Source organism: Pezoporus wallicus, unplaced genomic scaffold (assembly GCF_028554395.1).
Source record: "Pezoporus wallicus isolate ANWC-B61680 ecotype Strahan unplaced genomic scaffold, APGP_CSIRO_Pwel_v1 contig_2871, whole genome shotgun sequence".
Classification (NCBI taxonomy): domain Eukaryota; kingdom Metazoa; phylum Chordata; class Aves; order Psittaciformes; family Psittacidae; genus Pezoporus; species Pezoporus wallicus.
The window spans coordinates 4378601-4522779 of record NW_026640775.1 but is presented as its reverse complement, the minus strand read 5'-3'; the positions used below and the strand labels follow the sequence as shown (position 1 = coordinate 4522779).

Below are 144179 nucleotides of genomic sequence, written 5' to 3'. Positions count from 1 at the left end.
TTTTGGTTGCCTTTAAGGAAAGGCTGGTTGAAGGCCAGACATATGGTAGGGAGTTGGCAGAGAGCACAGCAGATAGAAATGGCTCCAAGGTCTCAAAGGCAGTGTGTAGTTGATATATTATACATAAGTATGGAGAAACAGCTCATTCTGCCTGAAGCTGGCTAGCTACCACCAGTGTAGTCAAGCCACAGAGGTGAAGTGAAGAGGTAGAGTGAAGAGGTATAAAGGCAGGTTTTCCTGCCACAAAGAGGATGAACAAAGAAGCCCACTGATTTTGATGTCACTTCTGTAGGACTAGTTGAAACAAGTAGCATGTATTTGTGAACTGGGAGAAGACTAGGTTAATGGCAGGATTGTTGACTCCATTCCTGGATTGACCTTTGGTGGAGGGGGGACCAAGTTCAGGTTGTAATTGTCATAAATTATGAAGGACAGGCTCAAGAAATGCTTCTAGTTGAAGCCTGTCAAAGTCAGTTTTATGTGTTGCCTTTGGAGCTTAATGATGTACCTATCTTCCTCTCAGTGTGAACATGAGCCTTAATGGCCAACTTGCTTTATCTGCTAGAGAGAGTGGCTATTTGATTAAAGCATTCTGATGGTTCTGAGTAAAACTTCTGATACAGGGTGGAGTTGAAGGTTTTAGAGTTGGCAAGGTGCAAATATATCAGGAAAAAAAAAGGCACTGTCAGTTGTGTGGGAAACGTTTGAGAATATCTCTAAGACTGCCTGTCAGTAAAAGCATGGACTAAACTTGGTTTTATTTAAGGTGCACCAAAGACCTGCACTATGAGGACAGATGGGGCATTTCAGCTAAATACTATAACAAGAGCAGTGCTTGGGAACAGTGTTTTACCAGTGTGTATGTGACCAGAGGGTAATTCATGGTCACTGCCAAAATCCCAGTGCTTTTTAAAGGAATGATTTCAGAGAGAGAACAAAATACTGCCTTATCCAACTGTCTTAGCTCACAATCTATGTGCATAAGAGATAAAAATAAGAGACATTAGAAATAATGTAAAGTATCTAGCATATGACACACACAAAAAAAGATTGTAACGATTATGGGAAATAAAAATGAAATATAACATTATCTGATTATGAAATTACACAGTGGAAGGAGGGTGACATTAGTAACCTACTGTGTTCAATGAGCTGTTAATAATGGACAGTTATAGTATTCTGGAAAAATTTAAGAAGCATGACTTGTTTGAGAGGAGCAATGAAGACTGGCTAAATGTCACAGAGCCCTAATCTGGGGTGTTTGTGAAAAAGCCACAGCTGGACTGTGTAGAGGTCCAGCACCTTGTGGACAAATAGAGATGATCAGGTTGTTATGGCTAGGGTCTTGGCTTCAGGCATCAACAGGACCAGAAAGTCACTCTTGACTCTATCCCACAAAAGACTGGGCAAAGGAGGTTTGAAGTTACAGTTCTCTCTCATCTCTTGCTGCTGAATATGCTTGAAAAATTATGTTGTGTCCCAGTAAGACAGTATGTGGTTGCATCCACAGCAACTCTTCCTACTTCAGTACCAACTGGTCTCTGCTCTCTGTATCCATTTGTCTTTGACCCCTTCTTGTCTAAGGAAAAGACACTGGTGCTGCATATAAAGTGACTGTATGTTCCAAATAAGAAACCATAGCCTTTTCTAATAATGTACATTAGGAAGATTAAATATCCATTAAAAGGCAAGCACATTAATTTAAAAATAATGTGTACTAAAGTGACATTTACTAGTTCTTATTACAATGGGGTTATCTTTGAGTGTGGAACTTTTTCTCCCAGAAATGTAGAACTCTGGCTGATTTTTCTGAGAAACAGATATTCAACAGCTACTCCCAAATGCTGAAGTCTTCTGGAAGTCTGGTTTGTATGGTGAAGGGAGAGTGGAGGACATGATCTCTGCTAACAAGTGAGGAATAATAATTTCCATTCACATTGAAGAAGTCCTTCCTATAAGTCCAGTTGTACAGTAGGGTTTGAACAGGCTCACCCTTGAGGACTTTTTCTGATTTATTCTAATACTAGAAACATTAAAATGAAGACCTGGTTCTTCAAACAGACAGGACACAGTTTGCAAGGCCAACTACAATTTCACATGTCCAAGGTAGGTAAATGCCAAATAAATACCTGGATAAATAAATACCTCCACGAGAAGGGGCTTGCAGAGAGCTCGGAGGACCTAATTCTGGTATCAGTCTCAGATAAGGAAGATATGGGCAACCAAGGTATGATTCTTTTAAGGATCACAGAATTTACAGAGTGCTTTACAGAGTGCTCATAGAAAATCACCAATGCATATTGTGATATTAGGGGTTATATTCATGTAAGAATTAAGAAAGTAACTCAAAATGAGGCTCAAACAGTAGTCTAAAATGGTGAACTGAGCCAGACCAAAGTCTTAAGACTGTGAAAGTAAAATTAGAATGGAGAATCAAGCTGAATGATCAGTATTTAAAATCACAGACTCTAGAAGAAAACCTGTGATAAAAATTAAAATCAGGAAATATTCTATACTTCAACACCATAGAAGTACACAGCCTGATAAGTTAAGCTACACTTGAGCTTTTTGTAGGAAATTATTGTTTATAATTATGTTTTCTCACCTCCATTAAGATTCTGTGTTTGATAGAATTATTGCTGGTACTTATTTGGAATCTAAGGTCTGGAGGTTCTTCTTTTCTAAAGAGATTTTTCTGGGATGATATTCTGGGCTATTGGTATCTTAATTTCAGTTTTGAATGTTCTGCCTGTCACTGTGATGTTTTCCACATACAAAATAAAAAAATCAGTGAAAGCATACTTAGATAATAAGGAACTAGTGAACAAACATGGGAAAGGATGCCTTTATGTAAGCAAAACTATTTAAAAAACCCTTACAATAGTTAAAATTAAAATAATAACACATCTGTAATTGCACAGCTTTTCATGTTAAAAACTTAAAATGTTTTAGACATTGGACAGATATGGAGGAAAATACAGTCTTGATTTCACACTGAAGTATCTGTGTGTGGTTTTTTTCCCACATGAGGAACTACATTTCAATGTGTAAGATCCCAGTTCTGCAAATGCTTCAGTATGCAACTTGGACAATTTTATTTAGGAGCGATATCAATCTAAATAAGTTGCATATTTGGGGTCAAATTTACAAAAGTTAAAGCTACTCACATACATAATAAGTTCAGTGTAACTGCTCAGATATGGAAAGATATATATGAGTCTAAGAAATTGCAGAAGAAAGTTATTAGATCTGGATCTTATTTTAGATTCTGTCCAGATCTAAATGCATGGTTTGGATTTCTAGGCCTTAATCTTGTAAATACTCAAAGCATGTTTAATTTCACCATGTCTGAAAAAGTTTTAAGGTATGTTAATATTAGCAGGATAAGGCTCTCTGAGCAAGAGTGAAAACCCAACTTTCTCATTGGATTCCCATTGGTATCAGCAGAGTCAGGATGTGCTCTGGTATCCATGATATATGAGCTTCCATAAACCATAAGGAATGCATATATGTTTTTATGTTTTCTTTGGGGATTCCCAGACCACTTTCCTATAAACTTGTGTTTTGTTTCAGACCTTTCTTTTTGGCGTATTTCTACTCAAAACCCAAAAACTTTATGGGAAGTAATAGCTCTCTTATCTGTTGTCTGAATGACCATAATGGGTCAGTAATCAGAGAAAGAATATTTCATGTTTCTTCTTGTGTAAAGGGGATACATCTGTGAATAACATTTTATTTGGCTTATCCTTAACAGGCACCCAGACTGCTAATACCCACAGGTGATTGCAATGCTAGTTCTGAATAGACAATGAATGGTGGCTGCCTAAAAGAATTCTGGAAAGACAGAACTTCCAAGAGTTTTTAAAGGGATTGTCATGATAAAATTAGAGATTTTTTTTCCTGTAACGTCAGTAGTGAAGGAGTTTTAATTTTATTACATCTTGAAATGTAGAACCATGGAATAAGTCAGGGATCTGACTTATCTCTGAGAGCAGACCAAATTACTTAAGGGTATATCCACTCTGGTCTTGAAAACCTCTGACCTTCCAAGGTCACCTGGTCTATTGCTTGACTGTCCTCTGTGAGGAAGTTGGAACTGCTAAGCAGGGTTTATGTGCTTTATTGGGGCATGCAGGGAGCAAAAGAAAATGGCTTTCCCAAACAAAAGTTTCTAGAACCAGGGTGAGAAACTCCCTGGGAGAGCACAGTGGAAAGAGAGGTGAGCCTCAAACTGTTTCTATGCATCCTGTTTTCTGAGGGTGATGGGAGCTTGGCTGTGGAGCAGCTATAGGATGCCATGGATGTCATTATTACCTTCTGTGGTTTATCTGCTCCCTTAAAAATAGTGTTTTGTGATACCAAGTGTGTGAAGAGTCAATTTCAAAATAGTACAGTTGAAATATCAAATATTTAACAGAAAGGTTAGTGGCTACTTAGTATTAAAACTGGAAAAACACTTTTTATGCAGCAAAGGTAATGGCAGCCTGAGTGGCAAAAAATCACACCAACATAGAAAGCCATCTGGTCATCATTTAGGTATTAAAACAGCAAGGAAAAAAAGGTTTACTGCCATTCTGATAACCAGAAGGTGTTTAGGAGATCTATGGCATGGAACATGAATAGCCTTTAAAATGTGTAATTGAGGGAAAAGTACTAAGGGCATAATATGACAGCTATACAGATCCCAGTTTTCTGCCCAAACATGCATTCAGTTCAAACAGTCCTTTCAGTGAGTTGTGGAAGAAAGTGAAAGAGCAGAATTAGAATGTTCTATATGAAGTCAGAAGCCAGCTGACTAAGGTGAAAGTATATCCCCCATATGCATGTCTGGAAGGGGGCAAAGTTTTCCAGTTCTCTCTTAGCCTGAGAAAAGAGCTGAGAAGGCCAAACCTAGATTTTCTATTTAATTATTTCATTTCTTAACTTTTTTTTTTTTTTCCTCCAGCCTATGGTTTTGGCTGAATTAGAACCTTCTCCTTGGGCAGATAAGTTCAAGTGCTGTCACTTCAGGATTCCACTGACACATAGGATGTACCAAAATATATTTGACTAGAAACAGTGATTGATGATGTGCTTATTTGGGACAGAAATTACTATGTGTTATAAAAATCTATGTAACTTATGCCAAGCACATAAAAGAAGGCTTAAATTGAGTGAGAACTAATATCCAATTGGGATGAGTAAGACTGGTTATTTAGGAAACCTGCTATGACTTGTGCGTCGTGACAAAGGAATTTGACTGAATGTAAGAAAGTAATAGGACAAGTGGAAAAACTTCAAAAGAAAAAGGCCACCCAGAGATTCACCCTCATTACTATTTCTATTCCCTGATTTATCATAAAAACTCCACTGAGCATATTGTCAGGGGACAATAGTGAATGCTGCTGTGATTACAAGGAATAAAAAACTTGGGGAACTGCTACAGGGGAGCAGAAACTAATTTTTCTCAATTTAAGGAAGAGTCCAACTTGATACAAGTTTATGTGGATTAGAGACTGTCTTCTTTCAGAAAGACAGTCTGAGGGCATACCCTTTCAACACACAGATTTAACAGCAATAGAACTATACCCAGATTGGAAAATAAAACTGCTGGTTATTGGGTTGACGTATGAGTGGTTTGGGGAACATGTTTGTAAATCACTTGAGGTAAAAACAGACCATATACCACAGTTTCTATCTTTATCACAGAAACTACTCTGCAGATAGCCTTTTTAGCCTTGTAAAGTGTCCATGAAACTGGGAGAGAAAAATAAAACACCACCACAAAACACAAACAAAAAACCTTCAGTTTGAAATCCTGGCTTGAAAAGGACATAATTAAAATATCCATGATTAGGAGAGGAAACATGAAGTGGTCTATGAGGGCTCTCTTCAGGGAGATCCTTGCCTAAGCATAGATTTTTGCAAAGGTGTTGGAAGTGTAATGGAACATGCTGAGATCGGGAGGGTGTCACTAGGTAGTGTCAAAATGTCCCTGCACTGACTGTTGGAGAAGTGCTAATGGAATTTTAAATAATCTTTTCTGCTCCTTAGGTCTCATAATGTGTAGTTTTGTTTACTCCAAGGACCTGAGTACATTATCAAGGTTTAAGCATTAGCATGTTTCTAAGAAACAGAATGCTGGAAAACAAACAGGAAGTCGAAACAACAGGAAGATCTTATTTGCTTTTGTCTGATTTTGATTCATAATTTTTATGGACCACATTTCTTCTTCTTAATGAAAAAGGTCTTGTTTAAATTTAAATTGCTGTATGTTGCATTTTATAAAGCAACCATTTATGGATTTGTAGTATAAACTCCTGTTCCCCCACATGCAGGATTCCAGATGAATTAATAACCAATTGTGTTCAGCAGTCCATAAATTTCTACTCTTTTCAGCTAACCTCTTCTGAATATTTGCATGGGTTAGCAGAAATAGTTTGGTTATGAGAATATATTCTGGAGAGTTTAACAAATTTATTCACATGGAGCACTATTGCAAAACATATCATGCATCTCGCAGTAAAAAGATGATGTTAGAGACTTTGGGGCAGAAGAACAAAAATTTTAGTGCCAGAATGTAATGGGTTTCTTGAACCAAAGGTGGTTAACTATGGTTAGCCAAAAGTACTATACATCAAGAATGATGAATAGGGCAGAAAACTTAATCCAAGAATGTACAATAGTTACCATTAGTGTGTCTGAGAATATTTCAAACAAAGCAATGGGACTTCTGCTAAGGGAATAAGTTGATGATCTTAACAATGCCCTTTCTTGTAAGTACTCATGCTGGTGAATGCTCACAAAAGAGAACCTCAGGAGTCACTGGCTTTCTGTTTCTTAAGAACAAATGTAAAGGAGCCAATAGCTATTAGAAATGGAAACCCACAGGAACACTGTGAACCTGCAGCTGTGCTTCCACTTTCAAAGTTAGTCAGGCAGACTTATGAGCTTCAGAGTGCACAGTGACATTGTGACGGTAAACCATGGAGGATCAGAGATCCAAAAGGCACCAGCACGTTCTGCTTATGGGTGTGGGGAATTCTGAGAGTTTACCCTGTCTCCTTATATGTATGGATTTGTGCTTTAATAATGTCTTGAATTCATCTGTGGTAATTGTTGCTTTTGGTTGAAACATTTGTTTTTCTTATCTAATTTTCCAAGATTAAAAAATACATGGAGGGCAAGGGGATATAATTTAGCTACTAAATCCAGTGGTTGGGTCTTTTATGACCCAACCCATATCTTATGGCTAATGCCAGGAAATACCAGCACTCCTTTGTGTCATAATGTGTAATATGCTGGAAGAATATTGTCTTTCATTAAATGAAACAATCTTTCAGCAGCTCCTCAAGTCATGTAAGTAAAAATTTTTTGTTCTGCAGTAAAGTCTGAGATGCACACTGCAGTTCAGAACTATCACCAAGCTTCTAAGCCATAATAGTACGGATCTTTTAATGGCTAATCTATTGTTGGTACAGTATTACTGGTGCCTGCTGGCATGGGACTATCATCAGTGTATTGTAACCATAAGTATTAGTGTGAAAGTAGTTTCTATGGCACATCACACCCCTTTTCAATGAAGCAATGTACCTATTTGGTCAGAAAACCCAACTAGTTTTAACTCTTCAGTGGTGGTCTGCCTGTGCCATTTCTCAGATTCAAAATAACTTTTCCAAATACTTTTCCAGATATGTTAGAACATGGTTATGCTCATAACACATATTCCTGCGTTATTGATCAGTATTTTGACTGTTATGAGACGGCTGCAGTCTTTTCCAACAAGCTTTGTTTTTTAAAGCATATCTAACCTTCAATATTAAATAAAGTGTGAGCCTGACATTCTAGTAAAAAGCAGTAGTAATTATATCCTTAGAAAACAGGAAAGTTCAGAATGTCTTTTCTCCTTCTGCGTAAAAATGACAGAAGCAGTTTCTCCCTCGCAGACACGAGAAAGAAAAGTAATTTCAGGTCCTGATGAATTCATAAAGGTTTAAGTGTAATAATTTAATTTTATCATGGATGTAGCAGTATCCATAACAATTATAATGCTGAAAATAGTGTCTTTAGCAGGGAAAATAAACTTTCTGAGGGAAGGTTAATTTAATTTTCAGACAAATGGGAAAACAATATACTCTAAATTGTTTCATGCTACAACACCACAGATTTCAGCCTTCAATCACCAATGGAGGTTTTTTTCCTATTTAAGGAATAAAGGTAAACCAAAGCACTACTTATTTGTTTGGTAATTCTGAGGTTTTTAGAAAAATACTGAAAAATCTGCATGCTCTCTAAGAGATGGAAAACATGTTATTTTGGGAGTTGATAAAATAAATCAGTGTTTTGTAACTTTGCTATATCATGGCAGACAAAATCTATCTGCCTGAATCTTCTGTCTCTGTCTGATTGCACATACTTAGGGGAAAAATATAAAAAGGTAGCATGCAGACAGATACATCCATTGATAGAATTCCTTGAGATAGAAGCTTACAAGTTCAGATACTGCATTTCTGTGTTTATTGTTGATTTATTTGCCTCTTATAAAAATATATCAAAACATTTCATGAGCTCACATATGAAATTATTTTATGCTAATCCTTCAGAATGGAGTTCCATAGTTAAATTACAACTTATTAATTAAAGTACATATTTTCATTTATTTCAGTTAGTTACTCAACCCTCTATTTTGATGACCCTTGTGACTTTACAGAAGGTCTTGCATGTTAGACCTGCATGTTAGTCACTAGAACCACTTACATTGTGGCTTCATGATGTTTTCTGGTTTGGTTTTGACTACAGATGCATAGGGAAGCACATCAGAGAAAGTTATAATGCAGAATCACTGTATTCTCCCAGTGTCCAGAGTTTACCTAGAAGCAAAATAGCTCTTTTGTCAGTTAAGAATGTCTACAACAAAGAGTAATCCCGATTTCCTCATCCAATTTCCTGTGTGGGTCTGCATTTTCGGGGCAAAGTGGTTGAGTATAGAAAGGAAGCATAGATCAGGAACTCCTTAATTTAGAGGGAAGAAGCAGTGTGGAACTCTGGCATAAGAAATAAAATTCTGGATTAGAATCGTAGAAACAGTTACTTTATTTTTTTTTTTTTTAATAGTTACTTGGGGCTGGAGGGGGGAGGTTCAGTGGTTGAACCCAAAATAAATAAGTACTTGTGGTCAGCCCAAAATCAAATTTTTGTGTGTATTGAAAAAAATAGCCATTGCCAGTAGGAACGTTCAAACCCATATGGAGAAAACACAGTTTCTAGGGTCTGCTTTCAACAGCAGAGGTTCTCAACAAATATTCACCTTTTGCACCATATGCTTTCATGACCCATTGTAACCCCGCATCCTGTTGCTGCAAATAGGAATAAAGGCTTTCCTATACATGTTTTCATTTTTCCTGTTTCTGAAAGAAATGAGACGTTGTTTAACAGCAAATCTAATTTGGATGTGATTATTACTGTTGAGAGAATAAGTGCTGGCTGGCTGGGTAGGGAGCCAAAAAAGGTTTCTAGCCACAAGCAAAGAATACAGCAAGATGGGACTCAGCGACTCCATGTCCTTGCCAAAAGGGTAACACCAAGTTTGAGGGAAGGTCTCTCACAGGCATAAAGACAAGGCCTTTGCATACTGGGTGCTGGAGGATGCCACTGATCAAGAACAGTCCCACAAGACCTGTAAGCAAATGGGAAGAGATCATAAGCATCTGGTATTTGTAATGAAAAAATACATGGGAAAGGCACAGGACTGTTGCAATTTGCACAAACTTTGGTACATCTGCAACAGAAATGGGGGGTTATACTTTTTTTTTTTTTTCTGAGGGGAAAGGCTCAGATGCTTTGCTTCATTCACTAGTACCATCTTGCCTGTGGTTGGGAAGTGACGGGGAAGAAGGGCTGAGCTACTGTGTTTCCCTCCCCTCCCACCCACCCCCCGCTGGCATTACAGCTGTATCCAAGTCTGGGCACAAACATCCTTGTATAAAAGTAAATAATCATTTAATAACTGTGTGTTGGAGATGGTGGCAAGGTGGTAGGGAAAGAGTGAGGAAATCAGGATATAGGTTTGCTTCCCTTCCCTGCCCCATCCTGATAGAGGACCACATCTCAAAGAACAGCTAACAAACTGTAAGGTCTTAGGCCCTGATAAGTAAGGTATTCAACTCCACTCTGAAATTTCTCAGGTTGCACACAGTCCCTCAGATTTGCATGTTCTGAAATTTTTAATGACACTGGAGAACTAGTGCAAGACAAAGTGAATGTAATGGTAGACTGCCAAAAAATAGTGTCCAGTGTATGCAGTCAATAGGTCGCATAACCTGCAAGGTTCCAAAAGTTCAGATACAGTGGGCTTGCTCTGAGTCAGGTAGAATATCTTCTGTATTGATTACACCTCCACTGCGTGCTTGTATGAATACAGTTGCAAGGAAACCCGTGCTAAGCCAGCAGCTGTTGCTTTACATGACAAGTAGTAGCATGACCGAGAACTATCCCCCAGTTTAGTCGAAATGTAGGGTGTTCAGCAACTGTCGTGGTTTAAACCCAGTCAGGTAACTCGTTCACTCACTCTTTCTCAGCTGGGGAGCAACTAAATTTTTTTAGTGTTCTGTTAAAAAAAAAAAAAGAAAAAAAAGAAAAAAATTAAAATACATCCAGTTTTCATTTCTGGCTGATTTTTCTAAAGGAAAGTATTGTCAAACAAACTATTCAAATAATTTCAATGGCAAGTTCTTCACAATCTTTATGAGTTAATGCATGTGCATAGGCAATCACAGTTTTTGTTGTAAGCAATGCTTTCTGTTTTTGTAACACAGTCATGCAGTGTTACAGAAGATATTGACTCAGTGTCAATATCTTCTGTAAAAATGCTTTTTTCCAGATTCAGTTTTCAGTGTCAGGAAAGACCACCAGATTATCCAGTTTTCCTGTAGATAACAGGCCATAGTATGTCACTAGTTTTCCTGTTTGAGCTTGGTAATCGCCAAATTAACATGAGACTTCTGGGATTGCTAGCTAACCTCAGTTATTCATAATATTTCCAAGGTGGGCAGGTGCTATTGACCACCGCTTGAAATTTGCCCAATAGGCTGGAAAGCTGTAGACATGCTATATATTACCCTCAAATCTTACAATGCATTCACATTGGTGACTGAACTTCAGTACAGATGTGCCTGGGCTTCTTTAAAAATACCTAGCTTTAATACCAGGATTTGTGGCTGCAAAACAAACTCAAAGAACTGAATGTTGATAGTAAGGTCACAGTGATTGAAACATCTGAGGCAAACCCCAAAAGAAGGACAGTAAATTACCACTGGAGCTTCTTGAGTGAGCATAGGTGTCAGGCTGTGGATGTGCAAGGCTTTCACTGAAGTCTCATTACAAGTCTCATTGGCAAGTTTTCCAGCTGCCAGTTGTTAAACCACAACTGCATGGCACCATTGCCATGGTTCTGCCCCAGTGAAACCCACTGACACTGATGGAAGTACTCTCTTCCACTTCCCTTGGCTATGAACAACTTTGGTGTTCACCATTACTGTTGTTCTTATTTGAGAATGGATAATGAAAAGTCTGTGAGAAGAGTCAAGGGGAACAGAGACAAAAGACAGTAGAATGGGGCTATGGTTATGAAACAAACAGAACAGATTTTTGCAGTATCCTGAATTTTAAAGAATGGGTGCAGGATAAGTATGTCAAGAGAAGGCAACAAGTAACTGCAAGACTAGGAAGAAGTCCAAGAATTATTCTAGATTTTAAACAATATATGATCAAGATTAAAAGCTAACGGAAGAAAAAAATTCAAAGGAGTTAGAGAATCAAACAGAAGAGCTTTTGTAGTGGTGCGGAACAAGGAAAAATATGTTTGAGAGGAGAATTTAAAGTAGAGAAACATAACATAGGGGAAAAAGTAGTGATTTGAAAAATGTGTGTCAAATTTGATTCAGAAATAATAGCTTTGAGTAGGTGTGAAGGGAAAAGATCACAGAGGAAGTGGCATGGGATACAGAAAACACATGAGGATGAAAAGAGTCAGGAGCTCAAAGAACTATAACAAAGAACTGCAAGGAGGGATATTCTGGGGTAAAAGGCCAGCTGATGTAGGCATGCAAAGAAGCCATTCCCCTCCCCCCCCCCGTTATTTTTTTTCTTCTGCTGTTTGTTTATATGCCACTGAGAACAGTGGGATCTTTCTATCTCTGTCAGTGCTGTTAAGCCTCCAGCTTTCCTGGTTTGATAGCCTTACCTATCACTGGACGATTTGGTACGCAGAAACTAGAAGAATATGAGTGTAGATACTGTCAACCATGCGTGCTTAGCTCACAGCACAGGACTCAAGGCTAGACCGACTCTAGCAAATTGAGCAATGCCAGGGAATGTTCCTGAGAGCTGAAGACCACTTTTCTCTATTAAATTGTAAGCATGGGTGCTGGCAACACTCTGACCCAGGTCAGATAGCATTCTCCTAGACAATTCCCAAGTATGGCTTGGGAGTTAGTGTACGCCAAGGGCAGCTCCCAGTAGGCAGTTTGGATGCACTTGCCCCAGCGTGGCGGGTAGAAGAAGCGAAAGGGATTGAGGTAGCCTGCTCTTTGCCAGATATGCTGTGGGCCAGGGAACATTCCTTAGCACATTTAGTTTACTAGCATGGGTGCAGCCAAAAAGTGCATTGTTTCCTCTCTTTAAAAGAGAGGATGCAGTTACTCCTAGCTTAGAACAAGGTCAGCTTCCTTTGGATAGGAAAAGGTAAAGAGTTAGAAAGCTGCTGGAAGAACAGCCCTGAGTTGCTAAAGGGGAAGAGGCAAGATACATACAGAATAGCAGAAGCACCTCCAGGCAGTGGTATACTGTGGAATTAGAAGTGCTTGTATAAGTGCTGGGGAGTGCAGTGAGAAGGGTGGAACTAAACTGAAGATAGACTTGTAAATGCATGCTCTGAAATCATTGCCTGCCATGCTGAAAAGTATTAATGTTGCATTTGTGTAGTTATGGGGTCTTGTCCATGCCTACCCTTATGCACACTAAGGCAGAATATTATTCATGGGAGTGGATACTGTTAGTTATTTAGCATTTTCTGTAATAGATATGCACATGAATGTTCATGCACCAAATTGTGGAGCTGTAGGCAGGACACTCAGTCTAGAAGCAACAGGAATCTATTGTGAAATGTGCAAATGTTGAACCTGCAAATTGACAGATGCTGTCATAGAGACAGCTGGAGGTTAGCTACAACTAGACTTGGAAGTAAGTATACAGCTTTCAGGTCTCTCTTCACCTCCTGTTAGCATTAGTTAATGTCCACAACACAGTGAAGATGAAAGGTGCTTTCTAAACTTATAATTAATGTATTAAAAATGATTTTGTTTTACTGGCTTATGTCACCTGCGCCTTTGCATCTAGATCCAACCAGTCAGCTGAAATAAAATATTGAGTATAACCGACTTTTAATATGAATACTGTGTCAGTGAATACAGCCTTCTGTTGTGCCAGAAGTGTTCCTCTTCTGTGTTAGCAAGCATAGTCTTCAGGAGGATCCTGCACTTTTGCAGGACATTGGAGAGTTTTAATAATGGAGCACAGCGCTGTGATCTTGTCAGATGAAATCATCTGGACTTGTATTCTCCATCTGTTTCCATTCAGGTCAAATGCACATGCTTCTCATTTATTACTGTCTGTCATCTACATGACAGGAACACTGAGAGCCCCCACCTGAGATCAGCTCCTGCCTATACTAGATACTGTACAGAGACTCAGACTAAGACACAGCCCTTAACTCAGAATTATAGTAAAGTAAAATGACTTCAGGTGGAAGATCAAAAGCTACAATGAAAGTAGATTGCGATGAAATCCTGGCTACATGTCAGTGAGAGTTTTGTCATTCATTTGCATGTGACCTGGATTTCTTCCCTGGCTGCCTTGGCCAAAACCGTAAGGGAAGTCTGCATCAGAGACAGGAATTGAACTCTGAGTCCCTATCCAGTGACATCACCCTTCCTGCCATGGGGTAGGATGATTTAGATGTGCTCTATGCACAGTGCTCTCAATGAAATTAATGGAAGTTGTGCACATCAAGGGCCTACAGGCTTGGGCCATTCGTCCCTTGTACATCCTTTACATTCACCTCTTGGTAGAATCTCTGAGCTCTGACTATGAGAGATGAGTAAACTCAGCAGGTTCACAAAGAAGGCACATGGGAACCTTTTGCAGTCTGAGTGTGAGCTTAGGGTTGGAAGGAATCCAAAACCTCAAAAGGAAATTCAGCTGAAATGATCAACTTTTGCCTGGTTTGGGGTCAAAACCTAGTGAAAACAGCACTTCGGATGGTTTCTATATTAAAAAAAATAAAAAAATAAATGAAACCACCCAGGTTTATAGGAAACCACCTCAATTTTTCTCACTGTGCAGCCAGGTTAGGAGAAAAGGTATGGAAAACTGAGTAATACTGCTCAAGTTCCAGGTTGATGGCAAAGGTTCAAAATATTTTAAACCTGCTCCACTCTAGGTTCATTTAACTTCTAAAGCTTGGCATAAACCCAGCAGCTGCCTAAAATGGTATCCTACCAAGATACTTACCAGACATTTGTAGTCTCCTTTTTTCTTTTTGGCATTTACCGTTAAAACACCTTCCTCAGGGAGTCATGTTGATCCTGTCAGAAAACTCATGACTTCCAGAGTTTCTTGGAATTTTATTCTCAGGAATTTTAATTCCAGAAAGGTCCACTCCTGTAAAGGAGATGAAATACTAAGGTCTAAATTAAATATAGTCTGAGAGTTCTCCTTAATGACGGGCCACCAACCTGTGCCTGTGAAAAGACAAGGCTGCAAATACAGAGCAAAGCAGTTATTTCAGTAGAGCTAGTGCTCGTGAAGTCTTGTTCTTGCAACAGTTGACAGCTGTCAGCTTTACCTTTGGTATTCTATGAGGCCCTTATTTTCTTCACAGAATGTGAGATAATAGTCCTTCCTGTGGACTAAAAATGCATTTGCTGAAATTTCAGTGTTAGATAAACATCTGAAGACAATGATATATTGGCCATTTAAGCACAAAAGAACAAACTTGCCTCTTAAGAGAAAAGGGTCCTGGTTCAAATGTCAATGAAAATCTGAGCACTACTTCATAGAACACAATTATTCTGCTGAAGTCCAAACGAGGTAGTCACTAACTTGTAGTTAAGTCACATGAAAAAAGGCTCTGTGATTTCAGCAGGCTGTCTTCTTGGGAAACTCTTAATTGTGACACTTTAATGAAGCAGTCAGAAAAGTAAGAATTTGAATTCCCTGAATGGGATTAAAAGCTCTTTTCTATAAGAAAAGTTGCATGCACAGACATGTTTGAAGAACTCTATGTAGAGGTTCTAGTGCTTCCGGTTCTCGTGCTGCCTGTTATCCATAATGACTTAAGAAAAGTTACTCATTATGGCATTTGAGCATCTTATCATAAATGTGAATCGGGGTAGTATCTTAGTCCAGGAATAAAGCAGAAAAGCACATAACAGGGAGATGAAAAGTAACTTCTGCATAAGGTAGTGTATTTGTTACTTTTTTGTGTGTATTTTTAGTAGTCTTCCAGTTGCCTTTAGTCTTCTCTGAACCAAACCCAAGGTTTTCCTAACAAAATCAACATTGTGTTTTCAGTTTTACTGAACTCAAAGCCTGCTAATTCAGCAGTAGCAGTCACCATTCTTCCTGCTAGTCTCTTTTTTAATGATGAGAAACAAAGTTAAGATGGAGGAAAAATAAATAAGACTGTAAAGTGCAAGTGAACTAGGTAACTTTCATGCTTAAGCCATGAAAGAAGACGGCCCAGCTTAGGTTGTTTCACTTACATTTGCACTGTGTTTGCTGTCAGATAATATAGTAGGTGGTAGGAGACAGGTGACCTAGGGTATTACTTGCAATTAGATCCTACAAATATTACAAAGAAGGAATTTTGTCCAACCTACAAGCTTGATAAGTGTTTTGATAAGGAAACTTCTGATTTCATTTCAGTGCTACCATCTGGTGGGCAAAATGCAGACAGCAAAAATCACATTGTTCTAACACTGGAACATTCTGATGCAGTGAGTTTTTGTTTTATTTTGTGAAGGAAACATAAGATATTATTAAAACAACTTGAACATCTGGTTTGGGGATAAAGTCATTTTGCAGTGTTGCTGCCAAGCCTCAGGGCCAAGCACAAAGAGAACAACCTTCTCTTCCAGCCTCTCCATAATGCATAACACCAAACTGTAAAATTTCATGTCCAACACAAATGTAGAACAAAATATACTGGAGCTATAGCTGTACACATTCAGAGGATTTCACCTGATAGCTTGAAAGCCAAGTAAATGTATGAGATTAAAGCTGCAGAATTTTAAAAACCAACAGCAAGGAAGGGGAATCATGTTTATTTTAGCATGGGTAAATTAAAGACAAAGTTACATCAGGCATTCTGAGGAAAAGAAGTAGAAAGGAAAATCACTAGAAAATCTTTGTAATTAGTTATTGAAAGTCTCTGTTAAGATGCCATAATGAAGAGCAGCGTTGTTTTCTTTGGTACGCTTAGAACTTACAATGTGAAGGTGGAAACAAGGGTCAGATCTGATCTTCTCCAACTACTGCCTGAACTTTTGGGATCTAGAAGAAAAGGGGCTAATTGTTCCAATTTTGTGTTACTTACTTTCAAATGAATCTGGCTCCAAACCTCAAACATTTATACAAGCTTCTTGTCTGTTAAAATGTACATAACTGTCATAACCACATGACTTTAATTTTTACAAAACCTTGGGAGAGATTTTCACTGAAAACACATCTTCAGGGTTGAAGTTCTAGTGTCATTAACCTTAGCGTAGCTGAGATTTTACCCCTGGCATTCTTCATCTTTCTTACGCTGTCATTTTCTCAGATGTAAATAAGAACTAGTCACTGATGTTTCAAATGCTTCCAGTCCCTACTTGAATGCTCTCTTTGGCCATCTGCCTGCACCGAGTAACAAACTGTCTTTTAAAATGTGAGTGAAGTTCTAGTGTACCATGTGGGATCACTGTGACCTTTACCCTAGTATAAATTTATGAAAATGAAACCCAGTTTAACAAAACTTAATAATCTGGTTTTTTTTGGAGCAGGTGTGAATACACCACTGCAGGTCTCCAAGACTGATACATTAAATCCTTTGATTTAACTCAGCAGATTTTATATAATAATCTTCTGGGCTTAAGTGTTGATATTGGTATTTTGAGTCTTGGGTAATGCAAATCTACTGCTCCAGAAGGTCAGCCAGTAGGTGACTTAATGTCTCTAAGAACTTCCAATAATGAGTACAACAGTAAATTCATGATAATTTCAACCTTGCTAATAAGGTTCACAGAGATCTGGTCAAACAGTCCAAAGCTCCAGCTTCATCAGGAAATTTGTACTGTGGTTGAATGAGAATAACTAACCAGTTTCTGAGATTTGTCTCATGTATTGCTCTTCTGAGTTTCTGCCAGCCTGTCAACTAGAACAAATATCCACTCTTGCAGTACAGATTAAGGTGGCTTTTATTTTTCCTATTACAGTCTTGGCCCTTGACTTACAAGTGATAGTGATCAGCTGCAAGAAAGAGAAGTTACTGTATTATATGTAAAGAAATGGAAACCATTTCTGAACTCTTGATAAATTATGTTCCTGAGGTTTCTGAGGTTTCAAGCCCTCTACACATTTTAGGTTGAAGAGGTGAACAAGTATTAGAAATTCTCAGATTTTAATGCCAGAAGAGCAGGAAGAACAACTGCTGTTCATTTAATCTGATTTTCCACAACAAATATACTTTTATTTACTTTTATTAATGCAAGTGTACTATCATTATTTGCAGAAAGATCTTTTTGCACTACTCCAGAAATTCAGCAATTTCGCCTATTAAAACCTTCTATACATAGGAAATGACACATTCTGGCTCAGGGATGCTGCTTCTCCTATATGCAGTTTTCTATATTTTTTGTATTTGGCTCACTATGGGAAGCATGGCTGCCTCTCTCCCTGGACTGGCACCTCAGAGGATTCTGGGGGCTAGGAGCTGCTGTATTGTGCCAGAGGCTGTATCCATACTCTCTGGTACTGGCTTTCATTTTCAGCTGAACTCAAAGTTTACCATATGCCCTAATTCCCATATGGATGAAGTCTTTGTGTGAGAAGCAAATGATTTTGGCTCCCCCTTATACTGAATTATACTGAATTCATATCTTTTCCCCTTCATTTCAAGCTCTTTCTGTATAACATCTGCCATAAATTACTCCCTAGGAATTCCTTTAACCTATTTCTTCTTATTGATTGCTACAGTATCTTTTAGAAGAAGATCCAGTTCTAATTGGAAGACTTGATCTGATAAATTTTTCTTCCCCTCCTCAACATTCAGTGACCCTACTACATAAATGTGTATGCATTTATTTATCCCTTAGCTTTGTGATAGGATAGTACATGGCCAGGGGAAAGGCATAAATAACATACCCAAGAGAAAAGGATCAAAAGAAAACTGTAAGAATTCCTTACTCGGGTTTTAGTGTCTTTTGAAAAAAAAAAAAAAAAAGTTTTTATATTTTTTCACCATTTCTGGCTTGCTCTTCAAGGTATTTTAAAGTAACCATTTTGAGCTGAGTATTCCTTATAGAGCAGGATGGGAAATGACATCTCAGTATCAGGATAAGGTGCTGGTAGTACTTTTAGAACAATATTCCTTTTAGGTGATTCACTCACTCTGATAGGCTTTCATTTTCATCATACCATTTTTTCTGACAACCCACACAGACAGGTACACGAAAGTTGTCTTGGGCTCTGGTCTTCTATAGGCAGAATGAATTTCACCATTGGAATGGCTTGCTCCTTTATGAAGTTCTTCTGACCTTCAGGAGTTTTTTCATTGCAGAACCCGCTAAAACCAGTCTTACTGCTAGTGTCCGTGTCCTTAAATGTACTCACAGATATTCCAAATATAAGCAAAGACAGTTGCTCGCTTCCTTCACAGGGTGCCCAAGCTGATTTTAAAATAGAGAGTAGCAAAGATGGAGCCCTGCAAAGACTGTATATTTTCTGATATGTCTAGCAATACTAGATTCGAGAGAGGCAATTTCCTGTATTTAATGTTTTAGCATGCTGAGTGGTGAAGTAATGACTATTTTCAATAACAGCACTTTTTTTTTTTTTCCAGTGGAAGCTCATTCCCTTTTCATACAGCAGCTGCTTCCTACAGGACGACTTTAAGGCTGCACACATTACAAAGAGGTATTGAAAGTGACAATGGCTGGATGTGCTTCAAGTATGCGTGAAAAGAACCCTACCAGCCCTGAAAGTACCTGGGATTTGGGCATGGAATCAGAAGGTGCAGAATGGTACACCTATTGGAAGCTGCAGGAGTCCATCTGCTTTGGGCTTTTGTTGTTAATCTGTGCATTTGCAATAATTTCACATATATTCTGCCAATTCCCCAGGCTTGTCTGGTTGTAGGGTTCCTTCCGCCAGATTTTTCGGCCTGTCTTCTGGAGCCCTTCTCTGGGGGATCACTCCCACCTTCTTTATGTCAGAATGGATAATAAGGCACTTACCTCAGTAAGCCAGCAGAGTTTATACAACACTTCCCAGTGGGCTTCACTTTGGATAACGAGGCAGGTTGTCTCTGGCAAGGACTGGTGGCTTGTGATACAGTCCTTTTAAAAGCTATGGCAAAATAAGGTTTACAGTGATACTGGCTATAGGGAATTTGATTTCTCTGGTGCTGTTAATAGAGGGTTTTCTTTCTCCTTCAGCTTTTTGTCTCTTAGAAATGCTAGCCATTCATTTTATGAACTTATGAATACTCTTACGATCCTTTTGTGGCCAGCAATGATTTCTGGCACTAGAACATTTGATTATAGACAGCAGAAAAGAAAGTGAAAATGTAACCTCCCTATAGAAATTGTAGAGATTTCAGGGGAGAAAATGTATTGAATAACTGGCTGGCTTCCCAAGCTTTTACTGTTGGTGCAGTATATAATAAGTGACATTCTATCACCATTTACCACTGTATGCTGGTTGTTTTTTTTTTTAACAGTACCACAGCATAATGGACCCAGTAGATTAAATACCTTTGTATTTTATTTTGCTATTCTGTAACATCAAGCTATAGACACAAGCATTCCACCAGACCTATGGAACACCTTCTAATGTCTTTCTTGAGTTTGCCATTACACTACAACTCTATAGATGAGGGGGGAAAAAGGATATTTTTTAAAAAACTGTGTCTGCTAATCCCAGTCTTAGGGCAGAACTGGTTGTGGTTGTTGACATTTTCAAATGTGGGGTTCCCCAGAGACTGAGAGTTGCTCCCTGCCCTGCTATGTTTGATAGGAAGAGGGAAACATGAGAGTCACAACATGTAAAGGACTAAAAAAACCCAAATCAGATCATGTCCAAGAAGAAAAAAATATTTTCATGGGCCTTTCATAATCAGTTTCACTGGCATTTAAGTCAACCATTGCTATTTGCATGTTGTATTTACATGTGCTTTTTTAAAGATTATTAATGACACACAAGCCTCAAGGCACTGTATTTGCAATCACACATACCCTTCGCTGTGCCTCTCAATGTTGAAAGCAGTTAAAGGCTGAATCTGGGACAGTGTCATTGCCTTTCTTTAAATGTCAACATGATAGTTTGATTATTCATTTTTCAATTTTTATTCAGAACAGTGGACATGTCATTTGTTTCTTTGCAAGTTCCTAATCTGGAATAAGAAGGAATTATGTAGTGTTACATATGATCTTGTATTTTTGGCAGAGTTATTCCTCAGTTGCAGCACCTTTCTTTGCTCCATAGGTAGTGTGTGGCTCTAAATGAAACCTTCAAACCAGAGTCCTGACAGAAGATGAACTTCTGATCTTTACTTCATGCCTCAGACCAATATCTTTTATCTGGCTTAATTAAAAATAAATGTAGTAAAAACTGCTTCTGGGTTCACTGGGCTTAGGGTCAGGAGGATGAATATATAATATTTCCAGTGTAAATCTTTATATATACCTTTGTATGTAGATACAGTGTCTTTGTTTGTAACATAGGATCACTCAACAAGTCACAAACATCTGTAACACAGACAGTAGACAAAACCACAAGCAAGCAACTAAACTAAAAAAAAGGAACCATAGACAATATATTTCTATAAAGGCAAGATAAAGTTCAAAGAGAAAGCTAGACAGACATTCAGTTATAAGAGAGATTTATGACTATACTGGAGAAATATTTAAATATGAGAGTTCCCATGCTTATGAGCAAGCTAGCAAGTTCCCATGTAGATAAATAAAATTCATTTCAATATTCCTACATGAGTCTCTGTTTGTATGAGTTTATGCCGGAATTCAGGCTAATGATAAGAATTCGCTACTGCAAATAACAGAAAATTAATCCAGATGTTGGTGTTGGGTCTTAGAGGAGTAGAAAGCAGTTGTATTGAAAGCAGCAAAGCTGCTTTTGATGGCTTCTTATCTTTGGTATTACATTTTGTAATGTGTGGTAAGGATGAAAGCAGCGCACAGAACAGATGAATGATACTTCAGTGGTTGGTATGGAGCAGTTAGTGGGAAATAAATTTTATACTGGATGCTGGATAATTATAAGCAACCAGCCTGTCTTCAGTCCTTATGTAGAATTCAATCTTGTTAATAAAATGTGATTCTCCTTATGTATTTTTTGATGTTACAGGGAAAAACATAATGATATTGCTGTTAAGACTTGCATTTTTACCATATCTGAAAAATTAAGTTGTTTTGCTTTGTGAATCTGAATGCCTTGTTGCAGAGTAGGATGGAGTGCGATCCCTTTGATACCACTATGGATTGAAGGATAGCATAGGGCAAAAAACTCCTCGCTCCTAGTACACAGGACAGTCACTACTCACAGAGTGTAATTTCTTGGGAATCATGGAAACTGGGGGTACCATTCAGTCTAATATAGATTTGTGCTGCTGGATCAGATTTGCATGGGAGAAATAGCAATAGCTACTAGAGAAGACCATGGAGGGAGGAGAGTAAGGAATGCAGGGAGAGGAGCACCAAAGCTCCACTCATTCTTCCAAAAGCTTGAAACCTTCTGATTTCCAGCCTAAATTAAGTACTAGGCATCTCTCAACCACTGACACTGTTATTGTCTTTAGATTTTCAAATTTCTTCCCTTCTTTTATGCCTTCTGTTACGTCTGCTGAACTTACAATCATTGGGACATCTAGCAGTCTTTGTTTTGCTAGGCTGAGCAACCTGTTGGTTTAGGTCCTCTTCTATGAGGCAGGCTCTGATCAGTTGTGTGGCCATTCTCTGTACCTGCTCCATTTTCAATATATTTTGTTGCACATGGGTGGTCAGAATTGTATTGTATTCATAATGCAGGCTTGCCAAAATTTTCTGCAATGACATTAATACTTCTCTTTCTTTAGTAAGACATACTAGAGTTATAGCTGTCATCTTCTTTGTGGCTGCATCTCATTAATGACCAATCATGAACCCTCTCCCTCTTCTCCTGCCCTGTTAGAGTTGTCCTAATAAAATCTGTAGCTGTGCACTGTAACTAATAGGATGGATTTTGTTGCAAGGCTATGCTTGGATATTGCCTTAAATGTTTCAAATGAGAAGATCCTTCTGTTTGCATTTTTCAGGCAAAATTCACTACTCACTCTGACCTCAGTAGCCAAAAGATTATTTTAATAGGTGTGGTATTTATGAGTAAAGAGGCAAACAAGTGAGATTGGTTTTGTGGTTGTTTTTTTTCTCTTTTTTCATCCTTTCCTGTGAAAATCGAGGGAATGTGTAGAGTCTGCCCATGCTAGATGGTTCCACTTCCACTTGGAGAGCAGAAAGGATTCACCATCTGAGTAGTAGGACCAAATTATTTAGGTGATCTACACCTTCCTCACAACCGCTTGACTCACTGATCAGCAAAATACAGAATGCTCTGGTGACAGGTCCTTACCATGGTGCCACTTGGCTGCTGTGTACATGGCCACAGCTTGTGCCTGTTCAGCCTTGCCTGCCTTCCCTCACACCTACCTGCAGGAGCTGCCTGGGCCAGGCATCAGTGCTGTTCTTAAGGAGTACACAAAACCTCACAGGCATGGGGGAACAGAAAAGCAGAACTGCAGTAGGGGTCTCCTCATTCTCTCTTTAGCACACACCTTAATGTCTTTTGTTATCCCAAATCACCATCTGCTCCCTAATGTGCCCCAGTGCCCTCTCAAATTAACTGCTCCAGAATGCCTACACAACTGCAGAGGTCATAGAATGGTTTGTATTGGAAGGGACTTTTAAAGGTTGTCTAATCCAATGCCCCTGACATGGAGCATGCCTTGATTCATCTCATCTCTGGAAAACACATTTAAATTAGTCTGTGTTGTCGGTATGCTGCAGTCAATGATCTTCACCATAAGCTGGACTTCGAAACATTTGAGTGATTGTTGTACACTTTTATCAATAGCTCCATTAAACCAGCACCACCAGTATCTGGCTACTGGTTGATATAATGCCCTGAGACCATTTCCCTGTATTTACAGGGAAGAAGAATGCATGTTATTTGCAGGGATTTTGGAGACACTGCTCTGTCATGAGGAAAGCAGAGTCAGTGGAGAGACAGGCTGAATCTTTTGTTAGTCTCTAAAGACACCTTCCTCTCTTCTTTAACGTCAGAACAACTGCAGGCATTTCCAGAGTGCTTGTGTGTATTTATTTACTTTCGTGTATTCTTCTCTAGTGACAGTATAGGAAGGCAAGAGGAAACATTAGGTCAGAATTTCTAACAGCCCATATGCCAGCCCTGAGGATAGCAAAGGACTGTCAACAACAGCACCTACTCCCCCCTGTCTTTGCCTAAATGGTCAGAGGCTTTTAAGAAGCCTGGGTAATTCTCTGTCCCTATTTCCACTGTTAGGGTTTTAAAATCCAGACAGAATAAGGCCTAGTTAAATGTCCTCAGAATGGATTAGGTGGAATCCATTAGGATTCACTAGAACTCCGTTAGGAATAGGGTTTATTTCTTCAGAGCCTATTGATGTATTAATGCTGCTACTATTACTACTATAATAATCAAAAATCATAAATATCACAGTTTATACAGTATCTGAAGGATATCTAAGGCTGATATACAGTATAATGTGTATTTTGGAAAACACTTCATTCAATATTTAATTTAATGCATGTCCGCTTTTCTTGGGCATTTGTTGTTGACAGTGGTCATCTTGTCACTGTAGCCCAAGTTGTTCTTCGAGGCATGATTCTCTGCCTTCCTCTCATGATTAATTTGTTTTGCTTTCCAGCTTTTTTTCCCTGTGGGTAGAAAATTCAGCCACCAGCAACAACTGCTCTTTTGCGTTTAAGTCACAGGACTCTCTTTTGTGGTAAGACCAATGTGTTTATGCAAAAGTAGCTCTACTGCTATGCTCACACTCCCATGATCCTAGAGCATTTGATCAAGTCCTTCAGTGGTTTCTCTGTCACCGAAAGGTCCCTGTATTACACTGCTCGTAGCTCCCACAGGGACTGTTTTTTTCTAGCTGAAGAGCAATAAAAGTGTAATATCTTTCCAGTTATGATGCCATTATCTCTCCACCCTACCCAAGGCAGGGAGGTGAGCAGAGTGCTACAGCGTTCCCAAACTGCTGTCCTCTATGCTAGTATATCTTCTCAAAGGCTGTGAAGCCAGGTGTGGGGCATGTTTATGTCACTGGCCTGCTGAACGCTCGCCCTGCCGGAGCTGGCAGGCTGGCCTGAACCATAAGTGTATTCTGAGAGGCAGGCAATTCGGAAACTCAGGAGCCACTTCTCTGTGTGCTGGCCACAATTCCTGCTTCCCCTGCCAATGTGCTTATGGTTTGGCATTTGTAGACACACCGCAGCTGTCCAGTTGATAAACTGACACATTCTGGGTGGCCCTCATCTCTTGAGATTTTACAACTGCTGTTTGCTCCACCAGGCATGAATCGAAGTCTTCCAAATTCTCCCACAGAGACTTTCCTGGTGCTCTGGTGTCAAGTTGAGAACAAGAACCCAGAGCAGACATTTTATTCCTAATAACACTCGTTTTCCTACACTGCTGCTCTCATTCAGCCAACTGGTGCCTGTGATATTTACAGCACCCTCCAAACCAGTAGCACTCTAGCCCTGAAGATAGAAGGAGTATGTATGCTCTACAGTCAAATTTAGGATTACAAATCAAATATATTTCTGTGCATATACTTTTATATGATCCTTGGGCCTCTTCCTGGTGTTTCCTGCATGCTCATTGTCCAGTTTGAAGAAACAGCTATTACCCACTTAAGTACAGTAAAACAACACTGAAAAATACGATGTCTCTAACAGAGATCTTGAGAAATATAGCTGCTGGGCTGTCTGCATTCAAGATACATGATATACTAGATCATAGTGACTTATATGTGTCTCGGATCTCTTGTACAATTCTTGCTTTACACATTACTCCTGGTATATGCAGTTATTTAATCTAGCAGAAAAGGAGAAAAAGAATTAACACCCATAGGAGGTGATGTTCCAAGCACAAGGAATTTAAATAATTCAGGTTTTAGTAGCCACCATCAAAATCTTGTCAGTATTATTCTTTTCTAGCTTCCACATCACAGCATTCAGGTAACAGTGAAAACAGATTCACAGATAATTTTGATTTTGTGCCAAATTGATACCATAGTAGAGCAACTGTTGGATTGCGGACAGAAGGAGAGGTATTCATTTCCGTTTGCTTCTGCAGTAGATTCATTGAAATGTGTTAGCTCAGCTGTGTGCATATATGCTGATGTAATCAAGCCAGGTGCATGCACAGGATTTTCTAACAGGAGGTGGAGATGAGTGTGGATCACGTAAAGAGGAGATGCAGAGCTGTGCAGGATGTTTAAAGGTCACAAGGATGCTTAACATTTTGTACCAGACATGTGAGGAGGGAAAATAGCACAGGGGCACAGAGTCGTTAATGCGCTGAATGACAAAAGGGGTACGAGTTAGACATTTAAAGGTCTGGAGTTCCAGACCATCTATGGTGCAGGAGAGAGGGGAGGGGACTATGCCCCTCTCTGAGTTTAGATCAGAAAGACAGGGAACCTGGGGTACTTATAGGAAAGACAGGGAATGGAGTAAGGATTACTTAGGGAGCATTTTACTAAGCCACTTGAACCGAACCAGACCTTATAGTAGGCAAATGTTTGCTTCTAGCAAAACAGGCTCAGAAGCAGCTCTCATAAAATGTATAAGGTTTTTTTTCAGTCATCCAAATACTGCATTTTAGTACAGCCTGTTGTTTTTCAAGGGAATGTGGTTTTTCTTTGCTTTCTCAGGAGCAGAGATAGATCTGGGACAAGGGTGTACAGGAGGACATGCGGACAAACAAGGCTGAGCTTTTAGAAAAATCTCTCCAGCTTGACTCCAGCCACCAGAGACTTGTATACCATTAAACTTCCTAGATAACGTCTCAGATTGTATAAGTGAAAAAGACATTACATAAACTGCCAGCATTTTTCTCTTTTTCACTTTGAGAACCACCCTTGTGGGACAGTTGTAAGGAATTTAGGAGGATTGGCTCTAATAAATTTCTGTGGATAGTACTCTAAAAATACAGACAGAAGAGGACGCAATGCTCTTTTGGGGGGGAGTTAGGAAATCTTTCAATTTTTATTGCATTCTATTGCACTTTCAGTGTAGAGGAGGTGCAATCAGGTATTTTCAATTGCAGTGGGTATGTGCTTTCATGTCTCACCAAAACCTAGTTGAATTATATGCTTAATTGCCAACTTTCCTGTTACTTGATAACTACAGGCTACTTCAGTTTTTGATTCTTAGCAACAGTCACCACTTTGACAGGGACTGTTTGTTATTCTTATCCCCAAAAGAAATGCCATATTGCTGCAGCTTCAGGAAGCCTGCTTGTGCAACTACAAATTCACTGATAGAGTAACTGAACAAGGAAGTCATGTGCCTCTGTGCTGGCCATTACAAATGAACATCACCTTTGACAGCCCCAAGCAATAACTCGCTATGCTCACCCTTTCTTCCAGAACACAACTGCAGTCTCTTAATACTGATACTCCAAGAATGCCTTCATTTTGAACCCCAATGGCCATGGTCTGGGGTAGAAGTCCTTTTTGTATAGTTTCAGTAAAAGTTTCATGACCCATGAATACCTGCATGAAATACAAATCCTGTTAACTTAACCTCCAGGTTATATGGAGGTCTGAGATCAGTTTCTCCCAAAGAAGTGGAGTTTGACATACCAAGTAATGGGCATGAAAGGCTCCACTCTCATTTGTTTCAACCTAGAGGCTGTCACACTACTGCCTGCCACTGACCTCCTTGAAGGATGCAGGGTATTGCATGGCCTTCCATAGAGCTCTGCCACTATGTCACACAGGAAAGCCCTGGCTCTTACCTGTCCCACGTCATCTCTCTCTCTTGTTCCCCCATGGAGTTACTCAAAATCAACTGAATTATGCAGCAAAGCTGACCAAGATCTTTATTGGTAAATCCAGTACTACAAGCTTTTGCATAATAATTCCAGGACCAGGTTTTCTCTCCATCTTCCAAGAAATTTGATAGCTAAAGATTATGACACCTCTGCCAAGTGACTTTTTCACATCAGTGACCATTCTCTATGATGGCTTCATCACTGAAGTACAGTAACTTAGGAAGCAGTTTCTTCTATCTGTTTTTCCCTAAATCACTTTGGTATTGCTAATGTTTCTTCCAAGGTCAAATCTATACCAGCATTCATTTTCATGAGAATCACTACTAACCTCTTAAACAAATGACCTCATAAATGACAAACCTTGTCAACAGCCTTTGGAGGAGAACGGTACCAAAGGCACATACACACATACTGTGCAGCTGGGGAAAAAAAGGTTCTTCTCAGCACTCTTCTTCATGTATATTTTTGTAGCCAAAAACTAGAGTGGGAAAGGAAGAGATAACATCTGAGTTGGGATGACCAAAGTACATAGAGAGAACAATTTAGTCCCTTAAAACAATGCAAAAAGTTAGATTCCAGTAGTAATTCAAGTGAAGGCAGGGGGTTGGGTCACATCCAAACATCTATGCAGTCCCAGCGACCAAAGCTATCACATGAGATATACCTCACTTCTTTATTTGCCTGTTTATTATGAATGACTACAAGGGCACTTGATGTGATAAAAAGTGGACAGTGTCTTGAGTTCAGCTGGAGAGAGGATATTATCTTTCTGGAGCTTCTCCCTGAAGTAATGATGATACCCGTTTTGGGGTTAATTTTCTGTTGAATAAGCACGTCAGGTTTTAAGGCACTGGTCCAGACTGTAAACAAGTCAGTCTCTTTGGAGCCTGCTTTGGCAGATCTGCTGAGGTTACTATTTGTATTAAAATATTTGCTAACCTATTCTTCATAAAGCCAGGTACGTTTCCATGAAAAGAAGAGGCAATGTTGACATCTGTCCCCTTGCCAGCAGCAGCAATCATGTTACCTTGTTATCTCAGCTAGCCCTCCCCCATGCAGATGTGCTAAATAAGGGACTGCTGCAATTCTGGCCCAGGGTTAATTACATTTCTGCTCCACACACAACTCTGACTATCCGTGCAAAAGGTAGGAACAGCTTGGTCCCACCATTCCAGTGGTACCAATATGAGAAGAAACCTTGCTGCTGAGAGAAATCAGTGAAAGAAAGCTCTGGGATGCAAATTTTAGATGAGGTAGAGATTTTCACATGTGGCTGACAAGCAATTTAAACCACTAAGGAGAGTTCAAGAGGGAGTTAAGTGGTCCATGTAGATATACAGACAGTAGAATAATTTGGATGCATTTAGGATGCAGGATAGACAAAGAATTCATCTCATCCCCAAGCTGTTTGGATCAGTGACTACATTTTGGTTCTCAGCTTGTACAAACTTTTCTATAGCTAGAATGGCCCCAACTATAATAGAACATTATAATAGCTCTGTTCATATTACGAGGTTGGGGAGTGGAAAGCAAACAATCTAAACAATGTAGGACCACCACAATTACTTCAATTGTTTATATAGGTTACCCATAAAATTGTGGCCACTTTTCAGACATGGAAAAAGGCATAGACTTGGATTTAGATCTTATAACCCAAGGCTCTAAATTAGTGCATGCTCCCTTGCACTTTGAAAACTCCCATTGACTTCAGTAGTAGACCTAGGTTAAAATGCAGGAAGTTCAGGGTTATTATTTATGCTCCAATATTAAACAAAGTGTTTACAAGAAGAAAAAGGACTAGTTTCTGGGGACAGAAGGTTGCTGTCAATTTTGTATACATGTGCAATCTGAAGGCATAGGAAGTTTTTTCTGGTTGGGTTTTCAATGCTTCCATTTGCTATTGGGTAGAGCGCTTAACGCGGATTTTGCTTTCCTGATCTCTGTTTCCTTGCATTTGATACGCAGTTCAAACTCTGATAAAGAAATATTAGAAATAATTGATGTTGTACACACCAATAATTCATGCACTGTATTGTCTGTTTTTTTAAATAATGGGAGAATTGTACCTACAAAGCAGAGGATTTTTTCTTTGAAATAGGTAAGATTTTTTCAAAGGAGCTGGGGCTGGCCTCATCCTACTCCCAACAAAGTGAAACATTAAAACTTCCATTCACTTCAAGAGGAGCAAAAATAGATATATGATGAGCACATTTGGGAGCATTCCCTGTCAACCATGCTGCTGGCAAGATCCTATCATTATTTATCAACTAAGGGAATTAGATATGCATCCACTTTACTCAGTGTAGCTGGATCAATTTATATCTGACCCTCTGTTCTGGGACTTCATAGTGAAATATTGATATAGCTACGATGAGCCAAGTACACAGACCAAATCCATTTTGCGAGAAGAGATGGTATGCTTATCACTCTAGCTTATACTGTTGGAAAATCAGGCAACCTTCAGGGCACGTAAAGCCATATTTCCATTCCATACCTGAAGATTGGCCTGTATTTCTGAAGGCGTGGTTTGATTGTTTTGGTGTTCTTTTAATGGTATTAGTTGGACTGATGGAATATGCTATCTTTCTCTGCAAAATTAGGTATGGAGACTCTTCAAAACATGCCTGTTGCAGCTCTTTCTCAGGTATCTGTCTAGCAGAAGGCTGCCTCTGTGTTGGTTTGGTTAGGTTTTTTTTCACTCTCTATTGACTCCTGTTAATTTCTGCCCTTTTTCTTCTCTTCTGCCCACTTCTGCCCACTCCCGTCCATTATGGTTCCCTTCTTGTAATCATTATGCTGAACTCCTATTTAACTTTTCCCTTATTTGGTTGTGTTCATGGGCTTGCTCCACAGAAGACAAAACCTTCCACAGTATCTTTATTATTGTGTTTTGACATTTTTGATTCTCATGTAATTGTAGGCTGAGTTACTTTGATATGGACTTGAACCAACATCTGAGTATTTTATTGGTTTGCATACTGTCATTGTTAAAAATTACTTTTTTTTTTTCAAGTGTCAAACTTCCCCTTATTTTTTCCCATCTATTTTTCATTAGCTGTTTTTGACAGTAGGTCTGGTTAGGTGCTTTGCCATCTCTGCTGCTTCTGTCATCTCCTAATGTCAACTGACTTTTACAGAGGCTGTTTTTCTTATCTTTGAGCTTTCAGAGCAAGGTTTGTATGTGGGGTGGATTTTTTTCTCTCTGTCTTCTTTGCTGTCTCTGCTTCTTGTCTTTTTGGTTTGCCTTTGGCTTTTGTCTTTCTGTTTTTTTGGCTCAGCTGTTCAGTAGCTGAGGCAAAGTTATTGTTAGCTCTGGCTGAGAGAAAATACAAGATGGAGAGATGCTTCTTCCTTCCACAGATTAGTTTGATGCAAGATCTTCCATTATGAGCCTGATTTTGAATCCCATCGTGGCTTTTTCAAGCTGAAATTAATCCACCTGAAATTGCAGAGCCAAACTTGTATGTCAGACTACATTTCATTTCAAGAAAACTTGACTGATATTAGACAAAACATTGAGGAGGTAGGAAGATATTTTAAAATAAGTGGGGTGATCTCACTTTTTTGGAAAATTTCCTAATGTTTATTTTAAAGAAATGTCATGACTCAAAACTATCTTGACTGAAAAACTCCAAATTAGGGTTACTTTGTTGTCCCTGGCAAGGATAGGTGCTTTGGACTCAGTTTGGAAGGTATTAAGGGGGTTATAATTTAAATATTAAGAACAACAATGTCTACATACATTAGAAACACATCGGTTTTCTGAATACCAGATTCTGGCTTGTGCATTGTTTATAAACCACATACCAACAGCCTTTGTGCTCTTTAAGCTGTATGCAGTACTATACACTTTTGGAAGTTCATAGCCAAAGGCTACCAGATGCCTGAACAGTTGTTATTACATCTATCAAGAAGGAAGTAAGAAGCACTCCGTTTGAAGCATCTTCTCATCTCCACAGGAGTTTCTACAGAGTCTGTCAACCTCATGGGCATTCCCTGGATTGTGCTTGCTGAGAAGACCCCTCAGTGCCCCTTTGAGCACATCCCAGAAGTGAGGTCTCAATGCACCCTGCTCTTAGCCTACTGCTTCATTGCGAGTAGCTCCCTGCGCTAACTATGGCTTTTAGTGAAGTACTTAGATGTTTCTCTTAAGCCCCAGGATGCTGCAATGTGAAAGTTCCCTAATCTAGAATTATGTCCAAGAAAAAAGCAGCAGTTAAAGGGGCAGGTGGAGATGTGGAAATGCCTGTGGATAAAAGAGTAATCTTGAAATAAACTCATTACCTGAACTCCTCTGTTACTGGCAAATAAACATATGGGAAGTAAGGAATTAGGGTAAATTGCCCCTAAACCTCTTAATACAGAAAACTCCTTTGTTATGCCTGAATCTTATACAGTCAAAGCAACTTGGTGTGCCATGTAAGCTCTTCACAGCCTCTAAATATTCTGTCCATAATTGCTGGATTCCCAGATTGGGGTGTTCTGCTTTTAATCAAAACTGATGTAGGTCAGGCAAATAGTTTAGCAACTGAGTTTACTACAGCACATACTAGGACTTCTTAAGAGTGAGCTTTGATTCCACTGAAACGTCAAGGTGGCAGACTTGGCCTCCAGCTGCAGATGAGTGCCAGCAGGAGAGTCTGGTCATGGGAGCAGGAAATTCATCAGAGGCTGCAAAACTCTCCCAAGATGGGCAAAGTCCTCCTTATTAAGCTCCCTGCTGGCACAGTGAGACAGCTACCAGTGTGCAAGCAAGGCAGCTTAGGTTAGGTAAGTTTGCATTACAAAATCATTCTGTCTGCCATGTAGAGAAATGCTGAAACATTTTGACATTCCTCTAATAGCAGTACCTTTATTCATAGTGAGTCTGGGATACTGTACCACCTAGTAAAACCATAGTCCAGACATTCAGAGTTTAAGTACTCACAGTAATTAAATCGAACTAGTAAAATCAAATCCACTTCCAAAAAGGAGTCCAACACACCTCCAGGTTAGCACTTTGAATGTTTCTCTTTTGAACATCCCAGTTGTCAGGAGGAAGTGGTGAAACTGGATATGAAATGCTGTTTCTGAAATCCTCTGCAGATCCATGAGGTGATGAGGAAGATAAGTCTCATGTATTTTGCCATTTTGGACCCAAGACATCTCTTCCACTCTGAAGGAATATGAAATAAATATATTTGATTAATAAAACAGACAATAGCTACCTCTTTGGTGGAGACATAGTGTATTCTAGTGGTACAGATTTGGGATAAGTTGTCCAGCCAAAAGGTAAAGGAAGCTAATAAATATAAGTGCATCTTCTGAGAAGTACTAATTATCTTTTACATTTGGAAGGGTGAATTTTCTTAAAGGTAAGGATTTTCTAGAACACAGAATATATTCTTCCTCCAAAATCAGTCTCAATTGTATTTGCTGTCTCTTTCAAGCAACAGCAGAAACACTTTAGGGATAAAGGATCATTTTATAGAGAATACTTTGGTAAGATGAGGGGTCTCTAGCCAAATACGACAATAGTCAACATAGTTCCTTGTTAAGAAATTTTACTGAAAGTTCAAAGGATTGGATTCAATTCCTCTTGGATTTCCTGTGATAATCTCAGTTGAATCATCTGCTCTTACGTGTTACAGCTCAACAATGTCTGACTTTGTTAACGAAAAATGACATTTATTAGACACAACTTTCCTTTACAAACCTTCTTCATCTGGCTGGGACAAGAAATGCTACTTCAAGGGCTGTCTTGCAGCTAATGTGAATTTTCTATAAAGAACCAAAAAAGTAATATCAGATGGGAAAGAATGAACTGCATTAGCCCTTTACCTTAAAAAACAAAACCCATGGTGATTTTGGGTTTGGCTTCTCCCTCTCCATATGTTAGAGTCCATTTAATGTATGATGCAATTTCAAGTTTAGTTAGCAAAGCTTATGCTCATCCTGCTTTGCATTGCTGAAGGACCTGCTTTGAAACATTCATACATTATCTAAATTCATTACTGGTATGCTCAGGAGTAGCTGCACAGAATGACCATTTTCAGCACCAGTGTGCCAATCTGAAAGTCAATGAGGAGGTTCATGACAAGTTATTTGGTAAACATTAAGGGTCAGAGTCCTTGAATATAGACTTGTATTTCAGGGGATGTGGTTTGTGGGTATTGAAGGACAGAACATTATTCAAATGGACTGATAAATGGGCAGAAGAGTCATGCTTTGCATTTGCTCTTTGTATCTTTTCTGGCATCCTCCATCAGCTATTTTTAAGGGCATCTAGACTTTGGGAAGGACGCTTATCTGTTTGTTGTGTTAGAATCTAAATAGGCAAGTACTAAATATTTAGCTAATGGAGATCCTCCTACTCCCACTGACATTAAATTTACTCAGCTAATCATCTATTCTGGTCTATGTGAAGTCACTGGAAGTTTTGGTGTTGACTTTGGAGGACCAGATTTCACTCACTCTTTTAAATATTTGAACAACTATAGGAATTGTGACCTTGGTGAGTGCTTTGAACACACCTGATAAAGGAAACAAGTTTGTGATGTGTTGTACCATGTGGTGAGAATGCATACATTGTTGTTTTGTTTGGTTTAGTCTGTTTTTATAGAGTACTTCAGGAGAAATCCATGAATTTGAGTAGTTTGGTAGCTAAGCAAGTGTAGTGATATCTTTTGGATCAGAGCTTCTTGTTTCCTCTATTTCTAATACAGAAGTTCTTTTGTAAAGATTTATCTATATGACAGAGGCAGGGCTGCTAATTCTCTCTATTAGCATATGTGGATTTTGCTTGAGCAAGGTTAAGTGACTGATAGTGATCTATGTCATGACTCAAACACAAGTATGGAGGAAAGTTTGTGCTGGCTTCCCTGAAAGAATGCTGTTGCTGGTTTTTATAGACTTCGTCCAAAACCCAATAAGAGAACTCTTCAGTGCTGTTAGAGAGGCAGAAACATTTCCAAGAAAAAGGAAAATTTGAAAATCTGCATTTTCATCAGTGACCAGTATTGGTTATTCCTCAGCTTGAAAGTTTGCAAGTAGAGAATTCACAGGAAAATTTGGGAGTGAATCCAAAAGAAAAGGGGCCCCAGTTTCAGGTTGTTCGTACTTTCTGCATTTCAGACTCTTCTTTTGAAGTCCAGTCAGGCAACTGAATTACTAGTCGTTTTAAAACTCTCAGGCTCATTCTTTTCTTTTTTCCTCATCTTTTTCTCTTTTCCTCTTCTCTTTTCTATTAAGGTCAAATCCTGCTTCTCCTGATGCCAATAATAAAACTCACATTGATTTCAACATGAGCAGGAAATATGCAGTTTGCTGTTTACCACAACCACCACAATGAATCTCTGGGAAGAATTCATTTATATTCATTCCAACGATGCCATGAAAAATGGGCTTTTGCTATTTTATCACATCCAAACTGTTGCTCTAACTCTAACATCCTAGCTATTGCTAACAAGTCAGTGATGATTTGTAAACCAACAATTTATGGTAACCACATTCCATCCCCATTATGATGTGTGGTTTGGAAATGGAAAAGTAATCAAGACCTCCTGTTAAGAGGCTTTATTTCAGTTGAATGTTTCTGTAAATAAAAGCATTTTGAAAGGATCACTGCTATATGTTTCTAACTCCAAATTGTTCATTTGATCTAGGCCCCATCTACACTCCAAATTCCTGCAGGGTCTGTCTGTCAGGAGTGTGAGATCCCCAATGGTGGCATGAGCATACTGGCAAAACCGTTTCCATCTTTAGAAATATTTTCACTCAACTGGATAGTTTCACTAGACTGTAACAGCAGTTCCATTTCTTGGAGACAGCTATGTCCATTCCTTTGAATACTTCATAATACTTTATCAGCACACTATAAGGGTACTCTGACATAAATAAAGGCCTCCTACCACAGTTACAGTAACGATGAAGAATTATACTCAGACCCATGGTATGTAGTAACGCCCTTGGGAACTAAGAGACTGCGTAGTTTGTGCAAGACTTTGTCTTGGTTGTAAGGGTTGTGGGCAGTCACTATGACACTAAGGAGGACTTTCCAGCACTTTGATGGGAGACCACCTAGAATGACTGGTAAATAGATTCAAACAAGCAAATTTTGTTCCAGTGCTAGGTTCCAGTACCAACTAGTGTATGAGCCTTCTCTTGATCTCTTGAACACTACTACACTCTGTCCTTTCAACCCTGTATAAGGAGCCTAGCAGCCTGGATTTGAGGTCAGAGACACTTTATTTGGTAACCTGCTAAAGGAGATACCAAATTAGGCAATCTAGAGTGTGTTCTAGTTAAGCAGCACTAACTGTGATGTGATATGAAGACAGAGACCACACTTATTAGGAGATAAAACGCTCTTCCTACCCCTTCCTCTGCAGCAAAAATCACTAGTTGATTAGTTGATGTATCCTAGGATTGATCACAATTCATGGGGGTAGTAGGATGTCAGCTCAAAGGGATTATATGAATGCTCTGATTTTCTGTTGAACAAAAGACTGATTACTAAAAATCACTCTCAAACTGACTTTTGTGACCTAAGAGTATGAAAAGGTTTTGAAGCATGTATGAAGTCCATGATAAAAAGTGTTCATGAGCTTAACTCCAGTTTGATGTTGTCTTTCCCACTCCTAACTCTCTGCTGCAAGAGCAGTGCTTTCTCATGAGTTGGTAACGCAACCATTCACATTCTCCTGTGAACTAGACCTCTGAAACGTGTTGTAAAAAAGCAGCATGTGTAAGGGAGAGAATAATAAAGTTGAAGTAGTTTCCTGATCTGTTAGTCATGCTGCCAGGTGTGGCAGGCAGCAATGAGAGGTGGAAAGTGGGAAGAGGTGGTAGCTGGGATTGTCTGAAACCAGTAGTAGTGTTGCCAAAGGCAAAACTATAATCTGAACTAGCTTTAAAAGAGAGCCTAAATATCTCACTAAAGAGATGATCAACATATAGTCCTACAAACTGCTAGATATGGGTTGTGGTGGGCCTTGAAAGGACAAGTTCTACCACGCCACAGTGCAGCCAGAGAGCCACTCAAGTGTGATGTTAGGGACCATTGCAGCCCAGGAATTTTCATCCCCCTTGAACAGAATTTGATAATATCTGGCCTCACCAGTTAGGGAAAAAAGTCAAAAATCTCAAGGCTGGGTTACATGATTTTATCCCTACCACTTACTGTTTCCAAATAGCCCTTTTGGGCATGGAAATAGATTACCGTATCTCTCCTTTATTTTCACAAATATTTGCTATCCCAGTGTATATGTCTTCATCCTAACAAATCACACTGTTCTTTAATTAGAAAGTTAACAAAAGGAAGAAGTTTGTCATCGTTTGTCCAATAGTAGGAGTCTTCCAGGTAACTGGACAGAAGTTAAACCTGCTTAATGCTAATGCTGCGCTACCACCTTGTGGACAGAAGGTAAATAGCACTGAGCTGCTCGACACGCAGGTACGGTGTCCATATGAAATAAATACAGCACCCGGTGGGAAGGTTACTGTGGGCAGTCCAACTGAAAAGGACAGTGTAGTCTGAATCCTTCAGCCTGAGCCAGTTCAGGATCTGGGCAGCCAACGGAAGCCAGATTGTGAATATCTGCTGGATTTCTAAAGTGTGAGAGCAGGTGATGGGTATTCCTCAAAGGGATAGGACGGCCTGATTCTCCTCTAGGACAGAGACAGAAACAAGTAGGAATAAAATCATGTTCCTATCATATTAGTTTACTAATGCTTTTATATAGGCAACTCCTCTGATCTGCCTGCTCTCAACTGCAGTCCTCAGAGCTGCTAGCTCCTTTCTTGACTTTGTTCTGCCTGCTAGCTCAACTGACAAGTCCTTTGGCAGTGTAATACCCTGGAGTTCCTACTCCTCTATGGTCTTCTTTCCACATGTTGGGATTAGAGCACCTCTGCATTTTAGTGCTGTGCTTCAGGGAAAATAGAAACAGAGCACTACCCAAAATTTCAGTTACTGAACATGCTATTAATATTATTGGTAGCCTGCTCATCAGGATGGGATGAAGAGCTTCCCCTATGGCATAGGTCTGTTATGGCATTAACAGATTCCAGAAGAAGGTGTATTCTAGACCTCATCTTCCTTTTCCCTAAAACTGAAGGCAACCCCATGGACCAAGAGAAGGTTTACTGACTGATGTGCTTCCTCACACATGAAATACACTAAGATTTAAAAAATAAGTGTTACTCAGGCATTTCAATTACATGCCAAAGATGATGGTTCTGATTTGGGTCTTATATGGTTGAAGGCAAAAACTTTCAGGAGACTGAGCCTCTTGTTGGTCAACAGGTTAGAGATCCAGATTTATAATGATGCCAAATTCTCTCTGTGGTCTGATGTGAAATAAAATCAAACTGAGGCTTTCCACATCCAGAGAACATATCCAAAACTCCCCAGTTTATCTGATATTATAGAAAATTCCTCAATTGCATTTCTATTAGGGTAGATATTCTTTTGGTAAATTAGGCTTCCACGGGAACAAGAACAAGATTTTGGGTCTCTAACATGGCTATAAATTGCCTTAATGGTAGGTAGCAGGATTCCTGCTGCTTTTCTCCATCTCACCTCCCCCATCCTCTACATTTTCATAAAACAGTTTGAGCATTTTTCCAGAATTTCCTCTTCCGAGCTCAAGAATGGTCAATCCTGTCACACAGGAAGGCAAGGAAAGACACCCGTGCAGGAGGCCTGCAAGTGTGAAACAAGTAGCTCCAGACAAACCTAAAACAGAAAAAGAAACATGCAAGAGGTGGCATTAGTTTCAGATCTCCCATAAGGAATATAGATATATCGTGCAGGGATACAATTAGGAAAACCAAAGAATCTGGTAAGCGATGTAAAGGGCAACAGGAAGGGCTTCTACAGACATATCTGCAGAAAAATCTGGAAGAAATGTAGGTGTGCTGCTGAGTCAGGTCATGGAAAAGGCTGAGGAACTCCTTGACTTTTTGGCTGGAGAAATGGGGCAATGGGAATCTCAGGAAACTCAGTGAAGTACAAAATCCTGCACTTGAGGATGATTAGCCCCATGAACCAGTGCAGGCTGGGGAGATCCACCAGCTGAAAACAAACTTGTGAGAAAAAGTCTGCTAGCCTGGGGCTACCAGTGGTCGATAAATTGACTTTAAGCCAGGAATCTACCTTTAAGGCAAAGATGGTCAACAGCATCCTAGGCTGCATTAGGGAGACCATTGAAGGTGGATGGAGGAAGGTGATCCTTCCTTTCTGCTCATCACCGGTGAAACCACATCTGGAGTGCTGCAGCCAGGGCAGAGCTCCCTGTACAAGGACATGGACATACAGGAGCATGTCTAAGGAAGGACCATGAACATGATTTAGGGATTAGAGCATGTGAAATACAAGGAGATGCTGAGAGAGCTGGGACTGTTCAGCCTGGAAAAGAGAAGGCTCAGAGAGATCTTATCAGTATGTATAAATACCAGATGAGGGGAGTGAGGAAGGTACAGACTCTTCTCAGCAGTAACCTGTGAAATGACAAGAGGCAATGGGCATAATTTCAAATACAGGAAATTCCATTTAAACATAAAAACCTTTTTTTTTTACTGTAAAAGTGATCAAACACTAGAACAGGCTGCCCAGAGAGGTTGTGGAGACCCTGTCCTTGAAGATATTAAAATCCTGATGGGACACAGTACTGATCAACCTGCTCTAGTGACCCTGCTTTCAGTAAGATCTTGGACTAGACAGACTCCAGAGGTCCCTTCCAACCTCTGTGATTCTGTTAAATAACATGTTCGTTATTCCAGACACAGTTCTGATAGGAGCAATGTTCCTGTGCACAATTTTTTGTTCCCTTTTTGGCAAAGGGAGGAAAAACATTTCTATCTTTTGATTCTGCTTGCACGATAACATTTAGCTCACAACTACTGTGGGACATGAATGAGTCCTCATGCTCTTTTCAGTGCTTTTCTCTGCCCTACTTCTCCTGTTACCCAAAGAAACTTACTTAAGCATCACAGCCCTCTTCTGGCCCCAGCTTCTGTCTTACAAGGAGATGGGAAAGACCAAAGTATATATATTATTTTTTGGTCTGTCAGAAAAACAGAATAAGCTTAGGGCATGAAGGGTAGTAAATGTATTGCAGGTGTTCTTCCTGTGCAGCCATATGGAATAGTGGTCCTTTAATTCAGGATCTGATTGCTCACACCTTGTTCTGCCTCAAGTGCAGCAAAATTACTACACGGGACTACCATGAATCTAGGACTCTCATTTATGCTTCCCTGCTGTCCTTTTGATCCTCTCTTCCAGTGACCAATACTGTGAAATAGCAAAGGTGCCATGGAGAAATAGGTTGTGTACCAAAGACTTTAATCTTAAAGATATGTTAATTTCATCTACTGAGATCTTGCTAGTGACAAATTTCCATGTCATACCAAAAATAACAGTTTCTTTACTGAGGGTGGAAGTCTGGTAATGTGACAAATGCTGAATCTGTTTCTCTGGAGAGAAATTTCTAGCAGAAGACTCTGTGATGGTGTTGTAGGAGGAATTCAGAGCAAAACAGTTCTTGCTGGGTTTTGTTGGTGCCCTCAGCTACCGAAGCACATTCTTTCTCACTTACAGGAGTTTGGTTACTTGTGTAAAAAATTATTTCTTTTTGCTCCATGTTTCCCAGTTGTGTCTTCAACATAAAAAGGACATGGAGCTTGTTGGAGCAAGTTGGAGCAAGTTGGAGCTGTTGGAGCAAGTCCAGAGGGCCACAAGGATGACAAAGGGGCTGGAGCACCTCCAGTATGAAGACAGGCTGAGAAAGTTGGGGCTGTTCAGCCTGGAGAAGAGAAGGCTGTGTGGAGACCTCACAGCAGCCTTCCAGTATCTGAAGGGTCCTACAAGGATGCTAGGGAGGGACTCATCATTAGAGACTGTAGTGATAGGATAAAAGGGGTAGCGGGTTCAAACTTAGAGGAAGTTTAGATTTGGATATAAGGAGGAAGTTCTTTACTGTAAGGGTGGTGAGGCACTGGAATGGGTTGCCCAGAGGAGTGGTTAATGCTCCATCCCTGGTGGCGTTCAAGGCCAGGTTGGACAGAGCCTTGGGAGACATGGTTTACTGTGAGGTGTCCCTGCCCACGGCAGGGAGTTGGAACTAGATGACCTAAAGGTCCTTTCCAACCCTAGCTATTCTATGATTCTACAATTCTATGATATTATCTATCTTACTCTGTCTTGTATGCAAATATAAACAGGATTCCATAATGTCAAAACTGATATATTAGAAAGTGCAAAATTCAAACTTCCTTTCATGAATTCTCAGGCGACACAGCAGGCCATGTAGCATAGCCTAAGACAGCTCTTTTGTAACTGGTGTTGTAATAACTTTTTAATAGCACCTTAAGATACAAACTAAGCCATCAGTGGGAATCATACTGGGCCAAACAATCTTCTGTAATAACTTTAGTTTCTTCAGCTGTTAGTCAGAACCTAAAGACTTTACAAAACTGCTGGAATATAAAGAACAATTTTCATAAATTAATTAGAAAAATCTTTGTACAGCCCATCTTTGCCATTCAAGGTGTTATAAATTATGTGTTCTCTAGTTTTCTGCATAATGACATCATTGCTTCCTTGATTCATTTTTCAGTCTGGTTCCTGGACAAATAGAGATGTCAAAGCAATAGGAAAGTCAGTTTTCTCCACTCGAATTTGTTTTTTGTCTAACTCCATTTAACCAAGTAAGATATCAATGCAGAAACTAATCAAGTACTGAGAAAATATGCTTGCATGGTTTGCCACAACCCAAACAGGCAATATCATCATAAAGCCATTACCACATTAGTGAGAGAGTGGAATCATTACCAAACTATATGCACTTACAGAGTTATTGGATGATACATCTGTAATAGAAAATTCCTTCTGGTAAGCTTTGACTTGTTTGCTGCATGGGGATAAAGATCGTAATAGGAAAAAAGTTAGAAGCAACACAGCAATTAGCAAGTTTCATTTATGAAACCCCTTCCCCCTCAAGCTCCCTGCAGCTAACATAATGTTTTGTAAAGGGGGGCTAAAATTCAGATTCAGTTATAAAACCTGCCTTTGTAGGACACTAGAGACACAAGAATCTAGTGAAATCATTTTGTTTACTCAGATTTAAACCAAGAAATATGAACTAATGCAAAAGGACCAAATTGAAATGTCTGAAGTACAAGACTTAAGCACTGTACAAAATTCATACCATCATCCAACACACATACCATTTCTAACCCATCAGTTTTGGGATTGATTCAAGGAAATACTTAAAAATGTAAAGAAGATCATCCATGTAATATTGTGAGATGTTCTTGAAAGACGGCTTTTGTTAATAAACAAACTAATAGGTATTTTCCTTCTACAAGTCCATTTTAATTGTCTATTTATGTCAGAATATTTACAGTGTGCCAGTTTACCACTTCATGGAATATTTCTATAATACTGATAGTTGGGTTTTCTTTTCTCTGTCAGTAAATGTAAGAGGAAAGTACTAAAGGCTGCACAGTAACATGACTATGAACGAATCCGTCATTTTTACTTCCATGTTTTAGCTCTCAGCCTGGTCCACAGAAATTTTGCTGTTGATTCATAGTCTTTAAGTGGGATCGGTCAAACTGACATTGCTAAAGGCAACAGCATATCCTGTTTTCTTGCATGCCATGCTCAAACTCCACAACTTAAGTGACAGCTGAAATATGCCACATAATTTTAAATGGTGTCCAAAATCGTTACAAACCAGCCAGTTCAGATACTGAACTTCGAAACTGGAGGATTTTTCTAGTTACTCTACCCGACAGGTGTTATGTGCTATGATGTTTTATATTTAGTAGTTTATGTTAAAGTCTATCTTTTGTGAAAAACGTAGCTTGAAGGCTAACACTGCTGGTTGTGGATGGGAGTAAAGATTTGGCTTGGGTACATTAAATGGCAGCTGTCACCTCTTTTACCCAAATGTAACTATTTCACTAGGTCTTAACCACCTTTGGCAACGGCCAGGTTTAAGTTTAAGAGGGTCCGTTTGTTGCTTAAGTTCCATCAAAATCCTGGGAAAACAATATTGAACTTTCTCATGTTCAGTCTGCTGATTTTTGCCATTTGCAAACACAGGCCAAAGGGATCAATAAATAAAGAGAAAAAGAAAACTCTTGACAAAATAGATAAGCAGGGTAAAAGACAGAACCTACCATACAGTCACAGCACTAATGATTTCACAGTCATCTGCCGTAGGGGTAGTGCTTGGCCAGCAGCTTGCTTTCCCCTCCTAAGGTATCCTTCACTCAAAATTTAGGATTCTTATGTTTTGCAGGGCAGCAAGACCTCATCAGCTTCAGCTTTCCCACACACTATTAAAAAATCCTTTCACAAAGACCTCTTTTCTACTTTCTAACCTTTGTATCCTGTGCTGAAAGTAAATGTCCTTAGATAAGGCTAAAGCTCCTCAGGCACAGTTAAGAAAGCTTAGCTGGCCTTGGTTCATCTACAGTTCTACAGGTAGGAAATTTCCTCCTTTGTGCTAAAAAGCTCCCTTTCAAGCAGAAATGTTTCTCAAGTACAATGAAACAGCATATGCAAAACAAATATGCTTTAGGCCTATCTACTGGTCCTTTCCATTCCTCATCCCTTTGCTCTGCCGGTTTTCAGCCAGACTCTTTCTAGTCTGACTTTCTTTCCCCTAAGGAATTCTTGTGGTGGGAGAGAGTGCCAGAGATTTTCTTTCACTTTGGGCCTCAGCCACCAGCATTACCCAAAGTTAATGTATATTTAATATGATACAGCCAGTAACCCTTTCTGCCAACTTCTGATCATAAGCCAGCTGAAGAATGCTGAGAAGTTATGTCCTCTAACTAAACCTCAAAGCCCACGTATAAACTCCTGATTAGTGGTGGGTGAGATTACTAGGGACGTATGTATATACCCCTCTGTTTCTTTGCCAGCTGGAATTCCTCCATGCTGTAGGATATCTGCAGAAGCAGGCTCCAGAGAACCTTCTGTTTTTGCAGTACGTGCCTAAGGCAAAGATACCAGAGGGTTTTTCCTGGTAGCTTCATTCCTTGCCTCAAGCAGTCATGTTACACTTCTGTGCGTGATTAATTTGTTGGGCATGATTTACTGGGTAAATTATGGCATTTCAGTGATGGGTGTAAGGGGATCTTCGTGCGTATAGTTGTGCATAAAACAATTTAATGGTTTAGGTTTCTTCAGGAATACGCTATCATTTCCATGGAAGTTTGCTTTTCTGTTTTGTTTTCTTCTTTCTCCATGGATCAGCAGAGACAAGGAATACTGACTGTAATGAAGTTTCCTCTCTTGGGAAGTCTTTTGTTTGTTTGTTTGTTTCTTGTTCCACCTCTTTGGTGTGTCTTTACTTAATTAAGGTTTATGTTCACCAGGTAGTATAAAGGTCAAAATGTTAAGGGATCCAGGGGGAAATATTTGAGAAGGTCTTTCTGAGGGTGACAGCTCTGCCTTGTAATACAATACTATTTCTCATGGGAGTGGGTGGGAGGCCTGCCTAAATTTCCTCTTCCTGTCCTGCCAAATTCCCCAAATTGCATAACTGTGTATTCTCCTTACACAGTGGTACCCTTGGCATCCCTAGTAAATCTGCAGGGAAGCAGTGAAGCAGCTGGAGGCTTGAAGGTGGACCAAAATTGGTAGAGGATAGACTTGGTTAGCCAAAAAACAAAACAAACCCAAACCCACAAACTGAATTACTAACTCTCCCATGTATAACAGAACAACACAATACAGATTTAATAACATACACTATTTTGTTCTAAATGCACTCCATCTAGGAAAAATAAGTTTATCGGATAAGCAAAGGACCCATGGGGAGTTCATCAGTTCAGTTTCAAGTCACAAGATGTGTTTTATTTGGCTTTGGAGGCTTCTTGTGCAAGATTAATGTGAAACTGCTGAAATGCAAACTGACAAAAAGACATATTTTTACTGGTTGGTGCTTTTTCCTCTGTGCCATTATTTTCATGAGGAGGCCCCATAACTGCCTTCCCCATCACCCCTGCTTTAGACTGACAGGAGTATGAGGTACTTCTTGGGTTCTGTGAGGAAATGAAAGAATGACTATTAGAAAAGCAGCATGACCAGTGTACCTCATAAGGATGTAACACTGAAGGCTTTCACTTTATCACTACACTGAATCAGAAGAGAAGAATTTGGACCTTCTTAGAGGGGAGTGTCAAACATGGCTATCCTAGGGTAGGTCTTGCCTGAGTAAGGAGGGTAAGGTTTGCCTCCTTTGGAAAAACTTGTATGTTTCTTTAAAGTTCAGGTAGCCAAATTCATTACTTTTGAAGCTTTGCTAAGCTTCACTAGATCCTACCTTAGCCGCGTACACTGCCTGACTGTCATTAAGACAATAAAAATGCAAGTACACCCGCAGAGGTTTTGACAATCCTGGTTTAACTGTCTGTGTACAGCACTTTAAATAGGCTCAGTACGGTCTCTGAGATTGTTCAAGAGAGATCGGGTACTACTCAGCGTGTGTAAGGGTGGGAGAATCTGGCTCCAAATGGTTTCTTTTTCTCTCCTTGCTACAGGAACTGGAAAAGACAAGGGTGTGTGGGCGGGCCTGGAGTCCCTCCAAGGAAAGTGTGAGGCCTTGGGCAAAACAAATCCATCAGGTCTCTCATTTCTTCCAAATATAGGTCTGTTCTGAGCAATAGCCAAGCTCAAGTCTAAACTCCACATCCAACTGTTTCAGAGGGAATACATGAAAAAGACCCTATGGCCTACAGAGTCCGTCTACAGAAAATATTTTGATAGCTCTTCCGCTCTGGCATTATCTTTCACTTAAAAAGAAAGAAAAAGAAAACACACAAAACTGGAGCACATGGTTCAATTTTCACTGTAAAACAACTGATTGATGAAAATGATACTTCTGAAAACAATCTGTTGCGAACTATCAAGCATTTTTGCCTACGCACCAATTGGCAGGAATAAGACAGATAAATTATTACAATATGTAACAAAACAAATTGCTCTGAAGAGAAATGGTATTTCTCTGCGTGTGTATTAGCAGGATGAGTAGAATTAAATCCATGAAAGTATGCTGAGAGATCATTCTCCATCACAGCAGAAAAATACTGGAAGCAAAGGAACTCACTTCAGCTCTGTCACTGTCTCTACCAAAACAGAGTTTATGATATGCAAGTGTTCTCTTGGAGTAGAGCAGAAGAATCCTGGACTTAAAAACAAAGAATAAACTTGGGATGTATCTGTTGTTGAGTGGAAGAGGTTTCAGAGCCATTTTTGCCAAGATACTTCCAAATATTTCAGGCATCACCACGTATTAATAAAATGGAGCAATTGCAGCAGCTTCCTAAACCTTGAATACTCTATTACTGCCCACGGGATAATTTTCTGATGTGCTTATAGACATGAAGATTTAAAAGACAAAATCCCATTAACTTTCAATAATACTTTCTTTAGAGCCTGGCATATGGACCAATTACAGAGATAAGCGCTCTATGCAGTAACAGCATCTGAATTGTTCTGTTGTGACTTTCTGTGTGCATGCTCCTATCCCACAGCAACCAGTTAAGGCAAAGATGATGACTCATTTTCCATCAAGAGCCAAAGCACATCACAGTTACCTCAAACTTCATACCCTGTACACTGGCAGTTAGTGGATAGCCGTGGATGAGCCTACTGTCCAATCTACTTTTGAAAAAAATAAGTAGAGCTTCTAAATTACACAAGGTACCTTGACACTTGTGGATCATGATCACCCACCCTGAGCCATGAGATCCATGTTGCCCTTGTAACCTGCACCAACTCTGCACTGTTGTTAACAGGAGAAGGAATCCTAGGCATAAGCATTGTTGTCTTTTCCTGAACTAGTCTCTACTTGTGGGTAAGAGAGGAAAAAAGGGGACACAAAGAGCATGGGAGTCTGAAAAATGTAATTATGAGCTCTATTCTGGGAAACGTATCCTGTAGAGTATAGATAAATTTCAGACACATCTCAGAGAGGGACTGGAGAGGGAGCAAGATGAGTTGGAGTATGTATCTGATATTGTTTCCACAGCAAAGCTGTATGGCTGCTAGTGGTTGATCTTAAGTTTTGCACCAGGTGTTCCATATATTTGGCCTTTTGGCTGTTACTACAATCATCATGACATCAACAAGAAACACAAAGCATAGCTTGCTTTTGAAGTTCTTCAGGGGTATCTGAAGATGAAATACTAATGGGACTTTATTTTTTAAAGGCTTCTTCAAAAATCATTCCTTACACTTAGATTTCCTTTCCAGGATCCAAAATTCCTTTTTAAATTAAGCATCCTTGTATGTGACAGAACCAGAGTATCATGAGCCTATTATTTTCTGCCTTTTTTTTTTTTTAGCCAAGGGACAAACATTCTGAGAAGTCAAATATGACAGGAAATTATTTTGACATATTTGAAGGCTACTGAATGAAATGAGTGTCTAAAAAATAAGTAGTGAGCAGAAGTAAAGGGTTCCTTTTACAAGCTTTTGCATTTGCACATTGTAAGGGAACCATTCATAGTTTGTGAGCACAATAGCTGATAGTAATTGCTAACAGAAATGAGCTAACTGCAAGGACTGCTAACAGTAGACAGCTAGCCAACCTAAAAAGACTGTGATCATGTCATTTAAGCAGCAAGTAAAGGACTGTGTAGCAGAAGAGTTACTGTGCTATTCTGTGACAGATAACTTGAAAAGGTGGCAGGTGAATTAAAAAAACACCTGTAAGAGTCCAATAATAACAGATAAATACACTCCAAACAGCTGTAGCTCATATCACCTACCAAAAATTGGAGTAATTTGGTCTTGCTTGTCATTGAAATATACTCAATAGGAACTTATTACTGTGGCTAAATCAGCAGCCTAATTTACAGTGAAAAGATTAGCTTAACGGAGCCGTTTTGCGGCTTAAAAACTTTCATATGCAACTACAACTTCATCACTAAATCTTCAAGTGCTGGAACCATCTACAAGTATCTCAGTGCCAGGTGAGTTGTACTGCTGTAGTTTTAAGAGATGTTTTCAAGGGCCAAGCAGAGGTTTTTCAATTCCCCTTTCATCTGACAGAGTGCCTTCTTGACTTTCTGAGGTGTGTTCATAACCTCTACACTGCTGGTGAATGGGTTGTAGTGCAGAGAAAAGGGCTTCTTGATCTTCATTGTGTAGTTTCTGTGGAGGGAAGAAGACAGAGCTGCTAATTCAGAATTCGTTTCCCAAAGCGTAAAACCTGCAGGACCTGGTTTCTTAGTATGTAGGCATGGACTTGTTGGAGAGCAGAGGCTGCTGTGACACCTCCTCACTGTTACTCGTTAACGTTGTCTGGTGCAGCACACTCTCCCCACGGCTGAGCTACTTGCAGCCCAAAAGATCTGCAGTGCCTGCTTTTCAGTGTGGCTGGCTCAGACCCGCCTGCGCTCTTACAGCTCTATGCTAGCACAATTCAGAGTTATTACAACCACAAGCTGAGGAATGCAGGAACACAGCATGTCTGCTGCCTTCACTTCCAAGAAATAACCTGGAGTAGCTCTCCGTAAAATTCTAAAAACCTGTTGATAGTAGGTATCTTGGACTATTTTTCTGTCTCTATTAAAAAAAAAAAAAAATCATGATTTCTTGCCATCTTTGACAATGTTTCCATTAAGTACATGCTGGTAGGAGCCCCCTATTCTGATGTTGCTTTATGGTTTTAATTCTGACAAGGTTTTTGTGCCTTTGGTTATTTTGAGCTGCTTTGGCTGCACAGCTATCTTGAAAAACATGTATGAAAAAGCTTCAAGTCTGAGAATGGCGTATTCCCTATCCTTGCAAGTTCTTTTCAGGTTTGCCTGAGTCAAATACTCTTTAAAGTCTTCTTATTTCTGCCAGTGAGTTCTCAGCCACGTTTTTACACACATTAACAACTGACTGTGAACCTTCACATTTAGAATGAGGGGCCTAAATTGCTATTGTTATAACCCCAGCAGACAGTGCTTCTAGGGAAGAGGCAGGGGGAGTAGGGAAGTCTGGCCCACATTCTCTTCCTCTAATAAATTCTTCATTTCAGCTCCTGCATGCTTTCTCCCCAGTAGTTCCACAACCAGCCTCCTGCCTCCAGCCAGAATTGGTTATGTTGTTCTAACTGTTGGAGATGAAGGCCAGGATTTGAACCCTGCTTACTTTAAAAAGAATAAATCTTTACTGCATAACACAGTCAAAGAAATGCATTTAGAAACACCTCTAGCTAATTTGAAATAATGTTATTCAAGTTGCAGTCAGCTACTTTGTAGAAATTAGATTGCCTGTGAATGCTGATTCTGCGTTCTTGTGCAGATATAATCAGAGGAAAAAGGCAATCTTGTTTTTAAGACCCCTGCTGATCCATGTTAATTCCTAAGTCTGCTATAAAATTTATGCATGGCCTTGGGTAAATCAGTTTTTCATGACCTCTTATTTGTATGAACTAGCACATTGGCACCCCAACTGTTGGGTTGCTCTCCATTCTTACTGTTCAGTTTCAGATTTTACTTCAGAAGTTGCTAAAATGAGGTACTGCTAAGATGAAGCATGGGACAGGGAGTAACAATATATAGTTATGGTTTTCTGTGAAGCTTTTCTGAGATAAACAACCTCATGTTTACCTTTGCTGTGAAAAAGCCACTGTGCTAATGAAGGGCACAGTGAGATAGCCTGCCATGGTTAATGCAGTTGAGGTGGATGTATTTGAGATTAGGATTCAAGCCAGTGTGCCCCCCTCAATGAAGACACCTACAAACACTTTACTTACTGAAGCTTGGCCTTGGCATCTTCCAGACTTTCTGCTATGAAATAGACAGGTTGAAAGGCTTGATCCTGATAGGGGTGAACTGCAGTCACTTCTGGATCAAAAGGCTTGTACTCTGGCTTGTTGGATAAAGCATACTTCGCAATGGGAACAACATAGGTTAGAGCAGGTGAGTGAATGTAGCAAGAATTAGTGCCCACATAGCCATGAAATGCTCTTTGCGAAATAGTTGAAGGTAATATCAGGTCCTGTTCTGTTACAGGTGAAAGCTGCTTTTCATAATTAGTAGCTAATAAACCAAATAGTACATAATTTTTAAAAGAAAAAAAAGAAAGAGAAAACCAAGACATGTATTTCCTGCATTAAAGTGATGTATGATTTGGTACCAAGGCCACATTCTCAGACAGGGAGGGGAAAGTCTATGCCAGCCCTGAAAACTGAATATCTAGAAAAAAAAATAACTTCGTGCTACTTTCTTTTCCAGCTAGTATCATAGAAGATTCACAGACCTGTGCAGCACTATTTCAAAGTCCCCAGCCACAAATTTCACATTTCCTGCTGCAAGGAAGAACAGACAGAATGCTCCTTGTATTTTTTGCACAGCTCCATGCCAGTTAAGCCACCTAAAATCTTCCCTGAAATCCAATATATAAATATGCACTATACTCTCTGGATGCATGCTTGTGTTTTGGGCCCACAGAGGTTCTTCTATTTTTTCTTCTCAGGTCCTTCTACATTGTCCCCTTAGGCAGACAGGAGGATTATGGAAGTCTCTCATGTCCACACTGCAGTCCATAGGCACAACTATTATTTGTTTACACATACTGGAGATACCTTCAAACCAACCAGCACCAGAGCAGGGAACAGCATGGTTGCTCAGGTATTGGCATTGGCTATCTAGTACATGCACAAAGTCCTGGGAAAACAGCACAATTCAGGCTTAAAGTGAGCTCCTGCATGGTTTTTCTGCCCCTGAATCCTGAGTGAGATATTTTAAAGCCAGATTAGCTCCAGTGAGAACAGAGCTGCATTGGTAGATGTGCTAAAACCTGGTTTGGTCTCCAGTTGTCCAAGCTGGGAGTGCCATGGCCACTTTGATGAAGTGTCCTTTGTACAAGGATACTTTGTACAAAAAGGGAAAACGCAACTCATTCCAGTCAATACTGAGACATTTCTTTCCACCTTCAGCCTGGGCAGTGGGCCCCATCCACCTAGGGACAGCCTTTTAATACCCACCTATTCTTTGAGATCTGCCTGTTTGTGTTTCTGTCTTCTTCCCCAGCCTTCAGAAGCCACCCTTCATTGTTTGATGATCCAAATACCAGTTCCCATGGTACCTGTATATAACTAGTAGATGTGCATGACACTTCACAAGACTTTCAGCTCAATCTGCTAACTGGAAAAATGCAGACAGTACCTTAAGCACAGTTTTGGATATTACACTGAACTGAACTTGAACTCTCCATCACTGGAGGCCTGCCTTAGCTGGTAGGCCAATTTGCTGCAGAAGTGGTGCAGAAATTAATACAGGGCTTAAAAAATAAAAATAATTATATATAAACTGCTAAAAGATCGTGTTTTTCCTGTTCTCCATTTGCAGTGTGTAATTGAAGAATAAATCTTGGAGAGCACTCTTACAATCTAAGATGGATGGTATACACAAACATGAGGCTGCTCTTATAATCTTAGAAGCTCTGGGGACTAATGGGAAAAGATTTCAGAAACTCAGAACCTGACAGGGGTCCCACTATGCTGTCAGTGTTGAAGCAGAACTGAAATCCCATTGATTTCAGTGGAAGTTCAGCTTAAAACCGGATGGCCTTAAAGGCCTCTACAAGTTAAGTACTTCTTGTGCTGCAAGAAAAGCATATGTAGCACTGAGTGCTGCCAGAAGTGTGGTATGAGCCATAAGATTTTACAGTATGTAGGACACAGACCAGCTGAGTGTTAACAGGAGAAGCATTTTGGATAATGTAGAACAGCTGACAGAATATAGTGAAATAAACAGTGCAATACTGAGAGCTGTTGGAGAGGAATTCTTACAGTTCAGAGGAGGCAAGGTTGGCCAGCAGTCAGACCCATTACAACTACTCAGTTTAGACTTGGTATGGCTATCCTGTCCCTTCTAATACCTAGCTGCTGTCACTAAATTATTTGTTAAATAATACATATTCAAGTGCAAATCACATGCAGAGGATTTCTAGCTCTACTTCTTATCCTCTGCCCTTCTCCCATGTTATGACCCCAGTTTGAGCAGAACCAGCCCACAGAAAAAAACTACCTGAAGCTGAGTTCAAACTGGTCAGAGTGGGTGCTGTGGAGAAGAGGAAAGCATTTTGAAGATTTCATAGTCAGGATGTGGTTCCCTGGGTTACAGTCACACACCCACAGACAGTCGGTCCAGTCTGCAGTTCAGAGATGTTCCCAGGTTCCTTGCTGATGATGAGTTCTCAGACAACATTAGCTGGACATGCTGCTGCTCACCCTCTCCAGCTGGTTAGATGTTGTCTTCTTGTAGCCAGCCACCTAGCCTTATTAACTCCTGCCTTTATTGCCTCCTCAGTGTTCATCATCCTGCTGTTCCTGGCTCTGGAACCTTCAGGAATGAGGAAACTTCTTTGCGCAGGTTGCTACAGCATGTCTCCTTCTATCACATGAGCTGCAGTTAGTCTGCCTGTGCCAGATATGCTGATCAGCTAAATCATATGGAACCAAGTTTGGGGCCTCCATGCAGAAGCCCTCATCTGGACCCATACTGAGAAAACAGATGGATAATTACAAGGATGGACAATGGCTTTCTCCCATGCAGTAGCAAAACTTATCTAGAGCTTTCTCAAGAGCCAGGCTAAGACTGCAAAATGAGCTTTGTAAGAAACTGAAAGCTATCATGAGCCTCACTATCTTCTAAATTTCATCTTCTCTAACAAAGCTGCCTAGACACTGCTGTACCTCTAAAAATATCCCTTCTATAAAATAAGCATTGCACTACACATATTTCCTCTCTTCAGCTGAGAAAGAAACAGTTGGTATACATTTTCAAGTTGCTATCAGGTGCTTAGGCATGGGACCTCAGCACTTTACTCATACTGCCACTCTCCATACTGAAGTTAGAATCAGATGCTTATGCAGTCTAGAATGATTCAATGTAAACATTTTTTTTATTTTGGTTTTTTTCCAAATAAAAACCTGTGAGATAAGTCACCTGTAAAAGGAAACTTCAGCACTTAAGGCAGTGGATATAATTAATCTGTGTACAAGAAGTTTGAGATGTTCAAGGTGAAGTGCACAGAATCCACTAAGCTGCTGTCTCAAAAACTATGTGGTGATGTACTTGCAGAGGTCGCATAGGGATTGTACACGGCATACAGCCACATTGTTGGTGAATTGCTTGCCCATCTTCAGACTGTCTTAGGTGTTACATGCAAGATGGACACACTTTTGGAAGCGGGGTAATCTTTCTTCGTCACCTATTAAATATAAATGTTATCACATCTGCATGTAATTTCAGTAATGTGATGAATGAAGACTTAGGTGGACCCAGCTGTATCAAAAGTTTATCCAGCAGCATTACCCAACAACTACTGATGATAAAAGAATCCACCACTTACCAACTCAAGGACACTTCCACTGTCAACCTTAGTGGCAGGGAATTAGAGGTGCAGTTATACTTTTGTGTTATATAGCACAGTTTTGTGAACAAGCAGCTCTTGCCTACCACTTTAATCAAAAGCAGGAGAGCTAGTCAGTGTCTGGTGAACAAAAGGGTAGAGAGGAGAGTAAATTTGATATACTCAATTTCAGCCACCAAATTGAACTTTTCTGATGCGACTTTTACCTTCATCTGTGTCAGAATTAAACAGAAAAAAGGAGGTAACATCACGCAGACAGATTCTGTGGTGCATATTACTAAGAAAGCTACGTAAGTATTGGAGTCATTATTTTAGTAGCATGTTTAACATGTAAATGAATTTAAAATTATAAGGTATTCAGGCAGGCAGAGTAGAATAAATGTTGCCTTGAACTGTGCTTTGTTATTGGACCTTTTTAGTTTTATCAGGTGGACAAAAGCAAGCTCTGCAAATCATATGCCAGAATTTATGCACAAAGTCTCCAAATTGCAAGTGTTGGGAGAAAACCAATGCTAAACTCAGCAGGAAGGCTGACATGTGGGAGGGTTCCCCTTTCTATATATTAACTCTCAACTGCCCCTCTGTAGGGACTCCTATTATAAATGTCTTGAGATATGTTAACATGCAGTTTCTTCCTTCTGTCCATTGACTGGAAAGCTAGCTGACCTGTATACCATTAGGAGAGTTTTGTAATATGTTTATTGTCATAACAATCCAACCATCTCCAGTTATGGGAGTCCAAGCTGTGCTAATCCTGCAATGGTTTCATATGAATGTATCATGTAGCTAGCTGTTAGGCTGCTGTGTCTATGTGTTAAGATATATCACCCATGAAAACAAATGGTTTCTGGTCTATAAAAATGCTTGAAAAGAATGTTTTTTTATTTTCCTTTGGCTCTTACTAATTCAAAAAAAATCATCTATTATCTGCACAACCCAAAGCAATTGAGACCTAGTGATACCAGTTTAGGGCTTTTAGCTTCAGGGCTCTGTGAAACTGAGGACAAATTACTGCCTCCCCTGTAAGCTGTTTTTCTGAAGGAGGGGAAACCTTTTTGTAAAGGTGTACAGCCCCTCCTTCTACAGTTAATCTGTCCAGGCAGGACACTGTCAAATCTGTGTACGCAGATTTTAATCTCCATAAATTTAGTTTTGAAATGTATTTATGAATGTGAAATACTAAAGCATTTTCTTTTTTGTCAGTGTCTGTGATATTTACAATTTCTTTGCACTTTATTCTGTCGATGACTTTCTGATTCATATATGCATAAATGGCAATGGCATGGATGAAGTATCGGAGCTCATTATAGGCATAATATTGCCCTCTAGTGTGTAACTCAGAAAGGTACATGAGTTTGATGTTAAAAGTCAACTGTATTAACTGGCCAGGAACACTATGAAGAAAATCTAACGTTTTACAGGCTGTTTGCTTTCACTGCATTTCATCTCTTTAGGTTAAAGACAGGTACAATCCTACAGTAGTTCTTCCCCTACTCAGTAGCTTCTGGGAAGGAAGAATTAATTTCTTTGAAAAATACGTATTTTACATCATATTGGTTTGTGTGAAGAACCAATATTTTGCTTTTACCAGAGATTTCAGCAAACAACATTATGGAAATCTTTCAATCCCATGCATTTGATACATACCATAAGTTCCCCATAGGACGAAAGCAGTCCTGCCCCGTAAGCTTTGATCGATCCGTTTTGCTTGCAGAGACCAAACTCCACAGTGAACCAATAAACCTGGTAATAAGAACAACTTGTGAAAAACAGTCTCAACAGGTAGTTCATTTTTCCTTTCATTTTCTTTCATCCTTATATTTTAATGTCTTTTTATCTTTAAATTTTACACTTGTATATTTTAAGAAAATTATTTTTTCTCTCAACGCATGTAACAAACACATATTTTTTTTCAGAACTTGCCATCCTTCCTATTATCACTCCCCCCCCAAAAAAAATGAAAAAAAAAACCCAACAAAACAAACCAGTAGTGATAATTATATGTGTACATAACAACATAAAGTCCTACTCCTTTCTTTGGAAGATGTTACAAATTACCCTGCAACCTCTTAGACCTGAGTTTCATCACAGTCAGTGGAAGCTGACAGATTTCAACCCATAGTTCCCAGAAGGACAGGCAGACCCCTATTGCAGGTTCAAGACCTTAGGAAAGGTACTTGAAAGGGCAGCTTCCTTTCTCCTTTGTCTGTGTGATAGCATTCAGAAAAATTGAAGAATGACTTCTCCTTTAGCAGCAATGTGCCCCTTAAGTTTATACCAGTTATACCTTTATAATGTTGAAAATAAAGATACGTGCCACTGGGATTCTCTTGCAATAAAGTATGCTTAGGACCATACTTCCTTTACCTGCTGGACTGTAGTGGGATAAAAGCAGCTCTTGGCTCTGCCAACCTGTTAGCCCTTCCCTTATTATAGCACCTAAGGAAATGGGCAGTAAAGGACCAATTCTGGTCAAAGCCTGACCCCTGAGCAGCTGGATAAATGTTGTGCAAAAGAAAAACATGGAAAACATAAGGCATTTCAAGAATATGGCTCTGTGTCACAACTCTTCAAGGCTCCTTTAGGGACACATAGGTCTTTGCTGCCTTGTACACAGGGCTTGACTTTGGCTTCAGTTTAGACGTAAGTATTGCATTCTCAACACCCTTCTCAAAGAACTACAGGCAGGTTGTAAAATAATTTGAAACTCTATGCCATTCTGTTTATTCTGCTGTTTACTTTCTTCTATTTCTTTCTCCCACTCTCTTTCGTATCTTTTAATTTTGATGACTTTGTTTCAGCCTGCAAATTTACTTCTAGAGAAACAGCATGCCGGGATCTTTCTTTCTGCAGAAACCTAAGATGCTTTCTCTACAGTACAGCTAATAATTCTTCATTCTAATTGTGTTAATAATCTTAATTCTTATTATTTCAGAGTGAAAAGTCTTTCAAGTATCTCCTCATTTAGCAGAAGGTCTTTTTGTCTGGAGAATGAGACACGAAAGGAGGAGGAAAAATTCTTTTAAACGTTATCTTAGATGTCCTGAATTTGGCTTTTAATTAGTGAGGTTCTTTCAACTCTCACTGTTTTAACAGGATACAAGATGCAGTACTACTGGCATTCTGGAGACAACATAAACACTGGCAATTTTCCATCTCTTGTGCACCACGAGTGGAGCTGGGGGATGTGAGGAATTTCAGGAATGACAGTCTCCTCCCATCTACCCCCTTTCCTGAATGAGCCTCACCCAGCTGCAGGAAGGTAAGGCTTCTTTCCTCCCTTGAAAAAATCATCAAGACTTGGAAATAGCTGCCATTATTGGAAAAACAAATTATGTGGCCTCCAGCCCACTTTCAGAACAAATCACGATAGCAGCAAGGGACTGCATGACTTGTTTTGGCAGATGTATACAGCCTAGTGACTCAGAACTGAATGGCAGTACCTGCTCTCAACTTGCTTTTAAGTGCTCACCTATTTTGTGAGATTAATGACTATAGAGTGAAACAAATTCTGACAGTTCTCCGCACCTTATGTAGGAGAAAATGCAGAAATCAGATAGGGTATCCAGTCTACTAGGTGAATCTGGAAAGTGAGTTGGTTGATATTGTAGTAACTCAGCTTCGGCAGTATATTCTTACAGAAGCAAAAAGTATAAGCATTCCCTCAGGTGGAATCACATGCCTCTGGGGTCTGCCACAGGGGCTCCAGCCCCTGCTCCAGTACCTCCCTACTGTGCATGAGGAGAGACAATAATCCTGATTCTCCTATTTTCGTAGCTAATCTGAGATACTGCAGAAGAGCCTTCCCTGCACAGTAAGGGATAAGCAGTGAATAGTTTGAGTTTTGCCTCTGATATTAAACTGCCATCTGTACTTACTGTGGCCAGTTTCTCAATCTCCGCTTCAGATGATCCAAGAGAAGCCAGTCCAATATCCTAAAGCAAGTAAGCAAGCAGGCAGTGTTACACTAGTGTGATTATTCAGCCCAAGGGAGAGAAAGAGGGGAAGGGGGAGGACCACATCATTTCTAGCATGAATAGCATGAACTATTCATTGTTTTTGTCACCCAAAATGACCTTCCATGGCTTCCAGGATGCCTACCTCTCCCTGGCCCCCAGCTACATACCACTGGGAGCAACATTAGATGAGTGTTTAATCCTCAGTGTTCTCTGTGTAAAGTTAACTATCTCTTGTCTTAATGCTGGACTATTCGTGGTAGAGATTTATGGGAAGGCATAAGAAGGAAGGACAGCAAGGTGGGTTTTATCATGGCCATTGCCTTTCTGTGTTTCACTCTCTTTCTGACAGCCCTTATGACTGGGTCAGATCCATTCAGGGAGGATTCAGTTTACTCCAGTCTGTGCTCCCTGTTGTTATTCTCACAATAAGAATCTGTAGATGTCTCATCTTAAACTATCCCGGGAGCCATATCATGCAGAAAACAATCAAAATTAGGGCATTTTCACCATTCATCATCTCATATTGAATGGAACAAAAAAGAATATTCATGGGGTGAATTTCAGCTGTGAAAATACTTCATGGGGAAAAAAAAAAAAAGTGAAATGTGAAATTCATTTAATGTGATCCCATGCTGTATAATCTGTGTTATAGATGAAAAAAGAGGAAAGCTGAAAGTTCTGAAATTGCTATAATCTCTTATTTCTAATGTATCTTCAGTCTTGGTACTGAACTGAAGATGTTTCTTCCAGAATAAATTATAGATCGCTAGGATATTTTAAGTAGTATTCATCTGAATCTGATAACAAACAATATATATGTTTAAAATGGAAACTGGCATATATCCTAGTCAATACAATTGGAAACCACATTGTATGAGGTAAACTAGCTTTTTTTAAAAGATATTCTGACAAGGACCTATATTGTGTGACCTTTGTGCTCTTATTGCCAGTTTCCACACTGACCACTGATTGATAAGCCTAGAATGTGAGTTATCTTCCTCCCTCAGCTATGGTTTTGAGGGACATTCATAGTTCTGAAGTCTTTAATTACACAAGGTCAGTGAGTTCCCTTGGGTCTGATGCTCACTGCTCACACTAAATAGCCCCTTTGTATACAAAGAAGCCCTGTTTCCTTTTTGGAGCCTCCTGATCAGTATGAGCAATGCTGTGAGAATCTGGTGAGTTGTAAAAGGAAAAACAACTCTAATGAATGACACGGTGATGGACACAATTAAAGTATCATGTGAGATAAAAATGTACATCCAGAGACAGAACTAGCCTGGGGGCTCGATGGCTGTTGTTGGTTAGGTTCATGTGGTTGTAGGACAGGAAACCAGAGGAACAGCATAGTCAGCACAGCTCAAACATGCATCACCACAGAGGCTCCACTAGCATCCTTCTGCAAATTGGCATGGCCCTCCCACAGAGAAGTCCCACATGCACTGCCTATCCTTCCTTTTACACGATATCCACAGGGAGCAGTGCTACCACTCCCTTGGAGTAAACATCTCTCAGAGTGCTGCTAGCCCACCACCTGAGGCTGCAGCTCAAGTCTAAATTAGTGTTTCAAGCATGGTGAGCTGCATGCCTCTGAGGCACAACTGGACTGCTAGCCAGAGCAGTTGGTTAAACAGCCAGCATAACAAGCTTCTTACCTGTGAGAACTGGGCAAACTCTTCGTCAGCTAACATGGGAACATGACCCAGTAACTCATGGCAGCAGTCTCTGGAAAACAAGTGACCTTTATATTTAATAAAGGTATCTTTTCCTATCCTACATGAACTTCCTGTGAAGGACTTCAGCCAATAGATCCACAGAGGGAACAAATGTGGGAGATGCTCCACAGTAGCTGCCTCCATACCTGGTTTGTCTCTGTAGGGAACATGTCAGAGCATTCCCTTTCACCATGGGGATCTAGCTACTCCCCACTGCCTTGGCTATTGTCTCACTTGGGATGGCATGGGCACCAGTCTCCTATGTCACAACATCTTTGAAAGGCTCCTGTTTTGTCCCAGCATACAACAAAAGTCTGTGTGAACTTGTAATTTCTCATGAAATGTAATTGCTGTTGTCTGGCCAGCACTTACTGGGAGAGTTTCACAGCAGGCAATCAAACCCCAGCAGATGGTAACTGAAGGCAGGATGAAAAGATTAAACCAGATATTCTCCAGTCTCTTCCTTCCCCAGACAGCTTTGCAAGAGAGACAGAGATCCACACCCTCTCATGAATGACTTCCCCTTCGAACTCTCCAGCTACCAGTTTCTCAAATTGTTTCATTTTGTGGACTACTGGATAGACCTCCAGAGTGATTCCCCCAACACATTCAGAAGAATGAAACTGTGCCAGGGCACCAAACTTACGGTTCTGGGGAATGCATAGGAGAAGAGAAATGCCTTATATACTGTGTGCTCTGGAAGACACGAAATGCCAGGCTGGCAAGGAAGTCACGAGCAGACAGCAGCCCTGCAGCTGGTCTCAGCTGGAAACCTGTTCTCTCTGCAAAGGGAAGTAAGTCTGAATTTAGGCATTTCTAGGCTTAACTACATGGCACACGTACTTCAGGTAACCAGTTTCAGAGGACTCTTGTGCTCTGTTGCAGTAGCTCTCTCTTCCAAAGCACAGTAGGAACATCCTGGCTTATCATTATCAACATGCTCCTATGCTGCTATGGGTCCATTTACTGCAACATCAAATCACCTAGCCATCCATCATACGCTTATCCATACTGCCTACTCCAGTTTACATTTTTAGCACATTTATACACATTTATCTACTATGTCACACATATCAGTGGTATATATGAGGTCACATATGATCCTTACGATCAAACATGGAACAGAACTGGTATTTTCAGTCTTGACTAGTCTATTCATTCTTGGATTCTCTCTCTCATTTCCTATACAACATTTGTAAAACTAAAACAGGAGCTGGATAAGAGCTGCATCCCACCCCTACCCTTATCTGAGAGCACCTGGCTCTTCCCCAGTACTAGGTTATTCTTTAGCCCCGTCCTGCAGACTTTCTTATTCCTTACACTGAAAGCCCTAGTACCTTGCACTGTTGAAGACGGAAGGTGGACCATGGGTCTGGGTCTGCTCCAGTCTGTGCAGTTCTTCTGCTCCTTAATGGGCCTAGTTCAACATATCTCAGTGGCAGATTTAGAGCATACTATTCAACTTCATTTCCCTTTATGAATGCATGCTCCATATGTATAAACTAGCTCAGCACTGGCAAAAACTTCTTATCTATTTTATCCTTCTGTACTTCATTAGAATGGGAACAACAGAAGAAAGAGCAAACAGGTCCTTGTCAGAGATAAGGGTGCTGAAATTTGGCCTTAACCATTTAGTATCAGCTTTCATCAGTGTTTTCACCCATTTTTCTCCTCTGGGTTTTTTGGGTTTTTTTTCCCATTATGTTTGTCTAGAACTAACTGCACAGTCTCCCTGTCATGTGATACTACTTGTTTTGCTTTGCATGTGTCCATAGAACAGGACCAAAGGATGCAAAAATTTGGAACGATAATTTCAGCTATCAGTGTTACTCCAGGACACCCTGCTTTGAGAGGTCTTTTAGAGATGACTAACAAAATAACCAGCCCTATGGTCAGCAGAATACACAATCTGCATTTCCATGGGAAACACATTGGTGGTCTGCAAAGCTAAGAAAATTGAAAATCACTGCTTTAAAAGAGAGCCAATGATAGCCTTTTTGAAGGCCTATATTCAAAATCTGTGTTGCATTCTCAGTTCCCATAAATGACATTTCATCGTCTTTAAAGTATAAAACAACATTGAAAAAAAATCAGAAATGGCTTTATTCTCCCTTCTCTGTCCATATTCTATTGTGTTATGAATCCTGGAACCTAATTTCTTTTATGTAAACAAACAAAAAAATCCCACCCAGAAACCAAGCCATTTACAAGTTTTTGGGGTGGTTTGGTTTTTAATGTTTCTTCCAGCATTTCTTGTCTTGCTCTGTCTGGCAATTAGCACTTCTCTCATTTATATAAAAAAAAAAAAGAGAGAGAAGAAAAAGGAAGGGGGAGGAAGGGAAGACTTCACTGGAAGAATTAGAAGAGACAAAACATCTGAAGTGATACAGGACTTTAGTGGACAGCAGGGAATGCTTCTACTTGACAATGTGAGGTAGAGGTGGTGAGCATTTGTCATGGTTATCTTCTATTGCCGCATCAAATACAACGGTAATGCATACAGAACTACCTCAAAGCTGAACCTCAACAAAACCCATGGAGATTATGTCTTCATCTTTTTTATATGCTGAGCAAAGGTATCAGAGTTAAACAGGGAATCAGAAGAGATTATAATGCAGCTTATTATTCTCCCCCATCCCCAATTAATAAAGCAGAGTGTTTGAGGGAACAGACAGTCTACCAACTATGCCTCCTTTGGCACTGATCAGAACCTGGCACAAGAAGGGTACTCCCTTGCTGCTGATGCCATACTAAACCAATCCAGAGGAATGTGAAAATCTCAGAATTCTGAGTCTGAGTAAAGTGAAAACTGCAACAGCTGAAAAACATATCAGACGAGAACTAAGCCCTACGTAACTCAGTTTTGGAAGGACTATGAAAGAGTCTAGGAAAATTTATATTGCTTTAGCATCCATGTTGGAGGAGCAGGAGGGAAAATGAAAATTACAGCCTATGTTCCCTGAGGTGCCCTTTTAAATATAGGCCAGTGAATCAGACAGTCTGCTGATGGAACAGACTTGGCCAGTTGTCTTGAAAAGCCATAGGAAAAAGTTATCTGCTGGAGGTAATATCTGCAAAATCCGAACTTCTATTTCATTACTGCACAATAAAACCAGCAATCAGCAGAGAACTGGGGGTGTGGCTGATTGGACTTGCTGCCTAAAGACCTACGAAATAAAAATGAGTTGAAGAAAAGGTCTTGAGCAGTTGACCTAAAGTGATCTATAAGGCTTAATTCTTGGCCTTAAAAACTCATGTGTATAGTCCTGTGCATTGTAGTGTCAGCTTACTTGAATTCACTGGCTGTAATTTCTTCCAGCTGCAGAGGACAATGAATGCCTAAATCCTAACATCTTTCCTAGAAAGAAAGATGTGCTTAGGTTCATCTAGTTAACTCTTCAGAAAAACACTTGACAGGTTGAACAGTTACATGGTTAACCATTTAAACCCCCTTTAAGTAATTATGAAGTACTTATGATGCAAAGTTCATTTCTGTTCAGACCAGCCTCAGTAGCAGGTCACATAACAGTAGACAGATCTTACTGTTCAACTTTCATTGAAGTCAAAAGGAATAACTTGTTTCAGTTCACAGATACTGCTGGGCAAAAGAGAAGATGGATGTTTATCTGTCTGTGAGGGCTGGTTATAACATGATCTCTCATACAGATCATGTTATAACATGATCTGTTATAACAGAATATTCCCTCCTCTCTCTTTCTGCATCTCTACAGCTTATTAAATTCAAAGCTGTGCTAGGGGTAGGTTTTTCAAAGCTGCTCCACAGGATGTTCACACTGGGCATACATTAGAAAGCATTTGTCAACCAAGAAGGTGGTCAAACATCGTAATGTGCATTCTAGAGAGGTGTTTGATGCCCCAAGCCTGTCAGTGTTTAAAGAGGCATGTGGAACATTAACTTTTGGTCACCCCTGAATTGATCAAGCAGTTGGACTAGATGATCATTGCAAGTCTATTCCAATTGAATTATTCTATTCTGTTCTGTTCTATTACATTCTATATAAAGTGTTAGCATCACATATGCTAAAGAATATTCCAGTTCTTAGAGGTAGTATTTAGCAAAGATACGTGCTAGGATTTATGTCCTACATGGGAGACTGGGGCAATTCAGGGCTCACCAGGAGCTACCAAGTGACTGGAGGAACTGCCCTATGCATTTCCACACAGGCTGTAGTTGAAATACATCCACTGTATGCCAGAAATTCTGGGAGACACATTGCAGTCTATAGTTTGGTCAAGGTTTGATTGGTTAAGCACTGCAGCACAGTGATGTGTTGCAGTGCTCAACTCTAAGACAGGAAAGAGCCTAAGTGCACAGTTGATTGATGAGTTGCGAGGAGAAAAATTTCTCTCCTTGTTAACACTGGTGGTAAGAGCTACCCGAATTAGTAATAAATCACTACTTATAACTCATTATAAATCATACCCCTCATCCAGTGGCTGCTTGGCATGAAGCTGTCTTTAACACAGATTTTACAGGCCTTGCAGATGCAGGCCTGTGCTCAGACTGAGTTTGTAACAAAGGGACCTTGCAGTAATGTCAATCTTCTTATTAGAGGGAATCATCAAAGATAAGATATTAGGTCAAAGCCCCATATAATGGAACTAAAATAACTTTAGCAGCCTAGTTAGTATAGGAGGGAAGTAAAATGGATAGTTGAATAGAAAGGAAAATACATAATGCAAACATAGAAGAATCCCTACAGCTGTATGTAATGGTGCTCATGGGAGATGATTTTCATATGCCAACCCTCTGGTTCCTTACACTAAAGGCGCAATAAAATCTTTGTCATTGAACAACTTAATCTTCCCTAAAAGATGGCAATGTCATAGAAAACTTCAGCAACAGAAAGCTCATGCAAGTTCACTAGCATCACCTACTGATACATGGAGCGGGTGACTAGATTTCCTGAATATTGTATGTAAATATAACTTAAAGTTAAGCCATACTTTTTATTATTTATTTCATCATAGTGATCAGCTGACCTCCTTTCTCTGGCAGATCTCCTTATTCCTGAGAAAGAAGAAAACTTTAAAAGCCTTAAATGAGGAAACACACTCGCACCATGAACAACCGGCTGATGCACTGGTAAAGAAGATCAATACTTTTGTCACCAGGAAAAAGCAGCAAGTCATAGTGGTAGGGGTCTCTACTTTGAAATGAACAGAAGTACCCATCTGTCAGCCTGACCCAGTCTCAAGGGAGGTGTGTTGCCTAGCAGGAGCACGGATCAGGGATGTTGCAGAGAGGCTGCCTGCTCTAGTAGGTCCCACTGACTATTACCCACTTCTACTGATCCATGGAGGTGCTAGTGGTATAGATATCAGTAGCCTAGAGAGCATAAAAAAGGACTACAGAGACCTGGGAGAGGTAGTTAGAGGCTCTGGGGCTCAGATTGTCTTCTCGTCAGTTCTCCAGGATACAGGGGAGGACCTTAAAAAGGCTAGAAGGATTGGCCAGGTTAATAAAGGGTTAGAAGGGTGCTGCCATAGTCTGGGGTTTGGGTATCTAGAACATGGGACTCAATTTAGTAGGCCAGGTCTACTGGGGGCTGGTGGAGCTTTTGTCAAGCACAGTTTTGGTAGGAGGTTTGCCAGACTGGTCAAGGAAGCTTTAAACTAGATGTGTTGAGGGAAGGGGGCATCATTCCATCCCAACACACCCAGTCAGTTGCCAGCACCTATAATAAATGCTCAGAGCCAATGAGCCGGCTTCATTTGGAGCTTGGCTCAGATGCCTCTATACAAATGCTTGTAGCATGGGGACCAAACATGAAGAATTAGAGATGTGTGCACGTCTATGTGGGTATGATATAATAGGTATCACAGAAACATGGTGGGATAGCTCCTATGACAGGAGTGTTGGAATGGAAGGTCTTTAGGAAAGACAGGTCTGGCAGACAGGGAGGGGGAGTTGCCCTTCATGTACATTACTGTGAGGATCTGTTACAGACCACCTGATCAAGAGGACTCTGTGGATGAAGCACTCTACAGACAGATAGGAACAGCCTCACGCTTGCAGGCCCTTGTTCTCACTGGGGACTTCAACCACCCTGACATCTGTTGGAGCGACGGTACAGCCCAGCACAAGCAATCCAGCAGGTTCTTCAATTGTGTGGAAGACAACTTCCTTCTGCAAGTAATAGAGGAGCCGACAGGAGAGGTGCCATGCTTGACCTCGTGCTCACCAACAGGGAAGGGCTCGTTGGAAATGTGACTCTCCAGGGCAGCCTTGGATGCAGCGATCACGAGATGGTCGAATTCGAGACCCTCAGGACAGTGAGAAGAGCATGCAGCAAGCTCACTGCCCTGGTCTTCAAAAGAGCAGACTCTGGTCTCTTCAGGAACCTGCTTAGTAAGGTTCCATGGGAAATAGCTCTAGAGGGCAGGGGGCCCAAGACTGTTGGTTGATATTCAAGGATCACCTGCTACAATCTCAGGAGTGTTGCATCCCAACTAGAATGAGGTGCACCAGGAGGGCCAGGAAACCTCCTTGGATGGATAAAGAGCTGTTGAAGAAACTCTGAAGGAAAAAAGAGGCTTATAAAAAGTGGAAGCCAAGTTTAATGCCTAGGACATGGAACTGCTGGAACAAGTCCAGAGGATGGCCACAAGGACCATCAGGGGATTGGAGCACCTCCCATATGAAGATAGGCTGAGAAAGTTGGGGCTGTTCAGCTTGGAGAAGAGAAGGCTGCGTGGAGACCTCATAGCAGCCTTCCAGTATCTGAAGGTGGTCTATAAGGATGCTGAGGTGGGACTCTTCATTAGGGACTGTAGTGATAGGACAAGGGGTAGCGGGTTCAAACTTGAACAGAGGAAGTTTAGATTGGATATAAGAAGGAAGTTCTTTACTGTAAGGGTGGTGAGGCACTGGAATGGGTTGCCCAAGGAAGTTGTGAATGCTTCATCCCTGGCAGTGTTCAAGGCCAGGTTGGACAGAGCCTTGGGTGACATGGTTTAGTGTGAGGTGTCCCAGCCCATGGCAAGGGGGGTGGAACTAGATGGTCTTAAGGTCCTTTCCAGCCCTAAGTGTTCTATGATTCTGTATATCAGCTGGTTGACAGAAAGCACCTGGATTTAGCAATCCAAATGCAGCCTCATCAAAAATAATGCAGTCTCCCTTCCTCTGGTGTCTCTTGCTAGTCAGGCCCCAGGAAACAGGAGGTAGGTCAGCCTAGCAATCTTACGTGTTCTTTCATCTAAGGCCACATCTTCATGCACTTACAAACTAGTACCACAGCCTTTTTGCTCTCCTGTCACAGCTACACAGTAGGTATCAAGGAGTTTAGTGTGGCAAATGGGACTAAGACAGAAGAAGCAGTGTTGTTTCAAGGTAGCTGTTGACTTGAGTCCTGGAAATCATTTCTTCTAGCAAATATTGCCATCCTGCCTCAGACACTGTCAAAAAAGGAGGACTTTAGAGGTATGTACCTGTATTTGTGTTTGGATCTTATGAGCAGCGTAGCTATAGAAGCATGAAATATAGCCAAACCCCTAGAAAACCTGTGTATGAAGTCATGCTGAGCAGTGTGCTGTGTGGCTGCACTGCTGCTAGCACTGGAGTTAGCTGAGTAGTGCTACCATAACTGCACCCAGACGCAGAACAAACACAAGCTTACCTACAGCTTCATACCTAGATATGCCTGGTACTGATGCCCTGTGCTACAGCTGTTCTTGCATGAGGGAACCCTACAGCTAATCAGCTCTGCTCAGCAGCTTGGGTTGTATGAGATGGCTTATATGTGTACACAATATATGTTGCACAAACATATCCAGGAAACCCTGGAATAAACCATGGTTCATCATGACTGACCTTTTAAAAATCTGGAGATGTCCTGAAGTTGAGGTATGTTATTCTCTTGGTAGCCACAGTATTTCTCCAGCTGCTGGAAAGCATCCAGATACTGCGTACAAGCATGAGTAGGGTAAAGGCTGCTCAGCTTTCTGTAGACTTCTCTCCTGAAAAAATAAAGCCATATAGCATGGCCCGCCTCCATAAAGCAGTACATATCTGCCCTATTTACAGAGAGGCGTAAACCCCAGCACTAGAAGTGGTCTAAAAATATGAACTCAAGGCACTAGTTCCAAGTTCTTGGAAGCTGATGCCTGGGTGGATGTAGTAAAGCATAAGGATTTTTAGTTACACTTTTCCTTCAGAAGTTGGGTTCTGTTCAGTAAATCTGTTTTATCCCTTCCTACACCCTCCCTTAACAAGAGGATCCTGATTCAGAAGTGTTTCTTGCTTAGGTATAAATGCATTGGAGGTACCAGAGAAATACCAGAGAGGAAGTTGGAGCTGTGGCCCTCTCCATGTTTTGCAGTTTAGGGATGGAATGAGTCAATTATTCTCTCCCTTTCTATGTTTGGGTACAGCATGAAATGCTGGTCCCTCCACCTCCATGCTGAAGCCTAGCCTATATTTGATTCTTACAAACCTCCTCCTAAAAAAGCACATTTTTTGATATTGAAGAGTGATATATGGACAGTCAAAGAGGTTCATACTTTTGCTGTTCAAAATGCCTGGCATGGGCTATGTATTTGAAAGACTTGCCAATTTCTTGAAGCATTTAGCCCATTATACAAAAAGAGACCAGCTGAAGAAAAATATATATAACCAGATTTTGGCACAGGCTTCAAGCTTCTCCCAAACTTGATGGTGCTTGGATTTAGAGCTGTGGTTTGGAATATATTTAGCTGTTGCAAAATAAACAAGTAGTAATAGGATGGCAAGAAACCTTATAGAAATGGTTATTTTTGTTCAGACATGGCCCTAGGGTGTTCACAATTTTATAAACATTGTTTTATGAAAATTGAGATCATTCTTGGAAATGCTGGGTGCGGAAAGTGACCTTTTGTTGGTTTTGTATTGTATTTTTTTTGTGATGCTATTGTTGCTATGGAGGTGATAACCAATCCCTGGTAATGGCTCTCCTCATTTGTATGAATGTCTTACACAGTGTGGGAGTAATGAACCAGAATGAAGAGGGGAAGGAAAACCTTAGGAGGAAAAAAAAGAACAGAAGAAAACAATGACTGCTGTCACTATTGCAAAAGTCACAGGAGACTGGGCCATTTCCATAGAAGAACTAGGAAAAAATGTGGAGGACTAGAGTTCAAGTGTTTCCCTGGCTTATTTCCCCATAGAATACTACTGATTTCAGTGGGATTGCATAGGATCTGAACCGGTACACAGTTCATCCCCAGACTGGAGTCTAGAGACTATTTTAAACTTCTGCACATATGGTCTCTTTTATCAAAGTATCTACTGTGAGCCCAAACATCAACTATCACAGAAACATGGGCAGTCTCGGAGACTAGTGGTCAGCTATCTAAAGCTAAGTGTCCATCCTCTCTAAGTACCTCTGAGGCAATTATTTAAGTTCCCTCCAAAGTCAATAGAATATCAGATATTTCCAGACAACAATTTAGCTTGCGCTAATGTCTCAAATAGGTGTAATGCCCCACCGTATGGAGGTGCTATCCCTCAAAGGACCATTAAGCTGCTATTTGATGGTACTTCAGTCCAGAGATGGAAAGAGAAACCACTGAAAGTGTGGTCTATGAAATACTCTAGAAAGGAGCCTCAGAACAAAGGATAGAGCAGCCACTTGACTTTATTGGCAATGACCTTATTTTACATAAACATTAGCTAAGAAAAAAGTGACACTATTCAGCTTTGTTAGGAAGATGTGACAGGTGCATCCGCATAATTTTGTCCTAGATTCTTCCTTTTCTTATACAGCTTTTACTCATAAAACAACTTAGTTTCAGAGCCTTCCAAGAAGCCTGCTTGAAAACAGAAACTCTGATCATCTCTACCCTCTGTTTTCTGAAAGCTGTATTTCTTCACTTGATTATTTTCATTTTTATAGCCATGTTGCTACAAACTGAAGGCATCCAGCAACTCTTCAGAGTGAGCACCGAGGGAATTTAATCTGTGCTACAAATTTCCCGTTCAATTGCACAGCGCTCAATTAAGTTGTGCTGTAATGCAGCTGACCTCAGGGCACAGCCCCAGGGGGTTCTGATAACCATTGGGAGGGTCTAATTTTGGAAACAGCTTTACATAACAAGACAACCTGGGTTTCTGAGGCTCACTGTTTGGGGAAATGGGCAGATATTCCTTTAAAGATCTATTCTGTTACCACAGTGGGACTAATTCTAGGTGGAGAATGGCTGGAATGACGGAGGTTGGCAACAAAAGAGAAAAACAGGAAAGAACACAAAATTAAATTTTCTTAAATATGACGTTCCCACACACCATCCCATGCCAAGATTGTTGGCTGATGGTAGCAATCATGAGAATGACACCGACCATCAATCTTTGACAATTCAAGGATGCTATAAAAACCTATTTGAGCTTAATAAAAATGTGATCGCCTGGATGAGTTAGATGCAAGGTTTTTATGTGATTGTGGGCAGCACCACTCAAGCTTTCTATGGCACGGTAGATTTTATTTAAAATAAAATGATCACTGAAAGAGATGGGATGGCCTCGTGGTTGAGATTCTGGCATGTGACATCTAGTGTATGGACTTAATTCCTGACATTGATATAAACTTTGTATATAATTTGGGGCAAATTACTTAAGCTCCAGCTTTTTCATATCTACAGTTATAAAATGTGGTCATCATTCTTCCTTTTTCCCACCTTTAGGCTGTCTTTTAATTGCCATTGTAAACTTTTCTGAACAAAGATCCTCTCTTATTATGTGCACATGTGGCACAATCCTCACACTCTGCTCTAGTTGGGTCATTTGGACATATTTATGTTTGTATTATCATGCAAATGTGTAATCATTGCTGCTTACTGAGATTTGTTAAAGTTAGTGGGAGAAAGTGAAAACAAAGGTATAAGAAATAAGCAGTCTGTTTTCTTTCAGTTCTGCCACATTTCACATCGTGTCTACAAACATCCTTTGAATTTAATTAATTTTGTTTGTTTGTTTGGCTTTGGGGATTTTTTTGATGCCAAATCTTCAGGAGAAACAAAGTCCCAGTGCAGAAATGCTGCACCCATGTGAAAGTCACTTGCCATCATTTTATATGACATCAAAGGACTTTTTACAGTGTAAATAATACATCATAAGAACACTTTGAATTTTCCTTTACCATCCATTTGAGAGAATAACATCTATTCATGTTAACAGCAATGAATACTTGCAGGAGAACAAGCAAGGCAGGTCTGTCCTATGAACATTCGGTTAGCTGCATCCTATCGTTGAACTTCCATCCTGCAAGTGGGCGTTTGCTCCTTATAACAAAGTTGGACCTGTGATATTAATGACACCACCATAGTTATGGTTAATTAGAGAACAGTTAGAAGAAGTTGTTGGAACTAGGTGATCTCAAGGTCCTTTCCTAATTCTGTGGTTCTAAATTATACTATTGGCTCCATTTTTTTCTGGCTTCTGATATTTTGATAGGATTGGCAGGCAGGGAGACAGTCAGAAAAATTCTGCTCTAGAAAGTGAATAGTTAAGACCAGCTCTGAGAATGGCTTTCTGCAAAACAAATGACCAAAAGGTGATACTTAACCAAGGAGTAAAATTTGAGGTAGATATAGATGGTATTAAAGTGGTTTAACTGTCTCACATTGAGAGTCTTTCCTGGAACTGCAGTGTAATGCCCCAGGAAGCAGAGTATAAGCAGCAAACTCACCAAGTTGCAGTCTCCTGTGCTGTGTATTCAATGCGAGGCAAAGGGTCTCCTCTGTAACGAAGAGAGGAAATAATGCATGTGTCTAAAGCAGATTACAGGTTTGGTTTCTAAGTATTATTTACTTTCCCTGCACCATGAATATTTGCCAGAATGAAAACAGAAACAGCAAAATTGTACATAAGTAACAACTTCTTAGTCTCAGTAGGTTCTAATGTGTGCATTTTCTCTTCTTTTCCAGTGTGGGGAGGAAACAGAGGGAACAGTAAGAAAGGGAGTCATGTTCTGCTTTACAGAAGAAAAAAGAAGCCTTCAGGCTTACCCCCACCTCTGCTGAAGGCAATCTAGCAACCAAAACACAGTGTCCATCCCTGAGGGATGTGATCAACACAGTAACATTGCAGGGAAGCATTCATAAACTCAGCAGCAGAGAGCTGCCTAGTGCATACACTGCATGATTATCACTAACTTCTCTGGTGGGCAGTCTTCTCTCCTTTTCCTCACTGTTGCTCCTTCAGTAGCTCTGAGTCAGTTCAGTGTGTGCTTTTGTCCTGTTTTGTGCTTCACCAGCTGTGCAACATGGTGGCAGTGAGAAAACTGTACTCAAACAGCAGTCTCTAAAGTCTTGGGAGATTTCAGAAGTTCTTGGACACCATGAAGATAATAATCCATAGCCAGTTCTACCTGTGCATCTAATTGACTCTATCAGACAGCAGTGTGATTCCGATGAAGTTTTACAAAAAGGCAGACATATTTTCAGCCACCCCCATCAGTCCTGGGAGGTTTTTAAGTACATGGATAGAGACATGTCAAATAAATAACAAAAATATTAAATTGATTTTCTTTGTCAAAAATACGTTCCTAAACATTATTCCGTGTATTTCCTTGAAAAACATCAACCTCAGCTCAGAGCAAGCCCTAAAAGGAACTCCAAAATTGAAATTAAAACATCCCATTGAAAAATCACCTCTGCTAAGACAAAATACAGCACTGAAGGAGATGTGAATGCAATCTTAAGATTTTCATCTTTAGGTATATCTGCTGCGTTGTGGGAAAAGTGTTTCATATGGAGTGAAAGCTTCTGTGGGTGGCTGAATTCTCTTTTGTAAAAGATAACCCCATTGATCGGTTGACAAAACATTAAATCTCTGGTATTTCTTGCACACAAAGATGTCTGAAAGAGCATGTGGACCACTGAAGTTTCTCCTCAGCAGTCTCGTACTTACGCTTTGTAATTAAAGGCAAGGTCAGCAAAGAATGCCCTCCGTTTCTTATACTCCAGGTCGGTATATCCCTGGGTTAAAAAACAATTTTTAAAAAGGTTTTACATCAAGAGACATTTGTGGGCATAAATGCTAACAAAAGCATTCAGGAAACCTAGGTCTCACATAGGTTGTTTCTCTGAAACAATGAACCTTGAACCTTATGAATAGGGTAAGGCAAAGTCTGAAAATCAGTTACATTCATGACATTTAGGTAAAAATTTGGCCCCTGTGCCTGGAAGGAAAGTAGCGTGGCTTCATGGGAAGGTTTTGGAGTTGTTCATAAACACTACAGCACAGACCAATACGCTTACCGTCAAATTTAAATGCAAACCACAATAAAAATGAAATTGAAGTAGGGGTGTCACTTCTGTTGGCAGAACAGCTGAATCTCTGAATCATTTCTTTCCTGCACTAAGCACGAATGTTGCAATATAGGGTCATCATGGACATGATAGTACCAAGCCTAGTACCACCTTGACAGAGAAAGTACACTGCACCTGAACAATACCCTGCACTTTGAGTTAAGAAGAGGTCCTCACTGGCTAGAAATCATATAGCTGTCACTGAATCTGTAGAAAGAACAGGCTTTCAGCTCAAGTCCCCCTTGCCTATTTATTAACCTGTAATGATAAAGACAGATTTAGTGGTATCTGTTTAAAGTGGCCGTTCACTTATTAAATACTGTAGTTTTCTTCTTGCCCCCTCAGTGTTTACTAGAAATTGAGCTTCAAGCATGAATCCGCAGCTATTGAATACAAATAGAGATGTGGAATCAAATTCCTTTGAATTTTACATCATTCATAATAGGAATAAAATCTGAAATCTGGCACTCTGTTATTAATATAACTCAGAAAGCAGTGTTGATCATCATCACTGTACAAATATTTATTATTCTAAAATATTCAGAATTTACTGGAACCACTTTGCATACTACAAGCCAAATTTGTCCCTTAGGTTTATTCACATAATTTTCAGTGTAGCAATAATACCAGTAATACTTCAGTTAATGAGTATTGTGTGCGCGAATCTGAGGAAAGAACTGGATCCTGACAGCATGTTTATTTTTGTCATGTGTTATGTTCATTCAGATGCCACCCTTGCTTGTCAGTAGCTGTAACAAGTCCATACGGAGCACACAGAAGAGACATTGGGCCAGACTAGCACTGATGCTGTCACTTTTCAGCTTGGTTGCTACTGTTCCCAGGGCTCTCTACCCATGCTCTGAGCAACAAGAGCCTCCTTGGGGGACCACTACAGTCAGTGCCAGTGTGCCCCAGAGAATGGTGTCACAGTGTCATCAGTTTGCTTTTCTGGCCATTAAAGAGACAGTAAAGAACAAAGCAAAGCTGTTGAGATCAACAGCCTAAACTGCCTATTTGGTAGTACATGTATATGCAGAATATTTGCTGAACTACTTGTACATCAGCTTGGTCCTTTCCTCCAACCTGCCTTTTTTTGAGCCATCCTCAATGGCACTGTAAATGAGCCCATGTTGTGATTCCTCCTGCCCCAGACAAATGATTTTCAGTGCCTGAACTAACTTGTTTCAAGCTAGTTTAGGTATTTCTACATTGCACTGCATTCTGCAGTGTAGATTTATCCGCACTCAATACTTTGGTAATTCTGCACTCCTGGTGTTTTCTCATCCTCTTCAGTGCTCATACCTTCTATTCAGTGACAAAGGAAGGGAACTTAGCCAAATTCAAAAAATTTAAAAGGAGCATTCATTTATCTCATGAGAAACAGCTATAGTGCTAGATCAGGAAAATTACCAACATTTGTATTGTTTCTATAAGAAAGATATTAAGAATAATTAAAGATGTCATGGTTAAGGAGGATGTGAAGCTCTCCTATAACATTGTAGCTTAATAAATGATTCTCAAAAATAGAAGATAGACTTGGAAAGTTTTGTCGTACCACACAGAACTGTACATAGCTAACATTAACATTGTGTAAGTTAACAAAAGGGTCTAAATAGAATTCAGACTTTTCAAGAAGGGAATGAAAATCTTGTAGATTCTGTTGGCTCCCATCTAAATTTTCCTTGCTTTTTTCAGTGCAAAGTCTGTGGCTTTGTTTCTTCCCATGCATCACTTCTATGTGATGATTGTCAGCATACTTCACAACAGTTTCGTTACCTACCTTGTCAATCAGAAAATGGCCCTGTGGAGTCCCTTTCTTATCTGTACCTAACTCATATCTCATCTGTACTAAGTTGGGAAACTGATGAGAAATGAGTGTTGGATCCCAGTATTTTGCCATACTATTATCATCACTAGTGAAGGACTGTACAGTGCATGTTTCGTCTTCCTTCTCATAGGATTTCTGCTTATGGCAAGGTTGAGCGTACAAGCACAAAACTATTATGAGTAAAGCCCTTTTTGTAGCCCACTCATAACCAACGAATCCAAGGGAAAGCTCATCATAAACATTCTAACAATATTGTGCTGAGTACTATCAATAAACACTGGCAAAATCCTGGCTCCAAACACCTTGTGCAAAGTCAAATGTAAATTAGGATTATAATATTTCCAATTTACTTGCTATTTAAACTTTAGATCTGATTTAAACTGAAAGCACTAGACCTTTTGAGCTTCTCCAGTCATATTTACATCTCAGTTCAGTTATCCAGTTATCCAGTTATTCAGTGCTGTCATGTATTTATCTTATTTTCTGTCTAGACAATTTTTGCAAGTTTAAGCATTATACTCCCATCTGCGGGATCTGAGGATCTGGTATTTATTAGCTCTTTGCCATTTGTCCTCAATATCATCATCTTTACATCGGCACTTGAATAAGATTCCTGGCATGTTTGAAATTTAAAAATGCAGATATGGAATATCTGAAGTGTCAAAACACAGAAAACACAAAAAGCAGAAGGCTGGGGAACTTGACTCTTGTGTGGACCAGAAGTTACAAAGTGGGCATACTTCAAATATATCGGGGTGAAATAATAAACTAGATTTTTTTAAACTAAACAACAAAATGTAAACTTACGCTAAAGAAGATGTGAAATAGAAGTTACTTCAGTGTGTGCCTGATGTTAATCATAAGTGCCTTGGTGAGTAAGAGCCCATAAGTTTTTCTCAATATTAAGTTATTCATTCTGCAGTCCCTAATTCCACTTGGATCAGACTTTCTCTGGTCCTTTATTGTCCTTTCATGAATATTTCTTTACTCCTGAAATTTTCCTAACAATTTTTTTTTCTACAGTTTCTTTTTAAAAGATGGAAATAACAGTGATGGTAAACTTACAGGGTGACCACAGTCCAAACTGGGATCATACTTAGTGATCAGATGGTGACATTTGTCCAGATCTTGGACTTTCCTAGGGAACCAGGGCACTGGAGAGAAAGTAGCAAGACTTAAATGAGATAGGATTAAATAATTTTTAACAGGCACAGAAAATAAAAGTTGTGCTGATGATTACAAGCCTTTTGTTTTCATCAGCTACATGTCACTGTGTGTCAGTAGTTGAATTCATCTGCCAAGCAAATTGGCAGACTGGACAAAAAATAATCTAAAACTAACTTGCAATGATACCACTCTTTTAATGAGTAGTAAGGGCAAAAAAAACATTTCCTTTTAGTCCAAACAAGGTATTCTGTTTGACACAGAAAAACAAATTTATTTCTACATTTTGGGTTTAAGAAAATGTTTTGATTTTGTCTAAAAAGTAGTCCTAAGTTTTTATACCTTTAAAAATGAAAACATTTTAAAAGGAAAACAAGAAATTTCTAAAAATAAAACAGGTCAAGAAGTATCCTGACTTCAAGTTTTTCCTTCTGGCACCTTTCGCCCCCCCCACCCCCCACCCCCCAGAATTATAACATTAGCTGAATTTCCAAACATTTTCTTTCCTCTCAAATGAGGACCTTTTCTGGTGAACAAAATAAACTGTGATCATTTTAAGTGCCAGCATTTATAACTAATGAATTTAAAATATTAATGAAAAAAGACAAAGTTGAGACTGTTTTCTGAGGTCAGACAGATGCTGCATTACAGCTCAGGAAAGGTCCATTTGGGGTCATTTTAACCTCATACTTGACAAGAGACCAGGAATCTCTGGCAAATGAATGATAAATTCAGCTATAGCTCTGTTATAGTATATCAAAGCACAGACAGCTCTCAAAAGTACAAGTCTACCAGTACACACTGATATTGGGAAATTCTAGTTCTTTCAATCAGTTATGGCCAGTTCTGCAATAAGAAGGAAGAAATAACTTGTCTGACAGATGCCTTAAGCCTACCTGGAAATTTTTTCTGAGCCTATGTCTTCGGCTGTGCCATACTGCATGCAATATGCCTGCCCTGCCATCTATGGCCATATCTCCTCAAAACCTGTACCTGATCATAAGTCCACAGGCTATGACAAAGTGCCTCTCTTTCCACATCATTCCCATTGGGAAGTATCCCAATTCAGGGAAAAAAGTCATGCAGTGAAGAAAAATGAATACACACTCACCTGCATGCCAAACAAATTAAATTACTATTAGGAAGCTGAAGCTTAACAAGTTACTCCAAAAAGAAACCAAACAGCACTAGCAGATGCTTATGTTTCTTACCTTTGTCTTCTCTGCTAGTTCTCACATCCTCTGCTACTCTCTTTAAGGAAGTGATAAGGGGACTAACATCAGCACTGTGAACTTCACATTCAACAAAAATATCAAGCATATCAGCAGCAGAGTTCTTGGGCTTCTTGGCTCGTCTGGTTTCAAAGTGATGTATCTGAGCTTCAGAAGTCTGCAAGAGCCAGATGTTCGTATGATGCAACTTCTCCAAAGACTGAAAATCCAGATAAGTCTAGATACACTTCTACAGTGTCTTTAAAAGGTGACTAAAAGAGCTATTAAGTCTTTTAAAGTAAAGTGCATATTAAGCGATGAAGCTTAATAATGTCCAGTTTAGGAGCTAAAATACAAGCAGAGCTAAAAATTAAATACCGTAGAATTAGGTAGAGATAGATGGAGATGAAAGATAAGATGCTGTTGACTGTAGCATTCCATCTGTGCAGAAATAACAAATGAGTAGCTGGGTAACTCTTAAAACCCTGGCAGAATGAAAGCAGATCTATTGATGTATAATGACACCATAATCATTAAATAATTGCAAACAATTAAAAATAAGTAACATATACAATACTTGTTTTTTCAGTTATTCATTTTTCACAGATGAGAGTGAGCACCTGGCAGGGACACTTCAAGTGCCCAGAATATATAATGCCTGTATGGTTTACAGCTCTTGTTCTCTGGATCTCCTTGCCAAATATGCAGAGAAAATTCATTGGCTTCTAACATCCCCACAATCTGAGTGCTTGAAATGCTGGCCTGTTGTTTAGTCGTGGCTGGCCACCACAACTGCTGGAAAGAAATAACAGATCAGTATCTGCTCTAAACAGCCCTTAAATAAAATGCTGATTCTTCTAAATGACTGTCCAGCTGCTCCCTCCTTCCAGAGCACTATCCTTTTTAACTTGGAGAGAACAGCTGACCTCTCTGAGCAGCTGTAGCAAAATAGAGACAATGAGAAAGGAGGAAGGCAACTGGAGGCATAAGTCAGGCAGGGAGCATGAGATGGATGAGAGAGGGTTGATGCAGAGTGGGAGAGGTGAAGGCAATAGTGGCAGAAGAGAGGGCTTGATGGAGGAAAAGAATGATGAGGTCTGTACCTCAAAGACTTTGACTGCCTTAGAGAGCTCAATCTTCCTGACATTGCAGAGGGTGAGGGTCAGGATTAGAGTGGTTCTGCTATCCTCCCTGTTGGAGCCCAGACTGCCTCGCCTGTTCAATGACTCTATGCCACACATCTCCTTCTCCTTGCTGGCCTCTTCCTTTTGGCCTGAGATCCCCACCAAGTCAGTCTTCATTGGAGATGTTGAGTGGAAACTGCCTGAGGATGTGAGTGCTTTCGCAGAGCAATGACCAGGGGAGGTGGTGCGACTGGAGATCCAATGCGTCTACATGGGTAGTAAGATCAGAGCTGCCAGACAGCAGGGAAGCAAACTGGTTGATACTGTGTTAGGTGTACAGACATTTATGTTAGCCATGCCAGTCACATCAAGGGAAACCTCCTGCGTAGGATGTGCGCAAGAGCTCAAGATAACCCTCCTCCTCTGGGTAACTTCAAAGCATGGCCCTCCTGCTCTGTTTGAAGGTGTCTGCAAGTTGTTCAACCCTGGAGATTGGCTCCTTTGTGGAGAGGCAATTAGCCTGAGCCCCATTTACATCTCCTAGTCAGGACTCCACTGCATAATGCCTGAGACTGCCCTTCCTTCCCATCCTCTCTTAACTCACTGAGGCCCTCTCTGCATTGACCATGCCTTCAGGTAACAAAAGGGCCTCTTCCCCCAAATCCCAGCCCAATCCAAGTGGTGTTCCCTCTGCACAGACACCATTGTGGGAGTGCCAGAGAGACCTGAGCCAGACTCAAAGTTTATTGCCTACTTCTTAGCTTTTTCTGCCCAGAAGGTCTGTCTGACCTGTTCTGTCCTAGCCCTACAAGAGCTGAGTGTTGCCTCTATACTTAGATCATCTTTTGGAACTTACTTCTGTAATGATTTTATCTCCAGTGAAGTAGACTCTCAAAAAGCCCACGGTCACATTTTTCTAACAGCTAGTAGGGCAATCTCAGAGTGGGCATCAGCTCTGCTCTTGCCAGGGCATGGTATCCCTTGACATCCACAAGCATATTTCTGGGTATGAGCACCTGTATCTTCATACCCCAAGTTACAGTGTGCTGGAACCCCTGTGAAAGTCAACTTGCAGATCTACAGAGAAGACTATCTTTTGTCCTCCCTTTGCAGATGGAGCCACTTCTTATGTGCCCCTACCTGATCCTGTGACTGGGTCACACCCCACAATTCTATACTGCTTTTGCCTCCTCCATGGCCAGAAAAGATAAAGACAGTGCAGAGAAATTTTGTTCTCCAGAGACCATGGCAGCACCTTGTTTCCCCTTTGCCCAAAACAGAGCACTGTGAAGATCTCAGTTTCACCATTATTGCCTGGCTTGAGACAGACAAACCCCAGGTGAATTTTGGAGCACCATGCCCAGAAGGCAGGTCTCAGTGTCCTGAGGAACATCAGCCCACGCAGACCTCAGGCACTGCGGGCTTTGCAGGGCATGGCGAGTGCCAGACTGAGAAGAGATGCTCCCTGTCCGGGCCTATTCCAGGTCCGGATGCTGCCCGCGGGGAGGGCAGAGTCGGGCAAGGTGGGGCAGGGCAGGCAGCTGTCCGCGGTGCTGAACCTGGCCCGGCTCTGGCCTTTGGCACCCTCCGCTTTGCGGGCGGTTCCGGTCGTCCCGCCCCCGGCCTGGCTCGGCTCATGTCCCGGGTGAAGTCCGGGAGGGCAACGGGGCACTTCAGAGGCGGCTGAATTGCAGCTGCAAACTGGATGGGGCAGGGGAAGAAGAGGGGTGCCTTAAGGGGGGAAAAGGGCTCTTCCCCCTCCTACATACCCCCAGCAGTGGAGACAAGAGAGGGCATAAGAAAACAAGCCGAGCAGAGTCTATGTGAGTCCAAACTGGGTCTTTCCCATGCATCCCCACATCCAGGCCACAGCCATGGCACAAACAACAAATGCACAAGGTCTCCTACTCCAGCTACATGTGGACATGTATGTGAAGGCCATAAAGCTCAAGATGCATGTTTAAGACACTGGTCACAGGTACAGGCAGATCAAGGACATCAGGCTTCTATGGCTGTCTTTTATGCTGTAGTGTGAGAGTCCTGTCTCTACGTGTTTGTACAGCATACAGCTCTAATCATAGTTCTGCATATGAATTGAGTCTTTTTTATAGAGCCAGAATGTGGGCAGAGCTTACGGCACAGCTTTGTAGCCCGCTGCAATAGCAGCACAGAAAGCTCTGGCTCTCCAGGTGGTTAAATGTCCTTGCCTAGCCTATAGACACTCCAATACAACCTTGAATCCATGCTTGGAACAGGCCCAGGAAGGTCTCATTCATGATGTAAGTCAGCTCTGATGAGACATTCTGGAGTCCTAATTTCAGCACTTTCAGGGACCTCTGGGAGTGCAGAGGAAAGGTCTCAGGCTGGGTGCTGCAGTTTAAAGGGTTGTAAAAGGATGGGAGCACAGTATGTCATCCTTTTACATGGGGACAGGCAGATTCTCCCTGCAGAAGGTGGGACTCTCCCGACCAAGAGTAGGCTCACACCTCTCCTGCAGCCACTGGAGTGGGTGCTTTGAATGGCTGATCACCACAAATAACCTGCCCAATTTTGATTTGTTAATATTGTGGATGTCTCCATACTGTATGACCTCAGTGCTATTAATTTGAGATGGATATGGCATTAGTATTTCTGTTTATTTAGATTAATTCATATGGTTACATTTGAACATCAAGAAAGTCTTCTCTGCCAGCATAGTTTGAAGCCACAAAGAGACAGGTTTTCAAATAATGCACTCCTGTGGAGCCCTCCTGTGCTTAATCCCTCTTTCAATAATTTCCATGCCCTTAGGGGAATGAAGTGTCCCTTCTCCAGGCTGCTGCCAGATCTAGGCATCTTAAGACACCCAGAGGAGACCACCTCCCTGTGTCACCTGTGCTGACAAGCCCTCCCACCATCACCACCACTGACCTTGGCCAAGGTCACTGGAAAGAAAAAAAGCCTAGTGAAAGGGCTTCTCTAATCACCTAAACGGAGCTGGAGATGGGGAGATCAAGAAATGTGATCACAGTGGGGTAGAAGAGAGGAAGATTACTCACCGGATTAGCTTGGGATAGGTTAGTCAAAGTAGCATACAAAGATTTACAGAGAATGAAAAGATAGAGCAAGCAAGGCTTCGCTGTATATTTCTAGGCAATTACACACGTCAAGAGATACATTTTTTTAATAGCACTTTAATGATCTTTTCTGGATGAGTGATAGTCAGTCAGTCCAAGAAAGCTTTCTTTGTATTGCGGCACACACCTCTAATGGGCATTCCCACCTACCTGGGTATTTAATTCTGAACAACCTGTGTGGTTACCTTACAAAGAGGAGTTACACTGGCTACGTAATACAAAAAGCATTTTGCTACACAACATGAATTTTCCTTAAGCATGAAATAAGAATCCTCCCATGAATAAGTACTGTTTAAAATGCAAGTTAGTTGTACTAGTTAAAGCTAATTTGCTCTGCAAGTGTAAAAGTAGAGGTACAGAGGGCTAAGCAGTATATGTATACCCCCTGAAAGGTGTAGAGCTTGGGACTCCACAGAAACCTTGCACAAAAGTGAGGGACTGAGGGGAGAATGACTTTGAGAGAAAGCAAGGTGGATTAGTCTGCCTGTGGGCCCAGTGTGGTAATGCAGCCGCACAGCTGCAGCAGACTATAGCTCTGCATGGTGGAGATCTCTCTTTTCTGTTAACCTTTGGCACAAGACTTACGGAGGCTTTCCCCAGATTCCCAAAAATAAGGTCATTTTTATGCATTAGTGAGAAAAAATTATAAGTGTCTGAAGGCTAAAAGTGTCAAGGGTCGTCTGCAAATGTCTGTTTTTTTGCTAATCTCTAGAAATTAAGATATATACCATAGGCATTCATGCAGTGTACAGGAAGATAATAGACAGAGGCTAGATGAAGACTGGGGCTGCACAAGGCAGTTTCTAGGCAGTAGGCAATGACTGGTATGTTACAGCAAATCTTCATTTTATCTTCTGGAGGGCATTGCAGAGGATTCCCATCTCACCTGCAAAGGAAATAATCAAAGCAGTTAATTCTACAGCTAGCTGTTTCTAACACTCCTGTATATATTTACCCTTTCTATCATTCATTCCCTGAAAGAGTAAGGTGAACAAAGAAGTGCTGGATTGGACACGTGTATTAGGGTGTTACTGGAATGAGGTCTACAGAGTCAGGCCTTTGCCTTCATCAGCCATACAAGGATGGCTCACGGGATCAGGGGTGCTGGCTCTCCACAGGCTAGCCAGTGTTAGGGGGCAAATGTATCAGGAAAAAGGCTACAATGGCAAAAGGAAATGGAATTAAAGCCAGGCTTTTCCTTTTGCTCTTTACTGAGAACAGATAGAGCCACCCATCAGAATCCATTGCAAAGCCTTTTGGACTTTTCTAGCACTGTCGCCAAAACTGGGTATTTCATATGTAACAAACTACAGTCAAGTGGAAATGTTATTTTGAATCTTGAATAGAATTAGGAAGCATTTTTGCACGAGAAAGAAGATGTGTGCCACTTTATCTTGGTCAGGCTCAAAGCATTAAATGTAACCAAACAAAATCTGGTTTGTGGTTTCTATTTCTGATCCAAGTTTTGAGGAAGTCAGGGTAAACAAATCTGTAGTTCCTTACTATTGATAGTGTCAGCTAAGTTCTTCAGCTGCTTTGCATTGTCCAAGACTTCAATCCTCTGCGTGTAGGGATTGTACCGAACAGAGAAAGGACGAGGGATCATTTGAGCAAATTTCCTGAGGCAAAAATACAAAAACACATACAAACTTGAAAAGCTCCTTTTTTTTCAGTAACTCACTCTTTTCTCGGTGTGTGCATTTGTTGATGAGGGGAATAAAAAAATCTATGACAGCAAATAACTGAAATTTTTGCTGAGTCAACTGAGACCTACAGCGTTCTATAATAAACTTGAATTTGCATTTGCCCTTACTACCTTTGTTGTTTTCCAAACATGATTAGTTATGCTATTGGCATGGCAATGCTGCTCCTGATATAGGCCAACTATGTAGCTATTGGGATTTGCCAAACTTGAAAACCTCATTTTCCCTTCAGTAATGCAAAATATAGGAAATCTGCAATTTCTGGGAAAATAAGGGCAAGTACTTATGCCATTGTGGCATAAAAGGAGCAAGCAGAGTGCTAACTTCTGGCATGTTTGGTAGTGGCTTCTAGGTCATTACAAAGATAGGAGATAGATAGCCAATGGAGCAAACCAGCATTCTTGCCACCCTTTATTTGCAGCCTTCCCTGCAGTAAAATAGTTAATTCCATGGCAGAAGTATTAAGATTTTTGAAAACATTAATTTGCATAATCACAGAACTGTGGAAAGGAGGACTCTGAATGGGATGAAATAGTCAGAGTCAGAGCTATTGTTCCAGGCTCCTTGTAGACCCCAGCAGGATACTAGCTTATGTATCTGCTTTGGATTAGTGAAGTTATTGCTGAAAGAGGAAGGAAAGCACGCAGGAGTTGATCATGTAGCCCCACTATACAGAGTGTGACTCAGCATGGTAAATCCCTTATGTCCAGAACAGTGGAATACGCTGGGTGCCACCGCCACATTGCTCCTTCAGTTTAGCCCTAATTATTATCAGCTAAGGCCATTGTCTCAAACAAAATTCAGTGTAAGCAAGCCACAAGGTGTGACAGTGGAAAAAATTATATTTGCTATGATGAAAGTGTTCCGTGGCACCAGTCCAGTTTTTCTTAAGGGGAGAGATCCACCTTAGAAGCCAGACTGCCTAAATCTCAGCTGAAGGTGAGATCCTAATTAGAAGATGAGTGCCTTGAGCTGAAATATTTTAGGTCAGCCTCAGAATAATTTTTCAGGGAGGTTTTCTATTACACACAAACACACGAGTCCAGGTGCAAGCCACAGACAGAGGCATTGGACCAACCTGCAGACCTCTATTTCAGTTAAACCACTTTTCCAATTTGGTCACTGAAACAGATAAAAGAATTTCCAAGATAGTTTGTACAGAGTAAGGCTGCATATTCCACTTTCTCAGGGAACTTGCTCTTCAGTTAGAGTATACAGAGAAGATGATAGAAACTGTGTGCGAGATACTAATAGCACAAACCAGAAGAGAAGGCCATATTTTTTAGGTATTACACCAGAGAAAAGGGCAGAAGGAGATGCTGTAGGCTTATGAAGACTGAAGAAGCAGCAGGGGAGGTAGCTAGGAAGCCCTTAGAGCTGGGAAGCCTGGGGCAGCAGAATGTCTTAGGCGTCAGTATGTGCTTATCTGTGAATGGGAGAAAGAAAGCAAGAGAAGACACTGTAGGCCTGGGACAAGTCCCTGTGTGGCATCTCCATGTGAAAAATTTGTTGAGTGCGAACTAAGGCTAACCCCCAGTAGCTTGACTAACATCCAGAAATACAGTGTTGGTTTTCTTAAACAGGAATAAAAATACTGCTGTGAGGTAGAACCCAAGCTGAACCCCAAATACAATCTGAGCCATTCCTGTTTCAAGAACCAGAGCTGAACCTGGACCATTTTTTTCAAAATCTTGTTGAACTGTATCTGTATTTCAGTCACAAATGACTGAAAGATTTACTGTGTAGCCTTGTTGTCTTGTAAACACATGGCTGGTAACAAGCTGGAGGCTCGGTATAAAAGTAACCACACAGGCCTCAGGATTGGGGTTATTAGGCTTGCTTGGAGTTTTGTTTAGCTTTAATAACAGTTGTCTAATGACCATGTAGCTATTACCTAATTTGTTTTAGTTTTGTTTAATTCTCAATAATTTTGCGCTACAATGTCTTTTTAAAATATTTTTCACATAGGCAGGAATCACAAGTAGTTACACTGTACATAGGGAACTAAGTCTGAACCTAAAGTAATGATGCACCATAAAGAAGCATGTGCTGATAACAGAGACCTTAAAGGTATGAGCATAGAATGCTGGTCCCCAGGCTATCAACAACTCCCCACTGGTCAGTTATTCACAGCAAAGCAAACTTAGGAGCTGAGGAGAAAAAAGGACAAAGAAAAAATTAACATAAATAGTAAATTAACACAGATTTGCAGACCTATGTAGAAAGAGCAAGATGTAAAGCATGTCAGAAAACATAAAAATGGCCCTGAAGAAACCTTGGGATGAGGAGAAAGAAAGAAAACATCCACACCAGCCACCTTCTTGCAAAAGAGAGGAAGGAACTCCCTTAATTAACATCACAGTCCTGCTCTGAAGACCTGAAGATGCTGATTGCTTGAGAACTTCATCCCCCACCACAAGACCGAAACTATTTACTTTAGGCACAAAAGACAGAGAAAAGAAGTAGATACTAGGATATTTTTTCTACAAGAACTTTTAACTATAGTAATATTATTAGACACCTGCTCTATATTAGTTAGTTAGCCTTGATCCTAAATGTTAGTATCATTGCTATTGGACTAATAATTTTTTGTTTCATTTTGGTTATACAGGAAATCTTAAACTAACCACAAATTCTTGGCTTTATGCATAAGGTAACAAATGCTTCATCTCTTTAAGCACTGCACATCTTTTTCTAATGTCTCTCAAAATGTTGCTGTCAATCCAAGATTTATTATGGCAATGGGATCCACTGTATTGGCAATGGACAGAAAACTGGGTCTTCTCTGGAATGACTGGATTACCTTAGCTTTTCTTTTGCATCTTTGAAACTTTCAGCAACATAGTAGATTGGCTGGAACTCAGTAACAGGGTACTTCTGCACAGCAGTCTTTTCCAGGACAAGAGGCTGAATCTCAGGCTTACTTGATAGACAATACTACAAGCAAAAAGGTAATAAATATATTTCAGTTTAGAAGTGCTAAGAAAGAAATATAAAGCTCCTGAATACCACCCAGTTTCAGACAGGAAAGGGTTGCTCCTGTGGAATACAATGACAATGTCACTTGTTAGGACAGAAGCAGAAATGAGTCCCCTGTGTGTGTATACACTGACATATTTATTAGAACTCTTCAGTGAAGTATGACATTTTGTGCTACTTCTATGCACAAAGTATGAAGCAAAATAAGGATCTGAAGACATTCAGAAGAGAAATTTGAGCAATTATAAACACCTTTGAAATGCTGTTTTATGGAACACACCTGCAGCTCCCCAAATGAAGACAGCAGCCCTGCACCATATGCCTTGAGTGAGTCGCCTTCCTTACATAGTCCAAACTCCACTGTAAACCAATAAACCTAAAAAGAAAATTAGTCAGAAGCATATGATTCCTTGACCAAAAAGAACAGGTGCTCATCATTGATTTGATTACATTTGGAGTTTAAGTTTCTATTTAAAATGTTGCCATGTGTCAAATATCAACTATATAAATACAATCAATGTCCCCACAGACTGAAATTCTTCTCCTGAAGGGGCACAGTGCTAGACTCAATGTGTCTGTGATTCAGTTCAGTTTCCTGACAAACACAGTTGTGTTTTATTGTGCTTACATTTGTCAGCAGAGAATAGACAATGAAACTATGGCAATAAAATTTCATTTTGGCTGGCTGACTGAAGTTTGAACCTTAGTTGACAGAAGTTTGTGTCCCGTTTCACACAGAAGGCATCTAGCTGCAGCAGCAAGAGAGGGAATGGGCTGTTAGTGCAATGTTGAAGGAAGATGGTGTGTGGCCTAGCTTGGTTTCTTGGTCTGTCATTTTGAAGGGATACCTGCTCTGGCTCGGAAGAACTACCTCATGTATTCAAAGCAGTGAAGATGGTGCAATGCTTTGCTCAGGTCAGTTGGTGCTGGGGACACTAATCTTAGAGGCATACCCTTGTTTTTATTAGAAGTTTGCAACTCTGGGCCTCAGCAGCCTCAGAGTAGGATTCAGGTGAGCCACACTGACTGCAGAGGACATTATCTACCTGGCAGCGTGGAAGAGAAGAAACACTTGCAGGTAGAATAGAAGCTGTCTCCTGAAATTTCCTGTGAGGATGTAGTAACATGTACTCTCTTCTTGCCCAATATGTTTGTGCTGGAGGAAATCTTGTCTGGGCTTCTGTGTTTAATCAGATCTGTCACTTTGAATAAGAGGTGCCAAAGCTATTTTTCTTTAATGTGACTGTTTCAGGGTGGGGTTTTCCAATCATGGGCTTTACTCTGTTTCCATTCAGCTCTATGGGAGTTCCATCAGTGACTTCAGTGGCAGCAGAATTAAGACAACATAGGGCACTTCTTTGGAAAATTGAACCCTCATTTATTAAATTACCGTAGCAAGTTTCTCGATGAAATCATCCGGAGCTCCCAGAGATGCCAGTCCAATTTCCTGTAACAATAAACCATTATTCTTCAAGCTGTTTATTACAAACATTCTTCCTGTCTTGTCTTATGTAATTTCTCACATTTTAAATGTTACCATCGCTTACTACCACACACAAATGTTTACAGGACATGTTCCTATCACGCAACATCAACTTGAAACCAGAAATCTCTCCAGAAATGAACAAAGGGTCTTGTCCAAATGTTATTTACAAGGCATGATCCTTTGTGCCCAGTACAAAGCCCATTGAGTTCAAATAAAATTCTCCTCTTGCTTTGACAGGCTTTTGATCAAGTATACAATGCACATCTGAGAGAATGATATGGTCAAAAGGAGGTAAATCAATCACACCCACACACCTTAAATATTTCTCTTTGTTCTGTGGGACTGTGATTGCATGAATTTTTCTGGAGTCTTGAATGAGATACTTTTTCTGAATGACGGGCATGATTTGAAAGAACTTATTCATACCTTGGGCGTTAATGCAGACTTTCCTAGGAGGTGTAGCTGGATTCAGAACACAGCCACAAAAGACTGTATATAACCAAGTTCCTTTCTTGGTTTGCCCCAGTGAGGACTGCGCAATGCAAAAATTGGAGCACCCCACACACACACACCAAGAGCATGGGAACAGACATCACCATGTCAAATCCTAGTGAGCCAAAAAGTCCATCCTTCCTTCCTTCCTTCCTTCCTATCTTCCTTCCTTCCTTCCTTCCCTCCCTCCCTCCCTTACCTCTTCCCTCCTTTCTCCCTCTTATTTCTTTTTCATTTTTATTCTTTCTTCTTTCCTTTTTTCCTCCTTCTCTCTTTGTGTCTTTTCATGGTAAGATGCAGCCAAAAGTTTACTCCTTCACCGAGGTTTGGCTTGTTTTCCAAAGATGTTAACACTACCAAAGAGAAAGGTCCTCTCCAGCCTTCTCCCATGCTTGCAGCTGGGGCAATTCCTCACTTTACTCAGCGACCTCTGTGGCTTCAATAGAAAACAAAAAAAAACCCTCCACTTTCCCTAACATTTAGACTGCATGGTGGGGCAATAATTCATCTGACTCATGAGCCATTTAACTTTGCTCAGCAGGATCAACATCTACAAAAGGGTTTTTAGATGATAGCTTTTCAAAGGGTCTGCCTGCAAAAAAACAGCTCACAGAAGACAGGCTTTTGGAGTTTGAGTGAATGAGTTCACGTAAGCAATTTGTGTCAAGACTTCAAGCAATAAATAAATCGGCCTCAGCCACTCTTAAACAGTATGCTTAAAGGTGAATCCACCCCAAAACTCATAGCTCTTGGCTCATCCTCTGAATTACCAAGTCCCTGGTGTGTTCAGTTATATAAATATTATAATTGCTGAGTAACTTACCTGGGAAAACTGAGCAAAACTGGGATCAGCAAAAAGAGGCACGTGTCCTAGCAGCTCATGACAAATATCACTGCAGGAAAACATGACATCTGAATAACTTTAAATTAGTAAAAGTCCAGCAATGCTGGATGAATGCCCTAGAGTCAGCACATAATCAAGAGTGCAGTGCATTTCCTTCTAACATCAAATAATGCTCAAGAATCATGGGAAAATGTTCCAAAATTATTCTTGTGATGGAAAAGCATACACACTCCAACGTTTTCAGTACTTCTACTATCATGCATCCCTCAGAGGGAGGTTGATATATTATCTGTTTATGCTTATGGAAGAAAACCATCCATTCAACTGCCTGCTCAGCTCAGGAAAGCCCAGAAAGAAAACAGCCCACAAAAGAGAGCATGGATTTTTCAATCTCAAGGACAACAAATGTCTTTAGACTAAGTTTAGGCTATTAAGGCAATTCACCATGGTGTCAACATCTGCATCAAGAGCTCAACTCCAGTCCACATTCAGGTGCACAGCCTCCCACTAAGATGTAGGAACTTGCCCTTCCTTAGGTCAAACTATTTTCATCACAAGTGGCATCTTGACAAACATATTTGGGGAAGAACTCACCTAAAGACCACTAGATTTTTCAAAGACAGAGAAGTGATTTCGTAAGAGGGAAAGGGGAGAGGAATAAGATGCTCCCAGGAGGGCCAGGCCTTTGGAAGACATTTCAGCATGGCTTTGTGCAGGATGAGAATGGGGTAAGCAGATGTAAGGAGGAAAATCAGAAAAATGAGGGATAGAAAAATAGAGACAGAAAGGAGGCTGTGGGAAGAAGTAGGAAGCAAAGTAAAGGTAAGGGAGGGGAGGAAGAATTGTAATAACATGAAGCAGAGGAAGAAAACTGTTTTGAAAATGACACATGGAAAAGGACAATGGACAGGGACGGAGAGAAACATTACAGCATAAAACTGAAAAAAAGAAGGGATCAATGATCTGGTCTTCCTTTATCTTAGTGCCAGAAGCTTGCATGCAACATGTTGAGTCATTCCTGCACTAGATTTCACGCCACTATTTGGGTGCTAAATGCCTTTGTACACTGCTCCCTCTTGCATCCCAACCACCACACAAGCATGCTTTCAGTAGCAAAACTGTCTCATCCATCCCAAGAGAACTTGCAGAAGAGGATGAAGCTTGTTAAAAAGACTAGAAATCTTCCAAAAAATGTTTTCAGAAGACAGCAGCCACTTGGCTGCTCTCCATTAGCTCTGTTCCCAAGAGTGCTCCAGAGTTCCACATGGTTATTATCAGTTGGGCTGACCCTCGTTTTAGCCTGCTGCAACTTTACACACTTTCTGTGCCAAAGTACTTACGGCTCTGGTGTGTACATGGGCTTGGACGCATGGCGAATATACTGTGTAGAATGGAACACTCGGAATGCCAGCCCAGCCAAGAAATCCCGAGAGGAGAGCAAGCCTGCAACAGGACGCAGGCGAAATCCAGTGCAGGCTGAAGGGACAAAAGAATGGTGTCATGTGTTTGATTTATCCTTATCCAGACTCCTCACAGTGGAAAAAGATTGTTAATTGTTTTGTTTGCTCTCTTTATGTTAAACAGAGCTTAACTCTGAAAAAGCAGGGAATTTTCTGCCCATGCGTACCACCATCACAGTATCTGAGCATCTGTACCATTGTTCCCCTGGAAGGTTTAGAAAGGGACATGTGACATAGGCTAAGTGCTCCCCCAAGCACTGTGGGGAGCCTGTGTTAAAGCAGGGACCACTTTTCCATCTCTGGAAGCACCACCCCACTGACAGCTGAGGCCTTTGATTTGTTTTGGTATTTTTTAATATGCTGCAAACTTACTCTGCAGGAATTTGGAAACATCCTCAAGTTGGGGAATGTTGTCCTCCCGGTAGCCACAGTACTTCTCCAGCAGTGGGAACACGTGATTGTGTTCATAACAAGCATGAGTTGGATAGAGACTCTTCAGCTCCCTGAAGACGGTGCCCCAAGTTTTCCTTTCTTCTTCTGTGTAGGTGACTCGAGGAATAGGTTGGCCACTGAAAAGAAAAAGGATACACTCCATAAGAACAACAGAGAAAATGTCTTATGTCGCCACCATCATACTCAGGACCATTACATGGACTGGCATGTAAGGTGTTGGTGCAGGAGAGGAGATGCTTTTGATCTGACATGCAGGTGTAAAAGGAGCCTCACTTGCCCCTAGACACAGGCTGGGAAGGTCTTTACTGACCTTAGGTGACCTTAGGCCTTTAGAGAATACCTTGCGTTACTGTGGTGAAAACAAGTACATGCTTATTTGTCTTAGCGAGTTGTTCTAAGTGTATCTGTTGTCTGTTGGTTACAGTTTATTTGCATTTCTAAATATGGTGCAGTCGCTGTATTTCTTGCTCTAATACACATTATATTAGTTGTTTTGGTTACAATAGGGAAACTAAAAAACTGTTTCTTGGAGGGGCAAAGAAATTCTGATCGGTACTTTATGCTCTAACAGATGCAGAATCCAGCCAGATTGACTTTTTATAATTATAATGAGCAATTTTGAGTCAAATCCCACCCTCAGGCCTCCATGTGCTTAGTTTATGTTGAAGCTAGAAGGAATTAGACAATCACAAGCAATGTAGTTTGGCCTCCTGTGAATATCCAATTCCTTTGCAATAATGATAGGGCCATAGGTGAATCCAACAGCTTTGAAAAATCAAAGGGTTTTAAGTAACTTAATAGGGTTAACATCACTGCTGGAATAATGCTGGAGCTTTCCAAGCCCCAGAGACCCCATTGTTAAACTCTTGATGACACCCCACCATCTCCCACTCCCTCTTCTTTTCCTTGAGCCGCAGGGCAGCTCCTCTGGAACACCATCATTTTCTGTCTCTCTGTATCAGCCCTCCTTGATCTGTGGAGCTTTAAACACCATGTTGAATTATGAAGATTGCTGGGGATTGTTCTTCTATAGCACTCCCAGGTAATCCTCAAACACCTTCCAGGGTTACAGGGGGAAGCTATGGCTTAGAAACCTTTCAAATTTCAATTAAAATACTTCAGGGATCAACAGGGCTAGAAGCAACAGAAGGCAGAGGGAAGAGGCAAGCTAAAAGCAAAGAAAAGAGAAGTCAGGGAAATTAAGCATTCAACAAAACCAACAGGTAAATATATTAGGAGAGGAAGCAAAAGAGCAAAGCCAGAGTAGAGAGACAAACAGCAGTAGGAAAGAGGAGAGAAGAGGTACAAAAGTAGGGGCACAGAAGAGAGTAAAATTGATGGTGGGAAGAAGAGTACAAGACAAGCAACCACAAACCCAACTTACTTTTCTAGCAGGGTAACACCTTCACAAGCTAAGAACATTTGCCTTTTCAGATACTTCCCACAAAGCCTTATAACTTTGGATGTCCCTCTCCTCCTGCCAAGTTCTCTTGCATCTCTTTCCCTCCATGCTGAAGACACCTCCTTGACCTCTCCCTCCCCACAGTAGACCCTGAAAGGCATTTCTGCCATGTGTAACACCCAGGGCAGACGCATCATAGGTCCATCTAGGCCTTCATGAATCAACACCCAAAGTCACAAAAACGCATGCCTTCTTTCCACAAGCCCCAGAAGCCCAGATGCATGACAACCTACTTACTGCTCTGGTATGGAAAAACCTAGTTGGAAAATCCAGTAATTTCACATAAAAGGTGCTTTTGGGACATAGGTCCAGGTCTGTATAGCTTGTTACCAATGTGTCTGAGTATCTGGCTAACAGACTAAATATTAATTAGTTATATCTTGGAATATAATGGCTTCATCTCCATAAGATGGTTTCCATTTTAATCTTGGGGGGTGGGGGGAAATAACATGATTTTTGTTTTATTTCTATGTAGGATTTGGTGAAAGCATGCAAACTAGAGACCAGAATTTGCTACCCATTATGCAGGAAAGATAAATATTCTATGGGATACCTATAAATGGGCATTAGATCCAACTACATCTGACCATAAAGTCTTACCCAAATTTTATAGTTTTAAACTGTGCTCCTGATTTTTCACCTGACTTTTTTCACCTGACTTTTTTTCACGTTCCGTCAGTCAGTCCAATTTTGCCTCTCATTTTGAGATTAAATTATTAGCTCTTTGGCTCAGGGACTATCTTTTTATCGCAGTACTGCGAAAAGCAGAGCAACAAAGGTACAACATATGTTAGTTTATACTTTGCAATCACAATTTTTCCAGTCCCAGCAAGACACAGGCCCAATAGTACTGATATAAATGTGTGAGTGATTTTGGGAACAGAATTTTATCTCCACCAGATCTGATCACTGAAAGCAATCAAGCAAGCCTGTTCTAACTGTTCTAACTGTTCTAACTAGAGGTATTAAAGATAACAGGAAGGGATTCTACAAGTACATAGCAAATAAAAAACAGACTAGGGAGAACGTAGGCCCCCTCAGGAAGCTCTCGGGAGAACTGGCTACACAGGATTTGGAGAAGGCTGAGGTTCTGAATGACTTCTTTGCCTCAGTCTTCACTGGCAAAGGCTCTGACCAAACCACCCAAGTCTTGGAAGGCAGATGCAGGGACTGTGAGAATGAAGACCTTGGGCCCACTGTAGGAGAGGATCTGGTTCGAGACCATCTTAAAAATCTGAACGTGCACAAGTCCGTGGGTCCTGATGAGATCCATCCGCGGGTCCTGAAGGAGCTGGCAGATGAAGTTGTGAAGCCGCCGGCCATCATATTTGAGAAATCATGGCAGTCAGGTGAAGTTCCCAACGAATGGGAAAAGGGAAATATAACCCCCATTTTCAAGAAGGGGAAAATGGATGACCCGGGGAATTACAGACCAGTCAGTCTCACCTCTGTGCCTGGCAAAATCTTGGAGCAGATTCTCCTGGAAGGCATGCTAAGGCACATGAAAATCAACAAGGTGCTTGGTGACAGCCAGCATGGCTTCACTAAGGGGAAATCCTGCCTGACCAACCTGGTGGCCTTCTATGATGGGGCTACAGAACTGACGGACAGGGGTAGAGCAGTTGATGTCATCTACCTGGACTTGTGTAAAGCGTTCGACACTGTCCCACACAACATCCTTGTCTCTAAATTGGAGAGACATCAATTTGATGGATGGACCACTCGGTGGATAAAGAACTGGCTGGATGGCCGCACACAAAGAGTTGTGGTCAATGGCTCAATGTCCGGCTGGAGACCAGTAACGAGTGGTGTCCCTCAGGGATCGGTGTTGGGACCGGTCTTGTTTAACATCTTCGTCGCTGACATGGACAGTGGGATTGAGTGTGCCCTCAGCAAGTTTGCCGATGACACCAAGCTGTGTGGTTCGGTTGATAAGATGGAGGGAAGGAATGCCATCCAGAGGGACCTTGACACACTTGTGAGGTGGGCTGATGCCAACCTCATGAAGTTTAACCATGACAAGTGCAAGGTTCTACACCTGGGTCGGAGCAATCCCAGGCACAGCTACAGGTTGGGCAAAGAAGAGATTCAGAGCAGCCCTGCAGAGAAGGACTTGGGGGTGCTGGTGGATGAGAAAATGAACATGAGCCGGCTTCAATGTGTGCTTGCAGCCCAGAAAACCAACCGTATCCTGGGCTGCATCAAAAGGAGCATGACCAGCAGGTCGAAGGAGGTGATCCTGCCCTTCTACTCTGCTCACCTGGAGAGACCTCACCTGGAGTATTGTGTGCAGTTCTGGTGTCCTCAACATAAAATGGACATGGAAATGTTGGATCAAGTCCAGAGAAGGGCCACGAGGATGATCAGGGGATGGGAGCACCTCCCATATGAAGACAGGCTGAGGAAGTTGGGGCTGTTCAGCCTGGAGAAGAAAAGGCTGTGTGGAGACCTCATAGCAGCCTTCCAGTATCTGAAGGGGGCCTATAGGGATGCTGGGGAGGGACTCTTCATTAGGGACTGTAGTGATAGGACAAGGGGTAACGGGTTCAAACTTAAACAGGGGAAGTTTAGATTGGATATAAGGAGGAAATTCTTTCCTGTAAGGGTGGTGAGGCACTGGAATAGGTTGCCCAGGGAGGTTGTGAATGCTCCATCCCTGGCAGTGTTCAAGACCAGGTTGACGAGGCCTTGGGTGATATGATTTAGCGTAAGGTGTCCCTGCCCATGGCAGGGGGTTGGAACTAGATGATCTTAAGGTCCTTTCCAACCCTAACTATTCTATGATTCTATGATTCTATAACTGAATTTATCATCTCCATTTATTTTTCTTAGGAAATGAGAGCCCAAATTGCTGATTGCAGCTTGGTCAGACATGGTAAGTGTATCGAGCACAGGATTAGCATCAGAACCATAGCTTATTCATTATTTTTATAGCGTATGCAGTTCCTGCTTTAATGTAAATGACAGGCACTCCTCCTCCAACTCTGATTTAATGGGGAAAAAAACAGAAACGGCTTTATTCAAAGCTCAGGTCTTTGTAGTAGCAACAGAGTCTGATGCTTAATTAGACAACAAAGCTGGAGAAGAGGGGTGTTGTGGGGAAGGAAGGGAGGTGATGTTCTCTTCTGAACGTGTGCCTGGAACAATTTACTTTTGTTTTACTGCAATTTGGGGATAAATGCATGAACAGGAAGATTTAAACACATGACAGATTTACAGCTGACAACAGCAAAAGGACAGTTGTGGAAAAATACATATTACCAGGAGGGTGAAAGCCCAAAAAGAGGGAAGGAGATGTGGCCTTACTTTCTCCCCATACACTGAGCACTCACTGTTTGTAGTTGTAGGCGATATCTGCAAACTCCTTCCTCCGGGCCCGATACACAGGATCTTTGAACCCCTAAGGAGAAACAGGAATGGTGAGTCCCTATATAAATGCAAACAGAGAACTACCTCCCTCTCAATGAGCAGCCTCTGTCATGGCTACGTGCATGTCCAAGAAGTCCAAGAAGTGCAGTCCAAGAAGTGCAGTCCAAGAAGTGCAGGAAGGAGAGTGGGAAAGCTACCTCCATCCTGCCCAGCTCCACTCCTTCCCAGTCTGCAGAGCCACCAGAGCAACCATCCTGCCACAGTCTCCCTGCACCTCTCATCCCTCAAGTCCTTTCATTTTCTCACTTCTGCTTGCTACGAACAAAGGAAACATGCTCCTTTACAGTGCCAACAAGGTGCTCCCCTGGGAGCAGTACACTGAATTAATGGCACTCAAATAACCGTGTCCTTCTGGTTTCTCAGGAAGCTTGTTGCAGTTCCTGGCACAGCTGGGCTGACCTAGAGGAGCAGAGTTAAGACAAATTAGAAAGACACTCACCAACTCAGTCAGACTTCTTCGGCAGATTTTCAACATGAACCGCACTTAGAGGTGCTCATTTTCAAACTGTTAGAGCAAAAGTAGGCACTTACCAGGCCAAAAAAAGCACCCTATTTGCACTACAAATTCAACCATTTGAAAGTATTTAATTACTACAGAGAATGTCTACTAGACCTTGTGGTGGGGAGCTTGACTTTTTCAGGTTATTACTAACAAAACCAGGGATGAGAAATACAGTCTCTAAATCTTCATCTAGGATAACCATTCTCCTATCCCAGTGTGCCTCCTATTTAGACTCAAATTTCCTCAGGGCTAGGAGTGTCTTCACCACTTAAATTAGAGGGAAGTCCTTCCAAGCTAGGACACCCTTCTGCAGGGCAAATAGCAGCAACTCACTAGGCATTGCGGCAGTTCATGAACGCATCTCTGTAGTGCTCAGCACAGCTGGACTGAGCAACCGCGAAGCTACAACCAAGTACAGGAGGCAGCTGAAGTGGAGTAGGGATCCAACATTTTATGTCAAAAAGGGGCAGCCAGTGGCCTAAAAATGTGCTGTGCAAGATTAGCCTGGCATAGAGCTATTCATGATTAAATCCCATATCACTTAACCAATAAAAACACAGGCTCCTTTAATTTCTATTTTATGCACTCTATGTACTGTCACACCTATTTACTCCAGCAGCTGTGTTTCCTTTTTAAGGCATAAACTGCTAACTAATTCTAGGAACTGGAGCAGAGATGCTTCATTCTTTTTAACATCTTTTTTGTTTTGTTTTGTTTTGTTTCTTTTTTCAAATACAATCCTGGTCTATTCCCGCATGACACACAAGGGGGCCATTGACTCAGTGTATCTCCTTTCATTCTGCCTTTCATATGACCAGGCGGAACATCATGAATCATTGTACATGATGCATAACACATCTCAAGTTAAGCAATAGGTAGTGAATGACTAATCACCCCATCTCAATTAAACTAATAGCAGCAATTTTTGTTGCACTGCATGTAATTTATTTATAATCACCCTATCTCAATTAAGCTAATAGCAGCAATTTCTGTTGCACTGCATGGAACTCAGTGTGTTTTGACAAATGAAAATAAGTTGTTGTTTGCTTGGAGAGGGAATAGAGGCAGAAAGTGTTCTTGTATCTGGAAAAGCTGAAAAAATGCTGAATATTTTATTTTTATCAGCTAAACCAATGAACAAAACTTTCTGACCCTACCATTTAAACCACAGACTTTTTGAAACAAGGGCCTTTTCTTTTGTTGTGTCTCACAATACAAGAATCATGTCAGACTGAACAACCACATAACAAGGCATTAAGCTCAATCGTGTATATATAATCAAGGATGAAAAAAAATACAGTCTTCTTATCTCTGGGCTCTGATATGCTGCTTCTAAAGTTGCTAGTGATTCTCAAAATGAGTCTAAAGTTACCATGTCAGAGCCACATGGGAAAGCTAGAGGCCCTTGTTGTGGCCTTGTGCTCTGGTGACTACTAAGTTCTCCCGGTATTTGCCCAAATTAAAGCAACCTGTAGTCTGATTTACTTCATAACCAGGGATTGGGCTGGTTCTGACCCTACAAATGTGGTACTCTTCTTTTTCTGTATCATGTGAGACAGTCTACTAGGTTTGTCTGACAGCAGAGCAAGTGCAAATGAGAGAAACATCTGTCCCAATAACTAGAAGCATGTTAAAAACATAAAGCTCTTTTTCTTACAGGATGATCAGCATCCAGTTCTGCTCCACAGCTTAGGATCTGATTGGCAAACCTGTCCAGCTCTTGGATACTTCTTGGGAACCACGGCACTGCAAAACAGAAAAGAAATTGAGAGTGGTATGCTTCTTCATTACTTGGTTTGGGCCTGCTTTCTGGTCTTTCCTTCTTTTCATCATAAATATAAAGAAACATATGCAAAGGTCTAAATTCTTTGGGCAGCAATGGTCTTTCCCTGTAACAGGAAGCAAGAGCAAACCCTGCAAGTTGTCTTGAATTTGTGACTGTTTTGCACTGTTGGAAGAATACAGAGCATCAGGAATGTCTAGCTCTTGGCACAGAGCTGGCTTGTAATGTTTATGGTTTTCTGTTTATTATTCTGGTTTCTTGGCTTACCAAAATGTAGGAATTTTTCCAGAGTGTGCTTCCTTTCACAGTAGCTGGAATCAGCCATTTTAAAGGAACAGCAAGAAGCCCCACAACAAGAAGGATACAGGATTATTTGACCCTCCGAAAATCTTTTTCTAAGAAAGACCTACTTGGTGGCCTCACTTAAGCTAGGATGCTGAAATAAAATGATGAATGGCACCCTAATACTTCAGACTGGCATTGTATTACTGTAGCCATTATGCAATAATGCATTCATTTAACTGACATTTTGGGTCTGGTTCTCTATTGCCTAGTAACTCCCTATACACACTGCCTAGAGCACAGTTCAGGGTATGAAATGTGACCACACTGACTATACAGCATGTAATGCCCATGTGGTCCTCCCCTTACAGAAGGACATAAGGTGGAGGTCAAGGAAGAATCACAGAGCTTCACATATGTGATGTGTTCAGATAGGGGAAAGCAGAAAGCAAGTGACTTCATGGCAATTGCACTACAAGGAAAGGCTCTTTGCAGCTCGTGAGGTACATGGGGCAGTCGTACCATGTCAGACCTCCTTTTCCGGTGCCAACACCTCCACCTAAGGATGTACTCCAAGCGCAGGGCGTGCAGTCATATCCCATATGGTCCCCACATTGAGTAAAAGTCAGCAACATGAACTTCAACACTAATACCATGCATAAGCCTGCTGGTCCAAGCCCAAAGGCTTTCAGCAGTCTATCAGTAACATGTTTGCAGTTCATTTAGTGACTTTCTTGCACAGATGGATGCCACTTGTCAATGCTTGGAAAACAGCTCATTCCCCTGTGTGGCTCTCTGCTCAGCTGAGAGCACTGCCACTCAGCCATACCTCCCCATTTGATTTTGGGGGCTATGCCAAGTGAACCTGAAACCCAGCCAGCAGCTGCTGCATGAGTTCCCTGCACTGCTTTGCTGATGGGGCTCATCCCAGACCTGACAGACCACCTACAGAATAAGAGGATCACTGTATCCAGGACTATTCAGCCTTGCTTTGTACTGAATCTAACAACAGGGAGGGCACTTGCGGCACTGGGTTTCTGCAAGGCACCTGCACAGAGCAGCAGCATCACATTTACAGGGCATGCTTTGGGCTGCCACAGCTCAGCCCCACACAGAGTGCCCACCTTCCCTGACCTACTACTGTCCTACCACCACCCAACACTTCTCCTCGGAGCCCTCAGTTTGTTTCGGGCAGGGGCAGGGAGGGCAGGCGTCTGGTGGCTGCCAGCCTGGAGAGGTCCTTGGCTGCAGAAACCCCATGCTCCCACCCAGCATAAATGGGGTTTGGTCCCTTCTTCCCGAGCAGCGGACGCGAGTGCTTTGCCCTACAGAACAGACCTGAACAAGTCACTAGATGGCAGCAGCAGTCCCAGGAAGATCGTCCCAAAAAAATTACTCCTTTTGCAGTGTTTCTCCAGAAATGCTCTCTCACCTTGCTGTTAGCACCCTTCCTGCACCTCCGACCCCTTGAGTTAAACTAGTCAGAGTAGAAAAAGGTGTGTTTGAGTCCTAGAGAGGAGTCACTACTCACACCATCTGATGGGCGAGCACACCAAGCCATCCTGCCCCAATTTTCTATATGGCAGCCAGGCACTGGGTTTATCCCCCAGCTCTGACACTGAGCTTTGTGCGATGGTGAAGGAACTGCTTCACTTTTTAGTGCTTCAGACTCACCACTATCAGGTTGGGGTGAGGCATACTGATAACTTTTGGATTAGGCACTGGCAAATAAAGCTGTCTGACAACCCCACAGCAAAGGATTTGTCAGTGTTAGAGTGAAGAACCACTACCTTCAGGGACACACCATGACCTGAAGGTTCCAGGCTATGCAGAAAAATCAGTGGGGGATTAAGTCTGCTGTGGATTTCAGCAGTAATGTCTCTGGGGTTTTGCTGCCCTGAATCAGAAAGGTGTAGGTGGGCAGGGTTTGAATCATTGCAGCTTCAATGGATAAAATAGCTATATAATAGTGACTTACTTTCATTAAATACATTTTATTCTCAAGATCTCCAGGGGACTTGGTGCAGAGCCCATGATAAACTCTGGGACAGACTGACTCCCAGGCTGATGCAGTGTCAATCCTAGGTGTGGAGATGTGTGTCTTGTTTTAACCCAACACAGGAGCAGCACCTTATCTTCTAGGTGTGCGGTCCTTGTGGATATCTGACCAATTTTCAGCAGATCTCTGCCCTTCTCCCTGTTCACCCCATATACTGACAGTTGCTAAGAGTCCAGCTTGAGCTTGCAGAAAGGGGCAGGCTGTGAAAGGGAAACCCTGAGGGTGCTTAGTGCTATTCGCACCACCATAGCTGATGTTAAGTCAGGTCCTGGAAAGTCCTGAGTCTTCTCGGCTCTCGTGGAAACAAGAATCAAAGGTCCTGAGCATAGCCCCAGAGCACTGCACAAAGCCCACCCAGCCCTCGCATCAGGGACCGGGGTGCAAAAGGGCTACTGGGTCTTTTGCCTAGCTGTGGTGTGCAGGAGGCCGTCCCCAGCCCTCCCAGCAACTATTTAAAAGATCAAATCAAATTACCCCCTGAGTGAATCTATCCCATATTTTGTTTGCAACATCCTCCTCCTGCCCGTTAGCCAGACTTGCTGTCTGTCTGTACAGCTATTAATGAATTGCCAGGGCAAGCTGTTGCAACACTGGGCCTCTGTGAAGGTCTGAGTACCAAACGTGGGCTGATCAGTAATAAATATTGATTTGTCTGTAAGTGAAACAGCAGCATTTATGGGATCGTACTGGACACCCAAGTGGTGACCAAATTATCATGGGGTCAAATACTTAGCAGAATGCTAATAAGCCATTTATATATGAGGCAGCAAAGCAGGGGCAGCGAGGACTTCTGCAGAACTCCTCCATTTGGACCATTGTGAGGAGGGTCAAAGAAGGTCTATGCAATTTATAACAGTTCGAGGCCCAGGTTTAGTCCTTTTTTAAACAGTCGCAAATGCTTTGGTCAGCCTCAGGGTCTAGCAAACAAGGCCCCTACAGAACATCAGCTCCCAGCCTGTCTCAGAAATGCAATAAATTGTCTGCATTTCCCTAATGCTGCAACAGGATAATATTTAATTCTTTTTATTCATGGGCTCCAAGTGAACTGTAGATACCCAGCTTGTTTCCAAAAACAGCCATGAAGAGACACACTGTTTTCACAACAAATCTTTCCATCTCTACAAAAGGCTTCTGGCCCTGTGACTGCTAACCCGTATCATCTGAAGCTCTAAAGGTACCTTTGAATTTAGGTCATTTTGCTGGCCTGCTCTCAGCTAAAATTACACTGTTGATCCAAATCTGGTATTTGTAACCATTTGGGTCTGTCAAAGGGAAACCAAAATCGTATTTTGCATTTAATTGAGACAAAACCCTAAAAGCAGTTGAAATGACCAAAAAAAAAAAAAGGGGGAAAAAAAAAAAGACATTCATTTAACCCTTGCCCAATAACGGGTTACATACATACACATGTGCTTAATACTGATCTGTACTGAAGAGGAAGAATACAGAAATTTCCTCTGGCTGTCCACAAAGCAGTGCCCCAAGAATGGCACCATGTTCTTCCTATGGGAAACTGAGAAAAATTGGTTTGGGTTTGGGTTATCTCAAATCATGAGCTTGAACAAAATTAATCCTTTGCAAGGAAGGGGTGAGAGCATCTTCAGACAGCAAAGGAAGAATTGGTCCCATGGGAGCCTGAACAACCTCCAGGAGAAAACGTTCCCAGATTTTACCTGCCCACTGAAAGGAGTGTGACAATATACCCCTAAACCATATTTCTGAGCTTTTGCTCCCTGCGGATATATTGCTCTCATTGTGTGTTTTCAGAATAAAATTTCACAGAACACAGCTGTGGATTATAACCAGATTTGGAGGATACATTTGAAAGGCAGGGTGACCTAAAAGGCACCACAAGGCCTGCTATTTGTTAATGCCATCCCTGATAAAGGACAGCATCTTACCACGCTTTCTACAGCTCAGTCTGCTCCAGTCTCATTCTGCCCTTGTAGAGCTGTCTCAGCCCAGAATGTGCCACCCACAGTTCAGCCCCTAAGCATGACGTGTTTGACCTTTCAAAATATGGCTCTTTGGGGATTTCAGTTTGACTGGACCCTTACTACTCTTGACAGAAGTTGAAATTGAAGAAAGAAAGAAAAAAAAAAAGGAAAAGGGGAAAGGGCAAAAAGAAATATCAATCTTCCTCTATTTCCTTGGCAATAAATTGCTCCCACTTTACACTATTTCTGAATTACTGAAACTAACAAACAAACACAAGTTATCCTCTCAAACAGAAGGGGATCAAGTCCCTTTCAGCCACAATGAAAGGATAATCTAGCTCAAAAAGCCTTTGATCAACACAGTAATATGCAGTGAAATCCTAATCCTACAGCTGATCATAGGAGTTTTGACTTCTGTGAGGTCAGAATTTCACTCACAAGCCTTTCTAGGCCTATATTTATACCTGTCTCTATCCAACTCTAGCCTATGCTTATGTACAACTTTATTATTTAATAAAGTTTATTATAAACTTCTTAAGAATAATCAGAAAAATAAAAGTAATGTCAACTGCTACTAGCCCTGTAGCTTTCTTCTGGAAATAAAAGAGTCCCCAAAAGAGAGCCTCTTTGATTTGACGTGATCATAAATCACCTAATCAACCTTTTGTCCCTTCATCTCATGAATGGAGAGAACTGACTCCAAAGAGTATCTGCCTTCTTTTTTTTCATCTTCAAATGTAATGTCATGGGTAGGACACAAAAGAAATGGTAAAAGGATTACCAGCACTGATCTCAAGAAGGTATTAATGTCCTTTCATGTTGTTCCTAGGAAGGAAGAGGAAGATCCAGACCTATAGTATTTAAAGTCTGAAATCCTATTAAAATCACATCTGTTATCTGAAAAGGCATTTAAGCATGTCTCAGACTGGATGCTGGGCAGCCACCACCATACCAAGCAGCCTCAACTCTAGCAAATTTCTGAGAATTAGGAATATCGCTTGCAAAATCTTTCCTATTTCGCTCTGAAGTCAGAATTATGACTGACATCCCTGGGATTTCCTACAAGAACGAAGAGTTATTCCTGCTTCCATCAAAGTGGATTGCAGAGACTTACTACAGCAGGAGTGAGGGGCATCCACAAGCCCAAAAGTCAGATGGATGGTGTGAGGGATAGCAGTGAGCGGGCAGGTAGCCACTCATGGGACTTTTCCTCCCTCCTCTCAGCTCAGCCCAGGGGCACAAGGGTCTCAAGGATGGGACTGCAGCAGCCACAGCCAGGGTCCATGAGGCCAAATGGAAAGTAAATCCAGGTGTTTAAAGGGGCATGCCAGCCCTAGGGAGCACAGGAGGGTAATCCCTCCCTCTGCCCCATGAGGATGCCACCCTTCCATACCAGACCTTGTACAGGACCGGGCTCTTGTTGACTCTGCTACACCACAGAGTTTGTGCCAGAGCGATCTGTGAGGTCTCAGAGACATTTGGCAAGAGGGAGGGCACTGTGACAGCACTTTGCAACACTTCAAGGTGGCAAAGTCTGTGTTGACAGGGTCTGTGTATCACTGAAAAGTTAATACACAGCTTTTTTTCACCTGAGTGCTCTCTGGGAGAAGTGTTCAAGATAGGGGAGCCCCCCAGCTGGGTCACACAATGCACCAGTCATTGTAAATGTCTCCAGGACACCCCCTTGGTGACCTCCCTGAGAGACTCCAGGGAGCCATCCTTCCTTAGGAAGGTGAAAGGCATTTTTCAGTAGGTGACATTTTTCCACAAAATGGCACTGTAGAGGCTTTACTCTGCTGGGTACTGAACAGACACAGATTTATTATGGGGATGGGGTGGGAAGGAATAACGCCTGGATTTCTCAAGGGAATTGATCTGCCATCTACAAGCCAAGCCCATGCATGCAACCACAGATTTTGCTGGAACTATTTGCCCTTTTAAATAGTAATGGAGTTTATGTGGGTTTTTCGAATCAGGGCAGACAGTAACTAGACAGATGTAGTGCATCCCACAGAGATCCTTGTTTACTCTCTTCTTCAAAGTTCTCATGTGTACGGAGAGCATAAGAAAAGGTTGAAAGTGTACAAGCCCTGCAGTGACTTTTATTGCTCAGTGGTCCAAAGGCTATGGGATGACAGTCAGAGATTCAGTGAACATGTCATTGGGCTTGATAAGCTAATGTATCTGCATTAAACATGGTGGTATGGATCCCACCTGCACCCCTGTTATTCCTTCATATTATAGGTGTGAATCAAGAGCAAAAGTTGCCACCCTACATGACTTGCACAAAGCTGTGTATATAAATGCTGCCTAATTTAAAATAAGGCAGAGACTGGGAGCAGAAAATAGATGTACCTACAACTTCCTGCACTGCTCCTTAGGGATGTACAAGTTGAGCCCTTAGCCTGTAATTCAAATCATTCTTTGATGCCTGGTAACTTCTGCAGGCAGTGTAACAAGCTACCGCAACAATGCTGTATTTAAGAGACTGAGAGTGCTGTCAACCAGACAGATGACAGCATAACACCATAACACCAGTTCCCAGGAGAACTAAGCATGGCAAAAGATGGAGCATGTCAGTTTACATTGAGAGAAAATCTCCAAATGAAAAGTCTTACAACGCAGGCAAAATAGCAGAGGTAGGGAAACATAGCCATACAGATCCAAAAGGAACTCCATTGCTACAGGAAAAAGAAGTCAATATTTACGTGTGATGTAAACATTCCTTGGCAATGTCATCCTTGTTACTGTATCCTTACCAGTGTCCTTCTTCTTTGTTCGTGAAAGCTCATGGACTGTTGCTCCGATATCATTTCTCAAGGACTTGATGATCTTGTCCAGTGCTGGAACATTCTTGCCTTCCAAATTAATGAAGAATTCATACTCATCTTTGTTGAGTCGGGAAGGCCGGGACTCAATATGGGTCAGGTTTATTCCTTTTTCCTATAAGAAACAGAGATTTTGGTCCCACAGGGTTTGGGGGAAGAAATATGACATAAATACTAGCTAAAATTAATGTGTTAGACTACAGCTCCTCCTATACAATACAAATAACTCAAAAGTAAATTCTTGCCACTGATGGCCATTCTACTGAAGACTTTCACAACAGGGAGGGAGACAAAAAGGAAGAATGAGAAGGATGCGGTATTCCTCCTTGTGCAGAGCACCAACATAAAGACTATGAATGACACAAACCTTTGAAAAAGGTGAAAGTAGGATACAAGTTGTAAATAGACTTTGTATTGTAAATGGTGGCTCCAATACCACAAATACATAATGGGAGCTTGTCTGTGTAAACAAGAACATCTCCTCAGGATCAACTCGGGAAGTAGGCGTTTCACCTGAAGAGAACCCTCTCATGAGAAAATGAACGCTGTATTTATAAGCATCTTGAAAGGAGGTTGGCAAAGCAAGCAGCTGGGCACCCTGTGAGATAAGCTTCTGCCAAGCCACTGCAGAGTCACCTGCAACACCACCTGTGTGGTTTCCAGGGCTGTGAGCAGGTGCTGGGCAGAGATCCAATGCGAAACATGGATCCACACCAAAAAGGCAGCCAAGGGTTTTGCAAATAAAAACACGGGTGTTTTAAATCACAGAATCACAGAGTCGCTGAGGTTGGATGGAGCCTCTGGAGATCACCTAACAGCCTGCTAAGGCAGGGTCTGATAGGGCAGAGTGCTCAGGACTATGTCCAGCTGAGTTTTGAGTATTTCTGCAGATGGAGACTCCGCAGCCTTGCTAGGAAACTGCTCCAGAGTCTGACTACTCTCACAGCAAGGAATTATTTTCTTTAGCACAGACATTCAAATTCCGACCCACCGAATATCTTTCCTGACCAGAAGAGAAGCTCTGAAGAAAGGGATTATTGGCAACTATAGACTTGATGTCCATGGCCAGTGGGTACCCAACCCCAGGCATGCCACCATGTCAATGTGTAAAGCAACACGTAGCCAAAAATCCTATTTTTTCCAGTCACATAAATGCAACTCCAGGAAAATCTGCCTCAGTTTAGCTGAACTCAAATGCTTTCTGGAGCACTGTAGTTTGAATATGAAAATATTGTTTTCTTCTTTTTTTGAGAAAGACCTTTTAAACAGATTTTGGTTGGTGCTGACTTTACCACCTGACCTGTCAGGCTTACACTGGAGCGGCGGCCACAGCACATCATGGCCAGGTCTGGGCTTCTGTCCCTTGGGAGGGATAGACAAACCCCTGGAGGAAGTTTTGGCTTGAGGATCAAGCACAGAGGATTCGGAGGAGCTGACATGCAGTGCTCAGCAGCCCTGGAGCAGCTTTTGTTTTGCTGCTTTCAGGTTTAAGACCCCAAACTACGTGGGGTGAAATGATGGCCCTGGTGATATCAGTGTCAAACCCCCTGCTGCAGTGGGGTCAGAATTTAATCCACGAAAAAACGCTGCCAGGATCTACTTGTGACCTACAGGGAAGAAAGAGGGAAGCTTTCTTTTCTGTGCCTCCCTCCAGTCTGAGCTTCTCAAGACCCTTAAGGTTTTCTTTGCTCCTCTCAGTGCTTGCACAGCGCAGGGGGGCATCTGGCCATCAGCGGCAAAGACCTCATTCACTCCACCACAAAAGGCAGTTTATTACTTTGTAGGAACCAGCATGCATGTCATTCCTCTGTTTCCTGAGTGTCGCACGCTACAGATGTACTTAAATTGTTTGGCTATATACCAACACAACAAGTTGAAAAGGTCAAAAGCGCATTCGTCGACTGCTGCTCTTGAGAGATGCTGTCCTTGTGGGGCCGTCTGTGGGAGAGAATGGCCGCCACTGTCCAGGGCCCCAAGGACAATTTGTTTTAGGCCTCCAAAGCCCCATTTCACAAACAGGCCTCCCATTGTACCCTCTGCTCGGTGAGGAGCTGGGAGGTAGGGCAGCCTGGAGCTGGAAGTCCGGATAATTCAGGGGTGGAAAGCTATTGACAAAGAGCAGGCGCAGGGGGCTGCCAGCCCCTTTGCCATGGCCACAACATGGAGAGCAGTGTGGCAATGTGTACCCAGGGCACAGAGCTGCTCGGCTGCTCTGTGCAGCCGCACACAGAGCTGGAGAGTGGGTGTAAAACCTCTTCCTGCCAAAGGCTCTGCTCAGGCACACTGAGGTACTGCTTTACCTTCATGTCGCACTGATGTGTCAGGGTATTTTGTTCTGCCTCTGTGTGGATGCATGTGGGAATGGGGTCCCAGATCCTGACCGGGCTTTCTAGATCTTGCAGGGGCTGTGATAAGTATTCAAGGCCAGGTTGAATGGGGCTTTGTGCAACGTGGTCTAGTGGAAGGTGCCTGCACCTATGGCAGGGGGGTTGGAACTGGATGATCTGTAAGGTCCCTTCTAACACAAACCATTCTGCAATTCTGTGATTCTGTAACATGGACCTCTGTTCAGTAGCAGTTATCCCCTCCTTCCCCCCCCTACCCACAAGTGTTTATCCCTGCCTTAGCATCTCTACCCCATAGATTGTGTAGCTGTTTGAGTCTGATACTTCAATTATGTCCTTTTTTTTTTTTGGCTTTTCCATTGTATCCGCTCTTCAACCTGTCTCAGCAGGCAGCTGCGTGAACAGCAGTGCCCACCAAATGGAGGGAATGATGCAGGGGTTGGGAATGAAGAGACAGGCTGCAGTGTTGGCACATAGCACGCTTAAGGCAGCAGGAGCATCAATGCCTCCTGAACTATCACTACAATCTAAGAGAGTGAGGAAAAGGGAAAAAACAGAAGAGCTCACAGAGAGAGTCATCTCCCTTCTTACACCTGAGGAAAGCAGAACAGCTTCCTGCAGAGTGAGAAGAGATCCTTCTTTTCTCTCTTCTGTTTGAGGGATGCCTGCAGCTCAGCAATGCGCAGAGCTAACCCTGTTAGAGTTACCTCTTTGTGCCAAGGCTTTGGGACCTCACAGCAGAGAAGCTGAAGGGAGAACCCTTCTGGTGTCTATTTTCAAACTAAGAATCCAGCAGCATCCATCCAAATCCCTGAACTGGTGCTCCTGGAGAGCATGTTCTCATATGCTATGCATTGATACTAAGCCACCGATTTCAAAATATTTACAGAGACTGTTACTAGAGTTGTTTAACAAAGCTCAATTTCATTCTAGTCCAACTACTCCATCTAGTGTTTAATCTTCATCGTTTCACATTGTTCAAAATATTCTTGTATCCTCTGCATCTTGCAATCGCACCAGGTTTCTCACAGTAGTTGATACTTAAAGTTCCAACTTCTGGAGACAAATGGTTACCTGAGAAAGGAGAATGGGGACATTGTTTTGTCTAGTTACTTATTTTGAGCAGTTTTCAATCTCTGCGTTTTTTAGTAGAGCTTGAAATCTTGACAACAGATGCCCTCAAAAGACAATTAATAAAAGTTCTGTATTTATTTTATGCAACTTCATGATTTCTGAGCTATTTTTTGTTGATGGAACCTAGCTCTTAGCTTTCTAACTGGTTTTGGAAGATCTGGGCTGTCACATGTTTGAGGCTGGATTCACACAAAAACGATTAGTATTCGTCTCTCCTGCCTTTCCTATTTTAGACCTCATACGAATCAGATCAGCCCATGCCTTGAGATTAGAAGTGCCTTTGCTGAATTCACCCCATGGCTCACTGCAGCTGCAAAGAACTTGGAACAGGTCGGTGCTTCCCTACTGACCCATTGGAGAGATCCCAGAGTAGGGCCACAAAGATGGCTGGAGCACTTCTCATATGGAAAGAGGCTGAGCTTGTTGGTCTTGTTCAGCCTGAAGAAGAGAAGGTTCAGGGGAAACCTTATAATGTCTTCTAATACCTAAAGGGGGCCTATGAGAAATCTGGAGAAGGACTTTTTATAAGGGCCTGTAGTGATAGGACAAGGGGGGATGGCTTTAAACTGAAAAAGGACAGATTTAGGTTAGACATTAGGAAGAAGTTCTTCACTATGAGGGTGCTGAGGCACTGGCACAGGTTGCCCAGAGAAGCTGTGGCTGCCTCATCCCCAGAAGTGTTCAAGGCCAGGTTGGACGGGGCTTTGAGCAACCTGATCTAGTGAATGGTGTCCCCGCTCATGGCAGGGAGGTTGAAACTGGATGACTTTTAAGGTCCGTTCCAACACAAACCATTCTACGTTCCTCCTCAGGCTTATGACCAGAATACAGGTTGAAGTCTCTCCTGCAAGGATACATCATATCATACAACCATGTATCTGCTGGAGCGCTCCTGTATTTGTAGAGCAAGGGTGGCTGTCCACCTTGCATTTATGTCAAAACAGTGTACTAGGCCATTTCTAATTTAATTTTTAGCAAGTATTAACAATTCAGAACAGATTTTTGCCTTGAGGACTAACAACTAATGGAAATCACAGGGGTACAGTATTGCCAAATGCCTTGAAGTTAGCAGAAGCCACTCCAAATTTCTTGCTTTTTTTCTTAAAATCTCCACTCCTGGGGGGGGGGGAGGGGGGGAAATCTCAGCTTTCATGATTTGAAATCCAAGTTAATTGTATCTCTATCATTCTCCATTAGACAAAGTCCCAAGATATGTTTTCAGAGCTCAAAAACCAAGTTAGAACTAAGTCCATTTCATGTAAGTCATGATTTTTGCATGTCAGGTGTGAGCAATACAGATTGCAATTTACAACAGAGGCAATGGTGGATGCAGGAGGAGATTGCCCATCTCCCTGCCTGCCTTACCCACATTACTGGATCTCAGCCTTGGCTCCCTCTCACAGGCTGTGAAGCAGCTACAGCCCCTTCCCCGTGTTATTCCAGTTATGGCATCCTGACTGAATATCTCCCACACTGCAGCGGCCCCACACCAGCAGGATCAAACCAACCAAACCAAACAGTACACTTCAGTCTTGCAGAGGTCACTGTGAAGAGAATTTGGTCCCACCCTCAAAGAGTTTAATGGCCTGGTCATTGGTAAAGAAAAGTTATGTTTTCACAGCTCCATGGGGAAAATTTCAATGGGGATGGATACTTTCTGGGAATGTTATGAGCTACTACTTCCCATGGTGTTCATATGTCTTTCTCTTTATTCATTACTAAATGCCCCTGCATATGGTTGCTAAAACTAAGTACAGCTGGGAAATCCATCTGCAGCTTGTTTTCATGGCTGCTGTCATTAAGTTTTGCTTCATCAGGAGACCCCACATTGTTAGCAGATGAAGAACAGTCGGCAGCACTATGGTGCCACTAATCAACATTAAGTGAGAACTTGGATGAAATCTCCCAAAACAAGGATTTACTTGCACTTTCCTGACACCAAAGGAAAAAAGAAAAAGTGATGTGTCCTGTGTTCTTTTAACCCTTGCCATGGCCTAGTTCAGGGCTTCCCAAAGGAGAACGCTTTTAGAAGCACAAGTAAAAACTCAGTGCCCAATTTCCACAAGGGATCAGGGGAGTCAGGAAGTTAACAAGATATGCCTTCAGCTGTGGTTTCCCAAAGTGAAGGCAAAGGCAGGTGTCTGGGTCATCTTTACTGCCCAACAATCTGCTTCTCAGCTGAAGACAGTCCTTCCTTATCTTTTCCTTTACATCTGCTGGGGTATTCCTTGCATGATAAACTCACAGAGGCAAAAGAACCCACAGCTGGCTCCTGACAGCAAACAGCTCCAGAGGGCAGCTGGCCCTGGAGCAGCCCCTGGTGTCCATCACTCTGCACTTCTGCTCCAACTCTGAAGTTTGGTATGAGGCATTATGCACAAGCTAGCCACAAAACACATGGACAAATCAAAAAGCATATGTGACAGTATCTGGCACTGCTCAGGCACCTAGCAAGAGGGCACTCCTCTCTTTAAACTTGTGTTGGTTTACTAGATCAAGGAGTCCTGCTTTCCTGGCCCTGGAAAGAGGAAAGGACAGACGAAGGACACAGATTTGAAGCAATGAGTTCAGGTGTAATTAAATTATTGTAGCTGTGCATACACATAATCTAATGAAAAAAAAAACAAGTCTCTTGGTAGAGGTATGCCTGGCCTGTTCACCTATCACTGCAGACACCGCCTACACACCCCCTGGCCAAAGCAACTGCTCACTTCTCCCAATTTGGAAATAACCCAAAACACTGCAGAGCCAATTCTTTCCCAAGGGGCAAAAATATAAGAGTCACTTCAGCCTTTCTGTTGAATGAATTTTGCTCCTAAACAGAAGAAGAGCACAGTCACCTTTGCTGGCTCTGAAAGTGCAGGGTCTCATTTAGTCCAGCCTGTTACTCCCACCCAGTCCTCCTGTAGAACAGTAGCTTCCTTCCACTGAGCATTAACTTTGGGAGCAAGAGTACGACTCAGTGCAAACTGATGGGGCTGCTTTTGAGCTAGAGTCCTACCCACTGTAAGAAAATCACTGACTGCTGGACCTTGTACTGAAGTTTTGCTCTGTATTTGGGAAGGTCATTTCAGTGAAGATGGAAGGGTCCTCTCAGAGAACTGGTTGGGCAAACTTGTAACGTATACCAACCCAATGTTTTCCACATGCTACAGCTGACATGTCTTCTACTACTTGTAAGTAGCTCAGGAAAAGAACTAAGGAGAAGATTGATTTATTAAAAAATCCACGTGGAAAAAATTCAATCAGAACTGAGGGCTATCCTTTTACATATTGAAGTGTATAGTTCTGATATTTTTAATGATTAACTTAACTTTGGAAATGCAAACCTTGGGAAGGCAAAGTTTTTCTTTTTTTTCACTTTTTTTTTCCTGCAAAATGGACTTTATTATTGTTGATGTTTTAAAAAGTGTTCTCAATTTCAATAGGCTTTTATCACTACAGAGGAAAATAAACATTCCCATTAAATGTAACACTTGGGTTAGCCCAAAATGATCTGCTTTACGTTTTCAGTTTTGACAAGAAACCTGGAAGATTTCTGTCTTTTTTCTGACCTGGACTGATACTCTGTAACTCTTTGATGTGTCCCCCCCAAAGAGTGAATCAAAAAAGAAACGTAATTGCACAATGACTATTCTGTATTCCTGATTTTAGGCGTGGTATTTTAACTATGTGTGATGTTCTATTTCAGACTAAGGTATTTATTCATGTTTTGGTGTTTTGGTTTCCTACCTAGCATCTTCTATAATAGCACAAGACAAATAAACAGCATATGGCTGCACCAAGCAGTGCCTCAGTGCAGAGCAGGTTCTATTAAAATGAAGTTGGTGTAAAGACTCTGCTGGTGGGTTTATGCTGTCTCTACAGCCACCCTCAAGCCTGCAATGAGGTCAGGGCTGTTGCCCAAGCAGAAACTGTAAGGCAGCTGTATGCACACTAAGACAGATAAAGAATATGGACAAGTAGGCTTTTCAACTGCAAAAATAATTGGGTTTGATAAGCAGAAAGTGAATCTTTACCACATCTTAATATACACACAGAACACCTAGTCTGGAAGCAAAGTAGATTCAGTTTTAACAATCTGCTTATTCCTGAGCATGATAGAGCTGCTGTTGCACTACAGCGCATGTCAGAGTGCAAGTCTGACCTTGTGGGCGCTGCCTCTCTGCCGGGAAGGTGAAGGGTCTGCAGTGATTGTGCTGACAACAGTGGCATAGGGCACCCTGAGTACAGAGAGGTCCAGGAGGAGAAGATTCACGCAGACAGGCAAGGATTTGCAAAATAGAGGGTGGACAAGAGCCAGTGGTCAGAAGAGCTTAGGAGCCTGCTCAGGTCTGGTGTTTGAGGGATCTTCCTTAGTACCGCTTATTGTCACGTGTGAGACTGGGAAAGGACTCTCCTCCCACTCTAAGAGGACGCTGAACCCTTCCATAGGCATCATCTGGGTTTGTTTTCAGAGGTAGAAGTGCTTTCAGCTTAAAAAGACATATATTCAACTTAAAAAGTCTTTCTTTAAACATGTGCCTGTCCTAGAAGCTACAACCCTTCTTCCATGCAGACTGCTTGCTCTTTTTGGACATTGTGCATCGGTCCAACACTGAAATGCATTAGAGAGAATATGAATCAAGAGTGAAAGTAAGAAAAAAGTTGATATACTCAAGTGCATTTTGAACATAATGCTAGTAGACATAAGGAGCTGAGTACCTAGAGGAGATTCTTCAGGAAAAAGAAGCCTTCAAGCTACATCGGAAAAACAACAGTTGTCACTGTACCCACAAACCTGCCTGCAGCTGAGACCTGAACAGAAAAAAAAGAGTTTGGGTCTTTGAGCAAAAAAGCAAACATGAGAGCATGAAGCTCTGTCAACTTCATGTGCAACCTGGAAGGGATGTTTGAGCAGGACAAACAAAATACATTGTAATTCTCTTGTGCTTGATGAGCTGCAAGTCCAGGCTGCAGCACAGCACAGATCCTTTTGGCTTCTGCTTCCCGTGGAGATCAAGCTGTGATGGGGGCTAATGTCTGGCCAAGTTTCACCCCAGCACAGAAGTAGGATGTGGACAGCAGGAGAACGTGGGAGGGAGGACCTGCTTGTGCACCCTGGGCAGGGCCGTAAGAGTGATTGAACAGCTCTCTCAGAGCAACAGAATTTTTTTCTTCAGCTCTTAAACCAAAGAGAAGATGAACCTCCCTGGGTCCACACAGACACCTCCTTTACAGAAAGGCATCCTGGCTGCTGATGGTACCGCAAGATCTATCCGTTCTTTCGGAATCCCCTCAGTTCTCTGTTTTAATCTGGATCTTGCTTCCAGACTCCGTTCCCTGTCTTGAGAGAGGATTTATTTTCAAGACTTTCATATTTACAGCTCTCGTAACCCTCCTTCTCCCCCCCTCATGTCCCAGAGTAGTTTTGTAGATCGGCTACAGAAAAGGCAAAATCCTCAAAGCCAGTGCCTGAGGTCCCTTAATTGCTCTCAAGGATGAACTGGGGGGAGGACAGGGTTGAGCTCTTTGTCTGTGTTCTCTGCATTCCCACACGCAAGTGCCCACAGAGAACCCAGCAGCCTCAGCAAGGATCAGAGGGGCTCCAAACACACCACATACGGCCATCAGCACCAGTGGCCATGCAAGGTCTCTTCCTTCCTTCCTGGGGGTCGATGGCTACAGTGCCATGTCTGCTCCAGGGAACAGCCTGATCCTATTTTGTGGCTTCTGTGTTATGCTTTTTCCTACTTTATGTGGTTGTGTGAAGCAATGACTGCCTGAGCAGCTGTGCCCACATCTTCCTTTGCCACCCTTCTGAGACAAAGCCACTGCATTTCCGCAGGCCAGCATCAAGCTGGCAACAGAATCCCTGGGGACAAGGCAAGGGGTGTCCTTGCCTGGAGAAGCCCACCCATGGAGAGTCTGAACTAACTCCTGTAGCTAATCTGCATCACACTGCTGACTTTATTAAGCAGGGAAAGGGTGCAAGAGAAAAAACCCTTTTGATGTCTCCCTCCTTGCTCCCACGCTTCACCTGCGTGGTGACCTGAGTGTCACCACCTTCCCTCTCTCTGCTGTGGATGCCACTGAGTGCAAAGTCTGTGTCTCTGAGGCTCCATGGTTATGGACCACATGGGAAAGAGTGGAGGTTCTTTCGGCCCTGCATGCTCATGAGTCTTACACCACTGTGCACCGGGTGAGGTCTTTTGCACTGAGCAAGAGCAGCCTAATGGCTGCTCTGGTTTATACACCCCAACACTCATGAATTCACTGATGACAGCCCTGAGGAGCTGAAACTGCAGGTCAGGCTTGTACTATTAAATCCTTTTCTTCCAGCCACCTACCTATCTCCCTACTACACTGTAAACAGCATGCAGAACTGATATAAGAGCACCTATGCCAGGTCTCCTTTCAAGCCTTGGTGGTGGGGCAGACTGCAAGTTTTCAAGGAAAGAATTGGCTTCATTGGGGTGGCAAACCACCCAGACACCAGGGCAAACATCTCTGGCTGAGCCCCTTCCCCTCAGTTGCCATCAGTGTCATTGGGGAAAACTGTGACTCAGATGGTCTAGTTTAGGTACTGCTTTGGGGTGGGAAAAGTCGCATCCAAGAAGCAGCTACTTCTTCCTTTCCTATACTAGCTCTCCTGCATATTTTCCTTTAGACCTAACAGCAATTTGGTTAGTAGACAGCAATGTGTTTAACCAGAGAATATTAACAGCCTCCTTAATTCACTTACAGACATGCACGCCACCAACACGCAGACATTTTGCAGGACTGCTTTACAGTGGTCAGTTCACTGACTTAGACTAGCTGTGCTGTCATTGGTGTTCCCTTCATTTTAATGAATTAAATATGTCCTATAATTAGTTTTCATTTGTACTAATACCACACAAATCTTTCATTTCCTAGTCAGTTCAGTTTACGAATGGAAAGTATGCAGGCCACAACTTTTTACAGTGTTCTACAGAAAGAGCTGTTTTCAGGCACAAGTAGTACATGATGATGTTCAAAGGAAATAAAAAGAAATCAAGAAATCACAAAACCAATAGAAGAGTGTATTTGCTTGGGAGCATAGAGTACACAGCTCTGTGTTGCAACACAACCTGAATTGCAAGGATTTCGTGCTTTTTAAACACCGTCCATGTCATCTGGGAAATATTTCTGCAATAATAAAAAGGCACACAGTGTTCTGAAAGGTAAATGGCTCCTTGTTTCTCCAAAAGCTTTCCCAGTCAAGCAGTGCAAGTTGCTGCATCCCTTTTTGGTGTGAAAAAAGTGCTGTTGTTTTGATGCTGTTTTGTAGGTACCCAGTACTGCCTCCATAGAGGTACCACTGGTGGGAGATGGTGGGCTTATTTAGATCAGATTCACTGAAATGGATAAGCGCTAAGAGGACAATAGCTGCTCCCATAGAAATACTTCATGCAACATGTACACTATGGGTCACACAGCTCACATGCAGGTTATACTTGCCTTTATATACATATACATACACATACACAAATGTCAATCTCAGATTATTGCCCAATTCACTTCTACTCTTACTCAAGCAGTTACAATGGACTATTTCCTTCTTAAATGGAGAAAATGCATTTTTTTCCATCCTCACGTCAGTTAAGGTAGAGATTTTAATTTAAACATTTGAGATCTCCTGAAGGAAAATACTTACCTCAAATGTGCGCAAAACTTTAGCCAATGCCCCAACTTCTTCTTTCAGAGAGAAAATCAAAGATATCACACCATTTTTATTTGAGGACTCTTCAATGTACATAGATTCCTGAAAGAAAAGAGAGCAAACAAACAAAGTTTTACATTCACCGTAGGAGTCAGTTTTGCTTTGCTCTGTTTCCTTTTTGCACAGCATCAGCAACAGAAAGAGGGTATAAAGTTGCTTTAAGTGGAAATCAAGGCAATTGTTGCTGCCAGAAGTAGAGTAGCTTTGGGGCTGCTCTAATTTATGATGGTAGAGACAAAAAAAAAACCTTCTTTCAAACTAGGAGCCATGTGGGAGCAAAGTAGTCAAAAAGGACATGAAAATAATATCATCTCTGCCTTGCTTCACCTCTCAAATGTATCAAAACCAAGGATGACTTCAAACATTACTGTACTTTGGCTTCAGCTGCAGTGCAAAGACCTTCCCTCGGGCTTTTTTTCCATTAACACTCAGGATTAAGCAGAAGGATGGAGATGAGCTCTGTGCACAGATGTGGACCATGATCTATGTTTCCCTTCAGTTCTGCTTGTACCCTTCCAGGCAGCATCAGGAGATGTGGTATTCACAAGAGGGGTATGGAAAGTGGTTTAAAACCAAAACAACAACAACAAACAAGCAAAAAGAATAGGCAAAAACGTTGGAGCAAATGTTTAGATATTTCCTAAATTCCACAGTGAGTAGAGACTTGGGGTAAGACATGTTTTCATTTATGCTTTTTCTCTTTCTTGTACTGATTTTCTCTGCAAATTCCAAAGGCAATTTCTACTATTCCCAAGCAATGCGAATGTTTATTTTAATTATTTTCATGGTTCTCATTACCAGAATGCCTTGATATTTCTCACTACATGTGTTTCTTTTCACAAAAGCCCTATAAAGTACGAAGGAGCTATTTCATCACTTCAGAAACAGGAAACTGAGTCCTGGAGTGGGCCCAGATGTTGAGAATTATCTGGGTACCTGACATGGCAGGTAAGTGCCTGGTAAGATTTCTAGAATAGCTTAATTTTCCTGAAGACAGTAAATTGGATGCACAACCAATACAAATGTTTGGAAGTCACATTAATACCCTATTTGTTGGAGGTGGGGGTGTTGTGCTAACAGCTACTGGCCTAGGGCAAATTGCCCCTGGTTGGTATTTCAAAGACCACACTGGACAACTGCAACAAACACAGGTCGTGAACCAAAACTTGACTCAAGGCATCCACTCAATTTTTCTTTATGCATTTGAAGTTCTGTATTTTCACTCAAAGCCTGTCTTTATGATAGCTATTGCTTAATTTAAAATATAAATCAGAGTATAATGAATCTCAGTTCCCAAATACTGTCCTTAGAAAAGACAGTCTTTGTAGCAGACAAATTAACAACCAAATCCAGCTGCCCTGAAGCCATACAGTTCTTGGTGGGACTACATTTTCTGAAGCAGAAAAATAAGGAATTGTCTTCTTTTGTAAAGTAGATAATTACTGATTATTCAGGCTGTCTGTGAGGCTGCTGCTTACCTGAGAATTCACTGTCAGAGACTGGCAACAGATTTTTCTATCTGGCTTTATTTCCAGAGGCTGCAAAGGTTATCCAAATGTTTTCTACCTTTATGGGAAACACCTAGTGGGAACTGTAGTAGAAATACTGGTTTTATGCACCAAAGGGAAGATTGTCATCTGTTCAACTGTGATGTTTCCCACAGCATCCCAGTGTCTCCTGGGTCCTCACACAGACAGGGAGTTGGCCCAGCTCTTACATGATGGGAACCAAGAGGAAAAGCAGCCAGGAGCAACGTGGCAGCTGGCTAATGAAACCCATTTACACCTCAAGCAATTTCATTGTAAGGGAAAATGAGGACAGGAGTCTGTCAAAAGGCAAACCAAATGAGGGCCTCAGAAATTTTATGATAGTGTAACCAAAATGCATCTGAAATGCCATCTATGTGTTGCTTTGACTTTCTGTTTTCTCACCACAGCCAAAACTGATCTTAAGGACAGAACTGTGTCTGCCCAATGGACTGAGAATTTGGTTTTCATGGTCTGCACCAGAATTGTTCTAAAAACATTGCAGTTATGTATTTAAAATACTCTTGCCAATACATGAAGTGAGGATCAACTTCTATGGCATGTTGACATGAATCTGTGTGACGAAGAAAGAATTTGTGGTTTAGACACCTGCAGGAGATATAACGGAAGGTTCAAGTCCTGCAAGGTAATTCTGATGTTACTTTATACCATGAGATGACCCAAAAATGCCTTAAAAATCTTCTTTCCAACCCAGATAGATTTTCATTGGTCACTAGCCTTGATTATCAGCCTCTTTCAATCTGTTGTCACTCATTTTCCCACTCTTGTAAATCAATTTAAGCTGATGCTTAAATTAAGACACATTGCAGTAGGAAGAAGGCACTAATCATGCTAACAGAGTGATACTTGCTTAACATCTTGCACGTCTGTATATGCACTCACTTCACTTGAAAGTCTTTGTACAAATGTTAGTTCCAGCATAAGTCGGTCCAGAGAGATGACAGCTTTCATTAGAAGGGGAAAAAAAGAGTAAAATGATTGTTTTCCTGGTACCCAGTTGTTATCAATAGAAATGGAGGCAGTATATAACAGTACACACTGGGGACAACATACGCTGACACATAAACTGGAGGTAATAAACACCAGTGTACACACAGGCACTCACATTCATTGGTGAGCTTTTTGTAGTACCTATGCATAGTTTTAACTGTTGATCACAGTTTAACCATTCTCAATTCTAATTTATTTCTTTTCAACATATAGAGAGGAATTGCAACTCTGGGGGTAGTTCTACTTGTCTAGTACAATCTCAAAGACAGGTGATGTGCAGATGTAAGGATGTGTTTACCTGAGCACAATGTAAATCTGTATTTTTTAGTTAACCACTTCACAAGTAGATTGATATTGCCTTTCCAACACGTGCAGTATTGGAGGTCAATAACACAGACTTGTCAGCCTTCCAATCCATCTCTGAGCTGGTGAGATAAAGCCACTCAGAGTGAATTCCAACACTATTAAAGCCTGAGGAAATTTTCCTTGAAGTTCAAAGAAAATGATATTCCTAAGTTACTTCTGGAAATGAAACTAGTTCCCAAATCAGATTTCTTAGGGCATTTAGATGCTCAGCTCCACTAGATGTCATTGGGACCAAGCAGTTACACAACTTGGTAAAAGAGTAAGGTGGGACCCTAGAGAGCTGTTGTTGGAGTTCAGCCGTAGCACACCAAGTAGTACAAAAAAAAGCTTCCTTGGCAGCTCTGCTCTTTAAAAAGCTCATATAAATTAAAGCCCTTTTTTGCACGTCTTCTGCAGCTTGTCTCTGGCTTCAGCAGCATTGCATAGGATACATACACACAGAATTTGATCTTAATAATTAACCATGCTGGCCTCAGGTTACATCACTTGCCCCTGTATTAACTGTACTGCCTGTAATCGAAAGGCATGGGCTTCAGGACTTTCCCGTATTTCCCAAAAGCAGAGAGATCAAAGTCAGTCAGTAAACATAAAAAAAAAAAGGGTTGTCAGAGTCCCAGAATTTAACAAATATCTCCACTAGAAGAGCAGGTAACTTCAGCTGCTTTCCTTTAACAGAAGACAGCTTTCTTTCATCACACAGGTTTAAGACCCCTAAATTAGTTGTTGGTCTTTTCTGCTGCTTCTCCTTCCCTTTGCCATATATGCAAGGATGCTGTTGCAATGCTCATTTTCATTCTCACTGCACTTTTGTGAGCACAATTAACAACAGACAAACATGGGGACTGCCAAAAGGAAAACAGTGGCAACCAGGCACCGCAAAGCATCAGGACAGCAGCATTATTTCCTCCTACCTAGGGTCACACTGCCTCTCAGAGAGTGGGGGACAAGATTTGCAAGCAAGCAGGGGGGAGGCAGGAGGAATGCAGCCACGGCTTCCCCTACAAAGAGCAGGCACACAGACCCCACCACTTACCTGGAAAGGGTCACCATTCATTTTGCAGTGCTGTGCGTCCATGTTGCAGAGGCAGTGGTGCCCACTGAGAGAGGCCCCTTTGTCGCTGCAGGTGAAGCCTTCTGACCTTACTACAGTGGCCAGAGCTCTGTGCAAAGGTATTTAAAGTGGAGCAAGCAAGGCAAAGCCATCCCTTTCCCCCCCCTCTCCCCAGCTCCCTCCTCTGGACACGGTGCCAAGGGGGCGTTCTCCCTGCACGCCCCCCACCCACCCACCCCTGGCACATCAGCAAGCTGCCAGGCTTGCTCACCGGCCAGCCCCTGTGAGTTCCACCCCAGTGCATAGCAGCTCTCCAGCATGTTTCTATCTGTGCCCAATGCAGACGAGCGGCGTGCTTTGAATTAACAGCCGTCCTCCTGATCAACATCAGATGCTGTTTTCGGTTTTTCATGTCAACACATCGCCTTTGGTTCAACCTCTCCCCCCCGCCCTCCCCGGTCCATTCCCACTGCTGCATGTGTGTTCAGCTTCAGGTGGATTCCCATCATGGCTTACTCCACGTGAGCAGAGATCAGATGTTCCCCAGGATCTGCTCTTTGAATGACAAATATGAGCAAGGGTGGGCTGTGGCACACTGCAGCAGCTGAGGGATTTGTCCTTTCAGGATGCCTCCAAGAGGTCAGAAAGCAGGAGACATTGCTCCACACATCAGATATTGGAAAGAGAAACCCAGTATAAAGGAAGTGTGAGACAGGAGTTAGCTGCATGAACTTCACACTGAGTTATGAGTCTGGACATGGAGAGGGGTAAAGAAGGTAAAGGAAGAAAAGGAGCAGGGAAAACTAGGTAGAGATGCAGGACAGGAGGATGCAGAAAAAATGTAGAAGATGTATGCGTACTTGTATATAGTGTCAGCCATAGAGAGCTACAAGGGGAACTGGGAGAGGGGCATAAATGACTTCAGAAAAGGTTGGTAAAGGATTGGAGCCCAGATTTGGTTTAGAAAGAGTCACCAAAGGGGTTGAGAGAATAATGCAAAGTCGGGGACCAGTACTGGAGGGCATGTGGGAAAAAAAACGAACAAACAAAACCAATCGACTGGTCAAGCATCTATCTTGCTATTCGGGATGGTGAAGTCTGTACCAAGACAAACTATGCCAGTGCAAGTAATCTTGCTATATTTTTACAGTTATTTTAGCTTTGAGGGAACCCCTACCGCATGCACCAGTGGAAACTCAGATTGGTGAGTACCAACAAACACCATGAATTACTGGTACTTAGAAAACCCAATAGCTACTAAACCTGATCAGCCTTACAGTAGAGAAACTGAGTGGAGCCACTTCGAAGAATCTCAGTCTGAACCCGTGTTGAACCGCATAGTTGTGGAGTCAGAATCCAGCCCACTGAAATTACTGACTGTATAACATACACCTGAAGTAACTCAGTGTTCTGGGCACACTTACCTTTTTTTTTTTGGAAGAGCTGCTTTTTTATGCATCCTGTGGCTGCACACAGGGGTAGAAAGTTACTTGCTGAGTGATCAGCAAGCCTGTGGCGTGGGCTGGCAGGTTGAGGCAGGCAGCCCAAAGAGATACACACAGAGCACACTGGGCCTGCTGACATTGTGGCATCAGGTAGGGGGAAGGCAAAGTGGAGCATAGAGGAAAGCAAGGCTAACCTAAATAATTGCTAGCAGTGTAAACACTACTGGCTTTGAACTGCTCAGCCAATGAATTCTCTATGGTAGGCAGCATTTTGTGCCCTATGCTTGTGCAGCACCAGGCACAGTCCTACCCAGGATAGGGATATTGAAGGCCACCTTGCAAAAAAAAAACAGTGAGATAAGGATGGTGACAACACTGATGTTGGTGGTCCCTGTGCAGGACATGACAGTCTCTAGCAACTGTTCTTGTCTACTTCCCCACACACAAGGCCTTGCTACCTGGTATATTTTTCGACTAGATTAAAAAAAAACACTTAGATGTATATCCTATGGCTGGCCAAAGTAACTGTGACATCCAAAGTCATAAACTGCTTCCTCTGTCATTTGTTTGTGCCTTCCTCTTTGCTTCTCTTTCCCTTCTCTTCTCACTAATCTTTGATCTGTCTCTTTTCTTTCTCTGTGACTTGCATTTACTCTTTTTTTCCTTGCTTTCATCCCTTTTCTTATGTATGTTCACTCTAGCCTGACAGTAATGGCAAGGCAAAGTGAAACACTGGGTAAGCAAAATACTGCTCATGCCAAATCCTCGTAATTATCTGTTTGGCATCCTCCTACCTGTTTTTATTATTTATGTTGCAAGCTTATCTCTTACTCCTACTGCAAAGTTGTGTGTGTGTGTGTGTGTGTGTGTGTGTGTGTGTGCATACCCAGTGCCACTACAGTATGAACACGCAATTGCATCAGCACTGGTTACCTTGGACCATTTCAGAGTCCAAACTGCCCGAGCTTCCCTGTGAAGTACATTGAGCATACCAAGCATGGGCTCATCCCCCTCAGTGACATTTCTAGCTGGGATTTCCTGCTTGGGTTTCAAATTGCCCCGTGTGTCTGGTTCCGTGGCCCCTGACTGAGCACCTGAGCTTTGGTTCTAGTAGTCCTGCTCTGGGCTTTTGATGTAGCACTGTGCAACCCTGCTTCTTTAAACTATATGCAGATACACACGAATGTCCCACATTGTCTCTATCTAAAACTCTTTTGCCCTCATAAACACACACTTTCTTGGAGCACACACACATGCACCCACCACATGCACAGAAACCCTGGCTCTGCTGCTAAGCCACAATTAAGAGGGCTGTTTGCACTGAAAATTGGCGGGTTCCCCTGGCCAGCATGATGCAAGTTCAAAGGGCCACGGACTTTGGTTGCTTTTCAGACTGCTCTATCCCGCCTCTGCCTTTAGCCAGTATTTGCAGAGCAGCAGCTCCCCGCAGCTGCACTCTGTTTTGGGCAGGGGCGTCCCTTCCCGTGTAAGGACACTGGGACCACCCTTGTCTCGCAGCTCCCTGCCTTCCCAGCTTGCTCAAGATGTCCCAGTCCCTTTGAGGGAGCAGTGAGCAATGGATGGGGGCTTTGTTAGTAAGACCAGAAGCTCAAAAAAAAAAAAATGAGGATTCAGTGAGTATCTACAGGGATACTCGCTGTGTACGCTACGTGTGTGTATATGGTGAGGGGCAGTCTGCCTTAGCAATATTGTGCATGCATTTCCCAGAGGTCTTCAAGCTCTCCTTTACGTGCCAGACAGGCTGCATTTCCCCACACTCCGGTGCACATCGTGGCTGCCACACCGCCCAGGCAGGACCCTTCTCCTTGCAAAGCCGAGCTCCTGAAACCTCCCGCAGCCCGCTCCTAAACGCTTTTTGGCGGCACCTCATCCATCCACCTCCCCACAGGATTCACCCCCCACACCCCCCTCCTCCCGTGTCCGGCAGGTGGCACTGTGTCCCCACTGCAGCGGCCGCCGAACGCGGGAGCGGGCCGAGTTGGGGAACGTGGACGGACACCGCGCCGTCCCCGCCGCCTGCCCTCAGGGAACGGGGGCTGTTCACCTCCCAGGCATCACCCAAACCCCGCTCCCACCCTCCTGCCCTGCCCTGCCCTGCCAGAGGGCTGCAGCCTCGGAGGCGCCGGGAAAAACACACACACACCACCCCCCCAGCCTCCAAAATTTCTGTCTCCAAATCGTGGCGATGGGGGGAGCAGCGCGGTGTGATTTATCCCCCGGGGCTGTGATGGACGCGGGACGCGTGGCCGCACAATGGGGCCACCCGGCGGGGCCGGCGGTCGAAGGGCCCAGCTCCGGGAGCTCGAAGGGACGGGGGCACCGGACCTGGCGGGAGCGGCGGAGGGGCTAGCGGGCCGGGCCGGGGCTGAGGCTGGGGCTGCGGCTGGAGATGGGACTGGGGGCGGAGGGGGAGCAACTGCCGCCGCTCCTGCTTTTCTTGTTTTCTTTTTCCCTTTTTTTCTTTCTTCTTTTTCTTTTTTTTTTTTTTTTTAGTTTTTTGCAGCCCTATATGCAAACTGTCACTTCAGGTTAGCACAAGACCTGCTGTAGCTCATTAGCATGAGCTGTATCTAATATGCTTAAAACCTCTAATTATTTATTATGCCCTAATTGGCAGCCTAAGAAATGTCTGCAAAGCGATGAGTGTTCATCCCAAAGACGCCTCTCGAGAGGAATTCAGCAGTGTCCCTGGTCAAACGTCATTTTTAATTCTTCATTAGGGCACAGGCTTTATTCCTCTTGTAGACGGTACAACACTAAGAAAATTCGTACAACTTGCCGTCCCGAGAACTAAACTGCCTCTTATCTGGGCAGGGTTGGCAACAATTACTCACCAAGACGGTTTCATGCTCAAAGTCCTTCTTTCTCTGAAGGGCCGCTTAGCAAGAGATGCTAAAGTTTGTCAAGTATGCAAAAGTGCAGGCAGATGCCCCTTGAAAATTGCTTACCCGAAGAAAAGGAGGGAAATAGCTTTTCTTCCTGCCTTCTGAAAGTAGCAAAGTTCTGAAAATTATATTCACATAGAAACCGTTTCAAAATAAGTTTACTTCTCTGGGGTTGCCCCCCACCTCCTAATTGCCTTTTCTTTTTTTTTCCTTCCAAGTCCGTATTATGTTTCTTCGGGTTGCGCCAACTATTTATTTATCTTTATTCTTTCCCTCCTTCTTTTCATTCATTATTCTCTCTCTCTTTTTTTCTTTTACCCCATTTTTCCCCCCTTCCTTGTGTGTGTGGCTTCTCGGTCTGATCTGTAGCTTGTTACCACCCACTGCACGCTCTCTCCTGCAGCCGAGGTGTTTCTATACAAACTTCAGCGTCCAGTTGTCATATTAATTATTACACTGAGTAATGACTGAAATAGTCAAAATAAGGGGAGACTCAAGAGAGCTTTTTCTTGCTGCTCAAAGATTCAGCAAAGAAGCCTTGCAACAAAGCACTAATTGGTCCCCAGAAATACTCTGACAAGGCATGGAAGATAGGTTTCATAAAGCCCAGCAATTGTGAAGGGGGAAAAGATCCTTGAATAGACCCCACGCTTCTTTTCTAAACTCTCTTGCTGAGCAAAAAATGGACTGCTTCTTGAATACTGGACTGATCTTGAATGCTATACCCAGCAGAGAAAAAAATGCACCATTTATTGTAAGTTTTTTTCCAGCTATTCATGTGTTCTATGTGGAGAATAAGCTGGTTTTGTTTACCATGAAAGACCTTTTACTTTATTTTCACTCTTGGGGGGGAAGCTGAAAAAGGGAGGGGGAGGGCGAGGGGAGGGAGAGAAACACATGTGCCCAAATCCAGACGAGCTGCCTACTGTAACAAAATGGAGTGTAACAAATCCTACAGAAGTCCCGAATGTATCGATTCTTTGAAGATCTATATAGATTAACGACTTTCGTTCTGCTTTTCCAAGACGGCATTTAATCATAACGTAAATGGTCTTTAAAAAAGAAAAGGGGCAGGGGGAGGGGGAGGAGAAGATGGGGGGGGGGGGGGGAATATACCAAAGTTTTTTTTTACATTTTTTTTTTTTAAAGCAAGGACTTCAAAGGACCTCACAAGCGTGGTTACAATTTAGGCGCACAAAAAAAAGCCACTATAAAATAATGACAGTTCAAGATTTCCTTAAAAATAAAAGGGGGCAGGGAGGAAAGGGGAAGAAAGAAAAAAAGCCCAATGAAAAGGGCAAAAGCTATTTATCATTATGTTAGAATTAAGAATTTCAAAGTGCAGGTGCAGGACTGTGCATAGGAGTGGGTGGAAGCGGGGAACCTTGAAACAATATTTATTATCTATAAACCTGGCAGCCCCAACCCCCTTACCCTCCACAGAGAGCAGCCAGGGGAGCTGCCAGCATTGGCATCACCTCAACCATGGCAAGGGGAACGTTTGCTCACCAGTGGCATAGTTGCTCACCAGTGGATCATAGAAACGTAGATTTACAGAATGGTTTGGGTTGGAAGGGACCTTGAAACTCATCCAGCTCCAAATCGCTGCCATGGGCAGGGACACCTTCCACAACACCAGGTTGCTCAAAGCCCCATCCAACCTGACCTTGAGCACTATCAGGGATGGGGCAGCCACAGCTTCTCTGGGCAACCTGTGACCGTGTCTCATCACCCTCAAAGAACTTCTTCCTAGTATCTAACCTAAATCTACCGTCTTTCAGTCTAAAGCCATCACCCCTTGTCCTGTTACTACATGACCTTCCTTGTTAAAAATCCCTCTCCAGGTTTCTCGTAGGCCCCCTTTAGGTACTGGAAGGCTGCTCTAAGGTCTCCCCTGAACCTTGTCTTCTGCAGGCTGAACAACCCCAACTCTCTCAGCTTCTCTCCATAGAAGTGCTCCAGCCCTCGGAGCAACTTCATGACCCTTCTCTGGACTCACTCAAGCAGATCCATGTCCTTCTGGTGTTGGGGGACAACGAGCTGAATGCGGTACCGCAGGTGGGGTAAGGGAGGGATGTGCTGAGCAAAGGGAGGAAAAGGCTCTGTCCTTCCACCTTGCCTCCACCCCGGGCCTGGACAATGGCGGGGACAGAGTCACAGAGACAAAATGATATGCGAGTTACACTCAGAGACCTCTGGGATTCCCATTTTTTGCCTTTTTAAGAACCCTCTGAGACTCCAGAAGCCCAGAAACTCCAGCCTCACTCTGCCATTTCAGGAAGAAAAGGGGGGAATTTTCTTATGTGGTGTTTCCATAACAGTTCTGGTAGTGGGCTGCTCCATACATCTATGTATGTCTTTCTAAACACGTATACGGTTTACCTGGATGCAATTCTTTTGCTATCTATCTCTTCCCAAGGCCTTGGGGTTGCAGGGCTGGTTCATTGTCATTTTCTCACTCCAGCAATGTCACAACGCAGAGCTGATGCAGCAGAGCAACAGCTATTTCCAGTGCAGAGAATGCTGTTGTCAGGTAAGGTGTGTTGAACAAACCAACCAGACGACTTGGAATTGAAGAGCAAGAGCTCTCTCTACAGAAAATAAAAATTAATGTTTTATCTCGCTTAGGACTGGCTGTTCTGCCCGAGACAGACGAAAATCATTTCACACATTTCACATTTCACATGCAATGTAGGCTAAAAATCAGACAGAAACTCAGTGACCAGTGAAGAGGGCCCTGAAATAAATACAGCAGAGGTTAGACCATACAGAACTGCTTTACTTTTTCATTGCACATGTGCATTAAAAGCTGCCATGTTAAAAACTACTACAAGACTATTCAGCAGGTGCACATTAAGGTTCTGCCATGCAACACCACTGCTTATCACAGTTTTAACTCACGTGCCCAGCCAAGGCGAGAGAAGCAGTGGCAGATGAGAAGGGATCTCCACAGCTCCTGTCTGCTGTAATCGAGGCCAGCAGCAAAACAGGGTTTAATTTTGCACTAATTTCTACTGAAACCTGAACAGGGACTGCGCAGGTCCACTCCTTCCATGCTTTAGAGCTGGTGTGAATGCCAGGGATGAATGCCACTTGCCAGGGACTTCCTGAAGCCATAATCTCACCTGTGGCAAGACTGTCATACCATAACTCTGCATTTTTTTAGGGACTTAGGGGTCACACACATCTGCGTTTCCAGAGTGAGGAGGTGCAGAGAGAAGTGGAGATGAGGCAGAGTTGAAGGCAGAAAATGTTGTTAAGGCTTGCAGAGATACGAGCCTATGTGAAAGGCAGGAGGGCAGGGAGAGAAAGCTGGAGTCCCCACTGCTGCTCATGACAAGAACAGGACCACCAGCATGGCCGCAGGCTGGTCCTGGCCATGTCCTCCCGCAGGGTTGGTCTGACCACCAAATCACACCAGCCCGAAGCTCTGAGCACCTCAGCACTTCTCTTCCGTGCTCGGAAAGGTGGTGGCCTGCTTCCACTTTGCAAGGTGCCATGTGAGGTAGTGAGGGCTCTGTGAGCTCCTTGGGACCAGTTAGGGGACTGCGTGGCCTGGGAAATGGGCTCTGGTAGCGAGGGAAGTGCTGACTCCTCATCTGCTTGCTCTGCTTAGCATACCCAGACTTCACGCTGCCCTCTGAGACAAACTTCCCTCCCCAAGCCCACTGCCGGTGGCAGTTGTGTGGTATTTGGACCTTCTGAGTACTGTCCACTTTGGTAGCACCCAAGAGGGGGTTATTTTGGAAAAAGAAATAATTAAAATTTTCACCTAAAGCGTGGTCAAGCATTGGCACAGGCTGCCCAGGGAAGTGGTGGAGTTACCATCCCTAGAGGTGCTGTAAAAGACGTGTAGATATGGCACTTAGGGACATGGTGTAGTGGTGGTCTTGTCAGTGCTGGGGTAACGGTTGGACTCCATGATCTTAAAGGTCTTTTCCAACCTAAACAATTCTATGATTCTTTCTGTCCAACGAGGCGCGTCCCTTGGCACTCAGCATTTCAAGAGCTAACTAAGGGAGACCTCTCCGCCGGCTACGCACGCTACTTCCCTGGCCAGCACTCCTCCCGACACCCGCGCCTGTTCGCCCGCCGTTGTTCGCCAGACGGCAGAGCCACCGGGGCTCAAACGCACGGCCCCGGCCGCTGTGAGGGGCGCAGTCCCCGGGCGGCGGGACGCGGTCACTCGTTGATCGAGCTAAGCGGCACCGGGCACCCGGGCGCTTCCCAGGGACGAGCCCAAAACCCGCGCACGGAGAAGTTCCCCGTCCCGGCGCTGGCAGGGGCGCTCCTCCCGCGGGCATCTCCCGCACCGCGGCTCTCCCCTCCAAACCATGTGCCGATGAGGTTACCCGCACCCCGAGCCGCAGCAGCGCACCCCCGACTCGAGGGGAAGCGCGAGGACACGGCAGCCAAACGCTCTGCACCCCCGACCCCCCCATTTTCCTCCACCCCCCCCACCGGGGCAGGGCTCCCCCTTTCTCCCGCACACCCCTCCCCGCCACCCCCCAGCCCCCCCGCGGCGCCCCACGCGCGCCGCCTCCCGCCGCCGCCGCCTCCCCGCGCGGCTCCCCGGCGCGGGTGTTTGCTCAGGGCCGGGAGCGCGGCACGCGCCGGGCGCACGCACTTGCGACAACAAACCCGCGAGGGGCGGCGGGGCGGGGGAGCGGGCACCGCGGAGAAAGGAGCGCGGAGGGGGAGGGGGGGGGGGGGGGGGGGTGCGGGGGGAGGCGGGGCCGTGCGGCGGCCAGCGCGTGTGCGACGGGGGCCGCGGGGAGGGGGGGGTGTTCCGTGTGTGTTCCGTGTGTGGTGTGTGTGTGTGTGTGTGTGTGTGTGTGTGTGTGTGTGTTGTGTGTGTGTGTGCTGTGTGTGTGTGTTGTGTGTGCGTGTCGTGGTCCGCCTTCTCTCCCCCCGCCCCGCAACGAAAAGGCGGCCGGTAAAGCCGGGGAGCGTGGAAGGCGCAAGGTGCAGTGTGTGTGTGTGTGTGTGTGTGTGTGTGTGTGTGTGTGTGAGCGCGGGGGGAGCGGCGGGGGGAGAGTGCCTGCGTGTGTGTGTGTGTGTGTATGGGGGGGGGGGGGGGGGGGGGGGGGGGGGGGGGGGGGCCGTCCGCCCCTTATAAGAGACACAATCCCCAGCCACTTTTTTGCAAAAGGGGCTTTGCAAAGCAGGCTGCGCACACGCGAGCGACACGAGCCTCCCCGCGGCCGCCGCACGGAGGGCGAGAGGGAGGGGGGCGGGCAGAGCCATCCCCGCCGGGCTCCGCCGCCCGCTCCCGCCGGCCGCCGCTGCGCCTTCCCCCGCCGCCTGTTCTGTTATTTTTTTTATATATTTTTTTAATATAAATAATTCCTTTTCCTCCTTTGAATTTTTCCCGGCCGTGGGAGCACGGGGACCGGCCGCCGCTCGGTCGCCCCCGCGCCCATGGCCAGCGGCAGCCCCGCTAGGATGGCCAGCGGCGCCGGGCAGCCGCCCTTCCTGCAGCCGGCCTGCTTCTTCGCCGCGGCGGTAGCCGCCGCCGCCGCCGCCTCCGCCGCCCCGCCGGGGCCGCCCCCGGGGGCACCGCCACCGCCGCCGCCGCAGCTGAGCCCGGCGGGCGGGCAGCCGTCGCCGGGCGGGAAGCCGTCGGCGCCGCGAGCCGCCAAGCGGCAGCGCTCGGCCTCGCCGGAGTTGATGCGCTGCAAGCGGCGGCTCAACTTCAGCGGGTTCGGGTACAGCCTGCCGCAGCAGCAGCCGGCGGCCGTGGCGCGGCGCAACGAGCGGGAGCGCAACCGCGTGAAGCTAGTGAACCTGGGCTTCGCCACGCTGCGGGAGCACGTCCCCAACGGCGCCGCCAACAAGAAGATGAGCAAAGTGGAGACGCTCCGCTCCGCCGTCGAGTACATCCGCGCCCTGCAGCAGCTGCTCGACGAGCACGACGCCGTCAGCGCCGCCTTCCAGGCCGGCGTCCTCTCACCCACCATCTCGCCCAGCTACTCCCACGACATGAACTCCATGGCGGGCTCCCCCGTCTCCTCCTACTCCTCCGACGAGGGCTCCTACGACCCGCTCAGCCCCGAGGAGCAGGAGCTGCTCGACTTCACCAGCTGGTTCTGAAACGCGGCAGGTGGGTCCGCTCCCCGGGAGGGACGGGGGAGGCCAGGGGAACGGGGAGGACGCGGGGAGATACGGGGGATGCACCTGCCGGGCAGGGTGGAGGGATGCCCGGTACTTACAAGCGGCTTCGGCAGCCCGGCGCTGCGCTGGTCCCGGCGCGGCTCTGACCTCCTCTCTTTTTTGTTGTTACAGGACAGTTGCAAAAGGGAAAAAAACCCGATATATATTACACAGAGAAAGACAGAAATCCACCCAGAGAAAGAACCTGTTGCATTTTCCTCTTCCCCACCGTCGGAGGGCGGTGCGGGCACGTCTCTCGCTCGGCGGGCGGGCACAACCGGGTCGGGGTGGCTGCTCTGCCCCGGTCCCCGGGCACCGGCCGGGCTTTAGCCATGGGCTGCGCCCCGGTGGAGAGGGGGTCCCGTGGGGGAGCCGGGTGGCGGGGACGGTCGCTGCTCTCCTCGGCCGGCGGAGGAGCTCTGCCACTCCCGCAAAGGGGGGGAACTCCCCCTCCGCGCCCGGCCGCGGCCCTGCAGAGACCGGCGCTCATCACTCTGTGGACAAAGTTAGTTCCCCAATGTTTGTGGAGGTGTTGAAATTAAGCTATGCTGTACTCAAAGAAGCCCTGTGCGCCCCCGACCCCACCCCCCCTCCCCGTTCTCCGCACCTCTCCTTCCCCTCTCTCCGACCTTTCCCTCTCGTTTCCATCATAGAATGCTTCCAATCTTTTTTTCTTTTTTTTTTTTTTTGTGAATTTTTTTATTATAAGAAAATCTATTTGTATCTATCCTAACCCGTTTGGGGATATATTAAGCTATTTTTGTACATAAGAGAGAGAGAGATTTATAGAGGTTTTGTACAAATGGTTTAAAATGTGTATATCTTGATACTTTTTTTAATATGTAATGCTTATTACCTCTTCATGTTTAGACTTGTAGTTGACGTTACCTTACAACTGGCATTTTTTGTATGTGGTTTTGTAAAGGACTTGGATTTCCTCCAGATGTACTTTAGCACCAACGTGTCTTACTTTATAGAAACTTTGTTAATGTATTAATAATGTTATTAAACAATGTTCAAAGTGAACAAAGTTTATGCAGCTATTGTCCAAACGCAAAATGGTAGCCATTTGTTTGTATATGCTGCCTTTTGGGAAAAAAAAAAAAAAATACACAAACGACCCCTATGCCACTGCCTTTTCTTACTGTTTTATTACAAACTGACAAAGGTCCTGTATAACCCTGTTTTATACAAACTAGTTTCGTAATAAAACTTTTTTTAATGAAAATGATCGGCTGCCTGCTGCATGCAATTTTTACTTATTTCTTTCTGCCATTGACAACGATGAATGTAAGGACAAAATGTCCAGTGATGTTGTGCCAGAGCTAAGTTGCGTATGAAGTGCTTGTATCTGATGGATGTAACATATATTTATATATATATATATCTTCATATAAATATGCAAAGATCCAGCGGTATCACCATTGTTTTCTTGCCCTTCTGTGTTGCAAATGCTGTACCCAAAGCAAAAGGCGAGGAGGTGATTAATGATTGTATTGTCCCTCCTGAAATCACTGCACATTAAAGAATTCCACCCCCCCCCAAAAAAAAAACAGGTCCCAAAAAAAAAGAGGGCGCTCCATCCCGCAATTCGGCAGCGTGCCCCCGTCCTCCGCGGCTCGGAACCCACAGGGCAGAAAAACACGGGGGGGGAAGGAAGGTACGCGGGAGGGAGGAAGGCACAAGGGCCACCGCGGTGCCTCGGCAAAGAGAGTGGCCGGGTAAATAAATCCGTCGGGGGATGGGGGGAGGGGGGGAATGATGGGAAGCGAGAAGCGAAGTGGAATGAAATGAAATAAATAAATAAAGTAGTAGAACTGGGTGGCAGCTTAGAGACACTGGTCTTTCTAAGCTTGTTATTCTACTCAAATAGCGTGATCTGCCTGTAAAAGTACCCAATTACCAAGACTCAAAAAAGAAATTGGACTCTCCTCCTCTCTCTCTCCCCCCCCCCCCCCCCCCCCCTTTTTTTTTTTTTTTTTTTGGCTAGCCTGCTTGTTGTCAGTTAGCAAGGACGTGACCAGAATTCTCCTTCTCCTTTTCGCCTGGCCCCTGCATCACTTGCAAATTCAGTTTGCGTGCACTAAGCCAAGCGGAAAGCAAAGCGCAAAATGCATCTTAAAAAAGAGAGAGAGAGAAAAAACCCCAACAAAGAGCGGGGAGAACCAGTGTGTTGCACGGAGTTAAAAAAAACCCAGCCCGCTCAGCTCCAAATGGGCCGTCGGGTTGCGAGGGATGCGCTATTTCTAAAAAGAAAAACAGGAGGGAAAAACTTTGGAGCACCCCGGGATCTTGCCGGTGTGTACGTACGTGCAGCTATATGTGTGCACACACGCATAAGCAGCCGTGGCCATACATACGTGTGCATATCAATGCACAGGTCCTTTCTGAGTTGCTTTAAAAATAGACACACTTTTGCCCCTTCGCCTCCTCCCCCCGCGCCCTGAAATGATCAAATGATCAATATGTGATTTAATGCGGGGTGTGGGGGGGGGGGGGTGGGGGGGGGGGGGTGTAGGGGACGACGACGACCGGGAGACGCACAGGGGACGGGACACGCTGGGGTCACGAAATCCCTCATTACTTCGGCAGCACAAACACTCATTGTTTTAACCTCTAGTGGAACTAATGTTTAGTTATGAAAATAATAACCGTTATGTGCCTCCGTCCGCTCTCCCTTTTACAGCATCTCCCTTTTTTATTTACCCACTTTTGCAAGTGCGCAGATAAGGTATGCAAAAGAAAAGTGCAGCCAGTAATTTATAGCTATGAATATAACATTAGGATAATGTTTCATTCTGTTACAAAGGCGAAATTTCTCTTCCTTGTGTAGACAGGTGTTCTTTTTTGCTCACTGCTGAATAGTAAATATCCAGACTCATTAAACTAAAGGCAAAGTTACGCTGTTGTTCGCTACAATGTATAAGGCAGGCTCAGAAATTCACCACCTCCTCCCTCCCTCTTCCCTTCAGCCCCCTCCCGAAAGAAAGGAAGAAAGAAAACACACACACACAGACACACACTCGCACAATTTTCCTGAAGATAGGGAAAGGGCAAAGCAGGATTGGGGTAAATCTCATTACATCTGCTCTAATCGCTTAGCAACACAAAGCCTTTTCTTGTATGAGCGCGGAGAGCCTTTCAGCGCGCCCTGACAGACAGTATTCAGTCAGCATTAGTAAACTCCATAAATCAGGGACTTCTTTGGGCGCAGGATAAGTTTTAGAGCTACTCAGGGATAGGGGGGTGGGGGGTGGGAGGGAGGCGGGACAAGCGGGAGGGGGGTGCAGATGGAGGTTACTGGGCCACGGATTTATTAATTTGTTTACCTATTATGTATTTATCGTAATGCTGGAAAAGCGTCCCGTTAACAAGCGCCTCTTCCCCAGTGTCCGTGTCTCCCCCTCCAGCTCCCAAATCAAGGCCCTCTGGCAGCGATGGGAAAGCACTGCTAGACCCCCACCACGGCGGCGTTTGGCCGCGGAGGTGAGCAGCGCTGCCCACCCTACCCCAAACCCCAGTCGGGGGACGGGACCGTCCCCTCGGCGTGAGTTTTTACCCTCTCCCCCATGCCCGCTCCAGCCGCTGACCCTCCCCACGGGACCCTCCGATGACCAAACTTCGTTCCAGCGAGTGGGACCAGCGCTGGCTCGGCGAAGCCGCCGCTCCCCACAACCCTCCGCGCTCAGGTGAGAGCGGCGGGGGTACCCCGGAGATCATCCCTGGGGAGAGACGCCCAGCCCCGCGACACCGTTTTTTTCCCCTGCTTAAAAACTTTTTTTCTCTCTTTTTCCTTTATTTTGATTTTTATTAGGATTTCATTCCTTTTTGTGTGTGTCTGTTCTGCCCTTTCTCCCGCTGTCCCCCCGCGGCGCAGGTCCTGCCTTCTGCGTGCGGGCTGCCGGGGGCACCTGGGGGTTGCGGCAGGGGGGCCGGGCAGGCAGCGGGCAGCGCTGCGTCCGCGCGTGTCACGCCTCAGCCTTTATCCCGGTGGCGGCGGCGCGGCGGGGGCCGGCGGGGGTGGGGGGGGCTGCGTGAGCACCGCTCCGCCCCTCTCCGCGCCCGCGCTTCCCTCCGCACCGGGGCGGGCAGCACGCGAGAAGAGCGGGCACCTGCCCAAGGCGAGGCGGCGCGGCCACGGCCGGGGGATCAGGGCAGCCCCGTAATGCAGCGCCTGTTACTCAGTGTATTCAGGGATTAGCTCGTCTCGAAGTGTAGGGGGGACTCTGGGTCTCCCCTCCTGGAGAGGAGAGCGGGGAGAAGCCCCCCCTCCACACCCCTCCGGACTCCACCCCGGTCCGTCCTGGGGCACAGCAACTTCTTGCTCCCAAGCCAGCTCGCTTTTAGCGTGTCAGCGCGCACAATGCAGGGCTAATTCCTGCTGCAAAAGGCAAGTGGTGAGGAATCAATCGCAGGCTTTATGCAATCAAAAGGGATGATGGGTTTGGGGTTGGGATTTTTCTTTTTTTTTTTTTTTTTTTTTTTTTTAAATTCCCTGCCCCAGACTGAATTTTTCCTGCTCCTTACTCCAGTCCTATTAATAATCCCATGCAGGCGATTGCAGACCGAGGTAAAGCTATCATTTGTATGCGCCTGAAGATTAATTTCCCCCATGTACCAACTCAACGGCATAGTTATCTCTTTAACAGGGAAAACAGTTTGGCTCCATTGTCGGGTTGCCAAGACCGCCTTTTGAGAAAGGGAACCCGGCTAGCCTCTGATCAAACTCAAAGGTTAGTTAAAAGACAAAAACAGCTGAAAATCTTCATGAATAATGCTGTTTCCCCGAGCCCAGTGTAGTGCAAACGCACATTTCAATGCCAGAGCATTTTGTTATGCTGCTCGCCTAAGTCAGAATTTCACAGAAAAGGCAGAGAAGAAAAGCTCCAACAATTAGAGGGGGCCTGTCAGAAAACATTAACGCCTTCCTCGCCCAGCCTGTCAAGCGTGCTGGAAATAAAAAACTGGCATAGCGAATCGCACCTCCACCCTCCTGAGCTAAGGGAGGGGAGAGGGAGGGGGGTTTAGGACGGAGAAGTAGAGAGAGAGGGAGACAAATGGACAGGCCCAGGCAGTTAACAGTCCCCCTCGGCTTTGCAGTTCACCCAAAAGCTGGGAAAAAAAAAAAAGAAGGGAAAAGGACATGCAGCTGGATGTTCTCTCTTGATACTCATCCATTTCTTTCATGCTCCTGAATGAAAGGACCACCACACACACTCACGCCGTCTCTCTGCATCTTCAACCTTTTCCTGCATTAGTTCTGCAAAGCACACCTGAGGTGCTCAGTGAAACAGCAGCATGGCAGAGCTGTTACCAGCCTTTGCTTTCTGCTTCCTCCAAAGTACCACTTCTAAGTTTCCCCATCTGTGGCCGTGCAGATGTCTGGTGTGGCTGACCTACAACCAGGCTGAAAGACCTCATGTCAGAGGAGCTGTGCTCATGTATAGCAGCAGAGGTATCTGTTCTTTAGATTGTGTAGGAACACTCATTTCAATGTACAGCTTTAAATACCTGTACCTATTACCTACATGCTCGAGTCTTTTTCCTTAGTGAAATACCTGCTGTCAAGGACACCAAACTATTTAAATCCTCCCTTGTGCTACCTGTAAGTGAACATCTAGGCTTTGACTTTCCCTGGCTAAAACACAGATTTTTCCAAAGCATTTAAATTATAAGAGAGATCTGCTCCTTCTCTTACTGTAAGTAAAACCTCAGTTAACCACTTAATCATCACTTCTCTCTCTTATTTTTTTTTTTTCCTTGTTGCCACTGCTGTCCCATTGCAAATGCATGTATATGTTAATATCTGGTAAAGACCAAATTAGTACTTCCATAGCCAGCCTTTTGCTGGCGGAGGTGGGAAGGAAGAGCAGGGAAGAATACTGCTGTGTCTTGTAGTGTTCAATTGTGGGTTGAAAAACTAAAATTTCAGCAAACTATGAAGTGACTGAAGAAAAGGAGTATATCCAAGCTTCATCTGAGGTGTTCTAGGGTGTTATATCAGAAAAGGGACACAGTGTCACAGTTCAGACAGCATGTGAAAGAAAGACAAGTCAGGCTTTGCCTTTGGTTGGAGAGCTGTGTAATTCCTACATGTCCTATGTGGAAGAAGCTCTGGCCTGGGGGACAGGATCCCCAGCCCTCCATCCCATGAACACCCTGGAGCAGCACAGTGCAGCCAGTCAATATGGTGCTTGCTGTCCCCTTCAGAGAAGGCAGGCATTTACAGCGGCTTTTGAGCCTGCTGTGTCCGCAGAATGATGTAAGCAGAGGAAGTGACCCACTGAGCACTGGTTCTTACATTGGCTCTGACATGTTAGTCCTGGGCAAACACAAACAACTGGTAGGAGAGAGGAGAAGTTTCATGAGGTCCCTTTTCTTTCTCTGTCTGGCTATCTGGTACTTACGGTACTAATTGCAGAGGGAGAGGTTGGGTAAAAATGCAGGGAAGGACAGGTAAAGGAGAAATTGTTTTTATTGAGGAGGCATTGATCTTGTACTGAAGCTGTCTAGATTCATTGCTGGCTATGATTTGGTCCTGAGATCCACAACTGCTGAACAGAGACCACAAGTAGTTCCTCACAGGTATCTGGGGATATGCAGCACTGGGGAAAGATGAAAAAGCTGGCAATACACAGCGAGTCACTGATCCAGACTCTGCTCTTATGCAAAGTGCTCTGGAAAAAGCCAGTGCACATTAGTACCTTCCTTATTTTTCCTGGGGACAGATAATCTATGTTTCCCTTCATCCCATTGTGAGCAGGATTCAATCTTGTTTGTGCTCTTCATCTGCCACCCCAGAAAGCGACAGTTATGTATTTTCCCCAGAAGAACTTCACTTCCTCTGATAAATCCGAGCAAACATCTGAATGTTGTCCTATATGTTACATGGAAGCTGCCTGGGAGCAAAATTCCTTTGAAAATGTTACCCACCAGGCCCTTTCTTAGACCCTGTAACAACTGCAGCAGTCAAGTTGCCCAGGTCTTCTGCTGGTGGCTCCTATTTTGCAGCAATACATTGATTTCTTGTTTTCTGCTTTTATAAACTCCCAATAGCACTGGGGAAGGAAAGGTAAAAATTACAAAGACCCTTATAACCAGCCCCAATGGCACAGTCCAGGCCTTTGCGATAGGGGTAGGGATTGGAATGGGGATTGTGAAATGGAGCCCAAACTCACTTGGTCCAATTTCACAGAAGCAGATCAGGGAAAGAGTGCATGTTCCCCTTTTGGGATGGGGTCCTTATTCCTGCCTCCCCTGCCACACCACTCTCTTGCTCACTCTCCCCTCCTGCTGCTGGTTGGAGCTGTGAGCTACTTCAATTTACACTTACTGCACTGGCAGGGCTATATTACTCTGGAACAGGAAAGGAAAAGCCCCATATTAGTAAAGTGTGAAATGCAGTTTTGACTGAAAAGGGAAGCCATTTCGACAGGATTAGACCGTGACAGTGCAGATTAAAGCCCTGCCATATGGCTTGCTTTTACTTTCAGGTAACAGCGCATTGCTAATTAAGTAGTGATGACATTTCTAAATGAAAAAAGGAAAAAAGCCACCTGTATGTGAAATAAAGACAGTCAAGAGAAGGGAAGACATTAATCGGAGCTAATAATACTGGAAATCAGTCCTCTTTTATCATTGCGGTTGGCTTTAAATAGCAGAGGGAATTTGTTTGATTTGTTATTGAGTAAACAATAATTCATGTATGCACTCGGAGAGGTGAACACAGTGCTTCTGAAAGGTGCGTGACTGACAGTGCAGGAGGGCAAAGTCCAGCACTGCATCCAGGATAAAGCTGGAGAGGGCAATATCATAGAGGAGTTCCCCACCCTGCTTTACCAAGGACCTGCAAGAGGGTGATGGAGGGTTTCCCAGAGCAAGGCAAGATGCCAGCCTGCCTGCTTAAACGTCAGTTACATTTAAGCGCATGGTTCACTGTACTGGAGGTTTTAGCTTTTCCATCTCTGCTGGTGCACCAGAGAATGGTGGTATAACCAGGCAACACAAAACGTACAGTCCTTCCTACAGCCACTGCTGTGTCACTGTGGGACAGCAATAACTTCAAGACAATAAATGGTATTATATCAGACTGTTGGTCTACAAGCAACTGGTAATTAATAACCAATCCCTTGAGCCTTTCAGATGAAGAATGTTCTTCAAAGACCTGAGACTTTTACTTAGAGCTTCTAAGCAATGTCTGCATTTATTCCTCCATGCCGTACAAACTGCATTTGGAGCTGCTGACCCAAAAGGCTGAAGAACAGGCAGCAGAATGGGACACATTTTGCTTAATTGTCTTTTAGTTTTAAAGGCAAACCACATTTTAGGTTACCATAATGCACATCATGTTGGTCTGCCGGTCTGTGAACCCTGACCTAGAAAGGGCACTATCAGTGTCATATCCTTCAAGATTGAAGGTACTGCTCCCCCAGAAGAAGCAGCGCAACTTTATCTCTTCTCTCACTGTCTGTGTTGCCACTCAGATGTACACCAGTGTTTCATGTGGTTCTTACAGATTTTGCATGCTTAATGCTTTGAAGTTGGAATCGAGCATCCAGGTAAAGATCTAGAAAGATGGGTTTCCATGATGAGCCTGGCAAAACACTTTCTACTCTCAAATTTTTGCTTCTTTCTTCTCCACGTCTTCAGCCTCCAGTTTCTCATATATGGGGCTGTCACAGCTTGAGAGTTAGTCTGTGGACCAGCTTCTAGGCTAAGTTCCATTTGCAAAAGTCTTTATAAAAGCACTACCACATCCCTCACCAGCATGGTATATCAAGAACAAGTGTGGGGTGGAAGGAGACCAGGACAGACCAAGCACAAACCAAGAGGGAAAGCACAGACGTAACTTTCAGAAGCATCTCACTGCAAATACTAGTTCATAATACCCACCTGAATCCCAGATTCCTCTGGGCTTTACCAAAGGTTTGGGTTCTGCTTCTTAGGGATATGCTGGCGAGGATGGTGGCCAACTTCTCCTGCCTCTGAGGCCTGCAAGTCAAAGAGATGGGTAAAAACGTTGGCAATTGCTCCCATCTATACAGGAAGGGGGATGGTACAGATCGGCAGTATCACTGGAGGCAGTACAAAATGCTATGACAGAAGTCACGGTAAACATGAAAACAAAAGAGGCTTCCTACCTAACCAACTTGCCATGTACTGCTGGGCAGGACACCAGCACAGAACTGATGAGCAGAAAGGGAGCATATAGAAAAAGCAGCGCTGGGCCAACATCCCTGAGACCGAGGCAGCCCCAGGAGATGATCCTATAGCAGCAAGCAGCACCCCAGGGCTCCCTCTCCTCATGTCCATGCATATGCCAGAAGAGTAATGTGTTTGTGCAAATGGCTTGTAGAGAAGGCTGGTAGGAGTGGAGACAAGCACAGCAGGGTGACGCCTTTATCCTCCATTCACCTACCTGGTCTCTTTCTGAACCCAGATGTATTTTCACCTTCTACAACATTTTGTGGCCATCACTGTGAAGGGATTTTGATGTAAAGACAAACAGAAATAAAATAGTTGCTGGCAGAAGCAGTGAGCAAACCTCCTTCTCTCCTCCCCTTCTCCAAAGTTTCTGTCAGAGGACCACCATGGCCACAGGGGCAGGTGATGAGAACAATGACAGGTCCATGAGCAGCACTCTGCTCAGACTGGGCTGTCCCTTGGCTTCTCTGCATGGCCAAATCCCGTCTTCTTGGCACATCACTTTTAGTTAGTGCTATTCCTTGCTCTCTGTGTGGGGAACTCCTACTGACCAATGGAGCATTTATAAATAGAACAATGTTTAATTAACACAACAGTAGGACAGACTTGTTGAAATACTTCCCAGACAGCAGGCAAGAGCCCTGACAAGGAGACTATTATGGGAATTTTAATGAATCCTTCCAGAGTGGGACAGCTTCCATACACCTACATTGCAATGACTAATTTTGTTTGTGAAAATTGTATTGGTAAATGATTTAGAGTGACAATAATGCTGGGGACCAGTGAACTGAATAAAGTCACTGGATGACTATGTGAAATGCTGCCTACAGGACAGAGCAGAGTGCTTACTAAATGCAATGCAGTCATAGGTCCAAGTGCCCAAAAGCCCACGTCAGACCCAGCTACAAATGTAGTTTGCATGAGGCAGGCAAAGAAGCAATTAAATAACCCAAACAAGGATCTAGCTGTGCCAGATGCCACCACAGCATGAAAAGAAGCAAGGACTGCACAGCGACTTCTGTGAGACACGACCAGGAGCATGTGCCTTATTAACACGGCTGTTAAATGCATGCCTGCTAGCTGCTGCTGCTGTAATTGAGACAACACACATATATCCTTGCCATCCCCCTGTCTAAGAAAACAGGAAATTAAAATCGGCTACCTCAGTGATGGGCCTGTGTGAGGTTCCCACCTACCATACAACAGCCTAGTCCTGCTAACAAGGATGTGTGAAACGTGAATCAAGGGGCACTGAAAGGACAAGGTTTACAATGTCACTGCATTCCCTTAAGTCCACCTCCTCCTAGCTCTGTAAACTACTCTTTATTCTATATCAGAGACACTGTACACCATCAGTAAGCCAGTGGCTGTAAGCAGTAAGTACTAATGAGCTCAGAAGTTCAGAAACAGCCTCTTATCCTTCAAGATCTTAAGCAATGAAACTGCCAGGAAGACAGTATGCAAAGACAAATGGGTTATTCTTGAATTTGACATTTTAGCTGTGCACTGCTGTATTGTATGGACAGTAGCCAGCAAGGGATGCTCCTGCAGACCCTGTTCTTCTGACTTCATCATCATTGTACATTATGCATCTGAGGATCTAGATAGGCAGATTCAAGATATGGATTACCAAGCCAGGGAGCTTGGGGCCAATTTTCTTCTCTAGTTTTGCCATTTTGTTCCCCTTACTAGCGTATGCCATTTATTTTTTAGCTGAAAAATAAGGTGAATGCACTGATTATTAAAATAAGTTGCACTGAACTCCAAAAAAAGATGTTGGAAGTTTAGCTTTGCATGGAAGTGTGTGCTAGAATACTAATAAGCACAGGCAAATGCAGGTTTTGTTACCTTACTTCACACATACAGGAGCAAAGTAGTCTCTGGGTTTTTTTGCCCTAGACAATGACATACACAGGGCTGACTGACCAAGTCAAGAAAATTATTGCTGGAAACTTTGGTAACGCATAAGGATTTCACTGATCTGAAGTGGAACTTTGCAAAACGCTTGCCATAAGCATTGGTTTGCTGAGGAAAAGAGGTGAGCAAGGAGTGAATATGTCCTTTCTACTGCTACAGATGCTTCTGCACTTGGAGGTGCAGGTTGTGAAAACATTGATTATTTTTATCCACATGCATCTGTTGAATTCTTCCTTTTGCATAATGTGGAGCCTTGCCTGTCAGATTAACTCAGTTCTTCATGCCCAAACAAAAGCACTGGCCCCTGACAAATCCATCTACAGCACACCTAGCTCCATTGGTGGGCGTATTATAAAAGGTAATGAGTTTGATACTCCCCTCAGCTCCAGCTGCCGTAGCAGTGTGTAATAAGCCCTGCTCTATGGACTCCGGCTCTCACACTAAAACGCCATTGAGAAGTGAGACAGCATGCCACTGAATTTAATTTACTGCTTAGCATCAGCTGGCCCCAGATGATGGAAGGTCATATGGATGGAGGGTCAAGTGGTATAAACAGCTCCAAATCTCCCTTCTGCCCAAGGGCTCAGAGCCAGTAAGCCCCATGGCAAGCAGGCACGGACCTGGAGGGGACGCGCTGGCTGAGCAGGCTCCACAAGTAGATTCCTTCAGAGCATCTGCTCTCCCAGATGAGGGACCCCTCCTGTTGACTGTATCCCATCAGCATTTTCACAGCAATTTCAAGAAAATCCAGTGCAATAGGCCAGGTTCCTTGGAGGAGCTAGTCTGCCGTTGTAGGTACTCCTGGTGGAGGAACTCTCCTACCTCCATAACAACTCATCACACTGTGTTTTGCTTGTTAAGACATCAAAGATTTTTAGATCACAAAGTACCATCATTCTGTTTCAAGAAAGAGAAGGTGGAGAGAGAGTTTGAACAATCCAAAAAGAGCCAGTGCCAGGAGTTGAAGGAAAAAAAAGAAGAAAATGGGGGCATGTGATGGTACCACCTTCAGTGATGTACAGCTCAAGGACATGCAGAGCCAAAGGCAGTGACACTGTAATTAATTCCTTCCAGAGGTTATTTTCTGCCATGGGTTTATATGAATATGTTGTAAGTGGCACTAATTTTGGGGGCATTTAAAACTAAGCCAAATCAACTAGAAATCTTGAAAGACTCATTTATTATAATCAACCTAAGGGTAACAGACCTGCCTCTGCTGACAACTAGTCATCCTGTGCTCCAGTGGATTATGATCCTAGGAAAGCAGTACTAAGACCCAGCAGCCTGTCAGGGAAGGGGTGCTCTTTCCTATTGGGAAGACGGGTAATGCTGTTTAAGGATTTTCCAGTCTTAAACCCAGAGATGTGACTGTCCATTAAGAAACAGTATGACCAAATCGGGGCCTCTGAAGTATGGAAATCTACTAGTGGGGATGGTGGGCCCGGGGCACGATGTGCTCCAGGCAATTTCTGCAGCTGCTCTTCAAAGACACAATCATTGAATCCAATGAGACCACCTGAGGAGCAGGAAGCCTTCTTGAGAGAGTAACACAGGCAGAATGAGACCCCCAGGGAGTGAAATATGGGTCTTTAAAAATCTACCTCATCGCGTGGAGGGGGGTTTCTAGCACAATGCGTATGCTCGGCTCAGCTCAGCCCATACGTGCACATGTTCTTTCCCTGCTTACAGCACACCAGGGGGTTCATGAAGGCGAAAGACACGCGTGTGGAGTGACAGGGGCCCAAAGACAGAGCTGCACAGCTACATGCCCATGTGGGCAGGCTGTGCAGCACAAAGCCAGGTCCCATCGCTTTTCCTGCACACTGGCACTGCATGGACCGACTGTGGGTTTATGCCCCAAATGTTTCTCTTTCTTTAGATATTGCCACCTCTGCCAGCACGGACAAAGACCTGTTTGTGAGGCTGCGCTCCTTTTCTGTGGGGATGACAGGTGGGAACTGAGGTCTGATATAAATATACCCTGGTCTGAAGTGGGTCGCGCATGGGATCTCGTCTAATTTTCCACCCTGAAAAAAACACAATTTTACTTTGCTCGAAACTTTCTCTGAAGAGAATGAGCTCAATTAAGAAAACCACAACAACACAACTTTTAAAAAATACCGTCCTTATTGTCCATGTGGGTTTTGGGTGGGCTGTGGAAATTGATTTACGAGTCAACCACTTTTCTCTTTTCTTGCCATCTCTCGCTTGAGTGGTTTGTAGGCCTTGGCCCTTTCTTTCACTCAAGGAGAATAAGGTTGTCTATGGAAGAGGTCAGCATTTCAAATTGGTGGAGTTCAACTGCACAAATGACATAGAACTGACAAGAAAAGACAGGGGGTTTGGAGGTCATAGACTGCATAGCTCCTGGTTAGGGTTTTCGCTTTGTGATGGGACCTGGCACCAAAATGAATTAAATAACAGGCTTAAAGACTATTGAGGGAGGGCTGAATGCAAATCAAAGATAAGTAGAAGTTTTCTTTCCTAAAAGGGGAATAATTTTTTCCTTACCTCCCCCTTTCCATATCTGCACAGGCAAGGTCTGCATGTTAAACATGATTTAGCAGGCATTATTCTGGAGCCTTTTCATCAGGTTTCTGCAGTGATTGCCTATCTTGGCCTATGATTAATGATCTGCTGTGCAATTTGGAGGCTATAATGACTCAACAATCCACACACAAACTATATAGTCGCATTCCTTTTGCAGATTTGCCAAGCTGTTACCAAGGGGCCCACAACCAAGCAGGATTGTTAGAGAGATAGCTAAACATTTCTGCAAATGCCATTCTGTCCTTATCTTGCTGAGAAGTGCGTTGGGCAGCAGGCTCATTTACAAAATTCAAAGCCTAGATTTCAGCGGTTTCTTAAAAAAAAAAAGAAAAAAATCTGGACTGAAATAATCATTAAAAAGGCTGGTAAGAAAAGATCCTGGTATATGGCCCCTCAGTGATTATACAGACAAAATACTTTCTTTGTTTCCAAATTTTGAATCTGATTAATTGAGGCCTAATGCTATTAATGCAGCTTGAAAAAGAAAAGTTAATCTTTGGAAAACCAAGCCATAAATGAAATCTGAAAATCTAAGCAGATTTTGAAGCAAAAGCTTTGTCTTCATTTCAATTTCTATACAGGAATAGGTTATGATGATTTATTTATAGATTTCAACTGGATCAGTATCTGGGTAAAAAGTGTCTGTAGAATAACTGCTCTATAAAGTTCTTTTGTTCAAAAAATGGATCCTGATGAGAGTCATCTTGGAAAATCAATACTTCCTGTTTGTGAGGCTGCTTTCAGTAAAAGTAAATGTAAACAGGAAAAGCAAGGACAGAGCAACAGATGAAATCCATCTTTCAGAAGGATGTCAGTTATCATATGAAAAAAATAAATAGAGAATAATCAATACATGTTTCTGCTTCCATTATTAGTTGTTAGATACAGCCCAAATAATTCAGTCATAATCGAAAGATTTCTGGTATTAGTTCATTGAAGTCACATTCACT

General features: G+C 42.7%; 3 protein-coding genes across 3 annotated transcripts; 1 reads left to right on the top strand and 2 right to left on the bottom strand.

Annotated features, from left to right (window-relative positions):
* Positions 1-46197: 46197 nt before the first annotated feature.
* On the bottom strand, positions 46198-77260 carry LOC130605197 (tyrosine 3-monooxygenase-like). Its single transcript, XM_057420481.1, has 12 exons — positions 77063-77260; positions 75960-76197; positions 74650-74738; positions 71356-71423; positions 70133-70183; positions 66286-66431; positions 59098-59233; positions 58392-58461; positions 56656-56712; positions 54425-54520; positions 49152-49285; positions 46198-47557 (listed from the first exon to the last, which is right to left on the bottom strand). The coding sequence occupies exons 1-12, from the start codon at positions 77258-77260 to the stop codon at positions 47398-47400; spliced, it is 1443 nt and encodes a 480-aa protein (XP_057276464.1). The 3' UTR covers positions 46198-47397.
* A 3279-nt stretch (positions 77261-80539) lies between these two features.
* On the bottom strand, positions 80540-119228 carry PAH (phenylalanine hydroxylase). Its single transcript, XM_057420487.1, has 13 exons — positions 119037-119228; positions 115035-115142; positions 103830-104013; positions 96667-96755; positions 94411-94478; positions 89536-89732; positions 89044-89179; positions 87683-87752; positions 86272-86328; positions 85162-85257; positions 84706-84839; positions 81703-81818; positions 80540-81085 (listed from the first exon to the last, which is right to left on the bottom strand). Exons 1-13 carry the CDS (start codon positions 119076-119078, stop codon positions 81042-81044), a joined length of 1341 nt encoding a protein of 446 aa, XP_057276470.1. The 5' UTR covers positions 119079-119228; the 3' UTR covers positions 80540-81041.
* A 9527-nt stretch (positions 119229-128755) lies between these two features.
* ASCL1 (achaete-scute family bHLH transcription factor 1) lies at positions 128756-129828 on the top strand. Its single transcript, XM_057420577.1, has 2 exons — positions 128756-129508; positions 129691-129828. Exon 1 carries the CDS (start codon positions 128827-128829, stop codon positions 129496-129498), a length of 672 nt encoding a protein of 223 aa, XP_057276560.1. The 5' UTR covers positions 128756-128826; the 3' UTR covers positions 129499-129508; positions 129691-129828.
* The last annotated feature ends 14351 nt before the right edge of the window (positions 129829-144179 follow it).

Bases quoted from the DNA above. Each gene is read 5' to 3' on its own strand.
- LOC130605197 (XM_057420481.1), bottom strand. From the start codon at position 77,260: ATGAAGACTGACTTGGTGGGGATCTCAGGCCAAAAGGAAGAGGCCAGC. The intron at 74,739-75,959 runs GTAAGAAACATA...CTTTCTCTCCAG, and splicing joins AACTAGCAGAGAAGACAAAG to TGCCCTGGTTCCCTAGGAAA. The intron at 66,432-70,132 runs GTGAGTTTGCTG...TTATTTTTTCAG, and splicing joins GCACAGGAGACTGCAACTTG to GAGAGAAGTCTACAGAAAGC.
- PAH (XM_057420487.1), bottom strand. From the start codon at position 119,078: ATGGACGCACAGCACTGCAAAATGAATGGTGACCCTTTCCAG. The intron at 89,733-94,410 runs GTGAGTGCTCAG...TTTTCTTTTCAG, and splicing joins ATCGCCTACAACTACAAACA to TGGCCAACCTATTCCTCGAG. The intron at 81,819-84,705 runs GTAATCCAGTCA...TTTTTGCCTCAG, and splicing joins GATGCAAAAGAAAAGCTAAG to GAAATTTGCTCAAATGATCC.
- ASCL1 (XM_057420577.1), top strand. From the start codon at position 128,827: ATGGCCAGCGGCAGCCCCGCTAGGATGGCCAGCGGCGCCGGGCAGCCG.